Below are 110,889 nucleotides of genomic sequence, written 5' to 3' on the forward strand. Positions count from 1 at the left end.
TCAACACGAATCCGCCATAGGTATACATATATCCCCTCCCTTTTGAACCTCTCTCCCATCTCCCTCCCCATCCACCCCTCTAGGTTGATACAGAGCTCTTGTTTGAGTTTCCTGAGCCAGACAGCAAATTCCCGTTGGCTATCTCTTTTACATATGGTAATGTAAGTTTCCGTGTTACTCTTTCCATACATCTCACCCTCTCCTCCGCTCTCCCCATGTCCATAAGTCTATTCTCTATGTCTGTTTCTCCATTGCTGCCCTGTAAATAAATTCTTCAGTACTATTTTTCTAGATTCTGTACATATGCTTTAGAATATGATATTTACCTTTCTCTTTCTGACTTACTTCACTCTGTATAATAGGTTCTAGGTTCATCACCTCATTAGAACTGACTCAGATGCATTCCTTTTTATGTCTGAGTAATATTCCATTGTGTATGTGTACCACTACTGCTTTATCTATTCATCTGTCGATGGACATCTAGGCTGCTTCCATGTTTCAACTATTGTAAATAGCACTGCAATGAACAATGGGATACTTGTGTCTTTTTCAATTTTGGTTTCCTCAGTGTATATGCCTAGGAGTGAGATTGCTGGGTCATATGGTGTTTTTATTCCTAGTTTTTTAAGGAATCTCCATACCATCTTCCATAGTGGCTGTATCAATTTACATTCCCACCAACAGTGCAAGAACGTTCCTTTTTCACCACACCCTTTCCAGCATTTATTGTTTGTAGACTTTTTGATGATGGCCATTCTGACAGGTGTGAGGTGATAGCTCATTGTAGTTTTGATTTGCATTTCTCTAATAATGAGTGATGTTGAGAATCTTTTCATATATTTGTTAGCCATCTGTATGTCTTCTTTGGAGAAATGTCTTTTTAGGTCTTTTTCCCACTTTTTGATTGGGTTGCTTGCTTTTCTAATATTGAGTTGTATGAGCTGCTTGTATATTTTGGAAATTAATCCTTTGTCAGTTGTTTCATTTGCTATTATTTTCTCCCATTCTGAGAGTTGTCTTTTCACCTTGCTTATAGTTTCCTTTGCTGTGCAAAAGCTTTTAAGTTTAATCAGGTCCCACTTGTTTAATTTTGTTTTTATTTCCGTTACTCTACAAGGTGGGTTACAGAGGATCTTGCTTTGATTTATGTCCTCGAGTGTTCTGCCTATGTTTTTCTCATAGATGCAAAAATCCTCAACAAAATTTTAGCCAACAGAATTTAGCAACACATCAAAAAGCTCATAAACCATGAACAAGTTGGGTTTATTCCAGGGATGCAAGGATTCTTCAATATATGCAAATCAATCAATATGAAACTCCATATTAACAAACTGAAAGATAAAAACCACATGATAATCTCAAGAGATGCAGGAAAAGCCTTTGACAAAATCCAGCATCCATTTGTGATTAAAACTCTTTTTAAAAATGGGCATAATGGAAGCAACCTAGATGCCCATCAGCAGACGAATGGATAAGAAAGCTGTGGTACATATACACCATGGAATATTACTCAGCCATTAAAAAGAATTCATTCGAATCAGTTCTAATGAGATGGATGAAACTGGAGCCATTATACAGAGTGAAGTAAGCCAGAAAGATAAAGACCAATACACTATACTAACGCATATATATATGGAATTTAAAAAGATGGTAACGATAACCCTATATGCAAAACAGAAAAAGAGACACAGATGTACAGAACAGACTTTTAGACTCTGTGGGAGAAGGTGAGGGTGGGATGTTCAGAGAGAACAACATTGAAACAAGTGTATACTATCAAGGGTGAAACAGATCACCAGCCCAGGTTGGATGCATGAGACAAGTGCTCAGGGCTGGTGCACTGGGAAGACCCAGAGGGATGGGATGGAGACGGAGGCGGGAGTGGGGATCGAGATGGGGAACACATGTAAATCCATGGCTGATTCATGTCAATGTATGGCAAAAACCACTACAATATTGTAAAGTAATTAGCCTCCAACAAATAAAAATAAATGGGAAAAAAAAAGGAAGAAACTGGAAAGAATCTAAAAAAAAAAAAAAGGGCATAGAAGGAACCTACCTCGACATAGTAAAGGCCATATATGAGAAGCCTACAGCAAACATTATTCTCAGTGGTGAAAAACTGAAAGCATTCCTCCTAAGATCAGGCACAAGACAAGGGTGTCCACTTTCACCACTATTATTCAACATAGTCCTGGGAGTCCTAGCTACAACAATCAGAGAAGGAAAATAAAGGAATTCAGATTGGAAAATAAGAAGTAAAGCTCTCACTGTTTGCAGATGACATGATACTGTACATAGAAAACCCTAAAGATAGTACCAGAAAATTACTAGAGCTAATCAGTGAATTTAGCAAAGTTGCAGGATACAAAATCAATACACAGAAATCACTTGCATTTCTATACACAAACAATGAAAAATCAGAAAGAGAAATTAAGGAATCAATCCCATTTACCACTGCAACAAAAAGAATTAAATATCTAGGAATAAACTTAACCTAAGGAGACAAAAGAACTGTACACAGAAAATTATAAGACACTAATGAAAGAAACCAAAGATGACATAAACAGATGGAGAGATATTCCATGTTGCTGGGTTGGAGGAATCAATATTGTGAAAATGACTACTACCAAATGCAATCTACAGATTCAACGTGATCCCTATCAAATTACCAATGGCATTTTTCACAGAACTAAAAGAAAAATTTCACAATTCATATGGAAACACAGAAGACCCTGAATAGCCAAAGCAGTCTTGAGAAAGAAGAATGGAGCTGGAGGAATCAACCTTCCTGACTTCAGATTATACTACAAAGCTACAGTCATCAAGCAGAGAAGGCAATGGCACCCTACTGCAGTACTCTTGCCTGGAAAATCCCATGGACAGAGGAGCCTGGTAGGCTGTGGTCCATGGGGTCGCTAAGAGTCAGACACAACTGAGCGACTTCACTTTCACGCATTGGAGAAGGAAATGGCAACCCACTCCAGTGTTCTTGCCTGGAGAATCCCAGGGACGGGGGAGCCTGATGGGCTGCCGTCTATGGGGTCTCACAGAGTTGGACATGACTGAAGCGACTTAGCAGCAGCAGCAGCAGCAGCAGCAGTCATTAAGGCAGTATGGTACTGGCACAAAAACAGAAATATAGACCAATGGAATAAGATAGAAAGTCCAGAAATAAACCCATGCACCTGTGGGTACCTTATTTTTGACAAAGGAGGCAAGAATATACAATGGGGCAAAGACAGCCTCTTCAATAAATGGTGCTGGGAAAACTGGACAGCTACATGTAAAAGAATGAAATTAGAACACTTCCTAACACCATACACAAAGTTAAACTCAAAATGGATTAAAGACCTAAATGTAAGACACCACTTTCTTCTATCTAGCTTATTCAGCCTAGATTCATGTTCCAGTTTTGCCCATTATCTGTTGTTGCAACTACAAGCAAGTTTACTTAACTTCACTGGCCTCTGTTTTTTTATAAGATGAATAATAATATTTATTGCTTACAACCTGCCCTGCTGGGTTGTAAGAAATAAATGAGTCCATACAGATAAAAGTATGTGCAAACGTTGTGCCCTGTTTAGTTTGCACTATTATTCCTCAGTCAGTTGTACCACCTGGGGGCAAGGGCTGGGTCTGATCCATGGCATCCTCACAAAGCTGGTACATGGCTGGAATTCAAAAGGTGCTGTACCTGCCACATGCATGGAAACAGTCGGTCTTTGACTTTGGTCATAGGGAGCAGTGGGGATGGGGAAGGCCCTCATCAGTCCTGGCTGTAGCACTTATTCACTGTATATCCTTAGATGTGCCACACCCCTCCCTGGGCCTGTTTCCCTATGAGTGAGTTATCGGCCCATTCTGATCAGGGGCCCCAAGACTCCTGATCACAGATGAGGATGCAATTTTCCCTTCCTGAACTCCCCTACCCTCAAGCCTTTTTCTTTTTTTTTTTTTTAAGCCTTTTTCTTAGATTGGCATGACTTGTAGTTTCAGGATAAGGCTTGCCTGCTCAGGGAAATAGATATGAGTTGTATTCCAGAGAAGGAGTAAGGGTTGAGAAAGGGAGGAGCAGCTCTGAGATGAGGGGCTGTGCTTCCCCAAGAAGGATGGATCACAGGGAGATACCAGGGAGCTGACCCCTCCAACCTGAATCTAGATGGAGGGGCAAAAAGGGAATGGGGCTACCCTGGCACCCCAGGGAAGAGCAGAGGAGAGGGGAAGGGAACAGGAACACAAAATCAACTTTAAAGCTTTTGCATCCTGTGTCTGCCCAACAACTATGTGGCTTTTCTCCTGACATCTAGGGGACTGAATACAAAGTCAAGTAAATGGAGTGATTCTTCACATAGCAGTGGGAGGTCCTGCTCTCTTGGAAAAATGTCAGAATATTACAGGTGGGAAGCCCTCAAAGGTTAAAAGCATATTCGATAAACCTGGAATTTTAATTAAATAAACATCCAAAGACAAAACTTAACCAGTTTTCTTGGAGATGCATAAAAGCTAGAGAGAGAAAGCGTATGGTTAGAACCTTGGTTGAAATCCTGAAAAGGGATACTCTAAATCTAAAGAGTTCTGGTCATGTTCCTGAAGATTGTTGACAGCAGGAAGGCCATGCGTGCAGGCCAGTAAATCACATAGGGTCCAAACTCCCAACTCTCTTTGAGGAATCAGTTAACCCCTAATAAAATGACCCTTTACAATTATACTTGTGTTTTGTCTTTAAAATTCTGCTTCTAAGAATCTCCTCTAAAGAAATAATGGTAGATGTGCACTGAAATTTCTCTTTAAGGAGATTTGCATTAATGTTCTTAGCAACAGTCAACAACTGTAAGTAATCAAACAAGTTAGCCATGGGAGATAGAAATGAATCCATAAAATGGTACATTGGACAGCTATTAAAATGGAGATGGGAGAGAAATGCATGGGAGTTTGCAATATGGTTGGGCACAGTGACTTTTTTTTTTTTTTTTTGCTTATTTGTACTTTTCTGCCTTCCCACATTTTGTGAAATAAGGTTGTACATTTTTTGTAATCAAACAAATAATTATTAAAAGCAATTTATTTGTGGTTGAGGTCAACCATCTGAATGCTCATCAGTAAATTGCACATAGTCCATATGTGGCTATTATCTAGTGAACTTTCAGTGCCAGCTTGTTTTCCACCCACCCTCTCCTTTCAACATCACAATACTCCTGGGGAGTTGGTATTATCCCATTTTACTGATGAGAACTTAGACTCAGTGGGTGAGTGATTTGACCAAGGTGATAAGACAAATTTAAGGGAAGGAGGTATTGAATACCTTGACCTGAAATTTGGAGCTGCAGAAATGTTTGTTAGAAGAGCTTAAAATGCATCTTTTTATTCCAGGAGCCAAAAAAAAAAAACCTCAAAGCCATGTAGGAGAGTTATGGAGCTGGGACCCTGGAGAGTTTTACTGTGGCATCAGGTGGGGCACTGATAGTTTCCCATCAGGGTCTGTTATTCTTGCATATTTGAACACTATGAAGCTTTTTTCTAGCTCAAAAGCAACAGAATCTGTCACTCCTGTCCTCTTTTCTGTCTCCCCTTTCTCCTATCACAGGCTACATTTATAAATCCAAAGAGGGCTCAGCTTGATATCAAATATAAATGTTGAAAATTTCTGGTCATGTGTGGGAAAACTGAAGATGGAGGAGGTGGGCAAGGTAAAAGAAGGGAGAGAAATGACCTCACAACTAAAAACCAGCTTGAGTGACCACCCCTGGGGAACCATCTCAAGCCCCATTCCCTAGAAGTCTGCAGCTTTCAGTAAAATTAAGTGTATGAGAGAGGATGTCAGGAATATTGGTTTAAATGAGAGAAAGAGGAGAAAGACCTACAAAAAGAATAATGAAAAAAAAAAAATAAAAGAATAATAATGCAACTTCCTTCCAGAAAACTTCCAGTCACTGCAGAAGGTAGATAACAGGGAATTCTGAGTTTCTCTTGGAAACCAAAGGTCATAGAAATAAAGTAGCTTTTCTGATCTCTTCATTTAAATTTTAAAATATATTTCAATGTTACCAAAACAATATAAGCATATTGTCCAAAAGTCGGAAAATAGAGAAGAGAAAAATAAGATTTCTAACCAATATCTAATGTAATGACTCTGTTTATATGTCATGAATTATCACCCAAATATACCCATCAGTTTCCCTGTAGTTATACCTGGTTTGAATCTAGACTTTGCCACCTGTGGGCTGAGTGACCTTGGATAATTTACTTCATGTCTCAGTTCTGGCAACTTAAACTGTCTATGGGGAATGCCTGGGGGAGGCAGTGAAGGTATGGGGGCTGGAGGGGACCTGCACTTGGATGTGACACTAATAGAAAAACCACAGCTTTGACTATATGGTGAAAGCTTTACTGCTAAGTCACTTCAGTCATATCCGACTCTGTGCGACCCCATGGACAGCAGCCCACCAGGCTCCCCCGTCCCTGGGATTCTCCAGGCAAGAACACTGGAGTGGGTTGCCATTTCCTTCTCTAATGCGTGAAAGTGAAAAGTGAAAGTGAAGTCGCTCAGTCATGTACAACTCTTAGTGACCCATGGACCACAGCCTACCAGGCTCCTCCATCCATGGGATTTTCCAGGCAAGAGTACTGGAGTGGGGTGCCATTGCCTTCTCTGATACGGTGAAAGCTTTAACCATAGCTTTAAAAACCATAGCTTTGACTCTAGGTTTGTCATAGGTTTTTTCCCCAAGGAGCGAGCGTTTCTTTAATTTCATGGCTGCAGTCACCGTCTGCAGTGATTTTGGAACCCAAGAAGATAAAGTCTGTCACTGTTTCCATTGTTTCCCCATCTATTTGCCATGAAGTGATGGGACCGGATGCCACAATCTTAGCTTTTTTAATGTACTTTGCTGACAAAGTTCCATATAGTCAAAGCTACAGTTTTTCTAGTACTCATGTATGAATGTGAGAGTTGGATCATAAAGAAGGCTGAGCCCTGAGGAACTGATGCCTATTATTGACATTTGGAGCTGAATAATTCTCTTTCGTGGAAGCTATCCTGCAAACTGTAGGATGTTTAACAATATCTACCCACCAGATACCCAAAGCACTTCCCTCCCCCAATTCTAACAACCAGAACCATCTCCAGTCACAGCCGGGTGTCCCATGGTTGAGAATCATTGGTTCAGTGGCAAGATTCTGAGATCTCTTTTCAAGTGGCCATCTCTGTCTCAAGTGGAAACAGCACTGTGATTGTGATCATTTTTGAGACAAGCAGCCTAAGGCACAGTTCTAGCCAGGGCATTAGTGACGGACAGGAGCTCAGATGGCGGAGTCCCTCCTTTCTTCCATCTCCCTGGGGACCTTACCAGTCTTTGCCAAGAGGGCTTTTCTGGTGGTCCCCTGATAACAAATCTGGGCAGGAAGAATTTAAGGACATGTTCCTCCCTGTGGACTGGGAGCAAGCCGGTGACCTAATGCAAAAGTCATGGGCCTTTGAAGAGGACTCTGGAAGTCTGGGTGACACTGCCCTGTTCCCCAGATGACCCTTCTCTTCCCTGAGGCCCTGTCCTCATGCTGAATGGGAAGAAAGGAGCAAGCCTGCTAGTCATTCAACACCCTACTCTGGGTGGGAGGTGGGGGATATTTCCCTATGCCATTTTACTGCCAGGTCTGTGGGTTGAAGCATAAGTCCCCTGATACTTTCACCTACAGATAGGCACACAGACCTCTTACCTGATGTCAACTTAGCCAGCCCTGGGGTTTTTTTCAAATGAGTCTTTCTCAAGATGAGGAACAGGGAGGGACCATTCTCTGAGTTCCTGCTATAGGCAGACCCTCGGTTGGGCATGTAACCCACATACTCACTGATCCCTACAGCTGCTCTGGCAAGCTTGGTACACCCTTTGGCTCCAACTCTACCTCCATGGGGTGGCAGGAACTTGGCCTCCTCTGCTGGTTTTTGCTGAGTGCCTGAACCCAGGCTCTATGGCATCACCAGACAACCTACAGCAGAGTCCATCTTCCCAGTGATGTCTCCACCTCAAACCAACACCAAAGGTCGAAGTAGTACCTGTGTCAGGAACCAGAAGAATGGTGAGACTGTCAAGGGACCCTGGAGCCCACAGGACCTCACTGCCCTTTTCAGTGGTTTGTTGGAGGAAAGAAAGTTTGTTGAAAGGAAAGAAAAACCACAGGGGATATTTCAAATTCATGAAATGCAACCACTTCCCAAACCCCCAAGGGGCAGCAGTTGAGTGGAAATGCTGAGAGGGTGGTTGGGATCAGACACAGCTGAAACTGGAGGTGTGGGCTACAGATTGGCTGGTGTCCTCAGGGATCTTTGCTGTCAGCTCTGGCTCCTCCGCAGTGTGAAGGGAGAGAGTGAGAAGCGGTCAGGGGCTGAAAAACAGTGGGGACAGAGATGGGGGTGGTGGTGCTGGGCAACAACAACCAAGCAGAGGCGTTTCCTCTGCGGGTGGGAGACTTGGAGGGTAGGGTTGAGTGTCCAGCCAGGAAGGTGTGGGGTCACCAGGGGCATCTCTGGAAATGTATTAGTCCTGGTATTAATGGGAAGGAGAAGCCAATTCTGGTCTTGACAGGAAAAGGAATTTTGTTCATCGGAACAGTTTCTAGAGATAATCTTATAAAGATGTGGAGAAGATTTAGAAAACTGAATGAGGGATGGCAAAGCACCAACTGGCATATCAACATCCCAGTGACTAGGGGGCTTAAACAATAGAAATTAATTTTCTCATGGATCTGGAGGCTAGAAGTCCAAGGTCTAAGTGTCAGCAGGGTTGTTTGTTCTGAGCTTTCTCCTTGGCCTATAGATGACTGTATTCTCCCTGTGTCTTTGGGCAGTCTTCCCTCCATGTGTGTCTATGTCCTAATCCTTATTAAGGACATCAGTCTTGTTGGATTCAGTTCAGTTCAGTTCAGTCTCTCAGTCATGTCTGAGTCTTTGCAACCCCATGGATGGCATATGGTAGGCCTCCCTGTCCATCACCAACTCCCAGAGCTTACTCAAACTCATGTCCATTAAGTCAGTGATGCCATCCAACCATCTCATCCTCTGTCGTCCCCTTCTCCTCCCACCTTCAATCTTTCCCAGCATCAGGGTCTTTTCTAGTGAGTTACCTCTTTGCATCAGGTGGCCAAAGCATTGGAGTTTCAGCTTCAACATCAGTCCTTCCAATGAACACCCAGGAATGATCTCCTTTAGGACTGACTGGTTGGATTTCCTTGCAGTCCAAGGGACTCTCAAGAGTCTTCTCCAACACCACATTCAAAAGCATCAATTCTTCGGTCCTCAGCTTTCTTTATAGTCCAACTCTCACATCCATACATGACTACTGGAAAAACCATAGCCCTGACTAGATGGACCTTTGTTGACAAAGAAATGTCTCTGCTTTTTAATATACCATCTAGGTTGGTCATAACTTTTCTTCCAAGAAGTAAGCATCTTTTAATTTCATGGCTGCAGTCACCATCTACAGTGATTTAGGAGCCCCCAAAATAAAGTCTGCCACTGTTTTCCGCTGTTTCCCCATCTATTTGCCATAAAGTGATGGGACTGGATGCCATGATCTTAGTTTTCTGAATGTTGAGCTTTAAGCCAACTTTTTCACTCTCCTCTTTCACTTTCATCAAGAGGCTATTTAGTTCTTCACTTTCTGCCATAAGGGTGGTGTCATCTGCATATCTGAGGTTATTGATATTTCTCCCAGCAATCTTGAATCCAGCTTATGCTTCCTCCAGCCCAGGGTTTCTCATAATGTACTCTGCATATAATTTAAATACGCAGGATGACTATATACAGCCTTGACATACTCCTTTTCCTATTTGGAACCAGTCTGTTGTTCCTTGTCCAGTTCTAACTATTGCTTCCTGACCTGCATATAGGTTTTCTCAAGAGGCAGGTCAGGTGGTCTGGTATTCCCATCTCTTTCAGAATTTTCCACAGTTTATTGTGATCCACACAGTCAAAGGCTTTGGCATAGTCAATAAGGCAGAAATAGATGTTTTTTTGGAACTCAGTTGCTTTTTCGATGATCCAGTGGCTGTTGGCAATTTGATCTCTGGTTCCTCTGCCTTTTCTAGAACCAGCTTGAACATCTGGAAGTTTATGGTTCACGTATTGCTGAAGCCTGGCTTGGAGAACTCTGAGCATTACTTTACTAGCATGTGAGATGAGTGCAATTGTGTGGTAGTTTGAGCATTCTTTGGCATTGCCTTTCTTAGGGATTGGAATGAAAACTGACCTTTTCCAGTCCTGTGGCCACTGCTGAGTTTTCCAAATTTGTTGACATATTGAGTGCAGCACTTTCACAGCATCACAGCCCCTGGCATTAAGATGTTTAATTGTGGCCAAGAAAATGTGGGTCGATGTGACATGTGCCTTTTCCAGGGCTGGCCCTCAAACTTCTAATGTAACTCTCCACATTCCTGCATTGCACATCAGTGTCCAGATTCAGAATTCAAGAGCTCTGGGGACTCTGGAGTCACTGGATACAGACAGCCTGACCCCCTAAATGCTTTTGAGAAAGCCACCCAAGCAGACACCTCTGGGTTGGACTTGGTATGAACCAGAAAGAGACCTTTTCTGGGTTGAGACTGAGTTTTGGAGGTTGTTTTTTCATAATGGCTAGCATATCCAGATGTCTTCAAGAAAATTAGAGATCCAAAGGAAACATTTCATGCAAAGATGGTCACAATAAAGGACAGAAACAGAATGGACTTAAGAGAAGCAGAAGATATTAAGAAGAGGTGGCAAGAATACACAGAAGAATTATACAGAAAAGATCTTCATGACCCAGATAACCACAATGGTGTGATTACTCACCTAGAGCCAGACATTCTGGAATGCAAAGTCAAATGGGCCTTAAGAAGCATCACTACGAACAAAGCTATTGGAAGTGATGGAATTCCAGCTGAGCTATTTCAAATCCTAAATGATGATGCTGTGAAAGTGCTGCACTCAATATGCCAGCAAATTTGGAAAACTCAGCAGTGGCCACAGGACTGGAAAAGGTCAGTTTTCATTCCAATCCCAAAGAAAAGCAATGAAAAAGAATGTTCAAACTACTGCACAATTGAACTCATCTCACACACTAGCAAGGTAATGCTCAAAATTTTCCAAGCCAGACTTCAACAGTATGTGAACCATGAACTTCCAGATGTTCAAGCTGGATTTGGAAAAGGCAGAGGAACCAGAGATCAAATTGCCAACATCTGATGGATCATTGAAAAAGCAAGAGAGTTCCAATAAAACATCTACTTCTGCTTTATTGACTATGTCAAAGCCTTTGACTGTGTGGATCAAAACAAACTGTGGAAAATTCTTAAAGAGATGGGAATATCAGATAACTTGACCTGCCTCCTGAGAAATCTGTATGCAGGTCAAGAAGCAACAGTTAGAACCAGACATGGAACAACAGACTGGTTCCAAATAGGAAAAGGATTATGTCAAGGCTGTATATTGTCACCTTGCTTATTTAACTTATATGCAGAGTACATCATGAGAAACACTGGGCTAGATGAAGCACAAGCTGGAGTCAAGATTGCCAGGAGAAATATCAGTATCCTTAGTTATACACACAAATGATACCACCCTTAGGCAGAAAGTGAAGAAGAACTAAAGAGCCTTTTGATGAAAGTGAAAGAGGAGAGTTTAAAAGCTGGCTTAAAACTCAACATTCAAAAGCTAAGATAATGGCATCTGGTCCACCTCATGGTAAATAGATGGGGAAACAGTGGAAAACAGTGGCAGACTTTATTTTGGGGGCTCCTAAATCACTGCAGATGGTGACTGCAGCCATGAAATTAAAAGATGCTTACTTCTTGGAAGAAAAGTTATGACCAACCTAGATGGTATATTAAAAAGCAGAGACATTACTTTGTCAACAAAGGTCCATCTAATCAGGGCTATGGTTTTTCCAGTAGTCATGTATGGATGTGAGAGTTGGACTATAAAGAAAGCTGAGGACCGAAGAATTGATGCTTTTGAATGTGGTGTTGGAGAAGACTCTTGAGAGTCCCTTGGACTGCAAGGAAATCCAACCAGTCAGTCCTAAAGGAGATCATTCCTGGGTGTTCATTGGAAGGACTGATGTTGAAGCTGAAACTCCAATACTTTGGTCACCTGATGTCAAGAATGACTTATTTGAAAAGACCCTGATGCTGGGAAAGATTGAAGGTGGGAGGAGAAGGGGACGACAGAGGATGAGATGGTTGGATGGCATCACCGACTCAATGGACATGAATTTGAGTAAGCTCCAGGAACTGGTGAGACAGAAGCCTGGCATGGTGCAGTCCATGGGGTCACAAAGAGTCGGACACAACTGAACAACTGAACTGAACTAACCATATCCAGACTATCACAGCCACCAAAGCTACACACATTCAGGGGGAAGCAATTTTCCAAAAGAAAACCTGGAAGCTATATATATTTTTTTAAAAAGAGAAATGAAGTATTGGTCATGTCTTTTACCTTATAGCAGATAAAACAGTATTTCTTTTATGCCTTCTGGATTCATTAACATGCTTAGCTACCAATTATAAAAATATTTTTCTATATGTTTTCCAGGAGTTCATGTGGTAAGCAGCCTCCAAGACGATCTCTGTGATCCCTGCTCCTGGGACTCACACCATGGCATCATCACCTCCTTCACTGTGCAGGAGTTGGTACAAATGTGACCAAAAGAATATGAAAAGTGATGGTTTGTCACTTCTGATAGTAGGTTATACATGACTGTAGCTTCCATTTTTCTCTCTTAGGTCACTCACTGTGGGGCAAGTCAGCTGCCATATTTTTAGGGCATTCAGATAAAACATGGAGATGTCCCTGGCAAGGAACAAGGTCTCTGGCCAATAACCACTAAGAGATTGAGGCCTGCCAACAACTACCTGTGTGATCTTGGAAGTGGATCCCTCTCTAGTTGAACATTTAGATGACATCTTGACTACAAACTCATGACAGACCCTGAGCCAGAACCATCCAGCTAAGTTACTCTCAGATTCCTGACCCACAGAAGCTGAGATAGCAAATGTTTGTGTAAAGCTGCTAAATTTGGGACTAATTTGTTATGTAAATCTAGAGAACAAATCCATTTTGTTGTTTGTTTTGTAAAATGAGTAAATCTTGGATCCATTTGAAACCTATTTTCATTCATAGTATGAGGTGGAGCTCAAACTGTTTTTTTTCTTCCAATAGATAATCAATGGTCTTGACATCATTTATTGAATATTCCGTCCTTTCTACTCTGACTTGAAATGCTGCATTTTAATTTATTAACTTACCATATTGTAGTGAGGATCTTGGTGTCTAGAGTCCTTTCACCAGGCTGGTACCCCACCTTCTTGCTGCTGGGGTCCTTGACTGCTAACAGCTCACCCTTGCATTGTTCTTTGGAGGGCTGACCTCGACTGATAGGAGCTGCCTTGCCTAGAGATGCTTGGGAGGTCACACCCCACCCCATGCATTGCCACTGACTAACGGATGCAGGGGTTACTAGGCTGCTGATGCCTGGGACAACCTCTGTGGTGCCAGTCATGTTCCAGAGTCCCTGAGGGATCAGGCTGAGTCTCGGCTTCTCCTGAGCCCACAGCTCTGCCTCTTCTCCTCGCCCATCTGGTCCTGCTTTTTCCTCCCTCCCCAAGAGTTCTCCTAAGAGCTCTCCCTCAGCAAATCGCTACACGAGGATCCCAGAGTCAGGTTCTGCTACTAGGGAACCCTCCCTCAGTCGCATGTACCCAGGGCTCTATTTCTGGACTGTTTTCTCTGATGCATTGATACTATTTACCACCTGGTCGCAGTGTCACACTGTTTTGATTTGTTTTTGCTTTGGGGTGGTCTGATCCAATAATTATTTCGCCACTCAATATTTTTAATGAACTTTAAAAAACAATTGTGGTAGGGACTTCCCTGGTGGTTCAGTGGTTAAGATTTTCTGCTTTCACTGCAGAGGGTACAGGTTCAATCCCTGGCTGGGGAATGAAGATCCCACAGGCTATGCAGTGCAGCCAAAAATTAATAAAAATTCTTTTAAAAATCATGGTAAAATGTACATAATATTCATCCTTTAACCATTTGTAAGTACAACTCAGTGATAGTGAAAACATTCACAATACTGTGTTTCCATGACCATTATCTATATCCAAAATGTTTTCATCCTTCCCAAGATAAATACTATCCGTTAAATAATAATATCCACTTCCAGTTATCCTCCAGCCCCTGGTACCCTCTACTCTGCTTTCTGCCTCTCTGAATGTGTCAATTCAGGTACCTCATATAAATGAAATCATACAATATTTGACTTTCTATGTGTGGCTTATTTCACTAAGCATAATGCTTTCAAAGTCTGCCATGTTGTAGTATATATCAAAATTCCATTCCTTTTTAAGGCTGAATAATCTTCCTTTACATTTATATATCACATTTAATTTATCAGTTTACCTGTCGACGGATACTTGGGTTGTTTCTGCTGAACAGTGCTGCTATGAACACTGGTACACAGATACACCAATACTCTGTTGGTGTCCCGGGAGGATGTCACATGTAAAAGGAAAGAGAATCGTGTGATTATTGCCCAAGTACTCATCCACCAATTATTAGCTGTAGCTAATCTTGTTTCCTCTTTATTTTCCCCTTGAACACACACACACACACACATACACATGCGCGCATATGCGCACTTCCTCTGTCTCCTCCCCAGCCTCTGCTGCTGGGTTATTTTAAAGTAAATTCTAGACATTATATATCTTTAAGAAAAGGATTCCTTTAACATAAACACCATACCATTACTTCATCTTTAAAACAAATAATCATTTCTTTGAAACATCTAATATCTAATCAGGGTCAAATTTCCCTGATTGTCTCCAAATGTTGGTTTGAGTCACACATCTCATTCTGATGACATGACTTATATTTCCTTGAACCTATCAGAGTACCTCCTCCTTTTTTTTTAAACCTAAGAAATTTTTTTAGATCCTTTGTTCATAACTTAACCTACAGTGACCGTGTCACAAGTCCCAGGGTCATTGCTTTTCCCACCCTTCAGTAGAGAGTGCTTTGGGTGTTCCCCTGGTGTTACACCAGTCTCACACCTCCACAGAGTGGTCAAGTGGGTCCCCATTTCCACCTTTAGTAAGTGTACCATTTGAAAACTTATTTCCTTGAGACCTTTTTGATGGTAAGTGGGGAGTTGGAATTCTCAAGGCTTTTTTGGTTTTCTGTTATTAAGAAATGACCTTTTCCAAGAAACCTGTTGGATGACTCAACAGGAGGCCCTAGGACTAATAAAAGATACCGAGTTGTTTCACAAAATGCATAATGGAACAAAGAAACATACATCACTTTAAACTATGGTTTAAAATATGAGTGAATTATTGAACTAGATGAACACAGATATAACTATTCCCTCTATATCTCAAAAGTTATATATATATATATTCATGATGAGCAGAAGTTGGAAAAATAGAGATATTTTGATGACAAGTTATCATGCATTGAGTTGTATAAGGTAATTTTCCAGTTGTAGAAGGATAGACTCATTTCCTAAGAAGTCTCTGCCTCCCCTTGTCTTTTTTTTTTTTTGTGAAGTTGCTCCTTCCACTGCCCTTGATCAGGTGTCTCATTTCCTCCACAGAAGGGACTCTCTGAATATGCTCTGGATTTTGTCTCTGGTTAATGGCCATCTTTGGGTACCACCAGCTATGCCCCTAGTCTCTGCTGGGTTCTCACAGATTCATTTCCCCGAGCTGCAGGCACTCTTCATGCTAGCTGGTAGCAATCACTCAGGCACAGGAGACAAAACGAATGCAACAACAGCAGTCTCAAACCATAGGAAGCAAGGAGCTAACTTCTTTTTTGTTTCTTCTTAGGCCAGAAGGGATGCTTCAGTAGCTTCTACTTGGCTTTTCCTATTACAATAGACTTACTCTTTAAGTCAGGGAGCAGTTCCATGGCAGTCAGGTCATCTGCTCCATCTACACAATCAGAAATTGGGGAAATCACTGATGATTGCTGCTTCATAGCGCCTGCTGCTGACAGTGGCCGAAGTTTCAGTAATCACCTGATGCTCTTAAAGTCCTGACTGGAGGACCAAGCTGGTGGTCAACATATCAAGGAATTGGTTTTATTAACTCCAGGGTTTGTTTGTTTGTTTTAGGTTTTATTGAGCCAGGGTCAATTGTAACTGAAAGTTTGGGAGGCTCTTCTTTACCTGGCACAGATACCAGGCAAAATCACCACTAAGTTCTTCGGTGGAAAACTAGGAAAATGGTGCATAGTATATACTTGTGCTGTTAGCAGTGTCTTAAGTCTGGAAATGGGATTATGAGGGGCTGAAACTCTAGTAAAACTAGGCCTCTATTCCCTAGATCCAGAGAGCATTCAATTATATAGTTCATATGCAGTTGAATTATGTTGTTCACCAAATATTTCCTGCTCTTGGCCTTCAGGGCTCCTCGTTGTTTCACAGCCCCCTTGTGGTTGGGTGGGGTACTACATGACTAGTTCCAGCCACTCTGTTATGAGCGAAATGTATGTCACTTCAGGGTCAGAACATCTATCTAATTGCTGATTTGTTACCCTCTAGATCAACTCTTTCACTTTTGAATTTGGCAGTGTTCAAGATCATGACTACTTCATTAGCCTATATCCTGGAGTGAGAAGGTGTAAAGTGAAGAGGACCCAGCAACTTGCAATACGACATAAACAAGAAGTAAACCTTTGTTACTTCATGTCATTCAGATTTCGTCATAATCTAGCATACTTTGATTGGTACAAAAATTGCTGCTGGGAGATGGAGGTTATTTTAACAAAATCTGACTTTTGTGGCATTGACTTATGGGGCAAGGAAGATGATTGTGGAAGCTGTTATACATGAGTGTATATGATAAAACTGTCACCTACAATAAACTGGAAGGAAGACAATGAACCTAGTAAGCTCGTAGCTCCAGGAGAGGGAGACTAGAAAACAAAATGTTAATAGCAGTGTTGGTCAGTGTTGGCTGCAGCCTGATATCCCCACATCCTTGAGGCACAGTGAGTGTTTGGATCTTCATAGGAGGGAGTTGCTGACCTGGGCACAGCCTTGTGGAACAGGCCAGGTCTGCCTAGTGACCCCTGCCCAACCACCTGACCCCGTGGCATACCTGTGCCTGCTCAGTCACTCAGTCGTGTCCAACTCTTGCGACCCTATGGACTGTAGCCCGCCAGACTCCTCTGTCCATGGAATTCTCCAGGCAAGAACCCTGGAGTAGGTTGCCATTGCATCTTCCAGGGGATCTTCCTGACCCAGGGATTGAAGCTGTGTCTCTTGCCTCTCCTGTATTGGCAGGCAGTTTCTTTATCACTGAGCCACCTGGGAAGCCCTGTGGCACCCCCACCCCCACCCCCAATTCATGCTGCGTGTCTCTTCCTCCTGTTCTGAAGCTTGTTCCCATGGAGACGCAAGAAGCTGCAGGCCCGCCTGGCATCTCTGCTTGCTTGTTGGCCAGCCCGGGCAGCCTGCAGAGTTGTGGGCCGCAGAAGAGCAGGTGGGGAGTGCCACTGGCTTCTGCCTATTGCCTGGCTTACCCTACAAGCTGTGGCCGTAGACTGCCATGGCTGTTATCCACCATGGACTTGAGATGCAGCTCTTCCAGTGCTTGCTGAGGCCACGGGGGCAGCACGCATAGTGCAGGGCTAGAAAGTACCTAAAATGGCCTCCCAGAAAACACAGCAACTAGGAGGTGGGATCCTGTGGATCTATTCTTCTCCCTCCCTCCCCTGAGGCAGACTTCTTGGCATCATGGTGGTTCCTACGGCCTCTTGAAGATGTCTTATGCAGCTGAGCAATCGCTGTGCTTATCACAGTGCTAATGGCCAGCTCGCTCCTGCCTTCCCTCCCTCTTTGCCTGTCTCACTTCAGCTACCCTGGGATTCACTCCTCCCAAAAAGTGTTAACATCTAAACTTTTGCCTCAGACTTTTCCAGGGAAATCGAGGCTGAGGCAAAGCTCATTCTTCACACCTTGTTTTACAAAAATCGCTCTGTGACATCAGTTTTGCTCAGCACATAGTCACTTAGCACCTCCTCCTGTTTTCTGGGCACCAGGAGAAACTTTGGGGATGCAGTGCTGAGCACAACAGGTACAGTCCTTCCCCCAGAGCCTTTGGGGTACAGGCACCAAGGGAGATACGGGGAACAAATATCCCATTATCTAGAGAGCCAGAAAAGCAAATTCTAGAAGCTTTTATGTCTATTGCAGGTCAATTCTAAAACCTGTGAACAAGGAGAAAGGGAACAGTGGCTAGATTTATGAAAATTCTGCATGCCAGATAATCTCTTTCCTGAAAGTTGACTAGAGTAGATGGACAGGGGTGCTGGCGAGACGAGTGCTTGGCTCATAGTAGTCATCTGAGAAAATATTGACCTAAGACTCTTCTAGCAGCTTATGGGTCAGTCAACTCTGCAGGCTGGAGGACAGGATACTCTGGTGGACTCAAGAGAAGATGACAAATTTGGAAGGTTAAGCCTTCGAGAGGAAGGGATTCTCCCTCAGAGTGGGTGGAGCAGAAGCTGGGAGTCCACTTGTAACGACCTCTGAACTTCCTTCTCACTCAGGGATCCTGTGCCCCGACTGAGCACCTGTTGTCTTTTGGAGAATTTTATCCCAATTATTTGCTCAGTGTAGCAGGAGTTTTTTGGTACTCTGCCCAGGTCCTGTGGCCTCCATTCACCAGTCCTGTGCACTCACCCTCTTCTAAGGGCTGGCATCTGGGTTTCCTTGTTCCTTGGGCTCTGGAGTGAACTGCAAATGCCTAAGTGTTTCTGTCCCTCCAGAGCAGCCTGTAGCCAAGAACTGCTAGTGGAGGAAAGCTAAATTTCCCTTCCTTGAGGTTGGGTCAACTCTCAGTGGTAATTTACACACCACACTTCCCCCCAGAATCAGGTGGAGGCTAAGACTTTGCCTAAGATGGTCCCTTTGACTGCCTTTCCCCTTTCCCACTCTGCTCACCCCACTCCCAGGACTAGCTAAGTCCTTTCCACCCAGTGTTCTTGGATCTGAAGTACCAGAAGTTTCTAATCAAAAGTGGCAAGGAGAAAAAAAAAAAAAAGTGGCAAAGGGGTTGTCTGGGTGGGCCCTCAAGAACTGGATGGTCTGGTTAGGAGCCATCTCTGAGCACAGGAGAGCTGAGACCAGGCCCAAGAGCAGGGTGGAGGGGGAGGCAGAAGGGTGGGGCAAGGAGCTTTCTTCAGTGGGATAACCTCCTGCTGATACGGCTCTCAGTGAGGCACAGACGTGCTCAGACGAGCATCTGCACCCTTCTCAGGGGCACAGGAGGTCTGATGCACCCGGGAGGCTTTGTTATTGGGAGGCCGGCTTCCTCCTCAAGGCTTGGCTCCTCCCCCACTCCCTGCAAACACCTGTCTTTGTGTCCTCAGCAGGTGCTGGGCCCAGGATGGAGATTTGCCTCTGTCAGGGGCCTCAGGGGTACCCGAAACCTCACACCTCCTGGACTGCACCCCCTCCGGGGACACTAACCAGAGGCAGGCACCGCAGAAGCCATGATGGAGAGAGATGCAGCTCAGTTTTCTTCAGTGAGTTTGAAAACAATGCTTAGGGATCCCCAAGCCTGGATTCTTTCTCATGGGGAAACATTTTTGTGCAAGAAGTCTAAAGGTCAGAAACTTGAACCCGAGGAAGCTAATTCAGGGCTTGGCTACTTGGGGGAGGGGTCTGAAGTTCTGATTGTGCTTTTTAATTAGACCTGGGATTAGAGGAGGCCCTGGGGAGGGGTGGGGAGAGTGTGGACGTGCTTAAACAACTTTCAGGATTTTATGCTCGGGGTTCTGTAAAATCAAGCAATGTTTTTATTTCAAGTCCCCAAATTAAGGTCATTTGCTCTAATTTAGGCTTTTCCAATTCAGAGTAGGATTCTGAGACACTTTTAGATGATCAGGGAAAGGCTAGGCAGCCTCTGGGAGTGAGAAGAGCAGAGGGGCAGCCTGGCTAGAGGGTCTGAGCTATGGGAGAGTGAGTCTGGGCCTCCTTTGTGTCAAAGGGCAGGGGAGCAGGAACCCCCTTTCCCCACCCCTCCATGCTGGAAGTCAGTCCTGCACTCTTAGCCTGTCTCCACCTTCAGCCTCTGTCTAGCCTCCCCCGGAAGGCCCAGCAGCTCCAGTATCTCCAGGCAGGCATGGTCCCAAGCACAGCTCACCTGCTCAGAGTCCCCTGCTTGGGACTGCACCTCCCACGCTCAGACTCTGTCTTGGGGCAACTGCCACACCCTGGTGTCCTCTCATCTCTGGGTGCCCCAGGCCTCCCCCAGACTCTGCCCTCCCTGTGTCGGTCAGCTCTGCTGGCTGCCAAGATTGCAGTTTATCCAAGGAAAGGGCAAGGTAAGACCTGCAGCCAGGTGTCGGGGCTCAGGGGTTGGGATGGAGAGTGGGGCCTTGAGGTCAGGAAATTCCTTCCAGACTCTGGCAGCCTCAGGGGACCCAGGCAAAGCTGAACAACCGGGCCTGGCACAGACCAAGTCTTCCAGCAGAATGGGTAGCTCTCAAGACTTCCCGATGGCCCTTGTGGGGGACCCAAGGGAGGCTACCCCTAGTCCCTGGAATCATGGCTCCCATCTCCTGGTCTCTGAACACCCCCGCCTCATCTTCTACTCCATGTTTCTTAACCTCTATTGTGCCAGGGACCCCTTGAGGGTGCTGTGCAACCTAAAATGAAGCCCTTTTCCAGAATGCTTTCAACGCATGAAATAAAATACACAGAATTACAAAGGGAACCGATTACAGTGAATCGGTTAATATTAATTAATATTAAATAATAAACTTGCAATGGAGTAATATGTGTGCTTCTTAATAAGTCAGAAATAAGACCTAGTGGAGGCTTTAAGCAGGCCCATGGGCTTCCCCAGTGGCTCAGTGGTAAAGAATCTGCCTGCAATGCAGGAGACATGGGTTTGATTACAGGGTCAGAAAGATCCCCTGGAGGAGAGCAAGGCGACCCACTCCAGTATGCCTGCCTGGGAGAATCCTATGGACAGAGGAGCCTGGTGGGCTACAGTCCATAGGGTTGCACAGAGCCAGACATGACTGAAGTGACATAGCGTGCACATACAATTCTGAAGCAGTGATGAGCAAAACCATTGTCTGCAACAACTCTTCTGTCATAGGAAAGGGGCAGTGATTTCCACCCATGACAGAGTCACAGGTAATAGTACATGGGGTTTTGTCCATGTTCATAATGAATGTAACGCTAAATTTCAGCTAGAGGTTAGTGCAAACAACAGTATCCTTTTTTTTTCTCACCCAAGTTCATGGATGCCTTAAACTCTACCTGCAAACTCCAGGCTAAGAACCTGCCTTTTGCCTGGCCCCCTACCTCATAGTATCTGCTTTTCACACTCCTTGCCACCAGGCTCCCCTCTGTGCCCCTCTGCCCCTCAGTATCAGGTATTGGACCTCCTTTCCCACCCCTTTACCCCACTTTTCAGGGGCTCGAACAGGCTGGTTGAGGTCTGAACCCAGACAGTGCCCTGAGCAAGTTGAGTGTTGGACCACACCCCTCAGGCATGTACTTGCCCAGGAGTCAGCAATAGAGACATCAATGGTTTAATGGAGGGGAGGGGGATCTTACCTGTCTGAAGCAAAGTCATGGAGTGACAACATAGTGTGTGGCAGACGGTGGGTAAAACATGGCAGCAGTCTTTGCTCCTGGGGGGCTGGTGGAAGGAGAGATTACCAGTTGCAGAAGAATTGACTTCAGGTGGGCTCATTAGTTACCAGGGAAACTAATAGGAGGGCAAGCGCCTCACTGCCCTCTTGATGAGAACTATCACCAGCTGGGGCCTGGAGCAAGTACATAGGAAGGTCAATCATATGCCTAAGATCTACGTGAAGTAGGCACTGGTTGGGCAGGGAATGTACATAGAGCAAGAGATCCACCATCATGAGTGGCTTGACCATACAGAGGGCTTGCAAAGCAGTAGCAATGAACACAGGAGATGGAGCAGAGAGCAGGGGGGAGGGCGGGAGTGTGTCCAGACGTGTGCATGGATGGCACTGACATAAAGACGGGGGTCGGTGCTTACCACTTTGTGTTCAGCAGCATTTTTAAAAATCCCAATGCCTAGGCCACACCCTCGGCCAACTAAACCTGTCTCTGGGGTTGGGCTCCAGATGTCGTAATTTATTAAACTCCCAAGCGACTCCGGTGTGCCATGGGGACTGGATGTGAAGGTAGAAGACAGAGAACTGGGTGGGAAGAGAGAGAAGAGGGGCCCTAGAAGTCTAACGGAGATACATCTGTGTGCTCAGCCCGAACTGGACCAAGTAGGGAAGAAAAGACAGGACAGAGGACTGGGGTACCCTGCAATTTTCTGCTGAGTTTGAGAACCCTAATGTGGAGGGCGCCAGCCAACACCAGCCCCTAAGTTTGGCTGCCTGAAACTGCTAGCATCTCCTGGGATTAGCTGGTTTTGTGAAAGGAGCGAATGAGCACCTTCCCCACCAGTGCACTCCTTGCCCTGCAAAGAACCAACCCCTGTGGCTCCTGAAGGCAGGGGAGCTGGGGCCCCTGAAGGCTGTGGGGCTGGCCGTGCTTGGCTGCAAGCTCCCATGCCAGCTCACTTCCCCACTCTGGGAAAAGGGCTGTGGCCCACATACCTGCCTTTCCTCCTGTTGCTCCTCTGCCCCTTCCCGGAGGGTCTGGATAGGGGATTCACTCTGCCACAAAACAGCCTGTGACAAGACCTGCCTGGGCCCCAGAGAGAGAAGAGAAGGCCTGCTAACCACCCCTAGCCTCAGCAACCAGGTGCAAGACACGGGGGCTGGCACTGCCAAAGCCTACTGAGCTCCGGGCACTGTGCCAGGTGATTCAAGTCTCTTGTCAATTTAATCATTGCAGCCAGTGAGGCTGGCACTGCTGTCCCCATTTTATAGGTAAGAAAGGAGGCTCAGAGGATAAGAGCTGCCCAAAGTCACAGAGTTCCACACGGTGGTGCCGGCCTAGATGATCCCATTGTTCTCTGGTGATGATGTAAATGTTTGTGCTGTCCAAACTTTGCAGCTCCAGGCAAGACAGCCCCCGTTAGCCTGGGGCCCTTACTCTGGGGGTAGCATGCTAGTGTCCTCTACACACTTCTTTATGAATAAAGCAGTTTTAGTACCTCATACTAGGGGTGAGGAAACTGAGTCTCAGAGGTGTTGCTTGTTACTTCCCAGACCCTTACAGATAGGAGCAGCGCTGGGCAGATGTGAGGGGAAATTCACAGTGTTTACAGTTTTGGGATTCTGCTCCCAAAGCTGACACGTCTACAGTCACATCAAAAGACAAAGCCAATTTCAAGGCAGGATTTTCATTCAAAAATCTTCCAGTGCTACTCATGCCATGCTTAGATAAAGGAGGGCTTGTGGGGTGGTCACTGGGAACAGACCCAGACACACATTATATCCAGAATCACTCTTCACTAAGAACATCTCTAGCTTCTTGTAGATTTCCATCCTGTCATCTACACCTGTGTGCTCTGAGCAGTCAGAAGTTCCTCCGGACTGTCATAAGTCAAAGTGTGTACCTTCCTCCCTTCCTCTCGCCCTCAGAAAAATGCTCCACTCCATGGGGAACAGCTAACGAATATGGTTAAGATCAGCTAAAAAAAAATTTGTAATAGTCTTTTCTTTCCTTTTATTTCCTTTTTTATCCCCATTTCCCACTCTCATGACCTCCTTCCCCACAGGAGGCTATTCTAATATATTTAATGTGTATTGCTTTCTATGTATGCATTTTTGTAAACATGCACTATTTGGTAGAGTTTGCTTAAACAGATACAGAACAATTTTTTAAAAATATTTATTCGGCTGCATTAAGTCTTAGTTGTGACATGCGGGACACTCTTCATTGCGGTGTGCATACTTCTTTAGTTGTGGCACACAGGCTTAGTTGCCCTGCGGCACGTGGGATCTTGATACCCCAACCAGGGATCGAAGCCATGTCCCCTGCATTGGAAGGCAGATTCCTAACCACTGGACCACCAGGGAAGTCCCCAGCTAAAAATTTTGAAGAAGAAAATGTTTTTTCCTGCTGTTCCAGCATATCACCAAAAGGTCAGAAAAAGTATATAATAATTCCTAGGGTAGATCGAGCCTTTCTGTGTGCCCCAATTAGAGTGCTCAACTAGAAAATGTCAAAGGTGCTAAGGAAGAAATTTCATGTTTTTTTTTAAATTGAGACACAATTGACATAACATTATATTGTTTTCATGACATAACATTATATTATACAACATAATAATTCAATATTTGTATGTATTGCAAAATGATCACCATGATCAGTCTAGTTACCATCCATTACCACACATAGTTACAAATCTTTTTCTTGTGATGAGAACTTTTAAGATCTAGTTTCTTAGCAACTTTCAAATATACAATACAGTATTATTAACCATCTGAACCCTACATCACAGGTCTTAGCTATTTTATAACTGAAAGTTTGTATTTTTTGACTACTTTCACCCAGTTCACTCACTCTAAATTTCATTAGGTCCAGTAGCAAATTCTTGCTTTTGATGGGCTTCTGTGTGTGCCCAAGGTATGTGAAATACAGGACCACCCACTCGAAGGGTTTTATTTTTAACACCCACCTGCCCTTCTAGGGTTTGTAATCACTTCTCTAGTTAAAGGTTTGTTCTTTTGGCCTTACTTATGTTTTCTGACTCATTGGAAAAGACCCCGATGCTGGGAGGGATTGGGGGCAGGAGGAGAAGGGGACGAAAGAGGATGAGATGGCTGGATGGCATCACCGACTCGATGGGCATGAGTTTGAGTAAACTCCAGGAGTTGGTGATGGACAGGGAGGCCTGGCGTGCTATGATTCATGGGGTTGCAAAGAGCTGGACACGACTGAGCATCTGAACTGAACTGATGTTTTCCGTGGCTTTTTGTTTCATGAGTCCTCTCTCACACCTATTAACTGGCCCTGACTCCCTCAACAGAAACTTCCAGCTAAAGCGGGGGAAGGGACCACTTGCTGAGGGATGACTGTATTACCCAGTAACCTTGTCTGGGTTACTTGTAACCTTGCCAGTGGTTACGGCCGCTGTGACTGGTGCCAGCTCAGGGCGCGGCGCATGGCTGTAGCTGTTTGATGAAGGCATGGCACTAGGATGGGTATGAAGCTGAAGACTCCTCGGCCGGACTCACTGAAATGATACACGTGGATCAGCAGGAATGGAACGTGGACTCAGAGGGGACAACCCTGAGTGCCCGGGCCAGCAGGACCAAGAGGTGTCAAACCCAGGAACCAGCCACAGAAAACAGTCCCACAGTGCTGTATAGACTTTGCCCCGTAACTCTCCCCCACCTGCCCTGCCCCGCCCCATTTGGCTAGCACAGGCTGCGTAGAAAGGAACTCAGTGGGAGCACCCAGAAGGGAAGTAAGGGTGGAAAGAGCACCAGAGAGAGAGGTTGGCCACAGAGACATTAATAGGACCACCAGGTCAACTGACTATCTCCCAGTGGGCAGGTATATGCCAGGTTGGGGGAGGAATGAATGGCACTCTTAAGCCCAGGGCAGTTAGAAGAGCAGAACTACAACTTCTGCTGTATGTTGCAAGGCAACATAAAAGCAAGGATTTTCTGAGCTTCTGCATTTATGGTCTCTCCCTCAGGCAAGGGAAGGAAGGGGGGCCCTATCCCATCAGGGTTTGCCTGGAATCCAGCAGGTTCCTGGTGAGGGAGGGTCCAGGTGAGTGGTTGGCCAGGTGCCTGCAGGAACGTGTTCATTGAGACATTTAATATTCCCCTGGAAACAGCTGCAGGGAGTTTCCCAAGAGTCTCTGGGTAACCAGATAGCCCTGGCCAGCCCCAGGATGAGGAAACTGATCCCCAGGAGTGGACAGGATGGGAATGGCCAGGCTGGAGGGCAGGAAGGCCCGCCTCCCTCCCTGGATGCTGGCTGCTATGGCCAAAACCACAGAAGTGAAAGACCGCGAGGCTTTTCTGACAAGGACTTTTACAACTTCTCTGCAGAGGACAGGAATTCTGGAACTCAGGAGACCTGTATACAAAGTCGTCATCAGGGCCCTGTGGACAGTGTCATGATGCTGGTTGATCACCATCCCTCAACAAGTGCAGTTACATGTCTGCTGAGGGCCCACTGTTGAGACATTTCTTACTCCTGCGTGATCTAACATCAAACATCATACCCTTGCCTCCCTGGCTCCTGGCTGCGCAGATGCTCAGGCCTTCTTTGTCATCCCAGAGGAGCTCTCAGGCCTCCCCCTTCCTATGTCCCTAGTACTTCCCCATGGGTGAGGGGCCTGGAAAGCTTTTCCCACCTCCAGCCACACCAGCAAAGTGTGAAGAGCAGAGAGCAAATCAGTGTAGAGCTGTGGGCAAGGGCTCCGGGTACCCCAAGGCACATGACACATTCGGATCTCCCTGGCATGGCAAGTGGGATGGTGGGGGGGATGGGTATGATCGTTCATAAACTCCTAGGCCAGGTTAAATAGAAGGATGGCTTGGGCTGGTCCAGGGGGACATGGAGGCTGAATAGGCAGCTGGTACCACAGCCCACCCAGGGCATGGGCCATTTCTCCATGAGCAGCCCCTGGGATGGGGTGAGAAGTTAAAGAACAACATCTACAGGTGAAGTGGGAGGGCTGATCTCCTGGCAGGTACTGGGACTTAAAGGGACACACACTGTCAACTGGCTATTGTGGAAGTTGGGGGTGGCGTGGAGGGATGACACATGTGGGCTCCTTAACCCTTCCCTGCTCTGCTTTGTTGGAGAGAACCTCATCTCTCAGGCCACCCTACTTCTGGCTTCCAGGTAGGTTTGGCCACTGCGAGACACCTGAGAAAGACAGGAGATCAGAGTGGGGAGTGGTGGGCATTCGGACCCTGTGTTCTGCTCACCATGGCATCTCTGCTGGCAGCCATGTCCCCACTGAGGCTCTGGCTCCCCTGCCCTGGGGCACCCTGGGGGGCAGCTCCAGCCCCTGGAATCCCTGCTGTCCTCCAAGCCTCAGATGCGGTACCCCACTGTTGCTAATCCCTGGATGCCTCAGATAGGCTTCCACTACCTGTCACCAGTCCCTATGTCGTTTGGAAAATCTAGATCAGCATCTTTCCCATTTAATGTATAGGTGGATCACCTGATTGAGTAGGTCTGGAGCATTTCTAACAAGCTCCAGGTGACCCTGATATGCTTGGTCCTTTGACCACACTTTGAGAATCGAGGACCAGGGAGGCTTTTACATTACTGAAACAATGTGCACTCTGCTGGGCATTAGGTCACAACAGTGAAACAAATAGACCTGTTTGCAGTCTAGAGAGGGAGACAGACACAATCAGACGAAATAAACAACACCACTGGTAAGTGCCTCAAGAGATGGACAGGAGGCTGTGACCAATTGGATTCCCAGGACACCTTCCTTGACACCTTGAAGAGGTGGTGTTTGAGCTGAGACCCAGAAAAGGGGCAGAGGAAAGTTCCAGAGCAGCATGTGAGCATGTGACTGCAGGACTGTGTGTAGTCTGTGGTCTGAGAGGCCAACCCAGTCAGAGTGCAGGGACAGTGGTGGGCCCAGAGGCTCAGGTCACCAGGAACCAAGCTGGCTCCCCCTCACCTGGAGGAGAATCTGCACCTGAACTTGACCACCTCCCACGATCAGAACTCCCCTTCCCCCAAGATCTGAATCTAACTTCCAGTAAGGTCTCCAGGTGCTGGCAGCTGGCAATCTCAGACACTTCCCTGCTCGGCTGGCAGCCACACCCAGACTGCCTGGCGCCTGAGCTTGGCTGCTCTTTCTTGAAGCAAGGTTGTTGTGGAGATTGCGTTCAAAAGGGACAGTAGCAGGGGAGGCGGGTCTTTGCCTGGGCACACAGTCCCCTGTGAGGACGGCCTGACCTGTGCACACAAATACTGCGTGGGGGACGGCACACCTCTTCTTGCTGACTCTTGGTGGTTTAGTTTCCCCAATAAAACCCACTTCTTATCCCTATATACTGGGTGACATTTGTAGTATTTTCCTCACCACCTTGCCATATTCAGTTTTTATCTATGACTTTAGAGCAACGGAAGTCATCAAAGGGTTAAACATAGGATTATCTGATGGAATCTGTGTTTCCAAACACATTTAGGGTTGCAGCAGGAAGAATGGGTTGTAAGAAGATGGGCAGGAGAAAGGGGGAGACCTTGGAGAGAGGAACTGTGTATGTGCACCTGTTCTGTTGTCAACTCAGGGGACCCCGGGGCCATAGAAGCACCAAGAGCCAGTGGGTGTTACTGACCCCTGAGTTCAGCTTCAGCTCTGGGAGAGGAAGAATGTTAGGTCAGTCTCTGAGGGCATGTGCACTAACCAGGGTGGCAACTGGTGGGACTGGTCCTCAAAGACCCCCACCCTGTTTGACCCTGCACTGAGCTTCTTCCTCCAGCCTCCCCCATCACCATGGTGAACCTGTAATGAGGGGCCTCGGGAGGACACGCATCTAAACCATGAGCTGGCACCTGTTGGTAGGCATCGCCCGCCCTGGCCACCCGAATCTGGGGCTCTCAGAGAACTGATTGTAAAGACCTGGGGGTGAGGAAGAGGACATGGCATCTCCCTCCACTCCAGGGCTCCTCAAATCTTGGCACTGTGCCTCAGGACGCAGTGACCGCAGAGGACGTTCCTGGAAGCTGTGCAGATGCCCTGGAAGCAGAGCGCGCAGCCCCCACCCGCTCCACTTCCAGGGCTCTCATTGTTCCCACTGTGAGTGTGGCCCTCTGCCTCTGACCCTCACTCACTTCAGGCTGGGCCTGCAGGCCTGGGACAGCTCCCAGGTTTCTACCAGCTTGGTGGGGGTTTTGTTTCTTTTCCCCTATTTACACTTCAATAAAACAGTTTGGGATCAAAAAGCAACCAACAAAAATCGCCTTATGATCTGATCTCCACCCCCCGCCCCCAGTTGTGTTATATTCTGGCACATCCTCTTAGCTTCTGTGTCTGTGACCTCAGGTGACCAGCCTTGGGCCTGTACAGGATGGCTGTGAAGGGGTGATGGGTAATGTGGGTGGACACGAGAGTAGGGTGCCCTGTGCAAAGGCTGACTATAGGCTCCACAGACAACCCTGGGTTGGGGGTCTTACGGGTGGCAGAAGTTATATTTGATGAGCTTGGGGAAAGAGAAATTTGGCCAGAAGGAAGGACGGAGCCCGAGAGTCAAAGCCTAGCGATCTCTTCTGTAATATACACATACACACACATTCACATAGAACATACTCTCAAACTCCCTGCACACACACACACACACACACACTTGCACACATTCACACATGCATACTGCCATCTTCAGGGACCTGTGCCTGAGGGAGCCGAGGCGCTGAGTGACGGCATGTGCACGCCCAGCTCCGCTACTTAAAGGTGGGGACTGACCCTGTGATTGTGAGTCGCCATAACTGTGACACGCTCTCCTTTGTGCTTCATTGGACACAGAGCAGCCACCAGCCCCAAGAACAGCTCCAGGCTGGGTCCGCGCTGGACACGGGAGCAGACAGCCGGCAGACCAGGAAAGGGTGCTGAGGATGGGGGAAAGTTGGAAGGCTGGGCACAGCTAACGTCCCGAGCTCCTGCTGCCCTTGACGTCTCTGTGCGCTTGAGAAAGGACCAGTGCACCTCAGGATGAACCCTCCTTCAGGGCCAAGAGCCCCACTCGGCCCGGCGCAGGAATTCGGCTGCCTGGCCACCCCAGCCTCCTCCAGCAGGTGGGACAGCTCCCGGAGCAGCGCCTCCAGCCTGAGCCACCCTCCGTCCATCAGCCCCACGGTAAGCCTGGGGCGAGTTGTGCATGCAAAGCCTCCCTCCCCTACCCTGGCGCTCTTCCTAGGGACAACAGGGGCTTTGCCAGGGAGATAGAAAGGCCCTGAGCTCTGCTCTGGGATGGTGGGCATGTTATTGAACCTCTCCGAACCTGTCCTATGCAAAAAGACCAATAGAGGACACTGTGGCAAGTTTTCCTTCACCATGGAGAGCATCTGAGGAACAGAAAGGCCAGCCTTCTGGGACAAAGGGCTGGAATGGCCCATCCATTTCTTTCTGGAGGTGGTAGGATGCCCCCAGAGCCTTCCAGAGAGGAAGGCATACTCTGGGCCTCAGGATTTGTCCCAGTCCAGAGTGAGGTGTTTGGTGCCTTCTCCTGCCTCCATCCTCCTAGTCAGGCCCAGGGCCATCTCCCAACACCCCCACCGTTACCTGGGGAGTGATGTGCCTGCCCTCAGGGCTGTGGGATGCTGGCCTAGGTTCTGGACAGGAAGGGGAGGCTCCAGTAGCTATAGGAGCCAGGGCAGGACAGAAATGAAGCTACTCCCATCCCTGGAAAGCATCTGTGATGGGAGGTCTTTAAGGCCCTTTGTTCTGGCCTCATAGGCTGATGACCTCCTTGCAGTGACTTGGGAGGGCTGAAGTTTCCTTTTATTTTTTAAATTTATTTTTAACCACACAGCATGCAAGATCCTAGTTCCCTGACCAAGAATTGAACCTGTGCCCCCTGCAGTGGAAATATGAAGTCCTTAACCATTGGACAGCCAGAGAATTCCCCATAAATTTTCTGTTTTAAAAAACATTATTTTTTAATTCAATCATTAATTTGACTGTGCCTCCACATAGTGCAAGGGGACTGGAATACATTTGCTAAATGTCTCAGACGTTTGAGATGGGGCCCATACAGAGGGGAGGAACCCACCTAGGAGAGGGCTCTACCTTTTCTAGGAAACATGGAGTCACTCCAGCCATGTCCGTGCTTGCCAAACATGTGCCTGTCTGTCCTACCAGCCTCCAACAGATAATCTGAGCATACTTCTAGAAGACTTTTGCCTCTGGACCATAGGAGCTTGGGCTCAACTTTAGGGAGACCCACGTTTCCATTCCAGCTCAGCTACCTGCAAGCTGTGTGAGCAAATGGTTTTGCCACTCTGAGCCTGCCCCACTGGGGCAGTTTTTATCTGCCCCACTGGGGACCCTAACTCTTCTTCTCAGGACTATTTGGAGGTGATGCGGTCATGGGATGCCCTTATTTCTCTGTCTCTTCACAGGCAGTCAGGGCTCAGGCTGCTGCCTGGGTCCCCTTCCCCACGGTTGATGTTCCAGACCACGCCCACTACACCCTGGGCACGGTGATCCTCCTGGTGGGACTCACGGGGATGCTGGGAAATCTGACAGTCATCTATACCTTCTGCAGGTGCCCGGTTGGCAGGGTGGGATCCTGGGCACTGAGGGCAGCCAGCCAGGAAGAGATGGGGCAGAACACAGGACTGAAATTCTGGTGCCAACTCTGCCAGGGCACTGTTGAGCCTAGCCTTCAAAGACAGAAAAGGAGCCCAAAAGCAGTCCAGGGCAACTTGAGTGGCATATCCGATTGGGCCCCAGGTGCACCCCCTAGCCCCTGTGGAGGACACACACATCTCTGCCTATTTGCTCTGCTCTCGGTTCACCTCCACCATCACCTGCCCCAGTGGGCATCTTCCCTTGCCTCAAAGAACAACCCTGGTCTAGGGATCCTGAGTCCTCCAGCCCTTCAGCAGCCAGACCTGCCCACCACCCTTGGCTTCCTTCTCTATCTGCCCCACTCACCAGCTGAATGGCTGAGATGGGCAGGTGGAGGCGTGACTAACCCTTAGCTGAAATGACTTTAAGCAGATTACTTATCTCCTTTGAGTCAACTTTTCTTATCTGCAAAATGGAGTTGTCACTTACTTCATGGAGTTTTTAGTTTTTATATGTGTGGTGCCCAGCAAATGAGTGAATCCTTACTGTGCCACTTACTGAGTCTTGGGACCACAAGCTGCGTCACGGGTGGGAGCTTCAGTGTGCTTACTGGGAAAGGAAGGAGGGGGGACAGACACAAAGATGGATGATTATAAGAGACAAGTTTTGTGGAAGTACCTGACCCGTGGACACCATCGTCAGCTCCTCTCCCCTTCACCAGCTCCGAGGGTGAGGACTGCAAAGAAGCAGGGAGAGGAGGACAAGAGAGGCCTGAGTTGCTGCCTTGAGGGGGTCTCACTTCTCTGCCCATAATGCCAGGCTCCAGAGCTGTTTGGCTGGCACTTGCTGGCCAGCAGGATGGTCTGTGGCCCGGCAGCTCATGCCTGAGTGCAAGCACACATGTACGCATGGGTATGCATGCATGTGCACACGTGTTTGAGGGAAGCTCCCCAGCAGAAGCTCCTCCTGACAGCATCTGACCCCTCCCAGGAGCAGAGGCCTCAGGACTCCTGCCAACATGTTCATTATCAACCTTGCAGTCAGCGACTTCCTCATGTCCTTCACTCAGGCCCCCGTCTTCTTCGCCAGCAGCCTCTATAAGCAGTGGCTCTTTGGAGAAGCAGGTAGACACTTGGAATTCCCTTCTGCTTGGGGGAGGAGGAGGGTTGGGGCAGGGGATGATCACAGTGGAGGGTGGCCCAGATGAGACGGTGATATGCTCTTCCTGGGCCACGGGTGGGTAGCCCCCGCTCAGACTCACAAGTTGGCAAGAGGCTTCCACAAGCCTCTGTCAGATGCAAGCAGGCAGGGTGAGAGGAACATAGGCCTGTTTTCCTTGAGAGGCCAGTGCTAGAGCTAAGTACACACCGTCCACATGCCCTCCTTGCCCTCGGGTATCTGATCGGCTCCCCGCCAAGGACTGAGGTCAGGGAGCTATGCCCACAGGCTGTGAATTCTATGCCTTCTGTGGGGCTCTCTTTGGCATCACCTCCATGATTACCCTGACGGCCATCGCCCTGGACCGCTACCTGGTGATCACACGCCCACTGGCCACCGTCGGGATGGTGTCCAAGAGGCGGGCGGCGCTTGTCCTGCTGGGCGTCTGGCTCTATGCCCTGGCTTGGAGTCTGCCGCCCTTTTTTGGCTGGAGTAAGTGGGCTCAGGGAATCAGGGGATGGGAAGATAATTTGGGAGGGGCATGTTCGAGGGACAGGTAGGTGGACTTGGGTCCCCAAGCTGGCAGGAGGGGCCAGGGGACTGCTGAAGCCTCAAGTAAATGGACATTCAGGGGGCATGACTAGCAGCAGGGGGAACTGAGGCTGCACCATCAGTGATCAGAGGCTAACCTGGGCTCCCATCCCCAAATACAGAAGGGAAGACCACATGGTTCCTGACTGGCAGGAAGTGACAGGTACATCTGATGCTGAGTTTGCAATACATCAGACAGGCAAGGGTTGGGATGTGAGGCCTCAGCTGGTAGAAGGGTTAGCAGCAGGCACCTACCCTTCCAAGGCAGGACCAGGAAGCTGGCTTAAGTCTGAGAGAATAAGACCCTGGGGTTGTGGTGAGGTCTATCTTCCAAACTGGTAAGATTGGGCAGCAGTGGGCTTTACCAGCTGTCTTCTAATAGCACCAGCTTGGAAAACCCCTCTATGTGCCCCAGTTTCTTTGCTCTGCAGTGCAGGGCTGGGGCTGGGGCCGAGGCCGGGGCCAGTGTTTGAGAAGCTCAGACCCCACATCCAAAGCCCCTGCTGGATGAGGAACCTGGGTCAGCACTGCCCTGAAGGCTGAGCACCCTGCCCCTGGTTCCCAGGTGCCTACGTACCCGAAGGTCTGCTGACCTCTTGCTCCTGGGACTACGTGAGCTTCACGCCATCGGTCCGCGCCTACACCATGCTGCTCTTCTGTTTTGTGTTCTTCCTCCCCTTGCTTGTCATCATTTACTGCTACATCTTCATCTTCAAGGCCATCCGAGAGACGGGCCAGTAAGAGCTGGGCACAAAGGAGGGGTTTGATGGGAGGAGGACTGTGCCCCTTCACCAGAGCTTCCCGTGGCTCAATCTGTATCCAGCCCCCCAGGGCACTCCCAGACTCAGATGGGCAAAGACCAGCTCAGCACAAGTGCTTATGGGGTGGGTTCCCTGCAGACTGGTGCAAACTCAGTGCTTCGAAAAGTCTCAGGAGGTAGGGTCTTCTGAAGAGAGGGCTTCAGACTTGGCCAAGGGGTCTGGGGGAAAGAGAAAACGCCACAGGTAGAAGCACAGGGAGGCAGCTTAGCCTGGATATAATGGGGGACTTTCCGGGTGTCAGGGGTGCCTGGATGGAAAGGATGGCCAGGTCCAAGAAGGCTCCCTGGTAGTAGCCATGGCCCTGGCACTCACTGCAAGCTGAGTGGGATCAAACCCAGACTCTGCACACTTCCTAGAGCTCTCCAGACTTTCGGGGCCTGCGAGGGTGGCAGTGAGTGTCCCCGGCAGCGGCAGCGGCTACAGAATGAGTGGAAAATGGCCAAGATCGAGTTGCTGGTCATCCTTCTCTTTGTGCTCTCCTGGGCCCCCTACTCCACGGTCGCCCTGATGGGTTTTGCTGGGTGAGCAGTGGCTGAGGGACTGGGGAGGGGACTGGGAGGGTGGGAGAAGAGTAAAGGGACCCTGGGGCAGCCTCCCCTTCCCCAGTCCAAGCCCAAGCCCGCCATCCTCACACTTTAGGTCCAGCCTCGTAGCCTTATTCTCCCTGCTGCTGTGAGATGCCCCCACTGGAGCTGGGCCTGCCTCATTCCTGGAGGCACTAGGGGACATGGGGGAGTTCTGGGCCACAGTGGGTTTGGCCTGAGGGCCTACAAGGGCTGTCAGGTCCTTCCAGACCCCTGGAGAACATGCAGCTCTCCCAGAGTTTCTGGTTTCTTGTGGCTAGTGTCTGGAGACTTTAACACCTGCAACAGCGTGGATACTGGCCAGACTTCATGAGCACTGTGAGACAGTGAGAACTATGAATCCTTTCAGCTATTTGGGTATGAGACCTTTTCTGTGCAGGAGCGCCCTGGCCCCCTGTTGGGCCCTCCTATGCAATAACTCCCAAAGAGCCAGGGGAGCAGCAGGCATCAGGGTTTGATGGGGTGTGGGGAGGGCTGGTCAGAGGGCCAGAGTCATTGAGGGTGGGAGGTTTACTGCCAGCAGCACATTCTCCAAGGAACTGTGGGACCTGATGAGACCCCCCCAACTCTGGCACATCGTCTCAGCACCCCTCCCTCAAACTGCTCCCTGGGTTCCCATTCACCTCAGATCAGAATTCTCCTTGGCATCAGTGCATCTCCTGGGAATGACTTAGTTATGCCGCTTTGGACCAGGCTGGGCTGTGCCCTGGCAAGGCTTGGTTGGCCTAAGAAGAAGAAGGTGCTTGAGAGGATGGGTGGGTGGTGGAGTCTCCAGGGAGGGTCAGCTGGCAGGGGAACCTCAGCTTCTCTGTCCTAGGTACGCACATATCCTGACGCCCTACATGAACTCGGTGCCAGCTGTCATTGCCAAGGCCTCTGCCATCTACAACCCCATCATTTACGCCATCACCCACCCCAAATACAGGTGGGACCCTCCACCAGGACCCAGGACCAGATCCCCTGGCCCACCCTCATGGGCATGGAGGGCCTGGACCTATAAATGGAGGCAGAGGCTAGCCATCTTTCCTGTCCTTTGTATCTGCATTGGGTGGGAACTCTAGCAGCTGAGAACAGCTCATGACCTTGAGTGGGATCTGGAGCTGGTGTGACCCCTTCCACTGCCCCAGTTTCCTAGGGGGCTCAGCTTGGGGGGACATCAGAGCTCCCTGGGCAGTGTCCAGTACTAACTTGGATTTTCAGAACTGAGGCCAAGAGGCAACCAGGATGGCTGATCAAGCAGGGCTGCCTGCTGCAAAGAGAGGCGCCCAGACAGTGTCAGCCTGGAGAGATCGCAGCAGCGAGAGCTCTGCTCTGCTTCAAGGGCCGTGGTAGAGGCCTGGGACTGGTTCTGACCCGGAGCACTCTCTGCTGATAGAATCCCCGCAGGGCTGGACTCTTCCACGAGGGGGCCTTCAGTGCTTCCTTTTGCCTGGTGGTGTCAGTAACTCAGCAGCCCTGTGGAGGCCAGCTGCAGGCCTTAGCCCATAAGCTCAGAGGCAGCTCAGGAGTGTTCTTGGTCCCCATTCACAGAGTTATGGCTTGGGCCAGCCACTTGAGGGCTAAAACCAAGCATCTGGTTGAACCTGACACCCTAAGGCTCTGCGTCCATGTCCATGGACCCAGCATCTGTCTGTCCATCTTCATAACCCCAATGTCTGAATGTCCCTGACTCCCCAGTGGCTCTTGGCCCACTTCCATTTGTCCAGTGTCAGTCTGTCCATCCACCCCATCTCCTCGAATCTGTCTGTCTATCCCCCTAACCTGATGTGCTGTCCTTCCAGAATGGCCATCGCCCAGCACCTGCCCTGCCTGGGAGTGCTGCTGGGAGTGTCGGGCCAGCGTACTGGCCTGTACACCAGCTACCGCTCCACCCACCGCTCTACGCTGAGCAGCCAGGCCTCGGACCTCAGCTGGATCTCCGGACGGAGGCGCCAGGCATCCCTGGGCTCTGAGAGCGAGGTGGTAAGGAGGCTGGGCCCTCATTGGCTGGCATCTCACCATCTTTCCTCAATTAGTCCAGCCTCAGGCCTCCAGGCAGGCCTGCTTCTCAGATTCAGGAACCCTCAGGAACCTGGGACACTGGCAGGAAGAGCCCCTCACCATCTCCACATGTGGCCTTCCCACATATAATCCTCCCTGCCAGGCAGGGCCACTAGAATCAGGGAGGCAACATGTTGGCCCAAGGTCACTCAGCACCAGGGCCAGGACTGAACATGGGTCTTCCCACTCCAGGCCAACTCTTTCCCCTACCAGCACTATCCCTGGGCCTTAGAGTCTCAGATTGAAAAGATGAGCATTTCTTCCCTAGATGGGCTTCTAGAGAGACAGGTAGGTGTGAGCTCAAGCCCATCATCCTCACTGTTAAGCCCACTCCTCCTTGAAGAGGGAGACTTGAGGAGCTCAGAGGGTACAGTGGAAGGAGCACTGGCCCTGGAGCCAGGGTACCTGTTTCAAGTCTTACTGTGTGAGCTTATGCAAGTCACTCACCCTCTCTGAGACTCTGTGTCCTCTCCAAAACAGAAAACCATCATCTCTACATACTAGATAGGGTACTCATGAATGACCCCACCATGTTGTGGTCAGCCATAGGAGCTACCAGTCTGCCAGCACCTACTCGGGGCCTGGAACTGTGATGCCCCCTGAGGTCCCCAAGAGAGTTCCCTGTGCCGTGGGCTCCTGTCCCAGCTCCTCCATCATTGTGCCTACAGGGCCCACTGTGAGCCTCACCAAGAGCTTCCGCTGACCTCCCACTGCCCCCATCCCTGCGGGTCTCAGTTGAAGGGGCTGAGGGAGGAGCTGTCAGAATCCCTGAACTACTGTAGTGCACATCAAGGAGTGAATCTTATCCATTAAGAGAGGCCTAGAACCTCATGAAGACATACTCGTCCCATGTGTTAAGAAATGAAAAAAGCATGTACACACACACACACACACACATCCTAGCACATGCACGCACAATTTGCATGGGTTTGGTGACCAGAAGCCCTGCAAACAGTGTCATGGTCTTCACCCCAATGAACTATTGTAGGGAGAATGGAGAAAGGCCTGGCCAGGAAGGGGGCAGAAGCAATGCTGCAAATGCACCCCTCACCTCACCGCTACTCTCCCCCTTCCCCAGGGCTGGACGGACACAGAAGCAACAGCTGCTTGGGGGGCTGGCCAGCAAGTGAGCGGTTGGTCCCCCTGCAGTCAGGGCCTGGAGGATGTGGAAGCCAAGGCCCTTCCCAGGCCCCAGGGAAGGGACCCAGAGGCTCCTGGGAAGGTAACTGGGTCTGACACCTGCCAATCTGTGAAAAGGTGGGACAGGAGCAAGTACCCCAGGGAGCTGTCAGGAAAGGGGGGCAGGCCCAATGACCTCTGGGAATCACCCCCTCCCTGCACCTCCCAGCTTTCCCTTGCCCACCTGGGGGTCTTGGGGGGAACCTCTGTGACACCAAGATGTTCTGAGCAAGCCTGAGTGTGACTGCACCTGACAGTGTGTGTGTTTGCGTGACCTTGTCTGTGCACGTACATAGCAGGTGGTAGTGGCTATACTGCGATAAATGTATATAGCATGTATGTGAATGTGTGTGACCATGTGCCCGGCACATGCTTTCTGTCCTTCTGACATCACAAGGCATGGGTTTGAGTGCTGCACTAATGTGTCTGCTCTAAGCTGAGAATGTGACCAAGTGTGAGTGGCATGTACCTCTCTGCGATTGGAAACTGGATGTACCTGAGGTGGGGTGCGGGGCTGCAAGCTGTGTATGTGCTCGCTATGAATGCCCTGAGATTAGGATGTTGCCCAGAATACTTGTGGCTATTAAAAGAAGGCCAGCTGTCAGCCCAAGTGCCTATGGAACGGAATGTCGATGGCGATTAGAGAAGGCCGAATTCTGGAACGCTGGAAATGCCGTGTGTGCAGGCCCCACGGCTGCTCTTCCCCCTCAGCTGACAGCTCCCACCCTGCCCCTCCACTCACACACACACAACACCCCCAGTTCCTCTAGGCTCTCTAGGGCAGCAAGACTAGGACAAGAGGCACTTTCCTGCCTTCTTTCCTCAAGGCTGCTCCCCTGCCTGTCCCAGAGAGGGGGAGCCCTGGGCTGCTCCCTACAGTTGGAGGGCTTCTATCTCTTCCAACCTTGCCATGCCAGGGAACACCACTCCCCAGCGGCTCCAGCCCCAAAGAGGACTCACTCCCCAGCCCTGAGGCCGGGTATTGTGCACGACCACAGAGGCTGGGGCAAAGGCTGGCAGCATCCCCCAGGCTGACCGGGCAAGGATGAAAGGCACTGTACCTCTCCTGGAGGGAAAACTGGCCTGGGGTGGGGCACGGGGCAGAGAGGGACAGCACATCAGCAGTCACCTAACACGCGTGATAAGCACTGCCATCGAGGTATCAGCACACAGGGTGCTGAAAACAGAGGCAAGTCCCTGAGGGATCCTGGGAAAGGTGAAGGTAAACCAGGATTGTCAGGCAGGATGGGGCCAAGGAGCAGGGATCGGGCGGTCCAGGCTGAGGAAACAGCCTGTACAAATGCAGTGGGGCACAGGGTGTCCTGAACTGACAGACGCAGAATGTCTCTCTGTGACCCTAGGAGCCGCCAAGGGACTCTAGGAGCTGGCGGTGAGGATGGAGAAGGGGCAGGAGGTGGTAGGAGCCATGGGGAGGCCCAACCAGGTGCTGGCATGCGGGGTCTCCAGTCAGGACCCTGGAGGACAGGAAGCCCTTGGAGGACTTATTGGGGCACTGAGGTGGGCTTGGTCAGCTTGGCAGAGTAGACTGGGCCTCTCCACAGTAGCTGCGGAAGGACAGGTTGCGTGGAATGAGCCAGCAGAGAGAAGATAGGAGGAAGTCGGTAGATAGGCGAGAAATGAGGCATCTAAGACGACAGGGAGAGAGGAGACACCCAAGCTTGGGAAAGTGGAGAATTGGATGGTGGGGGTGAGGAGAGCTCAGTCTGGACCCCAGGAGTCCAAGAGTCTAGGACAGGCCAGCCTGGGGGACCGCCTGGAGGCAACCTCGGCCATTACCAGCTCCATTTTCCAGCCACATGGCCTGGAGAAGGCCCAACCCCCAGCCAGGACAAAACCTGCCCCCCCCCCCCGCCCCCACGCAACCTCCCTTCATCATGAGGTGCCCCTAAACACAGAAGGTCCCCGAGCCACTACTCCCAGTGGGACACTCTTTGGGCTAAACTGATGTCTGCTGCTTGCTTTCAGGCCAAGGGGCTGCTCCCCAACCTGGACCCCAGGATGTAGGGTGACCATCACTCCTGCCTTCCTTCTGGGACACGTCCAACTCCTTCATGTCTCCCTCACACACACAGACCCAGCATTACCCGTGGGCTTGCAGGCTTTGGAAGCGGCCTTATCACCCATGCTGGTCTAGATTCACGGCCCCGTACCGCGAAACTCCTGCTCCGCAATGTGGTCTGCACCCACTTCTCAACCCAACAGCCTGCACCTCAGGCTCAGACGGAAGAGCGGGCGCCCAGGCCCTCCCACTGCCTGGAGTCGTCCGCCTCTCCTCAGATGCTGTGTGCTGTGATTGTCCAGGCGATGACAATAGCGATGGCTCTGTCAGACACCCCAGCTATTTATGAGCTGCCTCTGCACCTGGGCTGGGCATTTCACTGGCACAGAAAGGATAGCACTGTGTCTCCCGCGGCCGGCAGTCAAAGCTGAATACAGACCTTCACTCGCTGGAAACTGTTACTCACCTCTGGCTTTCCCCCCAGAGTGCTGTTTCCACCTTGGCCCACCCTCTTGTGCACATGTTCATTTTCCAGCACACACTCCTGTGTGGACATATATTTGCATGCACATCAAGCACACATGTACACACACCGCGCCTACAGTTTGTTTTAAATCAGTAGTCTAAGTTCATCCCAGGGCTGTGTGCGCCTAGAGGGATGTAGAAAAATAAAAAGCAGAGAAGGTCTCTGACAAGCACAGTCTCTACCTATTGGTGCCGCCATGGGAGAGAGAGACCCAAGGGCCTGGCCTCTGAAGCCCACAGCAGCCTCTCTCTTCCTACTCTCCTTTTGTCCTCCACCTTGTGATTTTCACGCCTAAAACCCCATCCCAAACTGCAGGGAGGTGAGTGGAGGAGGGGAAAGACCAGGCTTGCCCCCATCCCTACTCCCCAGTGAGCTGCTGTTATTGGAAAGCAGCTCACGCCCAGCTTGTGAGTACCAGCTGCTCTCTGGCTGGCTTCAGATCTCCCAGGGGAGGCAGATGGAGGGAGGCTGGCCTTCCCCTTTAAGAGCATCCTTTTCCTTACGCCTCCCTTTCCCCAGAGGTGGCATGGCGGGTGCCTGAATCCAGAGAAAGAGCCTGCAACTCCAGGTACAGCCTAGCTCGGGGCCCCCTCTCCTTGTGCGGGTTCGGCTCCTTCCTTCCCCCACACTGGTCATGCCCTGCTGCTGAATCCTCTCTGGCCTGACCAGACAGACGCACCTCCCCCGACTCAGGGAAGGAGATAAAGCTGGAATCAGGGATGGATGGGATGGGACCTGGGGGAGGGGCAGGGGATGGGACGGGGGAGGTTGGAGTGCTGGCCATGAGCTGCTGGACTCCTGGGCCAGGCCTGGGCAGGGAGGACAGCTGGGCAGCATGACACGGAGCAGAAGAGGTGGTGAAATGGGGGAAAGAACACAGGTCCCTCACTGGCTTCTTCCACTTGATATTTCTGTGACCTTGGGCAAGTTACCAAATGTCCCTGTGAAGTGGGGACTCCTTCTTGCCATTCATTTTGTATGTGCTAGGCCCAGAGTGTGAAGTTGGGTGCTGGCAGCTGGGAAATTACCCACACCCAGTCTTCCTCTGAGTCCTCAGGGCCCAGCTCAGGCTAGAGCTCTCCAGGAGGGCAGAGAACAGCCAGCCCAGTTGCCTTCTCTGAGCTTTGGTTTCCAGAGCAGGGAACTAGGTGGGGGGCCTTGATCTACCTCCAGACTATGTTGAGCCTGAGGTCTCTTCTGAGAAAGGGCTTCTACAGGTATCTTGGCTCAAAGACCACACTGGCAGGAGGCCTGAGGGGTCTAGGCCCCCATCTAGAACACACTGTCTCTGGGTTATGGGCTGACCACATCCCACACATTTTCCCTTTCCTGCCCCTTCTGGCCCCTTGCCCCAGCAGCTGAGCAAATGGCCTCTCCTCCCCTCCTCCCTGGCCCCTGCCATTCCGGCGCAAAGGGCACGGGGGCCTGGCGTGCGACACTGGCAGCTGGTGCTTTCCACGCTGCTGTCAAGTTTTCCAGAGCACAAATGAGACAGGAGAGCCAAGAATAACTGTTGGGCCCCCAGAGGGTCTGGAGGGTGTGGGGCCTGTCCCAGACCTGCTTCCAGACCCCGTGCTAAGGGGACCTTTCAGCAGGCAGGGCCTCCCCAGTTCCAGGCTTGAGCATCAAGAGGTACTGCCACTACTGGGCGGAACCTGTTATCTGGCACAAATCCCCATAGGGATGAGCTCAGGCTCCAGTCTGGCCTGGGTCTACCTGTGTGACCTTGGGGAGGTTAGCTAACCTCTCTCTGAGCCTTGGTTCCTGGAGGACAAGTGGCAGCCTCTCAGAATCTGAGAGGATAATAGTGTGGAGGGCCCAGAGCCGAGCTTGGCTGTGCCCAGAGCTGCTGCTATTACTATTACTGTCCTGATGGGGTTGGACAATTCTGGGCCCTGAAGTTGTCGTTTCTCTTGGGGATGAGAGGGTAAGCGGGCAACTTCAGGGTCTTCTCCAGGGATCACAGGGCTGCAAACACCCAAGTCACAAAGCCCTTGGCCAAGGGAGCTTAGCCATGGTCTTTTGGGCAAGAGAGTGAGTACAGCAGGCAGAGAGTGTAGCTGGGCAGACCAGGCTCTCCAGAGGGCAGAGGAGCAAGGAGAGGAGAGCAGGGAGGCAGAGCATTATCACTAACCGCCCAGGCCCCTCTCCTGCCCCCTGGGGGGTCCTGGGAGCTGGACAACCCTCCCCAGGGGCTATATTAGCCGCGTGAGTCACGGTGGACCCGCTGGGAGGCTGAGGGCGGGCAGGCACAGTATAGGGTTACAGTCCATTTATGGGCGCAGCGGAGGGCAGATATCAGTGTCGATGGCATTCGTTCCCAGCTATTCTTAGGAGCCTCTCAGGAGCTCCACACAGCCCGGCCGGGCAGCAAGGCACGGAGCAGGCAAGGCCGGGGGTCGGGGGCTGGGGCTGAGGTCTGGACTGGGGAGGCAGGGGGCACGAGCGTCCTCTCACTCCCCTCTTCTCTGTCCGCAGAGGCCGCCGGCGTCAGCGCCAGCATGTCTTACAGCGTGACCCTGACGGGGCCTGGGCCCTGGGGCTTCCGCCTGCAGGGGGGCAAGGACTTCAACATGCCGCTCACCATCTCCCGGGTGAGTGTGCGTGGCCCGCAGCCTACCACCCGTGGGGGCGGGGCATGCTAGAAGGAGGGTGTGTGCGTCCATCCGTCCATCTGTCTGTCCTCCCTGAGGCTCTTAGAAAGCAGAGCACACTTTCCTGGTCTGGGGCTGGGACTGGACCTAACCTGATCCTTCCTGCCCCAGGCCCCTGGTCTCTGCCACAGCTGTTGCCCACCTGGGTTTGCTAGCCTATTAAGAGTATGAAACACAGGCAAGCGGCTGGTGTTTTGAGTAGAGCAGGAAATGCTAAGTTTGCAAACAGGCAGGTAAACAGACAGTACAGCACCTTCCTAAGCCCTTCTCCAGGTGGGCTGGGGTACACCCAAGCCTGGAGCATCTGCCTGGAAGTAGGCTGCGGCTTTGGGGAGCGAGCGCTCCTATGATGGAGACAACAGGTGACAGACTGCTGACCTTGGCTGTCCTGCAGTCAGGGCTCGGAGCTGGGCTGGGCTGATAACTGGTCTCCCACACCCAATCCATCCCAGATCTGAGATAACAGCCCTCTTCTCCCCCTGCCTCCATGGGCCTGCTGGGGGAACTCCCACTGGTTGGCTTCAGGGAGCTGGGCCTTCCTCCCCTGCTGGAGCACCTAGCCATTCACTTACAGCTGCTCTGCCTGCTGGTCTCACGTCTGGTTCCCCATGCTCATCTGGGGAAATGGACTGTGTGTCCTGCAGTGTCTGTGACCAGGGGACAGCACTGCCTGATGGGGAAGTCAGAGATCTTTGGAGATTGTCTGAGAAACCTTATTGCCCAGCTGGAGACACTGAAGTCCAGAGAAGCAAGAAACTAGATTTGCTTGAGGCAAAGCCGTCTGTAAGATGGAACTTTGTTTTAACCACTGCTGTGTCCCTGGTACCTAGACCAGTACCTAGGTGCTCAGGCAACACTTGTCAAGTAAAGGGAAGTCCAACAGAGCGGGGCTGAAGCAGAGCTATGCTCACAGTGAACTGTGAAATGTTCCAGGGCAAAGATAACCCCTGCCTGGTGGGGTATGTCCAAGGCCGAGCCCCAGCAGTGCTGGTGTTGGCACAAGGGCACAGGCTGAGGCCCCAGGCTGTCACTGGAGGGTGATGGATGGGCAGGGGTGTCTGGGTCACTGCCCACCTGGAGACAGGGAGACTTCTCCAGGGCAGAGGAAACTTGCCTTGGGCCTAGGGTTGGGGTGAGGGAGATTAGGGGGGAGGCACTGAAGTGGGTAGCCAGGAGAGGCCTGAAAGGTGCTTGGCAGAGGGGCAGGGAGCCAATGTCCCCACTGGAGGCACAATCCTGGCTGTGGAACCTAATGTGGACACTTGGAGGGACCCTGCAATGGAAAACCCCACTCAGGGGTGGCTATGGGAGACTCACAAGAGCAAAAGAGGCTATACTTCTCTGGGGTGCTGGCCTGGCTCTAATGCAGGGAAAAGGCACTGTCTCCATCCTTCTGTTGGAGGTCTGGCTTACTCTCACCTGAGTCTCCAGGCCCCCTGCCCTGGAGATGGCATGGTCCCACGTACTAAAGAACACCTAGAGATGCACACACTCTGTCTGATGATATGGTGACACATGGGCATTTGAGCCCCAGTGGACACACCCCCCTTCTCCCCTAGAACCCTGCACAGCTCCCCACCCCCTGGTTGCAGGTCTCCCTCTTGTACAAGGCAGGACCATCGACTCTCATGAGTCTGCCAGCTTCCCACACCTGAGACAGCCCAGCTCTCCCTCAGTGCTACCATGCCCAAGGCCTCCTAGTGCTGGTCCCAACCCCATCCATGCGAATGGATATTAGCCCTCCCAGCTCAGAGGCACCCAGGATAGCCAATGACTTCACCTGGGGTCTATGCGCCACCTGGCCCCAGCCAGCCCAGGGCTTAAATTGCAGCACAGAGGCCTTAAGCTAGACAGCAGGAAGAATGTCCCCACTGTAGGCAGGGGATGTATTGGGATGTACTAGGGCCAGTGATTAGGGGGTACTTTTAAAAATAGAATGCGCAGCTCAGGTAGACCATTGGGGGATGGGCCTCTCAGCTCCCTTCAGGGGCATGCCCCAAATCACCAAGGCCATGAAACATGCAGGGCTGGGTGCTGGGGCCTTCCCAGGGCTTGGAGCCTTTTGATAAATCCTCTGGTCAGCCGCTGATACCCTGAGTTTGGGAGTCCTGGTCTCAGCGCAGGCCTTGGAATACAAAGCCCTACCTTCCCAACAGGACTGTGCTATTTCCTGCTGGGGCACTTAAGGTCCTTCTGCAGCAGAAACTTCTTCCCTAAAGGAACAAGGCCAGAGCTCTCTGGAAGAATCCTATTCCCACTGCAGCCCTGACCCACTTCCCATAGAGGGGCAATAGATGTCCTGACCTGAGTCTTTGCAAAAAACAAGGCAATAGTGGCGTATGGCGGTGGGGGGATAGGCAAACGCAGGGCCAGCTCATTCTCAGCAGGGGCACACACACTATAACCCTGAGGCCTGTGGTCCCTTGGACAGGGCCAGGATGGGCATCTCACTTCAGAGCCAGACTAACTGATGTTCAAGCTTGCTCACCCGCTCCTGTATCCTTGGTAACCCCTAACTCCCGTGGTTACAACCTCATCCTCTGGCTAGGGACTCGTAGAAAAGCCCCAAGTAGGGCCCGTCTCTGCTGCATCTCCTCCTGTGAGAAGGCTGGCCGCCTGCAGCCTGAGTAGTAGCTCCCGTACCCACCCCATTTTGCCCACCAGCCCCACAGAATCAACCTTGGAGCAATAAGAACCCCTCAAGTCCTCCCTTCCGTGAGAGTCTCAGCCTAAGGACCCACAGAGAAATGGGTTCAGGAGAGAGGCTCAGAGGGTGGAGGGGAAATGCCTTTATTTATCCTGGACAGGTGCGGCTGGGCCTGCAACATGAGCTGCCCTCTCACCCCCACCCTCCCCCAACCCCAACCAGTTCTCCAGGAAGTGGGGGAGGGGTGGGAGCAGAGAGGGAGAAATTCCAAAGACCCAGCCCCAATACCTGAGCAGCTAGGCCAAGGCTAGGGCCACGGTCTGGGACTTGCCTCTTGGTGCATGTTGCAGTCCTTGACTTTATGGCAGAGACGTTAAGATTTTGTTTGGCTCTGCTACTCACAGCTGGGTCACCTTAGAAAAGTCAGTTCACCTGCTCAGCCTCAGTTTTCTCATTTGTCAAATGGGGCTAATGCATCAGTGAAAGCACACATGTGAGAGTGCTTTCTAATATACACTTATGAAAATACACCTGTTTTTCCTCATGGGCTGCTTGTGAGGATGGGGGAGCTGAGCCTGGGCCCAGGGAGGTCCTGTCTCTCTGCTCCAAGGCTGCCACTTCTTAGAGCCTCACCCACCCATGCAGCAGGCTCACCTGGAGCACCAGCCCAGTGGCCTCCGCCCCTTTGCTGAGCTCCGTCCCAGTATTCGTCAGACTCTCTTGGCTACGGTGGGGTGGACGGAGGGTCCCCAGGGATGGGAAGGAGGACAGGCTGAAGCTATTCTGGGGCAGCCACGCCGACGATTCCTGGAATTTTAAGGTCGCAGTGCTGTTTCTCGGGCAGCACCTAGCAGTGCTGACAGCCGAGCTGTTTATAGCTGCGCTGAAGGTCAGGCAAGCCTCCGGAGGGCTGCCGCGGGGCTGGCAGGGTCTTCCCAAAGGAACGGATGGGAATGGGGATGATAAACTGACAGAGGCCACTGCGGGGAAATGCACACGTAGAGGTCGCCAGGCCAGATTCTCTCCCAGGATGCTCCCTCTCCCTGGTGCTCAGAGCTGTTCCTGAGCCCGGGAGGGCCCTGAAGAAAGTGGGTATGAGGCTGGCTAGGTCCTGGGGAGTGGGCCTTCTGAGGTTCTGGGCTAGGACGCAGGACAAGGGCAACTTCACTGGCAGCCCCCAGGGCTCCTTGGGCTGAAAGCGTGGGAGAGGAGCGAATGTGAGGAGAGTGGAGCTTCCTGGGTGAGGTCTGCTAGGTTTGCTGGGGCAGCCCTCCCGCCTGAGAGATGTCTCCCCAGTTCCCTGAACCTTCCTCTCATCCAGGGGCTAGCCATGATTGCAAAGGCCCCCACCCAGGGCCCGCCTGTTCCCAAATACAGCATCTCTGTGCCTTTGAAGCCCAGATCCACCTCTTCCCAAGAACCATCCTAAGTGGCATGAAGCAGACTTCGCCACGTCCCAGGGCTCTTGGGGACCCACTGCGTAACATTCTTGACATAGAACTGTGGGATAAGAGGAGAGACTCAGAAGGCCAGTAAAGTGTGTGGCCAGCTGGAAAAGGGACCAGTGACCCCTGGTTTTGGCACAGGGAGGTCACTGGTATGTGTGGAGTGGTGGGGGCCAAAGTCAGATGGCTGACGCGAGGGGGATGGGAGACTGCAGACGCAGGGCCTGCGGGTCACTCTTGGGAAAAGCCTGGCGGTGAGGACAGGGAAACATGGCAAGGACTGACTGGGGCGGCTAAGGCATGAACAGGGAGAGGTGGTTTCTTTTAAGTCTTAAGTTTTTTTAAAGCAGCTTTAAGTTCATAGCAGCATTAAGAGGAAGATATGGGGATTTCTCCTATCCCACGCCCTGCCCCCCACACATACATGCACAGCCTCTCTCATTACCAACATCCCCCAGCAGAGTGTACATATATTATAACCAATGAAGCTACACTGACATGTCATTATTACAGAGAACAAATAGTTTACATTAGAGTTCACACTTGGTGTGTACATTTTATGGTTTTGGAGCAATGTATTCTGACATGTATCTAGCATTATAGTATCATAGAGAGTATGTTCACTTCCCTAAGAATCCTCTGTGTAAGGAGAGGCTTTTTAAGCACAGATAAGACTCTGGTGCTCTCTCTCTTTTTTTTTTATCAGCCAAGGTGGAGTTGGAGAGCAGGACCATGGGAAGACAGAAGTGAGAGAGTGAGGGATGGAGGCCCCAGGGGAAGCCAGATGGAAAGGGAGCAGAGCGTGGCCTGACAGTAATTTAATCACACAATGTAAAATGCACTTAGGGCTCCATGGAAATCCCCGGGGGTGTCAGCCTTAGTGGGGGTGTCAGGAAGAGGTGCTGGAAGTTGCACAGTCCACAGCATCCACTGCCTGCCCTGTCCCCCTGTTCCTTGCCACACCTACACTGGTAGGTCTAGATGGAAAAGAAGGCACGGCCTATCTGGCTTTCAATACTGGGAGTGATGTCCAGGAACCTCTGTGGAGCCCAGGGGCTCCCTCTGATACCAGGAAGCTGGGGAAATAGGAGCCAGGCGCAGGGGTAGGTCAGAGCCTCAGCCGGCATCTTGCTTCCCTGGGGCCCTGGAGAGGACTTCTCTCTCCTCCAGCTGATGCTCAGGCCCTTCTAAGGATAGAAGGCTGGCTCAGAACTGATCAGGGCTGGGCCCTCACATACCACCTTCTGCCAGCTCCAGAACTTGTTTCCTGTGGAGCCGGAGGCTGCAGCCTCCCAGACTCCAACTCCTGCACACCCCAGGGCAAGGGGCCGGGGGCAGCACCCGCATCTCCTCCTTCAGGAGCTTCCCTGAAACTTTCTAAGCTCTGCACTGTCCTTGTATAATATCCCATTTCATGATGAAGTCCTCACCAGAATCCCAGGAGAACAGAATCGTTGCTGTCTTTACACAGAGGGCATGGAGGTGGGTGCTGCAACCTCAGGTCTGGCTCAGACCAAAGTCCATGCTCTTTGCTCTGCTGCTTCCCCCAGGCACCTGAAGGTCATGGGCACTACAGTTGCTCCCTGGCACCAGCTGTCCTTGTGCCCACTCTGGGGTGCCCTAAACTATGGCCCAGCAAGGAGGAAACACTCCTGTGGGCTAGGTGGCAATCTTGGCCTCTAAACACCTAGAGCCTATCCTAGATGCTTCTGAGACAGAACCCTGGTCCTGGAGCTCTGCCTATGGCTGGGTTCCCCCACTGAGAGCTGGCTGGCGACTGGAGAAGTTGAAAAGTGAAATGAGGATGAAATAATCATTACAAAGAGCTTTTCAAATTCTCCAAGGGGGCTAGGAAAACTTTAAAGAAAAAAATATATATATCCTTCAAGGATTTAGCAGCTTTGGGTCTTTTCTGGGACAAGGAAAGTAGAGGGAGGGGGCTAGGGAGTCAGACAAGAGATACATGGGTGCCTCATGCCTGGACTGACTGTACTCTCCACATTCCTTGGGCTCTGTGAGATGGTTCAAGGGTGGCCCTGCCCTTCTGCTGGGCAGACCTGAGGGACAACCTCCTTAGGGTCCCTGTCTCCACACTGCCTTCTTCTCTAAGGAGACCTGGGCAGAACTAGCAGAGCATTTTCCTACAAGAGGATTATAGCATCCTCCACCCACCAGCCTGAGGGGTCTTGAACCCTGCTCAGGGCAGCCAAAGGTCAGGCCAACTGAGCCCTGATGAACAGACACAGGTGCAGAGAGAGAGAGGCGCCAAGGGCAGGCTGGAGCCAGCTAGGCGGCTCTCCTCAGGGAGTTTGGCTCTTGACCAGGCCCAGGGGAGGCTGAGCTCTTCCCCAGGAATCACTTCAGTCCATTACCTGAGGATGATGGGGAGCCAGGTCATGCCAGGCAAGGGGAAGGTGGGAGCCCTTTGGGAAGGTATTGTGTTAGCGACCCTGGCTTGAGGGAGAAAGATGTCCTCAAGGCATCTTGGAAGGGAGACCATTCCAGATGGCCGTGGTTTGTTCCAGCTGATCTGGCCCAGCATCTCTTGGATGTCATTCTGGTGTCCTTGTTCACACTTGTCTGTGATCTCCTGGATACAGATCTGGTCCTGCCTGGCAGGCATCACTTCTGTAGGCATAAGGCCCCCTCCTCTGGGGTCTGTACCTACCCTTCCTGGGAGCTCCCTGTTGCAGGATGATGGCCCCCTTCTCTGTAGATTCATAGAAGCATCTGGGGGAGCCCTGCGTTGAGAAGTCCCAACACAGGAGTGTCCTGCTGTGGGGGAGTTCTGTGGGCAGTCCACTAAGACAGCAGAGGCATTGCATAGTTTACCCTGAATAGGAGCATGCTGGCATCTGCTACTTTCTCTGAAATGCTTCAAATATGATATAGATTGATGGATGGTGAGAGGGATGGACACATGACCAGCAGGTTGAGTGAAATGCTACAGTAGAACCACAGCGGCAGGCATTTGAGTTTTCACTGTAGAATTAGTTCCTCCTTTCTGTATTCAAAGTGAAGAAAGTAAAGTTGCTCAGTCATGTCCAACTCTGAGACACCATGGACAGTAGCCTACCAGGCTCCTCTATCCACCAGATTTTCCAGGCAAGAGTATTGGAGTGGGTTGCCATTTCCTTCCTCCAGGGGATCTTCCTGACCCAGGGATTGAACCCAGGTCTCCCGCATTACAGGCAGATGCTTTACTGTCTGAGCTACCAGGGATGCCCTTCTGTGTTCAAAGGTGTCTATAATAAAATGCCAGGAAGAGCAGAGGTCTGAATGCGAAGCTAGAAGGTATAGGGGAAGGTAACTTTCTTGCAGGACAGGCCTGGCTGGGCAACTCAGCTTGCCCTTAGGAGTCCCCTCTCAGTCTAGAAAGTGTTTTGCTTTTCTTTGATATCTTTTTTTTTACCCTTTGTTCAACCATTTAAATCAAAGGAAACAACAAACTCCTGTCACTAGTAGAGGCTCTGCATGGCCATTGATTTGGGACTAAAGGCGACATGTGTTTTGAGACAGTCCAGGTGGTTCAAGACACCCCTATGGGAGCCTGGAGAGCAGGTGGGACTTGGCAAACTGGATAATGTGGCTTCCTGACAATTAAGGCGTTTGTTTTTCTGTTGTCCTTGCCTCATCTCAGCAGATTCTGGGAGTGGTGAGGAGGTTGCTCTGGGCATAAGGTGGCCAGTGTTTAAGAAGGTACCACAGTTCTTGTGTCTGAAATGGCAAGACAATGGCAATTAGCAAGAGCTTGCCTAGACTTGCTATAATCCCTGAGTTAGCACACATGGTTTCTGGCCTACCCTAGAGCCCATCTAGGAATGGGTTGAGGGCTGGTGACTGCAGAGCCATTCATAGCGGCTTAGCAGTAGGTTTCCATCCATGTCTGAAGTCCAGAATCTGGCCAGAGTTCCATGAGGCCTGGTATCCAGGGACAGTCCCCAGGTCCTCTTAGGGCTCCTTCTAGGATGGTCCCCAAGCCTGGCCAGATAATGGCTTCTGCCAATGTTAGAAGCCAGCCTTGTTCTTGGGGTATAGCCAGAGAGGTGACTAGGATGTGCCCAGAGAAGCCAAGAGGCCTGGCTGGTGGGCATGTCGGGGAAAAAGAGCCAAGGGACACCCTCCAGGCACAGCTCATTGTGGGGGTGACTCCCAGGGTCTCCTCTTTCCTATGATGTCACTGGAGGCAAGGCCTGCCTGGCATCCCATGTGATGTCACCGGGGGCTTCCTGATGATGTCATGGGGGTCAGGTTACAAAGTTATTCTATGTGATGTCAGCAGGGGGTGGAGTCAGAGTCTCCACAACATGAGACACTTTTAGAAGAGAAGCTTCATGACACTGTATATAATGTCACTAGGGACTGGTCACAAAGCTATTTTAGGTGATGTCACCAGGCCCTCCAGAATTTCACATTTCATGTGATGTTACTATAGGGGAGGCCATCGTGACATCCCGGGTGGTATTATTGGGGGGCTGGACATGCAGAATTTGGCATGGTGTGTGATGTCATTGGGAGTAGAGTCTCAGCCATCTCAGCATCACAAGTAATATCCTTGGGAGGGCAACCTTCCTGATATTACGTGTGATATTCATGGGATGGCGTATGCATGTTATCCTGCATGATCACACTGGGGTGGGGCCCCCAGACTCTAATATTCTGTAATGTCACTAGAGTGCAAGATTTGGGAGCTGGCCTCTGGAAATATGAAGCCAACCACAGAGCATGCTCCATGTCCCAGCTGACCTTGTTCCCCCAGGCAGGCTGACACTCTGCCAGCCTTCTCTGTACACCTGTCATGGTAGAGCACTAGGCACTTAGGATGCTATTGTGAGGATGCATTTGGCCTGCCTGCTGGCCTGGCAGCATCTGAGTTCTTCTGGAGCCTGGAAACATGCCATGGGTTTTCAGGGTACAGATGCTATAGTAGGCTAATTGGTGTAACAAACAACCCCCAGATCTCTTGCAAAAGTTTCTCATTCATTAAACATCCAATTCAGTGCTCCTTAGTCATCTTTCCTCCAAGCAGTGACTCCAGGATCCAGGTCCCTTCCAGTTAGTGGCTTGACTGGTCTCCTCTGGGTCCTTTATATCCAGTCAGCTGACAAGCAGAGAGAATTGAGGATGGCAAGATGATTGCTAGGGTCAGGCCCGGAAGTGATGTGCATTGCTTTAAACTACATTCCACTAGCCAGAGCTAGTCTTGTGACCACACTCAGATACAAAGCACCAAGAAATATGTCAGTTTTGTGGCAAGAAGAGGAAGCAGGCTTGGTGGCTACAGTGAATGAAAGACGAAATGGCAAGGATCTACTGAATGATTCTCTGGTGATTCTTCTCCGAGGACTGTCCCATCCTCAGGTCACCCTTCTATGCTTACCCTCCATTTGCTATCCTCTCAGATCACGCCGGGCAGCAAGGCCGCACAGTCCCAGCTCAGCCAGGGTGACCTTGTGGTGGCCATTGACGGCGTCAACACAGATACCATGACCCACCTGGAGGCCCAGAACAAGATCAAGTCTGCCAGCTACAACCTGAGTCTCACACTGCAGAAGTAGGTGGGAGCTCTCCAGAGCAGAGGGTGGAGCCTGGGTGTGGGCACCAGATATCCCAGGGAGAGGAGCTGTCCAGCATGGGCCAAGCCTTGTGCTACCAGACGGCACCGGGAAGTGAGGACAGCCCCTGGGCCAGAGTAAGGACAGGCCCAAGGCATCAAGCACCACCGTGTCTGTGCCTCACTTGACAGAGGAGCTCATAGAGGGTGGGGCACGGGGCTGCCAGAGTGTGGGCAGCTGGGCCTGGAGGCCAGGGTCTTCCCTGCTTTCTCTGCCACAGGCAGCCTCCCTGGGACTTGGCAGAGGCCCATGGCTGCTAAGTACCCAAGAGACGTGACTTCTCCATGCTGGTCAGGCTCAGGGGACACCCAGTCTCCCTGGGTTTCAGACGTTCTCCCCTCACCGACCCTGCCCAGGTGGGTGCTCTGGGCCCCAAGAACAACTGTCTTCATCTGTTCCTATTTCTGGCTTTTCCAGGTCGAAGCGCCCCATTCCCATCTCCACGGCAGCGCCCCCGATCCAGTCCCCTCTGCCAGTGATCCCCCACCAGAAGGTAGGTGTTGACTCTGGGTGGCAGGCTCCACTTTCAGCCGTGGTTCCTGGAGTGCAGCCCTGGCCTGCCTACCTGAACTTCTGCTGGCCCCACTCAGGCGGGGTGGTGGAATCAGTGGCAGAGCTGGGGCAGGCCCCCGGAGAGATGCGTTCGAGCTCTGATGCAATGCTGATTTCGTGATAATGTAGGGGTCTCCACCTGGGTGCTTAGCCAATATCTGTGCCTCACAGTTGGGCTGATGGGAAATCTACTTAGTCCATAGCATTTTCAGGGAAGGGACAAGTCAAGTAGGGACAAATCCCTACTTGTCCCTCCCAGTCAAGTAGGGACAAGTGTCCAGAAGGCTCTGACCCTCATGCTCCTGAGGGCACTAGCAGGGGGCTGACTCTGGCATGAAGCCAAGGCCCCAGTTTGAGTCAGTCACTCCAAGAAAAGCTCTCAGCCGTGGGGGATCTTCTGCCCCTCAGCGTTTCTCCTCTGTCACAGGCACTCTCCCTCCCGTTTTCCTTTTTCCTCCCAATTGCCTGCCCCTTGGCTTCCTTCACAGCTCAGTTGGTAAAGAATTCACCTGCAGTGCAGGAGACCCCAGTTTGATTCCTGGATTGGGAAGATCCCCAGGAGAAGGGATAGGTTACCCACTCCAGTATTCTTGGGCTTTCCTTGTGGCTTAGCCGGTAAAGAATCTGCCTGCCATGCGGGAGATCTGGGTTTGATCCCTGAGTTGGAAAGATCCCCTGGAGAAGGGAAAGGTTACCCACTCTAGTATTCTGGCTGGAGAATTCCATGGACTGTAAAGTCCATGGAGTCGCAAAGAGTCAGAGACAACTGAACCACTTTCACTGTGAGCTACTTTTGTACTGCACTCAGGGCTGCCTGGCAGGCTACAGTCCACAGGGTCGCAAAGAGTTGGACATGACTGAGCAACTAAGCATGTACTGCACTCAAGGGCTTCCCAGGCGGTGCTAGAGGTGAAGAACCTGCCTGCCTTGTCTCCTGCAGGAGACAAGAGATGTGGGTTTGATCCCTGGGTCGGAAAGATCCCCTGGAGAAGGAATTGGCAACCCACTCCAGTGTTCTTGCCTGGAGAATTCCACGGACAGAGGAGCCTGGGGGGATACATTCCACCGGGTCACAGAGTCGGACATGACGGAAGCTACTTAGCACACATGCATGTACTGCACTCAGAAGTGCTGGTGAGGCCCAGAGGCAGGCACACCTCACCCGCTTGCCCCAGGCCCCTTCCTGGCTCCCTCTAAGCAGCTCAATCCAGAGGGACCGAGAGCCCAGGAGGCCCACCCCACCACTCCTACAGGCCCACACACTCCCACCACTCTCCACCCACCCACCTGAATGACCTCATACTGACCCTGTCAGTCCACAAGGGCAGAGTGGGTGATGGGCGGGGTGGGGAGAAGAGGCAAGAAGAGGATAACGGGGGTCTGGGGTGGGCGACAGATTGAGGAAGTGGGCAGAGTGCTTCTGGGGAGGAGCTGCAGAGGCAGCCCGAGGGAACCAAATGTCAGCCCCGCTCCCCCCTCAGTTTCCCCTCGGCACATCTGCCCTGCCTATTCACCACCAGCCCAGGAGGTTCCGTCTCACTGGCCATGTGCCGCATTGCAGAGTGGGGTCACAGAGCAAGGGGCAGAACTGTGCTCACCAGGTGTCCTCATACAGGGGAAGGGGGAACAGATGTAGGCTAGAGGGGTCTCCCCCCAGCTCCCTGAGACCACACCACCCCTACCTCCAGTCCCACAGGCAGGCTGGCTTGGCCTAGCTTTCTGTGTGGGGCTTTGCATTTTGTCTAGTGTGATGATAGCATCAGGGCCAGGAGCCATATACCTCAACCCGCCTTTTTTTTTAGAAAACTCTTCTTTTCCAGGTGTCTGGGCTGTCTCCCCACCCCAAACTCAGTGCAGTGGGCTGCAGGCGGCAGGGTGGTGGGCTGCTGGGCGCTGGCACTAACCCCTCTATTTCAGGTCCACGTGGAAGTACTGGGCGGGCGTGGCCTCTAACAGCTCTTTTCTCTCTCCCCTGCATGGCGCTGCCCTGGGCCAGGACCCTGCTCTGGACACGATCAGCAGCCTGGCAGCACCCAGCCCCCACCCCGAGGCGAGGGCCGGCCCGGGCACCCCAGGCACCCCGGAGCTTGGGCAGACCTTTAGCTCTTCCTTCTCTCAGACCTCCGTCTTCTCCTCACACATGGAGGCCTCTGACCCCGGCCCTCCCCGGGGCAGCCCCGGGGCCAAGATCAGCCTGGAGGGGGCCCTGGACTCACTCAGCCCGAAAGCCCCACTGGGCTCGAGCCAGCCAAGGCAGTATAACAACCCCATTGGCCTGTACTCGGCAGAGACCCTGAGGGAGATGGCTCAGATGTATCAGATGAGCCGCCGAGGGAAGGCCTCAGGTGCTGGACTCCTAGGAGGGTAGGTAACGGGCGCACAGCTCTCCGCTGGTGGTCAGGGGCCACCTGGGTCCTCAGTGCTCATAGAGGCCTGATCAGGTTAGAGTGGGGAACTGGTCTCATTGCGGCCAGCTCCAAGCCCATGAGGCAGCACAGGCTAAAAGCCCTGAAAGTAATCAGCCTATTGACACTTGCCCTCATTACTTTACTCAAGCCAGCGTGGTATGTCAGATTTTGCAGAGAGGGAAACTGAGGCTCAGAGAAGGTTAGGGTCCAGTTGTCTAACTACTAAGTGGTTGAGTTGGGCCTGAATGCAAGAGACTCGGACTCCCAAAACTTTGACATCAGGTCACCCACCATGACAGGACAAAGCCTGTCCTAAAACCTCCAAGAACTCTGGGGCCAGGGGATACACTCATCCCACCCCTCTGGGAGCTCTGAGGGTTAAGAGGGCAAGTTCTCTAGGTCTGGTAGTGTTCTGGGAAGGCTGCCTGGAGGAGGGAGCACCTGAGCTGGGTACAGAGATTGGGCAATGGGGTGAGGGGAGTGTTTGGCAGGACCAACTCTGACTAGGGTGGGAAAGCAAGGGAGCAGGACTCTGAGGAGAAAGGAGCCATGCAGGAGAACAGCATGCCACGCCCTGGCCCCCGAGGTCTAGCTGATGGGACTCTTGGTGCATAGGAATTTAAAAAAACCTAGAGCTGCATGGGCACTGTGGAGAGGTTGAGGGAAGGGAGCTGCCAAGCAGAGCATGCATTAGCTGCCAAGCCTGGCACCTTTGTTATCTCATTATAATTTCTCCCATGGCCCCATGCAATTGGTGTCATCATCTCTGGGCTGGAGGCAGAGCAGGCTGAGTCAAGGCATATGGTCCAGTGGTTAGGGGTTCAGGGCTCCTCCATGAGACTGTTCATACACTTGGACTATGGGGAGGACTGAAGGAGACAACACGTGTAGTGCTGAGCTCCGTTCTGGCACACTCTCTACATGCTACCTGGCATCATTGCCTGGAGTCATGCAGCAGGTACATTGATGAGTCAGCCTGGCAATCTGGGTCAGTTTGATCCAAGCCCACACCCTTCCTGTGACCTTGATGCAGATGGTACCTGTACTCCACCCACTTGCTCCTTCCCTGGGGATCTCCAGCTTCCCCAGAGCCCCGAGCTCTTTCTGGGATTCCAAGTGAAGCTGGGCGATTCATAGTCTGAGCACTTGGATCCTGGCTTCCCTGGACCAAGGTGGCAAAGCTGTAGAACCCCAGGCCTTTTCTAGTAAAGGGCTTCTGCTAGGAGGCTGAGGGAAAGACAGAGTAGAAGTCGTGCCCTTCTCCTGCCTTGAGAAGGCTGGCAGGTCCTCCTGGTCCTCTTTGGGACTAGCCCCCCAGCAGACCAGGAGGTCTGACCTCCCTCCAGCCTGACCCAGGAGGTCAGGCTCTGGTGGATCCAAAACTCCATGGGGCCCACCTGAAGTGATGGTAAGGTCTCTGCTCACTGAACCATCCATGGAGGTTGGGGGCTGATTAACAGGCCATATGCTTTGTCTAACACAACTCTCAGCAACTTCAGAGGTAGGCATCCCTCATTTGATAACTGGGAAGTAGAAGCCCAGAGAGAGCAAGTCATTTGCCCAAGGTCACACAGCTATTGAGTGGCAGACAGGACTGGCAATCAGGTCGGTCTGACTTCTCCCCGCATGGAGACAGGGGCCTACCTGCCTGCTCCACTCCTGCTTCTCATGACTCCCGAGGTGCCCTCCCATTGGTGCAGTGGCTTCTCAGAACCTGACAACTATCAAATTATTACTTGGCACTCAGAGCAGCAGGGCACAAGAGTTTCTTTGAAGAAAAAATGGGCTAGAGAGGGAGTGCATGCCTCATTTAAGGCAAAAGCTGATGCTACGGCCCCAGCAGGAAGGTTGGGGCCTCTGACCAGGGGTAGCCGAGGGCCAAGGCCACCACTTTTTGCTGTGTCTAACTGCTCACGGGAGACAGGGTTGGCAAATGCTAAGCCCCATGTCTGTTCATTGCATACTTAACCCATGCTGAGGGTTTTGCATTCAGGCTTCTGTTCATTCTGCGGTGGGCACCACCCTCTCAATTTTATGAATAAGGAGACGGAGGCTAAGTCAGGTAAGTAACTTGTTCAGAGTCATAGCACTAGGAAGAGGAAAGGTCAAGATTTGAATTCTATCCTGTCTGGCTCCACAAGGAAGCTCCTTCTCATACTCTCTGGGCAACCTGCAAGGTGATTCCTTGGCAACTTGTATCCCCTTAGGAGGAATGGAGAGGAACAGAGTGGGTGCAAGGACAGCGGGGCCTGCAGCCCCTGCTCCTCATCCTCTCTGGGGCTGGTATTGAAGAGCAGTGTCCCTCAGGCCAATAGATGCAAGGGCCCCCCTCCCCAGGGTGGTCACAGCTTTGGCTCATTCTCCCCAAGACCTGGGTGCTCCTCTCTGAGCTATGTCTGCTGCAGGCATCCCAGCCTCTAGGTTCTCAGGTGAAAGTTAAGCCCCGGGGGCTAAACAAGGAACTGGCTACATGGGTGGGGAAGGGCAGAAGCCTCCCCTGAGGCCAACACTGCCCTCTACAGGGGACACTGGGCTGGTTAGGGCAAGAGCTGACCCTGCAGCTGTCAGCACTGGCCAAAAATGGAGAAGGAATGGGAGATCTGTGCTGGCCCTTTCCTAATATAGCTCCACTGACAGCTATTTTGAGCCTGGGAGATCAGAGGGAATTTTATCAGCTCTGAGACAGGGTTGAGCCTGGCACTGGGGGATCTCCCTGACTTTGGTCTGGATCCCCAGGATCCTGGCCAAGAGATGACCAGGCTAGGCCAGGCCAACAGAAGCCCAGGCTCTCCCAGCCAGAGTCCAGAGTGGTGGCAGAGTGTGGGGGTAGGGACATCACTGTCTGCATTCTTTTCCCCTCAGATTTCTGACCAGGGTCTGTCACTGCAAGGAATTTTCATCTAAAGAAACATAAGGCAGGCAATGCCTCTTTCAAGGAGATGATGCTCCAGGAGGCTGGCTCTCAGATAAGAGTGAGGGTGGGGTCCCTCTTGTAGTGTCCAAGCGGGGCTGTCTTGGTTTGAGGCCTTCCTGCAAAACACCATGGCCCACACTTCTCCCAGGCTTCCCCACTGCTCCATCCTGCATCATTGCCCATCCACAGGCTTTTATGGGTGGTTACTGGCAACCGCACAGATCCCTTACTACTGTGCCCCAGGAGGAGGGTCCAGAGCTGCCTACCCCTCCTCTGGGAAAGAGAACATGTTCCCAGGGCTTCCTCTCCAGGGTCTAGAGCCAAGTTGTATGTGGGAGATTCATGTACATGGTAAATGAACACCCATGAAGATGGACCAAAAAAACCCTTCTCTTAGGCAAAGCTTGAGGTACTGTGGACCTACGCTGCAGTTGGCATCTCTGCCCCAAACTGAAAGGCTATGACCCAGACTCCGAGCTTTGCCCACTCCTCTCTCTGCGCTCTCTTCACCGAGTGCCTGTCTGGGCTGACTCCGCCTGCACATTGGCCAGTTTGAGGACCATCCCTGCGTCCTTATGCTCAAACCCTCTGGCAGAAGCCTCACTCTGATTGTCCTGTCTTCTTTGCTTTCTCTTCTCCCCAGGTGGTAGCCAACTCTCCAGCCAAGTTAGTATCAAAGGAAAGCACGTGTGTGCGCTTGCCTGCCTATCCCAGCATGCGCCCGCGTGTCTGGGGGTCTGAACAACGTGTGCCTGTGTCAGCATGTGTACATGTATGTGCATGCGTGAGTGAGGGTGCATTCGTGTCCCTGTGTGAGGCTGCATGTGTGTGAAGCTGCGAGGATGAAGTGGAGGCGTTGGGGGGGGGTGCTGGGGCTCCGTCGGATGCCTGGGGCCATTGTGTTCCCAATTCGTTGCTGCAGCTGCTTTAAGAAGGCAGGTTGGCTCTGGTGGGCTGCTGGGTGGAGTGTGTGCTGACGCTGGTTCCCAGTGAGCCTGAAGACATTTCTAGCCTGGCCGGATCCCTCAGAAGGGCTGTGCTTGACCTTGTCCTTGTCTGCGGAGCGCACTTTACATTTTGAAGGGGAAAGTCTTGATGGGTAGAAGCTGGTGGGCCGCCCAGCAAGTTGGACTTGGGGGCCCTGAGCACCTAAGCCCTGCTCCGAGGAAGAAGCACATGCACCGAAGAGTCTGGAGGAGTAGAGCCCCCGGGGAGTCCAGGATGAGCCCCTTCGTGGAGAAGCCAAGCTCAGAACCCCCACGGGTGCCCAGTGGGGCTGTTTTTTGCCTTTGGGGCATTCTGGACTCTGCTTCGGCTGCTGCTGCCTTTGACTCATGACCCAGCTCTTGTCCCCTAATCCCAATCCCCACCCCCCAACCTTTGCAGTCTGTTTCCCTGGGGGAGTGGTGAGAGATCTTTCCATTCCCCCCAGCTCAGGCTTAGTGGGGGCCTCCAGTGATCTGGGAAGGTGCAGAAACACCTTCTGCAAAGGGCTCTGGGGAGGGTGACAGGATCTTCCTGACCAAACCCAGCCAGTCCAAGTGGATCTGGGTTACTTGGTTAGCCTTCCTAGGATCAGGCTTGGGGAGATCTCTCTCCACATCCTCCACCACCAGCCTTCACCTTCACCGGTGTAACACCACCTGTTGCCCTTCTCTCCTTGCACCTCCCTCCCTCACTCCGCTCCCCCTATACTCCCCTCCCCCATACTCCCCTCCCCCATACTCCCCTCCCCCAGCGCCGACTACCAGGAACGCTTCAACCCCAGCGCCCTGAAGGACTCGGCCCTGTCGACCCACAAGCCCATCGAGGTGAAGGGGCTGGGCGGCAAGGCCACCATCATCCACGCGCAGTACAACACGCCCATCAGCATGTACTCCCAGGACGCCATCATGGATGCCATCGCCGGGCAGGCCCAGGCCCAGGGCAGTGACTTCAGTGGGTAAGCGCCTCCCCGCCTCCACCGGGCGCTCGCCGACTCCACCGCTTCATCTCCGCGGAGGGCACCGGGCCGCTGAGCGCCACTGGAGACTTTTAGGCATCGGGACCAGTCTTCCTCCACCGTCTTGAGCTTCCCAGGGCACAGCCCTTGGAAGAGAACCAGCCTTGACCGGGCCTTTCAGACAGAACATGGTGTTCTCTCTTCAGAGTCGGTTTCATGGTCGACTTTAGGAGAAGGGTAGAGAAATACAGCATGTGGTGGTTCCTCCAAGTGCTTTACACAGGCTCTGCATTTTCCCAGGCTCCCTGAGGGGGGCTGGTTTAGAAAGAGACTTCCGGAATCTTGTTAACCGGGGTCACATTCTGGATACCCCAGGTTCTCACAGCTAAGCCATTCTTTGAGGGGAAGTTGTCGCTTTCTTCTCAAATACATGACTGGGTTTCTTGTTTGGGAAGGGGCCTGCAGACCAGTCACCCACCGTGCTGTTGGCAGTCAACCCTGCCACAGAGCCTGGGGAACACCCAGGACCTGCCTCCTCCTGTTTGCCCCCAGAGAAATCCAGGCTCAGGTTGGTGGGACTTAGGACATCCTTGGTTCCTGAATTTGCTTGTTAGCAGTGGTTGAGGAACTTGAGGGCTGAGTAGGGAAAGAGTTGGCTAAAAATCATTTGTGGATGAAACTGGTAATAGTGCAAATTTTAATGGGGACCTCACTCCCTCCTTCTGAATTTCTGTCTCTGTTTATCTTAGTCTCTCTCTTTTCTGCCTTTCTTTCCGTGTATGCCTCTCTCTCTCTTTCTGTCTCTATCTCACTCTTTTTCTGTCTCTGTTGTTTCTTTCTTCCTTACACATACACACACAGAACCCATCCTGTATTCTACTTGGGAACACCATTAGTGTTGACTTTCAAAACTGATTATCTCTTTGGGTAACATGTTATCCCTGAGTCAAGATCTACAACAGCTCAAGGCAAGAAATCTTAAAATGATTTTTTCCAAAGCTAGAAAAACCAGATGTTGTAAGAGGGATAGAGGCATTATAAAGTCCCGGATAACTCCTGTAGTGTTTGGCCTGAGCAGAGGCCAGTCCTCGTGGCCATGACGTGTGTAGGTTTAACGTGCAGCCTCCAGAAGCCAATGGATGGAAAATGGTGTGCTCTTCCTGTCTCTCCTGATGCAGGGGAGCCTGTCCCTCTCAGGCACGCAGTACTTCCTTTGGGCCACCAGGGGGCGGAGGTTGCTTTCCCTGGGGCAGTGAATCTCAAACCCCATGGACTCAGGGCTTTAGTTCTTTGTGGAACTCTCCGGGTAGTGCTGACTTATCTAATCCCATCTTTCAAAGCAGAAAATATGACCATGAAAGTTTAAAAAAATGCAACCATTAGCTCATGGGTGCCCAGGAAAACAAGACTGTCTGATTCAGCCAAAGATTGAACAGGGATTTCCTGTTAATATTTGCTTGCCATGTGTGTCCTCAGTGTGATCTTATGTAATATTCACCAAAGGGAAGCACAATGGAAGAAAGCAAAGAACTGCTGTTCACTGATTTATGTTTTCTGCACCTTGGGAAAAGACTGCAGTCATTTGGTTTTACCTCTAGGATGGCCATGATGTAATTTTTTTTTTTTAACATGATGCACCATTGATCTAATCTAGGCTTCTCCTTCCTACCACTTTCCCTCCCATCCTTTTCCTCTCCCTTGCGAGCCTGGGAAGCAACACGCTTCCTTTTCCTTCTAACTCAGCCCTGCTGGGTTGATGCTGCCGTGGTGCCCCTGTCTGCCATAAGGTGTTCCATTTCTGCTGTTAATTTCCATGATTCCTTCCTCACTGACAGTTTTCTTTTTGTTTCTCTCTCTTCCTCCTCTATCCACCCACTCCCATAACTCATTTCTGATCCTAACCCTGCTCCCTTGTGTATGCGCCGCCCCCCGCCCTCCCATGATGGACACGCACGCACTGCTGGGCTTTCCTCTGCTTGGCAGGGCATCACCACTGGCGTAAGTAGACCCCACAGTATTTGTTCCGTCGTCCGTCTGTCTGGTTGCGGGATGGTGTATGGGTTTGGTGGGATGTGCCTGAGGACAGTGGCTCTGTCCACATTCTTCCTCACACCCACCTCACAGGTAAATGACATGCCCTGCAGCCTCTACAGGCAAGTACTTGTCTTTGGGGGTTTTCCCCAGATAACATCACTACAGACTCAGAAATCAGAGCAATGACACCACCCTGGCTAGGGCTGTGTCTCATGTTCTCCTTGCTGTGCTTTTTGGGGGCTCCCCCCAGCCTTTCTGGTCTGCACTGGGACAGTGGAGACCTGAACGTCAGAATCTACATCAGGCCATTACTCAGGGAGAGGGTGATGAGGGGGCCTCTTGGAGGCCACTCCCCAGAATCCTCATGAAAGATGGATCTGAAGAAGCCAGCCCCCACCAGGACCACCCATAGGAGGTGAAACCTCAGTCAGACTTGGGGGCAGTGTACAGTGAAGTGAATGCCCACAGGTGACCTTGATGTTGTAGTGACTGTGGAGTGTTTTTGGTGGTAAGAAATTCATGCTGGGAGTGGCTCCAGAGAGTGGCCTCGGACCCAGGGTCCTAAAACTGCAGGGCCTATTCTATCCCCTCTCTGCATGTATCATGTCTGGGCCCCAGAATCTCAAAGGGCACAGCCGTTCCTTCATCTGGTTCCCAGTGTCTGTTGCGGCAGCACCACAAGTCCCTGGTCTTTGCATAGTGTTGTGGGAAGGGAAGCCGACAATGGGACTCCTAAGGGACTCACTTCTGGGGCTCTCTTTCTTGAGCCCTTGGAGCTCTGGAAGGAACAGGGAAATATGTTCCCTCAAGGGAACATTCCAGGGAAATAGCAGCAAAAGCCTTCCATCTGATTCAGGTCCCCTTGAGACTCCTCCCTGTGCTAGAGATGACCTCCCCAGTGAGATCCCAGCCTCTCCTCTCCTCCCAGTCTCCTCCCTGGCTGGGACCCCCTAGGGATCTGCTGGTTTCCCTATCTGATCCCAGCCACAGGCTTCCAGGACCTGTAGCTCTCTGGGCCAGGGCAAAGCCTTCAGGAAAGTAGGGTAGCTCCACCCCACCTTGGTCAGTTACCTTCTGCCATCTTTCTCCTCCTCTGCTCATGTAGCCCACTCTGAGCTGACACAGGGGACCAATCCTGGGAGACTAGGCCATTTCTTCTGTCCAGCTCCTTGCAGAGAGAGTAGACGACGGAAGCACTGGGGAAGTCGTCTTTGCAGCTAGCCAGTGCCCGGGGGTTGGGGGGAGAGGTCAAGGCAGCCATAGCAGCAGGCAGGGTGCGCCTAGACAGGGGGAGTGTTTGGGCTGGGCCATGTCTCCAGGTGGGGAGCACCTGGGGTGTGCAGATCTCCAGCAGGCAGAAGTGGCCTTCCTGAGCCTGTTGCTGCAGAGGGTCTGATGGAAAGGAGGCTGAGCTGGGGGCTGGGAAGCCTGGGTTCTAACTCCATGGGGGTCCCTACATGACATAACCTGGAACTAGTCAGCCGGCCTCTCTGGACTTCAGTTTCAGTGTCAGTAAGAGGAGAGAGCTGGGCCACCGGTCCACAGGCTAGGGAAACAGGCTGTTGTTATCCTGAGCTTCTCCTGAGCCCACCCTGACTCCCAAGAGAGTGGGCTGGGCAGCCTGGATCCCCCAGCCCTCTCTGGTTGAGTGAGTGGTCATCCACAAAACTTTTAATGTGTCTTGCCCTGCAGTCTGATCTGGATTGATAGACCTTGTACTCAAGGGGCTCTAGAGTTCCTTCTGGTTCTGATCAAGGATTTGTTCATTCAACTAAGTTTTGAGCACCTACCATATGCCAGACCTTAGGGGTCTCAGAGAAGGTCACCAGGCCCCCCTCAAAAGGCTGTGCTCCCCTGGGGCAGAGGACTGGTGACGCTCCCCACAACTCCACTCCCAGCTCCCTTGGACGAGAAACCCCACTATCCCTGGGTGATGCTGGGCCTCTGGGGCCCAGTTGTCATTTCTCCAACCACATCCTCACTGCGCTTGCTTATTTCTGCTGAGCAGGAGCCCACAGTCCTCTTCCAGAGAAGTCACGACAGTGGTGGCTCCCAGTTTGGACCCCAGACTTTGAGGAGGCCAAGGGACTGACCTTAAGGAAGCCTCCGAGTCCCCAAGTAGTCTGTCCTTACCCAGCCCCAAACTCAGGAACTGCTTAGGGAGGTCAAAATTACTTCCAGAAGACCTCTTCGGCCTCTTCTTTCCTTCAAGGAGATCCAGCTCCTGAGGGGGGAGGGTATCTTCAGACCTGTGTCTGGAGACAGACTGGGGGGTGGGGTGGGTGTTGACAAGAGGGTCTGAGCCTCCTGACCCTCCATGAGTAGAATTCGCTGACTCACTGTGACCTCCCTGAGCACTGAGGATCCAGGCCAAGCCCTTGTTGCAGGCTCTCAGATGGCAGTGGGGAGAGGCAACGGTGGGCTCAGACAAGTAGGGGGCTGCCAACAGGCTTGGGGGGGGTGTTGGGGGGGGGGCGCCAGGGGAATGTGACATGGGGAAGGTGCAGGGGCCAGGAGCAGGGTTCCAGCCCTGCCCTCGCCCACGGCCTCTCTCTGCATTGCAGGAGCCTCCCTATCAAAGACCTCACCGTAGACAGTGCCTCTCCCGTGTATCAGGCTGTGATTAAGAACCAGAACAAGCCGGAAGACGAGGCCGACGAGTGGGCGCGCCGCTCCTCCAACCTCCAGTCTCGCTCCTTCCGCATCCTGGCCCAGATGACGGGGACAGAATACAGTAAGGGAGGGCTGTCGAGGGTGGGGCAGGAAGGGGTGACTTTGAAGGGCCATGAGGTTCCTGGGCCCCACGCCATGGTCCCACAGAAGCCAGGGAGCCAAGCCCCCTATCCCGGAAGACGAGCTGGCCTTGATAGATGGTGGCCTCTTGTGCCCTTTCTGGGCCCCTGGGGCAGGCACATTGACATCAGCCTTCTGCTCGGCTCCCTGACTCCAGCAGCACCTGGATTGGTTTAAGAGGACCTGGCGGAACTTCCCTGGTGGTCCAGTGGCTAGGACTCCACTATTCCAATGCAGGGGGCCCAGGTTTGATCCCTGGTCAGGGCACTAGATCTCGCATGCTGTAACTAAGACCTGGTATGGCCAAATACGTAAATAAATAAATTAAAAAAAAAAAAAAAAAAGAGGACCTTACAGGCCACGCCTCTGGCCACTCCCTCCCAGCTGCACCACTTCTTCTAAGGCCCGTTTTCTCCTCCTTGCCCTCTGCCCAGCACACAGCCTTTTCCTCCCAGAGGTCACAGGTAGGAGGCAATAACTGTCCCATCATGTGTGGGGACTCTGCCCACCGAGCTCCAGTAGCTTTTGTTCCTGATGTTCCCTGTGATTCCTCCTGACCTGCAACTTTCTACCCACAGTGCAAGACCCTGATGAAGAAGCTTTGCGAAGGTCAAGGTAAGTGCCTGGACTCAGGTTCTGTGGCCTTGTCCCTCCTAACCCCATCCCTCCCAGGGCAGCCCCCAGGTCACACAACTCACAGAAGGAACATCTCAAGTTAATGCATCTGGAAACTCCCAGCCCCTGCGGGGCTCTGGCAGATGCTGGCTTGGGGTGTGTGTGTCCCAGGTCAGTGAGGTGGGTGCCTGGAGCTGAGTCTCTATCCCCCGGCCCAGGCTGCAGGAGCAACGACTCTGGGCTCTCCCGGCTCTCTCCCTGGGCAAGGGGCAGGGCTGCTTTGGCCTTTGCTGGGCTGTTGAGAATGAGGGCATCTCTTCCTGTGAGGCACCAGGCTGGCTGCCTGGCCTGCCCACTCATCTCAGGGCCTGTCCCCTGTGAGTCTGAAGGGTAGGCACTGGGAAGCTAGCTGGCACGCGGAGGGCTATGCTGGGCTGGGGCACCTGGCCTTTGGACTCACTTGTCCAGACCCACGTTGAGGTATCAGTTCCACAGACGGCTCACAGCACCACAGCTGCTGCAAGGAAGCAAAGCCCTGGGCATGAGGTGGGCACACTGCCCTGGAACCCACTGGAACCCGCTAGGGCCTTCCATGGGCAGGCATGGGGCCCAGTGTGACTGTGCTTACACTTCCAGAAGCAAATGTGTTGTCTGCATGTCCTTCCTGGGAGAGTCTGCCTTGGGGCACGTCCCGTGGTGGCCTCCGTGTGAGGGGCTGGGGCTCAGAGGTGCCTTTCCACCCTGGGCCAAGCTTTCTATCTTTGCTAACCAGCGTGTAGTGGCCACGGGACCACGTGGAGAGTGGGACTCGGGGGTCAGCTCGAGTTGATGTGGATTTTCTTTTTGAACCTGTTTCTGCCAATTGAAGTTGCTCCCACTCTTTGGCTGGGGCCTCTAAGCCTAAAGTGTGGTCCTCCCCGGCCTGCTAACAATGGCATGCGGTTCCAGTGATGGTTCTTAACCTGTCGGTGCCTGCAGTGTGTCTGTAAAGAGCCTGAAATGAGATGGTGTTTGATTTAGCACAAAAGGTAGTATCGAGCTATTTGAGGCGTAACTAAGCTGTCAGCTCTCTCCGCCCGGTGCTCCTCTGCTCCTGCGTCATTTCTGTGTTTATCCCACCTCCTCTTCTGAGTGCCGCTCAGAGATACTCCAGTGAGCAGTGTGGTCTTTCCTGAAGATTTGATGGAGGGGCTTTACAGCACACACCACAAATTGCTCAAAAATCTCCAGGTCCCTTCCGTCAAGAAGCCAGTAGGGGCCTGCCCTGCCTTTCCAGCCCCCCATCACCCCTTCTCAGTACTTCTGGACACTTTATGTTTCTGGGGCCAGCACTCTCAGTTGGCATCTCAGTAACCAGACTCCATTTAGAAGGTGGAGTTCTACACATTTAGTATGGGTCGAGAACCTTTGTCTCACGTGTTCTCCCTGGTATACTTGTAGGCTCTGCGAAGTCATTGAGTGAGAACACAAAAGGTGGTGTTCACGGTGGTCCCGTGTGGGCCCTCCCCTCCCCTCCCCTCCTTTCAGAAGCATCTCTTAGGGCCTGTTCGGCCTGGTTGTCTTTCCCCACCAGGCCCTTTCCCCACCCTGGGGTCTAACTGCCCACAAGCTCCATTCAGATCCCCTCCGAAGGCAGGGTGTCTTACGAACTCTGCAGCAGGTCTTGGAGTCTCTCCCTCAGCCCTGGAGAGTTTCCTTGTAGGGAAATCTGGAAGAGAGGGGCCCAAGAAGAAACTTCAGCCTGCTTCCTCCCTCGGTCAAGGACCTTGACCCACCCTAAGAAAGCAGCCCTCCCCCCGACCCCCCACAGCTCTGCACCCCTGTCAGCCCCTCCCTCTGAGTCTGCAGTGCAGGCTCCGAGGCCCCCAGGAAGCCTCTCTCTGGGACTGGAAGAGCCTAAGCCTCCTGCCTGTCTCCCTTTTCCTGACTTTAATTTCTGGAAGGTTGTCCTCACAGCTACCCCACCAAATGCCCCTTCTCCCTACGGCCAAAGGAGGAGAGTAGGCTTTTTTATTTTGCTGAATGGCAAGCAGCTTCTGGCCTGGGGATTGAGAGATGGGGGTACAACAGGTGCTGTGATTCAATTCTGTTTGTGATTAATGCCTGAAATAGTGACTTTGGCCACTGGTCCCAGCTGGGGCCCCAAGCTCTACCGAGAAGCCATCTGAGCAGTAGGGAGCACACTTACCCCTACCCTGAGTCCAAGCTGGTCAGAGATCTTGCTCCCTTTGGGGACTGAGTCCCACTCACATCCGTCCCTCCTCCCAAGTTGGAATCTGTACCCCCAGACCTTGCTGATGCATCGTGTTGGCTGAGGACAGACACGGCCTCTGTCCTTCCCCCTCCCAGTTGAGCCTGACTCACAGTGGGGGATCTGAGAGTCTCCCACAAAGGCTGCACTCCCCAGGAAGGCTTCACTGCACCTTGCTTCCAGGGAGCTCATTCCAGCATGGCCTGAGTTTGCTAAATCTGGGGCCCAGCAACCTGGGCACCGTGGCAGCCTATTTAGGCTTGTATGTCTGCTGGGATGCTTTTTCCTTTCTGTTGCTGTGTGCTGGGAAAGCTGGCAGGGATGCCAGTTGTTCTGCACCAGGCAGGGCACTGGGTGGCCTCCAGGACAGGTATAATCTGCATGTCAGAGGACCTGCACACTTGCCCCTCACCTATCCCTTCTCCACCTTTGGGACAGCCCCCACCAAGTCCCAGGGCAGCTCAGAGCCCTACCCCACCCTCCCCTCCTCTCCTCTTGGGCCCTGGCTCCTGGCACTGTGGCAGTATCTTTGGTATCTGGTAGCAAGTAGGGCTTCCCTGATGGCTCAGACAGTAAAGAATCTGCCTGTAATGTGGGAGACCTGGATTCAGTCTCTGAGTTGGGAATATCCCCTGGAGGAAGAAATGGAAACCCAATCCAGTATTCTTGCCAGAGGAGCCTGGTGGACTACAGTCTATGAGATTGCAAAGAGTCAGACACGACTAAGCGACTAACACTTTGAACTTGAACTTGAGCTTTCCTCCAAGGCTCCAGGGCCCCCTTGCTGGCCTAATCTCCAGGGACTCTGTCTTTACAGGGGAAGGAGGGTGAGCCACAGAGCAGTCTGAGTATCAGCTGAGGACGTGGTTCCTCTCCCAGGAAAGGCCACCACCTTAGCAAACTGTCAAGTGGGCTTAACCAGCAGCCTCCTGCCAGCTTCCACGTGGGTACAGGTGGTAGTATGGCTCCCAGCCTTCATCTGAAATAGCAGAGCCTATAATCCCAGAAAGGTCATCTCACCTTCCATCTGACCTCAGGAACGCATTCCAGGGCCTAGATGGCTTGGAAGGTTGATGGGGCTGGGAGTACAGGCAAGCGTAGTTTCATCCTAGGCAGGGCTTGACTCTGCCAGGCATCTGGATCCCACCGCATGGACACAACCATCCTGCAGCGCCGCAGTTAGAGCTCAGATCTCACCCCCTGACCCAGCCCCTATCTTGTGGTGTAGCTGTCTTATCAGTTCAGTCTCTGTGTTTACCTGATGCTCACCTCAGTAAAGAACTCTGCATCTCTTTGTGGTCTCCATGTGTTAAGGAAAAAGTTGATTTTAGTGCTCAGTTCCCCTGGGTGTCACCTGAGCAGCCCTCATGGGTTTTCCGGGACCTCTTTCCCTGTTGCTCTCACTCACTCTGCAGTCTCTTCCCCTTTCTTCTCTTCCTCCATCTTCTTGCTCCTCTCTTTGGCTGGCTGTGAATTTCCCAACAGCTCCAAGCAGAGCAGACTCACAAGCCTTACCAACTCTCTAGGACTGTCCCTGACCATGTCACTGAGCACTGATGATAAAGGCTTGGGCCTGGCTGGACAAACTGACTGCGACTGTGTCCTGGGTGGGCTGTGTGTGCTGGTCGATGGTTGCTGCCCATGGTGCTGTCAGCAGGCGGGGCTGTGTGGGCCCTATCACAGGGCCTGCGCTTGTACCATCTTCACCCCCTTTTCCCCACCCTCGGAGAGGCAATAGCAAGGGACGCCTAGCACTCAGATCATGGTTCTGCCTCTGAGTTTCCATGTGACTATAGGCTATTCATGTGAGGTATTTGCGCCTTGGCTTCTTTGTGGTCTTAGGAAAGTCTGGACCAGTGGTTTTCAAATATGTAAGCAGGAGACCCCTCTTGTCAAACAGAACCTTTACGCAAGGACCCACTTGCAGGCCTTAAGGTGTAGAGGGGGAGTCTGCCAGGTAATGCAGATGTGGGGAGGTGGCCAGGTGTACATGTGGGGACACAGGACTGTTATCATGCAGAAATGTAAGTCCAGCATCGCCCCATCCTTTGATTTTTAAAGACCTAAAGCCAACCATTCTGATTTTTATATGCTGACAATTCATTTGTTAAACTATTTATTTTGATACAATTGCAGATTGGCTTGTGGTTATAAGAAATAATACCGAGAGAGCCTATGTAGCCTTTACCCACAGTGGTAGCATCTTGCAAAACTAGTACCCCACCATGGTGTTGACACCTGTACCATCCAGTGCAGAATACTTCCATCCACAGATGCCCCCATCTTGTTTTTCCAGACCACTCTCAACCTCCCTATTGCGCACACTCTGTCCTTAACCTGTGGCAACCACTAATCTGTTCTCTGTTTCTATAATTTTGTCATTTCAAGGATGTTATGTAAATAGAATCATACAGCTTGAGGCCTTATGGGATGGGCTTTTTCAGTCCTCCTAGTTCTCTGGGAACTCATCCAAGTTGTGGAATATACCAGTGGTTCATTCCTATCTTTTTATTGCCGAGTAGTATTCTATGATCCAGATGTAGCAGTTAATTTTTTAAATGAATTTTCAACACTGTCCAGGTTGAACACACTGTGTTTGTGGCTAGATGAGGCCCCTGGGCCACCAACTTGCACCTCTATTCTGGAAGATGTTAGAGGTCCCTTGGTCTGGAGGTCTAGGATTTTGGCCTTTCCCAGGCACAATCTCCCCTCCATATCTATATTTCTGGCTCTTCCTCGCCTGCTTAGCCTATGTCCTTGGCTAAGAGGGCTGTGGGCTGAGCCCCACAGGCCTTGCTGGCAGGAAGTGGCGGGAAGTCCGGGCCCCCAGTATATGTGTGTGCCAGCAGCCTTGTGAGTATACATGTGCACATGTGTGCCTGGCTGTGCTCAGGCCTAGCTGGGTGGGGTAGTCAGTGGTGTTTGGAGGCTTCTCTCTGGGGACAGAGAACGGTTGGCAGAGACTGGGGCAGCACAGGGAGTTGGCAGGTCTGCTCACCCAGCCTCGTCATGGGGACAGGCGTTCCTTCTTCTTGATGCCCAGCTAGGGGACAGAGACCATGCAAGGCTCGCCTGCCTATGGTGTTCAGTCCCGAGAGCCCACAGCCAAAGCAGCCCTGCCCAGCCCTAACCACATGGGCCAGGGAGAACCTGGAGACCCCCCATCCACCCCTGTGCCCAGCCTGCCCTCAGGTCCTCTAGCCAGGCCCCTTCTCTATGGCTCACTCGAGTCAGGGACAGTAAGTAGTCCATCCATCCTGGTCCTTGTAACTCTGGTCTTGCCCCAAACCAGGCCTAACCACCTGGAAATTACCCCATGGGTGGCAAAGCCTCTCCAAGCTGAACCCTCCCTCCCGTGCCCTCTGCCCCAGCTGTCAGACAGGGTGATGGCGGACACATCCCCTAACCCCTTCTTTCTTCCTCTCTCTCTCTCTGTCTCTGTCTCTCTGTTTCTCTCTGTGCCACAGGGAAAGGTTTGAAACGGAACGTAACAGCCCACGTTTTGCCAAATTACGCAACTGGCACCATGGCCTTTCGGCCCAAATTCTTAATGTTAAAAGCTAAGAGGCTGTCTGGAATCCCCCCATTCCTTGCAGGCCTGACTCCTCCCGCCTTCCCCCCACACAGATCTGGCATGTGAGCCCCATGGTGATGCTTGAGAATGTATAGCTGTGCTGGGGGGCACCTTCGCTAGTCACCTGCAGCAGTTGTGCTCTCTGCCCGGCCCAGAGCTGACGGCCCAGGCCCAGCCCCACGCAGCACCCCTGCCCTTCAGTGCAACCCTCACCACCCCCCGAAATAGCCCAAACCTCTGCTCCCCTGCACGGGGCCTTCCTGTAGATCAGAGAGGACGTGATGGGGTTTGCTGATAGGACATCCCAGAACCAAGGGAAACAGACTGCCACTGCTCCATTCTCCCACCAACCTCAGCTCCTGGGAGAAGCAGCCCGGCCTAGTGCCATCCTGGAATGAGCAGCCCATAGATCAGGGTCCTAAGAAGAAGGCAACTCCCTGGCCCCACTTACTCCCTCGTGCCCTCTGGAGCCAGGCAGCCCAGGACAGGGCTCCCTGCAGAGGAAGAGGAGGCCCCAGGGTAGACGAGGGACAGGCCCCTCCTGGCCGTGGTGAGATCGGAGCGTGTGTTCGCCTCTCTGTGCTGTGTGTGCTGGCTCCCTAGTTCTCTCTCCTGTACATATAAGCATGCTCATTCTGAAATAAAGAGGCTTTGAAATGAACCAAACCTGCCCCAGTCCTGCTGTACCTGTGTGCGTATCACCCAAGGGGGCAGGTCTGAGATGGGGAGAGGACAGGTGCCTGCAGAAGAGGGGCAGGGGCAGTGCCCCCCAGGGCTGGGATTTGTTGTTCAGTGGCTCAGTGGTGTCCGACTCTTTGCAACCCCACAGATTGCAGCATACCAGGGTTCCCTGTCCTTCACCATCTCCCAGAGTTAGCTCGAACTCACGTCCATTGAGTCGATAATGCCATCCAACCATCTCATCCTCTGTCGTCCCCTTCTCCTCCTGCCTTCAATCTTTCCCAGCATCAGGGTCTTTTCTAATGAGTCAGCTCTTCACATCAGTATTGGCGTTTCAGCATCAGTCCTTCCAATGCAAACCACTGTTTCCCTGTCCCTATGGCCCTGCCCAGGGCTCCAGAGAGCAGGCAGAGAGGACAGTAGGTGAGAAGCTGTTCTGTGGGCTAGAGGGCAGCCTTAGACTCCTTCAGGTAGTGTGTGTGAATGCTCCCTGCCTCCCCTCCCACACCAGCCACAGCCAGCAGGCCGAGCCAACCCTCCTTCCCCATCGGAAAGCGCACCACAAACCCTGGTCCCAGGAAGGCACTGTGCATCCTCAGCCCTGGCCGGGAGGGAGAGAAGTGGCTGAGGTGGACACAGCTGGACTAAGGAGCAGCTCGCAGGGAAACCGCAGGGGTCCCTCACGAGCAGGCCACGGCTCAGGAGGGAGGAGCTGGAAGGCGTGCCTGGTGGAGGCTTGCTAGCGTGGCAAGGGGGCAAGGAAGGTTCTCATTCCTGGCTTCCACACACCTATGGCCTGTCCCAGTCCTGAGCATTTAGGAAGGGCCAGTCTGGCAGGCTCGTGTCCTCCCTAGTCACCTGCCTACTCATCAGCCTCCTCCCTGACTGAGGGAGCCCCAAGCTGAGAACATGAGATCATCAACACTTGACAAATAATGACAGGTGTTGAGGCCTATCCTTCAGGACTCCCCGCCACCCCTGGGACTGGACTGGGCCAGAGCCTTGCTCCCACTCCCACTTCCCAGGGCACAGGCTTCCTTTCTGCCTCCAGGGACCTTGGCAATCCCATCTAGAAGGGCTGGTCAGGGAGTGTGTTCTATCCTGCCTACCACCCTGAGATGCTCCCAAAAGTGCCCCCCACCCCCCCACACATACACCATCTTATTCCAACTTGACCTCCCATCTCATCCTGCCTCTAGCAGTCTGACCCCAGGGTCAAGTCAAGGACCAGGCAAGGCAGGCTGGCCAGGGGATCAACAGGGGAAGTGGGGAGAGGTGCACTTTTGCCCACATTTAGGCATCCTAGGGCATGCTCATATTTAGCTGACCTTTTATTAAGGACATCCAAGACCAGGGGTAGGTTGGAGGTTGAGGGCTTCCACGCAGAAAGAGGCCCCAGGTAGTGGGTGTCCTAAGACTAGCAGAGGAACTGAGCTAATCCATCAGAGCTGGTGGCCTCCCAGTCCGCTGTTCCTATCCTCCCGGCCTGTCAGATGGAACCCTCTTGGATCCGCCTAATTGAAGTCCTGGAAGGCTATTTGCTTTCCAGCCCACCTGGTACCTCCCCAGTGACCCCAGGCCGCTGCAGGCAGCACTGTGGGTGGCCCCAGGCCAGGGGTCTGTGAGAGGCACTCTGAGATAAACAGGAGAGTGTCCTTATTCAGCATTCCATGTCCACGGGCATCCGTCGAGGCACTGGGTTCCTGGCCACTGTGGGTGCCCAAGGAATCAGAAAAGGCTGATGTGGTTGTGACTCACCGTGATGAAAGGCTGATTGTGTGAGGTCCATAGACAGGGATTGTTTTCCATCTGGAGTATCCAGGAAGGCTTCCTGGAAGAAGGGGTCTGTGTGTTTGATCTTTGGGAACAGACAGGAGTGGGGCATGCACAGTCACAGAAGGCTGCATATGTTATTCTAAGCAGAGAAAGCAGAGGTGCTGATGAGAAGGAATGTCCCAGAACCTTGAGTTAATTATTTTGACTGGAATGGGAGACAGGCAGGGGATGTTATGGTTAGCAGTGGTCCGGAGCTGGAATGCCAGGCTCTGGATTTTGACTTTGTTCTGAAAGCAGTGTGGAACTAGTGAAGGTTGCGGGGCATCATTCACTCCACAGCCTGTGGGGTTTCTGTGCTCTGAGCAGTTCTGGAGGGGTGTCACTGCATAGACTACAGGGTCAACAGACCTCCTGGAGTCGTGCCGTGGGGCAACCCTGCTGCTAAGTGACATGATCAGGGCCGCCCTGAGCAACTGTCGTCAGGTTGCAAGGTGGAATGCTAACTAGGTGGGTGGCAGCATGAATAGTTTCAAGGCCAACCACTTGACTGGCATTCTATCATCATCGAATCAACAGAGATGTTCATATTCCATTCTTTTAGCTAATACAAATAGCATCATCACCCCAGTAAAGGCAAACACTGCCCAGCACCATCAGTCACGGCATGCCCACAGCATGCATTGCCAATAGTTCCAGCCTGAGCCCAGTGACCACAAACCCCCCCCAGGCCCAGCACCACCGCCGGTACCATCCCCTTCCTTTCCATACATAGTGTCGTCACCAATAGGAGCAACAACCAAAGGCCACTTCAACAGAGCAGGGCACAGGGTTGGCACACTGCAACCTGATGCCAACGGGGTGGAAGGGAGAGATGGACTGAAAGGGGAACTGTAGCCAGGCTGTGTTTCTCCTCTGGCAGCACCCTTCCCACGCAGCCCCTGGCCAGTTGATATAGTTGGGTTGGCTTGATTTTTGCTTAGATATTTAAGGTGAATTATGAACCAAGCCAGAGTCCTTGACCAGGCTGGGGTGATCTAACAGGCACTGTCTTTAGGACTGAAGCCAGGGTCTAGTAAGTGCTTTGCAGTGCTTGATTTCTGAGGCCCCCCTCCTCAGGGAATTTCAGGCATGAACTGACCTGGACAAGAACCCAAGATCCTTCTGGATTGTCTTCAGTGCTGCTTCTACCTTCCCTAGGCCCCAGCTGCTTGGTGTCTCTAGCCAGTAACCCAAGATAGGAGGCTACCCAGTCACAACCCTGAGCAGCAGCCTCATAGCGTGCCCTTTGTAGATGATGGGTTTTCCCAGGGCCGTATCCACTCCAACTTCACCCCCCAAGAAGCCAGGATTCATGTGGAGCTATGCCTGGGGAGAGCAACAGGTAAGCTGGTCTGACAGGGGATTGGACTACAGGAGACAGGTAAAGCCAGTTTCCTATTTGTCCTGCAGAAAATATGCTCCCAGCCTGGGTATTTTTATCACTGTTGTCTGCAGTTCCCAGAAGTCCCCGGGAAGCAGGTGGCAGGGTTAGGGAGAAACAGCTAAAGGAAATGGGGTGTCCTTTGTCAGACAGGCCTTCCCAAACATGTCCACGCCATGGGGGTCTGAGCAGCCAGCTCAGTGGTGGTGTCAGGGCCTGCAGCTGCTTCTCTGAGGCAGCCACTTCATAGGCATGGCTTCCAGAAGCCACGTTCTTTCATGAGGGGGTTGTTGAGTGGCCTCATGGTGGGCCAGGACTGGGCACCACCATGAGCCTGAGAGCTGGGGTGCCCATGGCTGCCTCTCTGAACCACTAAGCTGTGAAAGGGCTGGGCAGGGCATGGCCGCTGCCCTTGTCCACTCTAGATGCTTCCTGTGTGGTCACGGAGAAAAATGGTGCTCCCGCCCATGTGACAGTCAATTTGCAGCCTCGCCTCTTCTCCAGACCCTTCTTCCTTGACCCTCTCGTGCCGTTTCATACCTTTCTCTACCATATGCCTCCCCGGAGGGAGGAGAGCACGTTGTGATGCTTCGGTAAACAGCTCACGGCCCCCTGGCACTCCTGTCTGGGACAGACCTGTGTAGCACCTTGTTACTCACAGTGTGGTCCACAGACCAGCAGCATCAGCATCCCCTGGGAGCTTGTTAGCAATGTAGACTCTCAGCCCTGCTACCCACTTTCTGAGCCAGAAACTGCATTTTTAACAAGATTTCCAGGCTAATGTGCCCGCATATTCAAGTCTAAGAAATGATGTAGTGGTTAGGGATCACATCCGTCTCTGGCACTTGGTGACAGAGTGATGTTTCAGTGGAGATACAGTCTTTCTGGACCTCAAGTTCCCCATCTGTAAAATGAGGATCTTGATACCAGTTGCCCAGCCAGGTTGAAAGGATCAAATGGAGTGACGGGGTATGCTTATATATAGCTGTTTAGTGCAAGGCCTGGCATATGATAAGCACTTATAGAGGGAAAAGGATTATTCTAATTATTTCAAGTAAGAATAGTGCCTTTTGCTGGGGAAAGATTCTACTTGACTGCAGGAAGAAGGTTCTTTCTTCCTGTTTGAGGGGCTACTTGTACTGGGTAAGGCTTCAAATCTATCACCTAAGTCAGATCCTGCTGTCACTACCAAGTTCTAGGAGCTCCAGCAATTGAATTCTCTGCCTCCATTTCTTCACCTATTAAAAAGAATCTGTAATACCCACATCAGAGGGCTTTTGTGAGGATTTAAGGCAGGCCTGGCACCTAGTGGGAGGTCAATAATTGAATGTCATTGTGTGAGGAAAATCATTCCCACCCATAGGATTTGCAATATCCTGGGTGACAGAGGATGAGATGGTTGAATGGCATCCCTGATACCAGGGACATGAACTTGGGCAAACTCCAGGAGATGGTGAGGGACTAAAGAAGCCTGGCGTGCTGCAGTCCATGCGGTCATGAAGAATCGGACATGACTTGGCAACTGAACAACAAGTTGCCATCATAGAAAGTACAGATCTTAGTCCAGTAACCCAAGTGAGCAAAGAATGTACATTTCTTTCCTTTCCTATAATTTAATTTTTATTCTCAGCCTCATTTCACAGGGGGCAGAAATCTAATCCCATTGACTCAGGCTCTGATGCTCCTCTTTTGTCTGGGGTGGTTTTGGGGAAGAGGTGCTTGCAGAATGCCAAGGCAGGTGGGATGGGGAGTCTGGGCACCTGGTCCTTGATCACGATCTAGGCATCTGCTGGGACATCCCCCTCCCATCTGGTCACAGTGGTCCGTAGTGGCAGAGCAGTCACCTCTCATGGTCTCAATTACAGGGACTTTCACACGTGCAGGCACTCAGGGCCACGTCCATATCACTCTTGGGGTGTAGGAAACTGTCTGTAGCCCCCAGGCCACAAGATGGCCTGCAGATCTTTGGGCTGCCTCAGGCCTTCCTGCCCCTTCACCAGGGGCCTGAGCACAGGGGACCCTGTGGTGCTGCCACTTCCGCAGGGTTTGCCCAGAAAACAGGCACAGCTACCTTTATTCTTGAGTCCCTCACTCCACGTTGCCCTCTTTCTTGTTCAGATGACCTTGGTCTGCCTGGCATGGTAGCTTTTACCCATCTTCCAAATGTACCATCACTGCTCCGAGTCCTTCGCAGCCTAAAGCCCAAGTTCTCACAACTTCAGAACTTAAGCCCTTGACAACAAAATACCTTGCCTCTGTTTCCTTCCTTGTATAATCCCTTCGCAAAGGCAATGCTTATCTCTGACTGAACAGGGAACAGTGAAAGAAGGAGGAAAACAGGATGGGGGAGAAAACTTGGTTGATAATTTAGGCTACTTTTTGACCACACTGTTTTTATAATACATGTTGAGAAAGGGGAATCATGTAGGGGGATCTCAGTAGGCTTGAGAATATTTTTGAAGTTCCTGTGATCCACCCTGTGGTCTGATTCCTTCCTTCTGGGAGCCCTGGGTTGTGGGGGTGCTCATTCGCTCAGCCTTCTGGAAGATCCAGCTCTGTTCACAGTAAGGCTGGTGACTTCTGCCCAGCCTGCCTCTGCTGCGGCCACCGCCCCGACCCTGCAGAGTGGCGCCCTTGACCTGTTGTCTTTCTCGGTCGCCTCATCAGCACCCCTATTGAGCATGCTCCAGTGTGCACCAGCCAGGCCGCCACCCCACTGCTGCCCGCTTCTGCCCAGTCGCCTGCTGCTGCCTCTCCCAGCACAGCCTCGCCACCCCCGGCCACAGCCGCTGCCCACGCTGCCACCGCCTCTGCCACAGCCCCTGCCTCAAGCCCTGCGGACAGTCCAAGGTAACTGGCCCACAGGTGCCGGCTCTGCCCGTGGGGAAGGGAGGCAGGAAAGGCCTCCCCTGGGTCCCCCTGTCGGCAGCTGTGTTGGGCCCTCGGAAAGGCCCGTCCAAAGTGGTTAGGACCCTTGGATCCTGGGCTGAAGGGGATGCTGGAGGCACATTTCAGGGAGATGCACTGTGTGTGTGGCCAAGGACAGAGGCTGGACGTTTCACCCTGCCCCAGGGGCACATGCTCTAGGGAAAGAGGTAAAAGTCTCTCTCTCACTCACACACACACACACACACACACACACACACACACGTAAGGTTAAATAACAGAGAGAGACTGTGTGTGGAAAATCCATGTTCCTGGAATTGGGATTACAGAGAAAGAAAGGAAATCAAGGAAGCCTCCGTGGAGGAGGGAGCATTGACCTGAGCACTGAAGGTGGGTCAGACTATTTACAAATTACCTCGCCCTTGTCCCTTACCCTCTGTTCTCTTGATGGAGAAGCACCCTAGTTTCCAGAGACACCTGGTGCAGTGGGACTCACATCTCTGCTCTACCACTTACTGTCTGTAACTTTCTGAAAGTGACTCAACTCTGCAGAACCTTAGGTTCCTCATCTCCTAAGGCATTAATGCACAATGCATTAATGCATAATGTCCATAATTTTATAGGGTCAGGATAGAAAAAGTGTACGTAAAACACCCAGCACATAAAATGCTCTCAAGTATTGCAAGTTACTGCATTCCTGTCTGCCCTCATGGATACTCAGCAAAGGCAGGGGAAGGGAGGTGTTGAAAAGGATGAGGGGAGGTGTCAGGAGGCAGAGGGGGAAGGCTGGACAGGTCATTCTGGAGTGGCCAGGCAGTGTAACAGGCCGGGCAGGCCCAGCTCTTCCTGGGCTGTGTGGAGCTGCCAAGTTGGTGTTTGGGGTCAGAGCCAGCTTTCCCAGTCTCCACACTCCCCTCCCAGGGTTTTGCTGAAAAGGACACCTTTTCAGCAGGTCAAGGTACATGGTTCCCTGTTGCAGCCTGAAGCCAGGATGAAGGATGGGCAGAGTGGCCTGTGTGCCCAGCTTCTGCCACCTGGCTTCACAGTGACCCAGGTAATGCTGAGCCCAGCCTTTCCCCAACCCAACTCAAGTATCAAGGGTAAGCCTAGCCCAGGCTTCCAGGGTCCTCATATCCCAGCGTCCTGGGGGCACTTAGCAAGCTGCTTCCCTTCTGCACGCCGGAGTCTCTTTAAGTAAAGGCCTTGCTCCCTGCACAAAGAATAAACTTTGAGGGGGATAAGACAGGTCCCTACTATCTAGTGAGAAGATGCCACCCCAGTTTGAGGGGAAGACTTTAGATGCCTGAGTCCCATGGACAGTCTAGCCCCAGCCCTGCTCAAAGGCAGGCTCCAGCACCACGTTCCAGGCCTCCTTGTCTGGGGGGCCTCGGGACCCCCTCAACAGAGCAAACCCTCCCTCCACTTTGCCTTACAAAGAGATGTGAAGCCTGGGTGGAGAGTGGAGAAAGCCATGGAGGGCTGCCAGCTTCAGGCTAGAGCAGAGGGGGGCAGGGAACCTCATTCTGGCCCCAGCTATCTGCCCTCCTTGTTACATGGGCTGGAGTGGTGCTAGAGGGAGCCAGTGGGAGACAAATGGACACCCAACATAGCCTCAGAATTCTTGCTGGATATCTTAAGCCTCTGCTTGCTCCCCCAGCACCAATCTCAGACAGATTACCTGTGGCTCCTGGGGTGCTAGGAAAGCATCCTCCACTGGTGGGAGAGTCTGACTAAGACCAACTGACCCTTGGTCGTCTTCTACCACAGTGGAAGCTGGGCACCATTTGGACATGGCGTTTTCTTCTTCCACTGAGGCTGCTACTCCATGGGTCTTAACAGGGATATATCAGAGAAGGGCAGGCCCAGAGAGGGGAGACAGTGTTCTCACTCAACCAGAAATACAACTTGGCAGGACAAGCCCCCAGGTCCAGCACATTGGCTCTCTGAGACGCATTCTAACTAATTGTCTGGGGCAGCACCCGGACCCTTCTGGATCCATTCAGGAGCTTGGTGGTAAATTCTAAGCTCAGGGCAACCCCCTCACAGAGCCCCAGAGAGGATGGTACTCCCTTATCCTATGACCCCAGCAGAGATGGGCAGGCCCTGGGCCCATAAGGGGGAAGGAAGACAGGAAGCAGGAGGCAGTATATTTCCAGGGGCTCATTTCTCCACACCCCTGTCAATGTCCCATTTTCCCTGGGTGTGGGTCATGTCATCCCCATTAGTGCATGAAAGATGCAGAGATTTTCTGCATCTTTCAGACATGTTCTGTAAAGTGTTTGTTAAGTTTTGGTTTTTTTTTTTTTCCGCCCTGCCCCCTTTTTTTTCTTTTTCTTTTTCTTTTCTGTTAAGTTTTAAAATGAAGAAAAGATGAGGGATTTCACAGGCAAATGGAACTGGGAAACACTGAATCAGACAACATTGAACAGGCTGCTTAGCTGCAGGAGCTCTTGGAGTCTTTAGTTCTCTAAGAGGAGAGGCCAAGCACAGCATCTCCTGAGGAGATACGTTACTTTTTTCCATCTCTTTGGTCCCAGGGTCCCTGGGTCATAAGTGGGAAAGGCCTGCTTTGGGCCTCTTGGCAGCTAACGCAGTGGGAGGAGGGCAACAGGAATTCTATACAGAAGAGCCTCTGTGTATGTTGGGGGTTGGGGTGTTCTCCGGACCTCCCCTCCCTGGAGCATTCTTACCCAGAAACCTGAGATTTTGCTGCTCCCTCCACAACAATAGAAAGGGGGAGGGGAGGAAGCCAGGTGGTCTGAGGCTGTGAGGTGCCCCAAAAGGTTGGGAGGTAGCTTTGACTGTCTCCATCTTTCCTCTTTCCTGCCTCTTACCTCCTTCCCCGTCCCATCTTCCCACCCCCATCCCTCCGTCCCTCCACAAGGGGTGACGGGTTTCCCATCATCCTCTTGTCTGACTGGTACCTTTCCTCCCTCTGCTAAGGTGGTAGCACCAGCAACGGGCTGTAATTTTCACAGTGTCTCTGCTGCTCTCACCAGACTCACCAAGACTTAGCACCCAAAGAGCAGCTTTCTCCCTCTAAGACCTCCTGGTCTTTTCTTCACAGCCTCCGGCAGCTCCCCAGGCACATCTTTGTCAGGTTTCCTCCTTACAGAGCCTCTTTAAAGATCAGGGAGCCAGCCTGCCATGGCTGTAGGCTCCAGGGCCTGGGAGGGGTTGTCCTTCTGGTTGCTAACTCTTCCCCACTTGGTTCCAGGCCCCAGGCCTCTGCCTACAGTCCCGCTGTGGCCACCTCTCCAGCACCTGCTGCCCATACATACAGCGAGGCCCCAGCTGCCCCTGCACCCAAGCCCCGGGTTGTCACCACTGCCAGCATCCGGCCTTCTGTCTACCAGCCAGGTGAGAGGCAGATTGGGAAGGGAGGCTGTCTAGCCTGGGCATGGGCTCCAGGGGTCAGCTCTAAAGCCACATCCCCCAGAAGGATGGTGGTTAATGACATTCATCCTTCCTTCTTCCAATTATGGGCCAGAATCCTACGGAAATTGTCTCTGGCACTGCAGAGACAGATGGGCAATGTCAGGCAGTGATGGAGCCTCCTAGATCTCAAGACATTTCCTGCCTGGAGAGTTGCAGGCTCCAAGTGAGCAAGAGAGGGTTTAGGGGGGAGGATCTTGTTCCTCCAGGAGTCTGGGTCTGATTCAAGCCAGGGGATGCGGAGCTATAACAAAAATACCACGGGCTTTGGACAGACCTACTGCATAATGTGATGCTGGGCAAGCTGCTCACCTGTCTGGTCTTTGGTTTCTTCAGCTGGGACAGGCTAACTAGAGGCATGGAAAGCACATGTGACGGGCGGGAGAGGGGCCCACAAGGGGTCTGCCAATGACTGGCTTCGCTGGTTGTCTCTTCTATTGCTTTGGTCCCCATTCTCGTCACTGCAGAGCCAAGGGCTCAGCCTATGTCCTCCCTTTTCCTAGGCAAAGTTGGCCCGCTCCCCAGAGCTCCAGGGCAGTTCTCAGGCTGGCTTAGTTATCTCCACCGGCATGCCCCTCCGGCATGCTCAGTGAACTTAAGGGAAGATGAGACAGGGACTGAGAGGAGGAGCCTTGTTTGGGGCGTTAACCTGATGTGTAGGGCAGAGGAGCCATGAACAGCCATCTGTTTCATAAAACATACTCTGACAGCAGGGTCGAGTGTGGGTGGTAGAAGTAGCTTTAGCATCAGACTCCGTTGCCGGGTCCTGCTCGGCTATCCAAGGTAAAGTACTTCATCTCCCAGACCTGTATTTCCTCTTTTAAAAAACAGGCATGTTATGTACACCTGATGCTCTGGGGATGGGAATGAAGCCCCCAGGACAGTGCTTGGTACACAGGAGGTGCCCTGCGCTGTCTCTTGAGAAGGGAGAACACAAGAGTTCTGAGGTTAAAAGTCCACACTATTAGGGAGCAATTTGCAGCCGGCTGTGAGGGTAAAAAAATCTCGGATGGCGCTGGAGGAAGTAGTTGCTTTGCAGCGATGGGGAGCACAGGAGGGAGGGTGATAAGGAGTTTGGAGGAGCAGCTGCGAAAGGAGGTCAGGCTCTATTGGGGCGCAGGGTGGCTATTTCCGCCCTGGCCCGGGCTGCCCTCCCAGGTGGGTCCTTAAGGGCATCTTCCGGGGCGGGCCCTGGGCTTCGGCGCCCCCGCCCGGGCCGCCGGCTCTCTTCTGCAGGCCCGCCAGGGGGCGGCACGGCTCCAGTGGCGCGCGCCGCCTGGCTCGTCGGGTGCCCCCCTCCTCCTTCCGGGACTGGAGCCGGGGCGGGCGAGACGTGCCGGAGCCCCGGAGCTGCGGGCCTCTGCCGCGTTCCCAGGCCGAGCAGACGTTAACTCATTCCTGCCCGGGGGGGAAGGAAGCAGCCAGGCGGGCTCGCGCCGGAGCCGGCCTGCCTCCGCCCCTTCTGAGGGTGGAGTCCCCAGGAGGCTGGCAGGCGGCCCGGGGAGATACGGGGAAACATGGGCCCGGGGCCTCTCCCCATCTCGTCTCTGCCGACCCCGACCCCGGTCCCGGGGAGGGCGGAGAGCCTGTGGGCAGCCCAAGCCGCAGCTCCTCACGAAGGCTCCTCCGGGCCGACCGTGGCGTTCGCGACCCGGATCCTATCGCCGGCGCCGAGACCGGGCGGCCGCTCCCTGGAGCACCTGGGGCCCGGGAGGGGACCAAGGGCGGAGGGGCCCCTACACGGGCCGGGGGAAGCCACGTCGGCCCGCGGGCCGGGTGGGGGCCAGGCGCTCGGGGGAGCCGGGCCGACCTGGAGTGAGTCAGAAATCACCTTGTTTAATTACACATTCCCGAGCCGCCGAGTGCGATAGGAGCCTTTTGAACTTGCCAATTAGAGATGAAATATCACCTTCTAATTTGGACGGGCTTCATTCCATCAAGCAGAAATAGCAACAGCCTCGGGCTCGGAGATGGGATATCAAGTCTCTCTCCTGGCACGTTGGGGATGGCGGGGGCAGCCAGGCTGAAGGGCGCAGAGGGAAGAGAACTGTGAAGAAGCGGCTCCCTGCGCCCCGATCTTCACCGGGTTCCTGATGGCGGAGGGAAGCTGATGGCCTGCGCCGGGAAGGAGGGAAGGGCCTTAGCTCGTAGCGGGGTGGGGGGTGTCGGGGGACTCTTGGGCAAGGAATCAGCCCACTATGCCCAGATGCCAGCGTGCCTCTGACCTGCTGAGACCTTCGTGTTCTTGGGGTTTAGAAAAAGGGAGTGAATCATGGAACTGGAAGGCCTTCCAGATGAGGGAAGAGAAAGACCGCCTGGCAGAGGCAATAGGGTTAGTATTGCTAGAGAGAAGTTGGAAAAGTGGGCTAGGGCCAGATTTGGAAGGGGCGTGCTAAAGCCTGTTTTTCTGCCTGGGGAGTGGTTAAGCAGGGATCTGGGGTTGAGTCCTGCAGCCTGAGCGCCAGTTTCAGCGCGGTGTTGCATAAGCTCTCCAAGCCTCAATTCCTCTTCTGTAAAACGGACTAGAGACTATTATCTGCCTCATTGGATTGCAGCAAGTATTACATAAAATAATGCACATAAAGGCCCTGGCATGTGAAAATAGGCAGTACTTGGTAACTGTTGTCCAGATTAGGATGGCACTATCTGGTAACAATAAGTTTTCTAGTAGCTACATTTTTAAAAAAGTATATATTCAATTAAAAATAAATTTACAAGAAGTATATGGAAGCAGGTGAAATTAATTTAAATATATTTTATTTAACTCAGTATATTCAAAGTATCACTTTAATCAGTATAATCAATCAATATAAAATTATTAGTGAGATATTCTACCTTCTTGTACTAAGTCTTTAAAAATTGGTGTGTATTTTATATTTATAGTATAGTTTGGACTAGCTGCATATCAAGTGCTAATGGCCACATTAGGACTATGTACTAGATAACACAGTATTAGGATTAGGTCACATCTCCCATCCTCTAAATCCTACAGTCTGCCTGGGCTGGGGTCCTTCAGGTGACGTCACGATCAAGCTGTGAGCTGAGCTGCCAGTTCATCTGGACCATGAGACCAAGGAGTCACTCACCTCACCATCCTCACCAACATGTAGTGACATATACACAATGCCAGGTACTAGGCTAAGCCTTTATGGTTCTTATTTCCCTTAATCCTCCTAATAAGGTACTAAGAATTATTATTGCCATTTTTAGACGAGGAAATTCAGGCCTAGAGATGTTAAGGAGCTTGCCCAAGGACACACAGCCAGGATGTAGTAGAGTGAGGCCCTGAACCCAGGGCTCTTGATGACTGTGCTACATTGCCAGACCATGGGGTCTCCTCCAGGTTGATAGGTACTCCTAAGAACATGGTACAACCAAATCTTCTGGAAATCAGACTTGTGTTTTTTTACAGAGGCAGCTTGGGGTGATAGAAAGAATGGTTTTGGAGACTCACTGTACCGCTTACTAGCTCTGTCTGAGGCTCAGTCACCTCAACTATAAAGAGGACTACCCAGTTCACTTGTTAGGTGCCTAGCCTATCCTCTTAGTAAGTGGGAAGAAGATTCCTTATGGAGAAAGTTTTACCTTTGGAAGCTAGCCTCACTCCCAGGATGGCTCTAGGGCAGGGCTGTGGAGGGTTTTATCCCTTCTGCTTTCAATAACACAGGCCTGGTCCCTATCCATTCCCAGCAATAGGGTTTCCATGTCACCCAGCTCTGAAGGGCCAATCATCTGGGAGCAGAAGGTACAGGGTTGGAGCAGCAGATTAATCCAGGGGAACCAGGTGGGGAGAGACCAGAGGCCAGGCCAGGAACTTCAGCTCTGAGAATGACCTTCCTTTCCAGGCTGGAGCCTGCTGAGGGCTGCCTTTGCACCTTTCAGCATAAGCCATTCACCAGGCCTGATGCAGGGATGGGGAGGGAGACTGCCCTGACACACTTCCTGGGGTAGAAGGAATAAAGCCTCTTTCCAGAGGAGCAAACTGTGAGCTGAGGTGAGGCATCTGGAACCTCCCTGCCTAGGAGTGAAGGCTGGCTAAACCAGGTGTGCCAGGCGCAGCTGGGTCTGCCTCTGCTAGCTTCACAGTGAGAGGCAGAACTTAGAAACCTGGGTTTTGAGGCCCAGACCTTGGAGGTCTTTGGGTGAGCAGCTGCTTTGCTCCTTTGTGTTGCTACCCTAAAAGGGTTTTCAGCTCTCAGTGAGCTAGAGGAGGGGGTTCCAGAAGCAGGGCAGGGAATTTTCCTTCTGCACTGGAAGGTAACCTCTAACAGACACTCAGACACACTCTCAGTTTCCATCAAAGTGGGGCGGGGGAGCTTGGGTCCCCCAGAAGCAACCACAGGCTGAAGAAGCAGCTAGACCTGGGCCATGTAACTTCAGCATCTCTGTCTAGCCTTCCTCTGAATGATGTCTTCAAGACCCACCACCCCAATTCAAACCAAATGGACTTTCCCCAATTACACATTGAGCCACGCTTTTAAAAAAACAAACAAACAAAACACGATTGCAACTAAACCTGGAATCTAAACTTGAAAACCTAACTGTCCAGTCATCTGCTTTGTCTCAAAGACTGGACTAGGTCCAGGTTCAGCAAACATATACGATTGAGGCATTTCAGATGTCAAATCACTGGTCAGAGTACAAACAAAAGCATCTTCCAGTCAAGGCCAAAATGACCCACTCTCACCCTCTCCAGCCCAGGGGATCCAGATACAACCCTTGCCCGCACCCCCTGCCCCCACTCACTGTCTCCGGCAGGCTCCTGGCAGCCAAGGCCTGGCTGAGCCCCACCCCGCACAGCTGCAGATATTTATAGTTCTATCCCTTCCCAGCCCTGTCCAAGCTCCCCAGGGCTCTGCTCCATGGCTCTTTATCTCCCTTGGCTCCTTGCTGCAAATTCAAATCAAGGCCATGAAGAAGCTCGGGACGCATCTCTGTGTAAAAACTGGAATTGTGCCACTCTAATATTAAAGTTGTCTTTTGCAGTTCTCTGGCTGGGGTTGGGGGAAGCTGGGAGAAATGAATTCCTAACACATTTTTCTTTGGATATTTTTGGCTTGCAGTGCCTGCATCTACCTACAGCCCATCCCCGGGGGCCAATTACAGTCCAACCCCCTACACGCCCTCCCCTGCCCCTGCCTACACCCCATCCCCTACCCCTGCGTACACCCCTTCCCCCGCTCCCACCTATTCCCCCTCCCCAGCACCAGCCTATAACCCCTCGCCAGCCCCAAGCTATAATCCAACACCCTATAGTGGGGGCCCTGCGGAGTCTGCCAGCCGTCCCCCATGGGTGACAGACGACAGCTTCTCTCAGAAGTTTGCCCCTGGCAAGAGCACCACCACTATCAGCAAGCAGAGTCTGCCCCGAGGGGCCCCTGCCTACACCCCGCCACCACCGGCCCCCCAGGTGTCCCCCCTTGCCAGGGGTACGGTCCAGAGGGCCGAGCGCTTCCCAGCCAGCAGCCGGACTCCGCTCTGTGGCCACTGCAACAGCATCATCCGGTAAGGTCAGATCCCACTGTGCCCCTGTGCTGGGGTCCTGGCAGGGCAAGGGGGACGGGAGGGAGGGAGGCACAGAGAGAAGGCTACATGCAGGGCAGCCTCAGGTCCCTCTTGCTAGCCGTCTCTGGTCTAACCCTCTGTGAGCTTTAGCTTCTATACCTGTGTGACACCCACTTCCCCAGGGAGTTGGGAGGATTCCATGAGGTAAGTGGGTAAAGCTCCAGTGTGGTGCTTGTGCCAGCACCGCCCCCTTGGGCTAAGGCTGGGTTCTGAGAATTGCAAGTCTGGTTGGTAGGTTTATTAGGCCTGTTGCAAGCTGGCTGACAGTGCTGGTTTTGACCCAGCTTTCCTTTGGGGCTGTTTCTGACTCTGTTCACAGTCAGGCCTGTGCTGCTCAGGGTTTTGGTGGCCATCTGCCGCACTGAAAGGAAAACAAGTCATTTCATACTTAGAAGCCAAGGATCATGGGTGGTACTTTTTGAATATAATATGTTTATAGTATGTGCATGTGTGGGGGGGGGAGGGTGAACGTATGTATATGAAAAATATACTTTTATTTAAAAATAAAGTATCATTAGAAAGAATATGGGGCTTCCCAAGTGGCTCAGTGGTAAAGAACCCACCTGCCAATGCTTGAGATGTGGGTTCAATCCCTGGATCAGGAAGATCCCCTGGAGAAGGAAATGGCAGTTCACTCCAGAATTCTTGCTTGGGAAATCCCATGGACAGAGGAGCCTGGCAGGCTACATTCCATTGGGTCACGAAAGTGTTAAGACACAACTTGGTTGACCAAACAACAACAGAAAGAATATACTCATTAGAGAAGAATTAGAAAATTCAGAAAAGTAAAAATTAAAATATAAAGCATTTCTTTAGTCTCATTGTTCTGACTACTAATGTAGATCCAGGGCTGTGTCCTGGGTCTACCATAACAGCCCTATAGCCTTGAACAACTTACTTAACATCTGAACTCAGTTTTCATATCTAAAAAGGGTATCATGATAGTACCTGCTTCATAGAGTTGTTGTGAGAGTTAAACACACTAATAAATGCAAATTTCTTCTTGAATGGTGCCTGGCAGAGAGTAAGCACTTAATAAATGTTAGCCATTAGCACCATCATCATGGCTCTTCTTACTACAAGTATTCAACTGAATGGATATCCCATAATACACTCACTGGGTCCCCTAGAAGTGGATGTTTGAGTTGCCTCCCCATTACTCTTTTTTTGTAAGTGATGCAACCTCATCTTTTTTCATGGAGCTTTATCTGAATTTCCTGTTATTTCATTAGAACAGTCACAAAAGTTGGGTTATCAAGGTCAAAGTATGAATATTTTGGGGAGTTTTTTAAATACCTGGTCTTAAGCTTTTGGGGCTGCTTAGGAGATACTGTTCTCTGCTTTCCCAGGGGCCCCTTTCTGGTAGCCATGGGCCGTTCCTGGCATCCAGAAGAGTTCAACTGTGCCTACTGCAAGACCTCCCTGGCAGATGTATGCTTTGTGGAGGAGCAGAACAACGTGTACTGTGAGCGGTGTTATGAGCAGTTCTTTGCCCCAGTCTGTGCCAAGTGTAACACCAAAATCATGGGGGTAAGTGGGCAGCGTTCTTCTCCTCAGACCCTTGTCTGTTTTCCAACCAGTCTCTCCTCCTCCCCAATGTTGTGGGGTCCCATTTGGAAGCCAAGCAGTCGCTGTGCTAACAGAGCAAGAACAACTCCATTTCTATCCTAAAAGGGCGTTGGTTTGCCACCAATGAACTAGGGAACAAATGAACTTGAAATGAGAGATGATTGTATCCCTGGGCCACATAGCTAGAAGTGGCTTGGGGAGCTTTTGAAAAGCAAATCGCCTCACCATGTACCTCTGTGTGGCTTTGACACTTGATGCCCCTTTGGTAAAAGGGCAGTAATAAGCAGCCTCCCTCCCAAGTTTAGTGGGAGGAGAAGCATCACAGCTTTTGTGAGCACACACAGAACCTCGCACCCAGCATGTGAGTAGGAGCCCCTCGTCTGCCACCCCTAACCTTCCTCGATGTGTCTGAGGCCCGCTTCCTGGGCTGCCTGTCCTGCTCCCTGATGGGACATTCTTGCAGTGACCGAGGCCTGGTGTGGCCGTCAAGCCTGCCTCCTTCTCCCCGCTGGATCTTTCTGTCCTGAACTGAGGCTCTTTTCCCCAGGAAGTGATGCATGCCTTGAGGCAGACGTGGCATACCACCTGCTTCGTCTGTGCAGCCTGCAAGAAGCCCTTCGGGAACAGCCTCTTCCACATGGAAGATGGGGAGCCCTACTGTGAGAAAGGTAGGACCTCTGTGCTATGGGGAGGCCCCACAGTCTGGAAGAAAGGGGTTAGGAGTTCCCTTTCACAGACATTCAGTCTCTGCTACCTTCCCTGCACCAAATATGTGGACCCCAAGTTGGCATCTTGTGACCGTTTAGGAAACCTTTCAGATGATTTTGAACTGGAGACCACGAGGCCTAATCTGAAAAGGCTTTGGCTCTGGCGTTTGTTCCAGGTTCCACCTCAGGCTGGTTTTGTAAACCTGAATGAGTTACTAAAATTCTCTGAGCCTCACTTTCCCCATCTGCAAAAGGGGAAGACCAGCACCTGCCTCATAGAGCTGTGGTGAGGATTAAACTCAGAGAAAGTATGAAATTCGTCAAGTAGCAAGTATGTGCAAGTCCCCTCCCAGCTCCTATGATGTTTACCAGACTTGGATGTTCCTTCAGGGTCCTGCCATCTGCTGTCTGAATTCAGAGTTTCTCTAATCCCCCAAAATACTATATGTTATCTTAAAACTTGGAGTCAGTTATGGTAAATTCTGAAAACAAAGCATTTTGTTAGAGTTGGGCATCCTGGTTAACTAGCTATTTACTCACTCACTGACACTTACACACTCATTTATTCATAGCCTGTCTCAGGTAAGGATTTGAGGCAGGTTCCAACAAAGGTAACATAAACATGAAAGTTAAGACAATAGAACTTTAGCAGATCAGCACCAAGTAGAAGAGGGAAAAGGAAACATGCTGATTATGACGAATAACAGAGCTGCAGTGACTGGGTAGCAAATTTGAGGGCAAAAAAAAAACACGGTAAGTTAGTTTACTTTAAAACCAGAAAGGGGAAAACATTTCAGTTCCTCAAGGGGAAAAGTAAAACAAAATAAAGCATTTTTCCTCCCCTTGACAATAAATTATAAAAGAAACTTATTGGTTTCTGAGGTACTGGTGAATTCTCTTTCCAGCTCTAAGGTTCATTGGATGACTTTAAATGTCACTCAGTCATTCTGGCCTCAGTTTCCGTATCAGTGAAAGGAAGAATGTCGCACCTGTCTTTTCCCTTCTTAAAAGGAAATGATGATGGTTGATAATTAGTAAAAGTGCTGTGATACCAGGACTTCCCTGGTGGTCCAGTGATTAAGATTCTGTGCTTCCACTGCAGGGAACACGGGTTCAATCCCTGGTCTGGGAACTAAAGTCCCACATGCCGTGGGGTTGTCCAAAAAAAATGCTATGGTACCAATACAAATTGCTATTATTAGTCAGCCAAAAGCATTATAACTTTCATAATGTATGATAAGCCACAATTTATATCTGAGGCTTGTGAAAGAATAACAGATCTATACTCTTCCCACTGCTCTTCTAGCAATCCCCCCAAAAAGATTTTCAAAAATAATATTTTGAGTAAAAAGGGTCTTAAGGTGTTAAGAAAATACTGCAAGGAAGCAGATTTAGTTTCAACCCCAGGCACCCCCAGAGACCCTGACTGAAGTCCCTCAGGGGCCACTTCCAGGCAGTGTGATGATGGACAAGACGCTTACCCTTTCTGAATCTGTCTTTCCCCACCTAACTCGCAGAGGCTGTTGAGGATTAACTGAGATAGTCGGTACAGAGGTCTTGACAGAACGCCTGCCCATAGGCAGGCATCCTCCCTCTAATGGCTTCGGGAGACCCACACCTCTCCAAGGAGCACAGTTTGAAACCAGGCCCTTAAGAAGTGGGAGTCACTGAGATGTTTTAAAGTAAAGAAGTAACACAATCTGATTTTTATTCTAGCAAGAGCTTTAGAAATTTAGTATGCTTGTTGAATGTGATAGTGACACTCTTAATGAAAAAAGTAATAAAAGGAGAGCTAGATGACCCAATAGTGCAGTAAAATCAAGCCTGGTTGGTTAACCTACCCTTGAGATAAAATATCAGAGTCAGCCTTGAGGAAGGTCCCCAATATAATACCACAGGATATTGTGTTTGGTTCTGACCTTGTCATTTTTTATTATTATAGGGAAATATGAGGGAACTTCCCTGGCGTCCAGTGGTTAAGACTCTGTGCTGCTCATGCAGAGGGCACAGGTTCCATCCCTAGTTGGGGAACTAAGATCCTACATGCCACATTGGCTGTGAGGCCAATAAATAAATAATTAATTAACAATGTATTAGAGTCAGACCTGTGATATCAAATTCCAAAACAAAGTGGCAGTTCTCCAGATAGTGCCAAGACAAATTTAAAACAAAACAAAGCAAAATTAATCGGTAGACAGGACTAGATATTCCAGAAATAAATTCAAGCCCTTGCAAGAGCTTGTGCTGTTACTGTGCTTAGTCGCTCAGTCGTGTCCAACTCTTTGCAACCCCATGGACTGTAGCCCACCAGGCTCCTCTGTCCGTGGGGATTCTCCAGGCAAGAATACTGGAGTGGGTTGCCATTTCTTTCTCCAGGGGATTTTCCAACCCAGGTTGGAAATCAGATCCGACCAGGGATCAAACCTGGATCTCCCGCATTGCAGGCAGATTCTTTACCGTCTGAGCCACCAGGGAAGCAAGAGCTTAATCTGTGGGGAAAAAAAACCAGGCTGCACAACAGAAGAAGGAATCAAATTTAACAAGGTTGCTTGAAACATATCTTTGTCTGTTCATCATTTAACCATCAAATGTGTGCCAGTCGCTATAAAGGGCCCTAAGCATAGAGAAGAGGGTCGCTGCCCTGAAAAACCTCAAGCAGACCCATCAACGTCCGATATGCTGGCACATAGATGGACAGTTAAGGGATAATGAATAGACAGGTGGATGACGAATGAATGGGGAGGGAGAGAAGTCCGGGAGAAGCCCTCAGGAAGGCTGTCTCATCTCCCTTGGGTGGGAGGGGAATGAGGTCTTCCTAGAAGGAAGGCTGCCCGAAGGATTGCAGAGATTCAGGTAGACAAAGTGGGGAGGGATTTCTGAGCGCAGGACCCAGTTCATAAAGGGGCACGAAGATGAAGGAAAGAATCCAGGGCATCTGGAGACCAACTGGGCAGAATGAAAGAGAACTCACAAGTGGGGTGCAGGGCTTGCTCTCAAGTGGAGGTAGGTTGGCCTGTAGTCCTGCTTCTCATCACACACTAGTAAGTTCCTACAGAGCACAGAGTGAACCATAAACTTGCCATAACTCTCTTAAGGAAGCAGAATGATGTGTTCCTCCCTTGGTGAGGCAATCAAGTTTTGCCTACTAAAGAAATTAAGTATTCTATCAGAAACAAGGTTGATGGCTTGTGATGTATGTAAGAGTATTTGCATGACAAAGTATAATTAAACCCCAAAGAGGAAACCATACATTGGAAAAAATATGCAAGAGATATAACTTATCAAAGCTTCATGGCACATAGATAACTGGAAACAGTGTGAAGTCAGGGAGAAGGGATGACCTTTGGAGTCCAGCAGGCTGCTGACCACTTGCGTGATGGAACTGCTACAGCCAGGTTCATTGTCTTTAAAATGAAAATAATAGTTCATTGCAGAGCTACTGTGAAGATTAAACAGGAAACATAAAAAAGCACTTGTACTAGCACGTAGTAGGTACTCAAATCATGTTCTCTTCCCTCCTTTCATCATCTTAAACGCATTCAAAATAAGAGCCAACATTTTTTGTGCCTAGTACTTCACATACTTTATCATATTTAATCTGTAGTTACTCACATTATATAGATGAAAAAGTTGAGACACTAAGAAGTTAGGTGACTTGCCCCAGATTTGAACAAATCCTGTATAGAGGTGGGATTTGAGCCCAGGTCTGTCTTTCTTCAGAATCCAAGTTCATAGCCCCCACTACATGCTGACTCTCGGTAGTGTCCTAAGACAGTGATCAGGTACACTTTCCACAAGGAGATCAGAGCAGAAAATCGTTATGAGAAAAAGCCAACTGTGGCAGAGCTGGAAAGACAAGTCTACTTCTAGGGGGACTTTGTAAAAGGCATCAAGATTTTCTAGAAGAATCTGGAAGAGTTCTACTGTGAGTGCAGTGGGAGTGCTGCTCATGACTCAGCCAGGACAACCTGTGGCTGAGAAGCTTGGGACCTGGCTTGCTGTCTCATCCATGTGGCTCTGACTACAGCCTTTACTTCCTTGAGCCTCAGTTTCCTCACCCAAAAAAACAAAACAAAAGTAATCTTGCAAAGATTAAGTTCATTCATTGATTTATCTTTTTTTTCCCAAGTCATTGATTTATTGATTCATTCATTCATTTGACATACATGTGTTGGGTACCAACTTGTGTGCCAGGCATTGTGCTGGGAGTACAAAGAAAACTAATACATAGACCTTGACATTGAGATACTAGCAAATAAGACCATTTATGTGAGGATTCCTGGTAAACTGTAAAGCATTACATAAATAATATTTGGTATTATTATCCTCTTGGCTGGGGGAGGGGAATTACTTCTGACAAAGTAACTCAAATACTGTTTCTTGTAGTGAAAATTTATTATCAACACAGATACCTCATGACAGAAGAATAACCAAGCAAAGAACATTCCCTAACTCTAAAAAAATGTTAAAGGCTCTCATTTCTCCAAAATAAGCATAGTTGCTGGGAAATAGGATTGCTTTTTCTTTTTGGGGATTGGTCTCTTCGGGCCATAAGAGGTGACAGAGGCAGAGGAGAAAATCACCCTGCAGAAAGTTAATGGCAGTTCCAGAAAGTGTTTGCAAATCAAACCAGCACAGGGTGGTGACTAGCCTGAATCTGCAAAACCCCGGTGCAAATTATTGGAAAAGGAAAAAACCAGTCATATAACTGAGAATTTTGTGTGTAAGATGACAAGTAACCAATTAGGTTTCATTACTGCCTCAAGCTCAGTGATCTGGGGTTGTTCTGGTACTGGGTCGGTACTGGTCCTTACTCTGCCTTTCATTTCAGACTACATCAATCTGTTCAGCACCAAGTGTCACGGCTGCGATTTCCCTGTGGAGGCTGGTGACAAGTTTATCGAAGCCCTGGGGCATACCTGGCATGACACCTGCTTCATTTGCGCAGTATGTTTTTAGCTTGGTGTTATGACTTTCTGAGAAGGGATTGGAGGGATCAACTGGGGCCAGATGACAAACCCTCCACATAGCTTTCAACTGTTATTCTAATATTCTATCTTCTTTAAAAGCTGGCAAATACCATGATGCCTTGATAGGTCACAGTTGAGCCAAGCTTTATTACTAATAATGATTTATAAACCAACATGGCTTTGTTACTCTCCACTTCATTAAGGACGGAGGAGTGTCTCAGGATGTGGCAAATCAGTAGCTTGCCTCACCAGCAGTGCTGTCAATAAGTGTGAGGATCGAATGATGTTTGGATTTAATAGAGGCAGATGACTTCTCATTGTTATAAGTTGTTTAAGATATGATGACGTGATTCAAGGGTTTTCCCCCAAATGTTCACCATGAACATTAGATCAGAGCTTATTGATTAATCCTATGAAAAGCTGAGATGAGATTTCTTTTGACTGAACCTTTAGAAAGCAGGACTAAATATAATTTCATTTTCCTACATGGTCCTGTTCTTGATATGCAGTTGCCAGGAGATAAGTCCTAGATTAAGTATTAACCACATGCAGTTTATTTCTGCTGAATAGCCAGGTCATTTTTACCATGAGACTGACATTTTCTTTACAAGGGCTTTAGTTTAGGGAAGGGATATGACAATGAGCATGCCAACACTTAGACTCCACATTAGAGTTAGAAAATAGTTATCCCTGATAAAACTCCATAATATGAGTTTGTAATTGACTCAACTTTATTTGGGAAAGTTAATGTGCTACTAGGGCTTTTTTTTTTTTTTTTTTTTAACCAGAGCTGTTCAAGATAAATTTTAGGAATATGTGAAAGATCTATATAGTTTAAACTTGAATACTTTTTATAGACTTATGACATAGAGCAACCCTAGTCATAAAGTTCACTGTAATTCACTTTAACTTCTACACTTCATGTCTATATCCCCTCCCATTTGTGGGGTGCATTGTATTCACTCTGTATATTAGTTTGCTAAGGCTACCATGACAAAGTACCACAATATGAACAGCTTAAACAACAGAAATTCTTACTCTCTCCCAGTTCTAAGGGCTGGAAGCCCAAATCCAAGGTGTCAGCAGGGTCCTACTTTCTTAAGCTCCTAGTGGTTACCAGCAGTGCGTGGAGTTTCTTGAGTTGTAGTTGTGTCGCTCCAATCTCAACCTCCATTGCCACACGGTTGCCTTCCCTCTGTGTGTCTGTGTCTTCACATGACATTCCCCTCTGTACAGGTGTCTGTCTCTGTGTCCTCATCTCCTCTTCTTATAAGGAACTGGTCATATCCGATGAAGGGCCCAACTTACTCCATATGACATCATCTTAACCTCCACCTTAATTAAATCTGCAAAGACCCTATTTCCATATAAAGTCACTGCTTTCCCTGTTCTGAGTAGGCTGGAGGTACTCAGGGTTGGGACTTGAATGTGTGAATTTAGTGGTGGGGGGACAATTCAGTCCATAGCACTGATTTTCCAACCCTTTGAACACCTCTAATCAGCTTTTTGGGTCCTATAATTACATCAGGCCCTCCCCTCCAAAAAGGGACAACAGTATAAATATACTGGCTTTGGGGTTGTCCCCTGCAGAGCCACAGCTCAGCAAGCAGAGTACAGCGCTCTCTTACCTTACCTTCAAGCCATAGCTTGTCTAATCCTAAGATGCTGCCTGTAAATCTGGTTACCCAACTTCCAGAAAGATCTGAGAGACTTGGAAGAGGTTCAGGGAAGACAGTGGTGCAGAAGGCTTGTTCTCTAAGGGCAGGCTGATGAGCAGTCTGTCATGTGCAGAGGAAATCACACAAAGGTGAGCGTGGGTCTGCTCCCTCGAGCCTTCTGTGTTTGTCTGAGAATCATGATATGGTGTAAGTCCCAGAGAGAGACCAGAAGACGCAGTAAAGCTTGGGGTTGCTCAGTCTGAGATTACAAATAAGTTCCAGTCTGGTATGAAAGACCCACAGCACTGCCCACAGGATCTACTCAAAGAAACCAGGCCACTCCCATCCTCTGGAGAATTATCGCAGAGAACCATTATGCCTTCCCCCAAACTAGCCCAGTGTAGCACTCAATGCCCCATGAACCTGTCTATATTTAAATGGAACATGGTTTTAATTTTTGGAAAGCAATATTTTGATTGGAAAACTTTCAGGGATTTTTTGGTCCTCTTTCCATCACTTTGTATTTCCAAATCACTTTTTTTTCCCCCAAATCACTTTTAATGAGCATATATTTTCCGATGACTTGAAAAAGAATTAGTAAGAAAGGAAGATCAGGACTTGCTCTCCTACCTGACATGGGCTTAGTGAGCTACCCTGATACAAGTCTGTAAACCCAGAACAATTTCAAGTAAACATAATCCCTCTCTGCTGTGAGGTATGGGGAAAATGAGCTTAGAATTGGAGTCTTGCAGACCTGAATATGGATTCCTAGGTTCTACAACTTAACTAGGTCTGTGACTTGAGCAAGATACTTGGCCTTTCTGAGCCTTAACTTTCAATTGTGAAATAGAGAAGTCATACCTATCCCATAAAGTTTTGTGATAATTAAATGAGATCATGTATACAGAGTGTCTGGTATCTTATTTGACCACATTGACAAATATTACTGATCTCCTTCCTTTCTGCTTTGTTTCCATCTTTAAGCTCCACTCATATGTTGTCATCAAGGGGGTATATAATTTTGTCTTTTTTTTTCATGTACTATTTTCCTGCATATACTTTGCCATATTTGATTTACATTTCATGGTGGCATTTCATTGGAAAAATGCACCATAAAAATTAACTTAATCATCATCCCTTTGAGAGAAATGTTAGTGACTACCTGGTTTGTAGTTGAGCATATATTGCTTTCTTGTTCTGTGCAATAGTTGCTGCAAGATGAAATTACCCGGAGTGGTGTTACTGGGGTACAGGGCAGGCACCTCTTTGTGGCTTCTTTTCAGTGATGCCACATCCCTTGCCAAAGGCTGGGCTGATTCACATGTCCCTAAACAGTGACAAGTAGGCCTGATCTCTTTTGATATTGTTGGCTTTTGACTGATCACTTTTTTTTTACTTTCTGGCTTTAGTCACATGAGGCTAAAGGTGACGAGCTTTTTGAGGTTTTTTGTTTTGTTTATTTTGCTAGGTTAACAGGTATCTCATAGAGGTTTTAATTTATTTTTCCTTTAATTCCAAGTGAGGATCATTTTTCTGGCATTTTATATTTCTTTAAATATTAATCACCTCTGTGGATAATATCAGTTGATCATCTTAATTGTTGTTGTTCAGTCACTAAGTTGTGTCCAACTCTTTGCAGGCCCATGGACTGCAGCACGCCAGGCTTCCCTGTCCTTCACTGTCTCCCAGAGTTTACTCAGACTCATGTCCATTGAGTTGGTGATGCCATCCAACCATCTCATCCTCTGTTGCCCCCTTCTTCTCCTGCCCTGAATCTTTCCCAGCATCAGGGTCTTTTCCAGTGAGTCAGCACTTTGCATCAGATGATCAAAGTGTTGGAGCCTCAGCTTCAACATCAGTCCTTCCAATGGATATTCAGGGTTGATTTCCTTTAGGATTGACTGGTTTGATCTCCTTTGGTTGCCTCAGATGGTAAAGAATCTCCCTGCAATGCAGGAGACCTGGGTTCAATCCCCGGGTTGGAAAGATCACCTGGAGAAGGGAGTGGCTACCCACTCTAGTATTCTTGCCTAGAGAATCCCATGGACAGAGTCATCTGGTGGGCTACAGTCCATGGAGCTGCAAAGAGTGGGACACAACTGAGCGACTAAGCAAACACACACATTGATCACCTTTATTGTGAATATATTCTGTATGCCATTAATTGAATTTAATTTAACTTGAGTTTATTCCATGTTCCTCTTTGGAAGTCTTTACTTTAATAATAGTTCAACCCATCTATACCTCTTTGGGCTTCCCTGATATCTCAGTTGGTAAAGAATCTGCCTGCATTGCAGGAAACCCCGGTTCAATTCCTAGGTTGGGAAGAGCTGCTGGAGAAGGGATAGGCTACCCACCCCAGTATTCTTGGGCTTCCTTTATGTCTCAGCTGGTAAACAATCCGCCTGCAATGAGGGAGACCTGGGTTCCATGCCTGGGTTGGGAAGATCCCCTGGAGAAGGGGAAGGCTATCCACTCCAGTATTCTGGCCTGGGGAATTCCATGGACTGTATAGTCAATGGGGTTACAAAGAGTCAGACATAACTGGGTGTAAATGCTGTGCATATACTGCTTTAGTTGTGAGGAGAAGCTGGCTGTTGCCTTCTCTCCCATCTGTCTGTGACAGTGCTTTGTCTTAAAAGGATGGCTGAAATCTTTTGCTCATGTCCCCCTCTCTCCTGGACTGTTTCATGCCTATCTGTTTTCTGTCTCAGGTCTGCCACGTGAATCTTGAGGGGCAGCCATTCTACTCCAAGAAGGACAAACCCCTGTGCAAGAAGCATGCACACGCTATCAACGTGTAGGGAACCCAGGGCATCTGATACGGACGGGCAGGGAGCTGCTCCTGCTGCTGCAACAAACCATTGAAGGAGGCTGATGTTTCTTTTTTGGGGGGAAAGGGAGAAGACAGGAAGCGACTGAGCCCTTTTGAAGTATAATTTTAGTCCTTTCTTCTGCACACAGATCGTGTATTTGCATAGTTCAGACTAGAAGCCAAATGAAGATTCCTGAACCAAGCTAGTAATTAATCCAAGACTGGAATTGTACTTCAAACGTTGAAGACAGAATTCCAGGAACTCAAAAGTGAAAAAGAAAAAGTCACTTTTCCAAAGCGATACACTTCCCTGAGGTCACCAGAGCAGGGACAGAGCTCAGAGCAGTTATGGAGAATCTGAAGCTTTCTGTGGAGTTCTTTAGAGCTCCTCTGACAAACAAAATGAAGTGCCAAACAGTTCTCACTGCAGGGTATTTTTAGAGCCATAGCTGAGAGCTTGTTAGCTAAGACCGATTGGGCCTTCCTCACCAAAAAAGGAAGTGTTATTCCATTCCTCGCGTCATGGAGCTACCTCGGCGCATCAGACTTCAGACCTTGCACGGGCTTGAACATTTTCACGGGAGCCCAGACATTGGAGGGATGTCTTCTGGAAGCCTCTGGGCAATCGACAGGGCTTCGGGAAAGGATCGGGCTCACGCTGCAGACAGCTGAGGGAAAGAAAGGCTCTTCTGCCACCCTCTTTTAGCCTGAAACAGCCAATGTCCCCAGAAAGCTTAGCTTCTTTTTGACTTGTGGTGGGCAAGTGGAATTGGGTTTTTCTCCAGTTTTGCTTTGCTGTGTGTGAGAGATTGCACAATAACTCTGGGCTGTGTTTGGCCCCTATTTGGCTTCATGAGGTTCATTAGCATGAATGTCTAGTCTTGTGCATGTATTTCACTCCCAATCCTATGAGTGCTCACTGCTGAAGTCCTCTTCAACATCCCTTCCCTCAACAGGCTTAATGACCTGCAGAAAAGAAGAGAGACAGTGTTTGAAACAGGATGGCAGAACAGGCTGAGGACATGCCCTAACTCCGGGTGGGAAAGAGAAACCTTCCTTTCTGCCAGCCTCAGTTAAGAACACTCGAGCTGGCAGGACCTTCCACTTCAGAGCTGCTCCATCATTCTTGTGTCTTCCTTTAAATGCAGCACATTGATTGTATACAATTGTGTTGCCTGCTGGAAGGGAAAGATGGCCTGATATAGACACGTCTGCCATTTTGGCTAGTATTTTGAAAAAAGTATGAGCTGAGTTGACCTAGCAATTGTTTAAGCATTTATTGAAATAGACTTGGATCTTCAAACTTCTTTAAAGTATTAGTGATAGTTTGAGTTAAGTAAGCATTTTAAAGCTGTTTGGTGATAAAGAGAGAAGCTTAGTTTTTGAGGTTGGAAATGGTTATCGTCTCTCCCTTTTAGGAAGCGCTGTTATGCTCACTGAACGCAGCATCAAAGGAGGCGGTTTGAGTGGATGTTTCTCACTTGAGCACAATATTTAGGCCATCTTCCAATCACCGCTACCCTCTCCTCACTCCTGTTTTGGATTTTCTCTTTGCACGTTTGAAATGTTTATGAGAATGCATTAGACTACTTTTTCTTCTGAGAACTGAGGCTTCCAGGGGACTGCCTTTCTACCTGAGGGAGAAAGAAGCAGCTAGATATGTCTCTAACAGAAGGCCCGTGTTTTTTTTTTTTTCCAAGAGTGAAGCCACTAACGTCCCCCAGGGAACACCAGGAGGGAGGTAAATGTGCTCCTGCCATAGGGCCCTTCTTTAGCTTTGGTGCAGGGAGAAAGTGAATATAAAGCACCAGGCAGAGTAACATCTGCAGGGAGTGCCTGGAGATTTTTCAGGAGTTGCAAGCAAGCATTCTGTTATTTTTGGAAAGTTCAAATACACAGGGACAAGGAGGTTGCTGACTGTACAGAAAGGCTCTAGGCAGATTTTCTTAAAAAACAACAACAACAAAAAACTATTAAATTATCAGGGACTGGTGTCAAGGAAAGGGAATAAAGTTCCCTAGAGTTTTTTCCCGAAAAATATCATTTAAAAGATTTTACACATACACACACACAAGTGTGGCCATTAAAAAGCATATGATCATTAAAAAGAAAAGTGAAATCTCAAAGGTGAGCTTCATCATAGTCATTTATTGAAGCAGTTTTTCTACATTTCACAGCTAGTGTATATTCTGAGGGACTCTTATTTACCAAAACCCAAAATCAACAACAAAAACATTTTAAAGGTAGCAGGAAAAGGAGGTGATTTTTAATATGGTTCCCTCAGTGTTTTTAAGTTTGGCATAGTGTTGGGTTAAGGTTGTAGCTACTTCAGATTAACATCATGGATGTCCTACAACACCAAACACAAGTTTTAATAGTTCACGGTGAGGAGTACACTTTGGATCTACAGTTCTTGTCTCCTCATTGTTGACATTTATTTAACATTTATAAACATTAACTTTTTGCAACTGAGTGACTTATGTCTACAGTGTTTGTGTTAGGAATCTAGCTTTTATAATGTTAACTTTTCAACCCAAGTACTCTTGCTTTGGGATTTTTAATTTTAACATTTCAGAAGTGGAATATAGTGTGGTAAAAGTGTGCACAAAAATGTTTTGCATGGTTTTTTGTTTTTGGCCTGTGTGAATTCTTTTTAGCAAAATAAAACCCCAAACAGATGTGCAAATACAGATTTTTCTGTGTAAAGTTTTTTCATGTGATAACCAAAAGTAGGTTACTTCTCTATGACTGCAAATATAAGTTTGAGAGAAAACAAAATGCCCTAAGGAGAAAAAACAAATAACTCACTTGCTCTTTTGACTGTGTGGTCCAACAGCAGTTTGAACAAGAAGGACACATGAATAATACAGATGTTTTGCATACAAAGTGAATTTACCAGTAAATAATAACCTAAAGACCAGGTTTGGCCTTTTCCTTTTGGAAAGATTTATTTATTTAGCTATTTCGTATTTAGTTCTTTTTATTCTGTTCTAAATAACTTCATTTCTAGAAAAGTATATTTTCTTCCATGCCTTTTGTCTTAAAATAAGCTCAGAGTAACATCCCCTCATGGCATTTTTTTTAAGAATCATGAAGGCCCCTCTGAGGGGCCTTTAGCGCGACCAATTCATTCTTTTCTGAGATGTTCTGTTTCTAGGCATTACTTTAAAAGAAAAAGATATTTTTTATAACTTATTTGACTTTTAATACCTGAATCAAATTTTCAAATAGCTGTACAGTTACAAGTAGAAATAAAATCTTATTTTAGTACTTTTTAAAGCTTTAGCAATTTTTCAAATAGATGATGGAGAAAAAAAGATTCATAGGCACAGAATTTAAAGTTGGAAAGAATCCAAGAGATCACCTGGGTATTTTCTAGATGTAAGAACTGAGTCTTGGAAAGGGGAAGTGGCTTCCCAGCATGTACACAACCAGCTAGGGAGGCAGCCAGGTGCCATGAAATAAACATGGACTTTGATATTGTAAGACCAGTGTTTAGATCAAGGCTGATCTAATACCACAAGTGTGGTATCCGAAGACTCTCTCTAAGCCTGCCTATCTACCTGAAAATGAAGCTATTAATATAACACCTGCATTTTATTTCGAGAGCCAAATACAGTAACTTTGGGAAGAAAATTTCAATGCAAATGTTAGTTATTATTATCAGCAATAGAGTGGGGTCAGAACTCCTCGCTTCTACATCATTTTTTATTTTTTATTTTTATTTTTTGCATCATTTTTTAAACTCCAGTTTGTTCATCCAGAAAAAATATACTGGGAAAGCCAGCAGCAAGAATAAATATTACACAAATATCCCAGAAGTATGAACCATGTGAATCAGAATTTGGTAGTATTACCTGATACCAGAATTTCTTCCCTCTTCACTGAGGAATTGTGGACCAAATAAAAATTGCTTGTTCTACACCTCACAAAATCAGCATTACCCTGATACCAAAACTAGACAAAGACACCACAGAAGAGCAAAATTGTAGGTCAATATTTTTGATGAACACAGATGCAAAAATCCTTAAAAAAAAATCAGCAAACCAAATCCAACAACATAAAAGGATCATACGCTGCAATCAAGAATTTATTCAAGGGATACAGAGATGATTCAACATCCACAAATCAATCAGCATGATACATCCTTGATAAAATGAAGGCTAGAAATCATTCCATCATCTGAACAGATGCAGAGAAAGCATTTTCCAAAATTCAGTACCCATTTGTAAGAAAAATTCTCAACAAAGCAGGTATACAGGAACATTCCTCAGCATAATAAAGGCCATATCTGGTAAATTGTATGTCTCATAAGGGATTAATATCCAGAATGCATGCAGAACTGATACAACTCAACAACAAGAAGCCAGACAACCTGATTAAAGAATGGGCAGAGGATCTGAATAACTATTTTTCCAAAGAAGACATTTAGATGGCCAACAGACACATGAAAAGATATGCATCACTAATTATTAGGAAAATACAATTCAAAGCTACAGTGAGATATCATCTCATACCTGGGAGAATGGCTTTTATGGAAAAGACAAGAAATAATAAATGCTGGTGAGGATGTGGAGAAAATGAAACACTTATACACTGCTGGTGGTACTATAAATTGGTATAGCCACCGTGGAGAACAGTATTCCTCCAAAAATTAAAAATAGAACTACAGTATGAGCCAGCTATTTTACTTCTGAGTATGTATCCAAAGAACACAGAAAACCTAATTTGAAAGATACATGCACTCCTACGTTCGTAGCAGCATTATTTTTGTTTTCATTACTGCAGCTTTTTAAAAAAACTTGTATTGATGTATAGGTGATTTAAAATGTTGTGTTAGTTTCTGATGTACAGCAATGTGACTCAGTGATCCCTTACACACTTAAAGCTATTGACAACTTGGGCAGTATATCTTTTTTAGTAGTCTTTATTTTTAGAGCAGTTTTAAGTGAAAGTGAAAGTTGCTCAGTCGTGTCCGACTCTTTGCAACCCCATGGACTGTATAGTCCATTGAATTCTCTAGGCTGGAATACCGGAGTGGGGAGCCTTTCCCTTCTCCAGGGGGATCTTCCCAGCCCAGGTCTCCCGCATTGCTGGCGGATTCTTTACTAGCTAAGCCACAAGGGAAACCCAAGAATACTGGAGTGGGTAGCCTATTCCTTCTCCAGCGGATCTTCCCAACCCAGGAATCGAACCAGAGTCTCCTGCATTGCAGGCGGATTCTTTACCAGCTGAGCTATCAGGGAAGCCCCTGAGCAGTTTTGGGTTCATAGCAAAATTGAGCAGAAGGTATACAGATTTCCCATATGGTCCCTGCCCCCACTCAGGCATAGCCTCCCCCATTTTCAGCATCCTCCACCAGAATCTACATTTGTCATAATCAGTGAACCTACATGGACACATCCATATCACCCAGAGTCAGTAGTTTATATTAAGGTTCACTCTTGGTATTGCACATTATATGGGTTTGAACAAATGTATTATGACATGTATCCACCATTATAATATCCTATATAGTTGCCTAAGAATTCACTGTGCTCCACTTACTCATCCCTCCCCCTCTTAACCCTTGACAACCACCCATCTTTTTATTGTCTCTATAGTTTTTCCTTTTCCAAAATGTCATATGGTAGGAATCATATAGTCTGTAGCCTTTTCAGACTGACTTCTTTGACTTAGCAATATACATTTCATTTTCCTCCATATTTTTCCATGGCTTGATATCTCATGTCTTTTTAACATTGAATAATATTTCAGAATTATTACTTTTTACTCCACGAACACTCACTGAATTGCTAATCTCTGTTGTAGGGATGGAAGATGACAGTACAGACAAGGTTCCTGCTTTCATAAAGCTTACCCACTAAAGGGAAGAGACCAACAGTAAACACATAGCATATAATCAGTACAAATTGAAATAGTGAGTGCTACAGGAAAAGAAAGCAATATATTGGGGGCTGGCATAAGCTACTTTTGGTCAAGTAGTCAGTGAAGACCTGGCTGCGAAGTGATACTTGGGCTGAGGTCTGAATGATGAAAAGGAGCCAACCACACCAAAATTGGAGGTTGAGGGGGAAAGAAACATGGAGGCTTCCAGGGTACAGCTTTGGCACAATGAAGGAACAGGGCTTGAGACAGAGGTAAGGAACGAGCAGCAGGAGAGGTGGCAAAGAGCACAGAGGGCCTTGTAAGCTATGGTTAAATCAGGGTAGACAATGTTTTCATATACCTGCTGGTTGCAAAGAGTTAATATTTGACTCTATTAGTGAAGGAGGTCCCCTTTTGTTGGAATCCATTTTATTTTCCTTATAAAGCTTTTGAAAAAAGTATCAAAGCTATTCATCAAGTAGCTCTGGATGAGTCTGGCAGAAGGTTGTATGCAAGCACTTCTCTGGTGGTCCAGTGTTAGGACTGTACTTCTGTTGCAGGGGGCCTGGGTTTGATCCCTGGTCAGGGAAGTAGGATCCCGCAAGCCCCATAGTGCGGCAAGATTCAAAAAGAAAGGTTGTATGCAGTTGTCTAAAGTCTGGGAAACATTAGTTCTGTGTGGATACAGCACAGTATTGTTTTCTGAAATCTGGGAAACACAGACCTGTCTTTGTATATATACTCACACAAACTATACACACCCACATTGTGTTTTACTTAATTGGAATCATACTATGCATACTGTTCTGAAATTTGCTTTCTTTTTAAAACAATGTATTTTTTAAAACTATGAACTTCACTAATGCAATCCTACTTAATCTCTATAAAATACATTTTGAAGATTATCTGACTAATAATGAGAAACCTGTATGCAGGTCAGGAAGCAACAGTTATAACTGAATATGGAACAACAGACTGGTTCCAAATAGGAAAAGGAGTGAAGAAGAACTAAAGAGCCTCTTGATGAAAGTGAAAGAGGAGAGTGCAAAAGTTGGCTTAAAGCTCAACATTCAGAAAAGTAAGATCATGGCATCTGGTCCCATCACTTCATGGCAAATAGATGGGGAAACAGTGGAAACAGTGGCTGACTTTATTTTGGGGGGCTCCAAAATCACTGCAGATGGTGATTGTAGCCATGAAATTAAAAGATGCTTACTCCTTGGAAGGAAAGTTATGACCAACCTAGACAGCATATTAAAAAGCAGAGACATTACTTTGCCAACAAAGGTCCGTCTAGTCAAGGCTATGGTTTTTCCAGTGGCCATGTATGGATGTGAGAGTTGGACCATAAAGAAAGCTGAGCGCTGAAGAATTGATGCTTTTGAATTGTGGTACTGGAGAAGATTCTTGAGAGTCCAACCAGTCCATCCTAAAGGAGATCAGTCCTGGGTGTTCATTGGAAGGACTGATGTTGAAGCTGAAACTCCAATACTTTGGCCACCTGGTGCGAAGAGCTGACTCATTTGAAAAGACCCTGATGCTTGGAAAGATTGAGGGCAGGAGGAGAAGGGGATGACAGAGGATGAGCTGGTTGGATGGCATCACCGACTCAATGGACATGAGTTTGGGTGAACTCCGGGAGTTGGTGATGGACAGGGAGGCCTGGCGTGCTGTGGTTCATGGGGTCGCAAAGAGTTGGACATGACTGAGCGACTGAACTGAACTGACTAATAATGATCATGAGAACTCTATCTACAGTTAGGCATTAGATTGGAGACATTAGGAACAGAAATGCAAAAGGATGCCATCATTGTTATTTACTTGGGATCCATGTTCCTTTTCTCACGAACTAATTCTATTTTTTAAAAAACCCAAAATATCTTAATAAAATTCTTAAAGGATATGCCTTATAGTACAGGGAAATATATTCAATCTCTTGTAATAACCTATAATGGAAAAGAATCTGAAAAAGAATATGTACACATAAACCTGGATCACTTTGCTGTATACCTGAAACACTGAAATTCAACTATACTTCAGTTAAACATTTTTAATGTTAAAAAAAAAAGAAAATTCTTAACAGACTACCTTTCCATGTCAGTTATCCCCTGACCCCTCTCTAGTACCAAGTCTATCAATGCATAAAAATAGGTATAAAAAGACCATTTCAAAATAGTTTTTAGATTCAGGGGAGAAGTCAGCTAATAGAGGTTTTATATTTTTATTTCTAGTGAAGCACTTGGGAATGCTAGAGGGTCCCAGCATTTGTGGAAGGAAATTGGTACAAGGTGTTCAATAGGTTCCTGAAAGAGAAGATAGACTGCAGTTATTGAGGGTGAGTCTACCTCTCATGGAGTCTTTGTGACAGAGGCCCCTGCACACTCTTCTCCTGTACTTATGACTTTCTGGTGAGCTGTAGGGTAGGGAGACATTAGAGAAAGGTAGCTTCAGGTTTTTTGGAGTCATCCTTAAAAAGAATATAAAATTTCAAACACAAAATAAATTACAAAACTGAGTATTCGTTTAGAATGAGAAGAAAGAATCAAATTCCTGGAATCACGGCTCTCTAGGTCTCTTTCTTCTGAAATGTCTTAGGCAACTTATCAGAAAAGCTTACATAAGAATGCTCCCTGATTACACCCTGACTTCCCTTCTCAACCTAGAACATTTTAAGCAACTCTCAGCATAAACAGGGGCCTTTGATTGTGAGGGCCCCTGAAGCTTAAGCGTCATTAGTTTTCTGGGTAAAGTTACTCTGGACCCAGACCAATAGAATGAAGGACACAGCCATTTGGGGATCCCGACTCCCTCCCTGGCTCATTCTCTAAGTTAGGAATTGGCAACTTTGCCCAGGACCCAGTTTTGTCTGCAGAACCAGGATTAAGACATGCCTCAGAGTTGGAAAACAAATCAGATTACTTAGTGAGGCAAGGCTTGAAATGGGCCCTGACTCTGCAGCTCAAGCTCCTAATAGGTGGTTACCTTTCTCCACCTTCTAGTTGAATTATCTCTATCTTTTAAGTCCAGGTTTAATGTGACAGTCACTGGTCACTGAGACAGTAAGGAAACTGCTGGATGATATGGTAAATTAGGTTGGAAGTTCAGGAAGGAGGACCAGGGTGCTGTAGAAGAAGCCCCAGGCAGTGGCTCAGGTCCCTTTTGAGTTGCTTGGAATGACTGAAATAACCAAAATCATCTCTTTGTTTGTAGATTAATGATCAGAATTAATTAGTTATTAATTAGTCACTTTAGAGAAAACTAAAGAAGCTTTTTTGCATGTACCTTTTATGTGCCAAGTTCAGTTTACTTTGTGAATCTTTTCTCATTAAGCCTTAACCACCTACCAGGTTGGGAAGCCAAAAGTCTGATAGGTTAAATACTTTTCCCAGAAGTACAGCTAGAATTGTGTTCTCTCTAATAGGCACTCAATGTGAAGTCCTGTCAGTTAAACAATTTCAAAGTTGCTCACTTTGATGGAAAAACTATAGTTTCCCCAAAGTACTGGGAGAAGACAGAGAGTTGGTTGCAGCTCCACAAACATTTCTGGAGCCTCCACCTTGAGACAGGCCTCATGCTATGTAGCTAAGTTTTGTGATTCAGGGGCAAATGAGGTACAGTGCCTGCCCTAACAGAGCTCATAGTCTGCTGGAAGAAACAGATTAGTTACAGTGTAATTTCACTGTCATGTGGCAATAAGTGCTTCTGCAACTTCTCTGCAAAGAAAATCTAAAAGCAAAGGACGATAAGCACATGTCTTCTAGGAACCCTCTGCCATTGTGAAATTTCTTATATAATCTAATATCTTATCTTAAAAATATATACGTGCCCTTTGTTTTACTCATTATTAGATAAAATTGATGCTCTGGAGAAGATGCCTTATAACATCCTATACTCCATGCTCAATGCTAGGTACCCTGTTTTGAGAAGCAGAATGCAACGTAAACGATGAGGATAGAAACAAGCTTGGAGTGCCACGGGACTGCTTGGGAAGGCCACTTACTCAGCTTGGGAGTGGGTAGCAAAGGTTTTCTAGAGGAGGAAATTCCTGAGCTAAGGCTGGAGCAAAGAACTGGAACCCAGCCCAAGCTGAAGCAGAACTCATATACTAATTACTGAACTGCACTGGGCAGTATTTGAAGTAAGGCTCATTAAGAGTTTTACAGTTTGTTTTCCTTCCTCTTCAATAGAAACACCAGTGGACCAATCCCCTTCTAGAAGGAAAAGGAAAGGTAAGTAAAAATAATTGAGTGTTGATTTTATGCCAACAGTTTTCCAAATACTCTTGGTTAATTCTCATATCTGCCTCATTAAATCAATATAATTTATCCTCATTTTATAGGCGAAGAAACTGGGATTCAGGGTTGACAAACTCTGCCTAGGGTCAAAAATTAGGAAGTTCAGCCAGAATTCTGACTCCAAAGTTGGTGTTCTTATCCTGTTGCTTAGCTTGTTTCTGAAATGTCTCTCTACTGGGCGGATGCAGTGGTAGTCAAGAAAACAGTGAATTGGCTTCAGGTTTCAAGGACAAAAGGAAAGAAAAGCAGAGGCTTTTCATGTACTCTTGACCCTCTCCTTTGGTCATGGAAAGCTATGGAAAGGGACTTTTAGAATACTCCTCTGGCTGGCATCACAGCACCCTACCTCACCAAGCCAGATCTGCTGAATCTGGACTTGGAGAAGTAAGGGTTCATGGGACATCTTTTGGGAGTGTCCACTGAGGTCTGCTTATGCAGTTTATAATTTGCTGTAAACAGCTGGCTGTTCCTAATTAAACCTGTATGATCATGCCTGAACTTTTAGGAAACAAGGAATTCTTTTTTTATGGTTCTCTTTTCAATGGTAAAACTAGAGCCCTCTTCAGCTCCATAGGCCTCCTTAACCTGTTGAGCCTTGATTCTGAGACTCTGAAGTATAGTCTAGAAATATGTATATCCTGGCAAAATGCCCGACAAATACCTGGATGAGAAGATTGCTAGTGATCATGAGCCATCTCTTCCTGAGGGATGTTCTGTAATTCTATTTATCAGGGCTCTAGGGCATCCTAAACGCAAGTTCTCTGATGCTTTTCATGCTAGAAGAGAATGAAAAACTAACTAAAAACTGCTGGCTGAGTTTAATTTTTAAAGAAACAGTTGTTCAAAATGACTACTTCCTCTCTTAAGGCAGAGGTTGGATAAAACCACCTTAATTTGAAACTGGTGATAAATGAATGGGTTTAAGGATCTTAAATGTGATTTTTACTAATTAAGAAAGGAATAAAACCCCCAAAACACATATAAATATGAAGAAGAAAAAGGTAATCATAGTTCCTCTACCTGGAGATACCACAGACACTATTTGCATTTTTGTCAATTTTCTGCCATTAAGAAATATATATATATATATTTTTGTATGTGTGTGTGTGGTAAGAACACTTATTGAGTGTGTGTGTTAGTTAGTTGCTCAGTCGTATCCGACTCTGTGACCCCACAGACTGTAGGCTGTCAGGCTCCTTTGCCCATGGAATTCTCCAGGCAAGAATACTGGAGTGGGGAGCTACTTGCTCCTCCAGCGGATCTTCCCAGACCTTATGTAATTATACCAGGTGAGCAGCGGCCCCCCATTTCTGGTGCTCCACATGCTCGGAGAAACTCCTCGAGTAACAAACTACAGAAATGATCCTGAAAGTAGACTTTCTACCATTTGTTTTCCATGGTGACCACAGAAACATCAATTCAGGGTTCAGATACTATTCACAAGGCCTGAGGGGACCAGATCACAGTTTATAGCAACACTGTCCAATAGAACTTTCTGTGAAAATGGCCGTGTTCTATATCTTCCCTCTTCCAATATGGTAACCACTAACCTCATGTGGCTATTGAGCACTTAGTGAGCCAAGATTGAGAAACTGAACTTTAAATGTTGGTTTCCTTTTAACTAATTTAAAATGTACATAGTCACACTTAGCAAATGGCT

The 110,889-nt window shown here is 49.8% G+C and overlaps 2 protein-coding genes and 1 pseudogene across 10 annotated transcripts; 2 read left to right on the forward strand and 1 right to left on the reverse strand.

The window, feature by feature from the left end:
* The first annotated feature begins 29,640 nt into the window (after window positions 1-29,640).
* OPN4 (opsin 4) lies at window positions 29,641-39,619 on the forward strand. Of its 2 annotated transcripts, none has more exons than XM_061163044.1 (10): window positions 29,641-29,784; window positions 31,050-31,211; window positions 32,195-32,345; window positions 32,668-32,871; window positions 33,536-33,707; window positions 34,148-34,312; window positions 35,193-35,300; window positions 36,157-36,337; window positions 37,494-37,637; window positions 39,581-39,619. In XM_061163044.1, exons 1-10 carry the CDS (start codon window positions 29,641-29,643, stop codon window positions 39,617-39,619), a joined length of 1,470 nt encoding a protein of 489 aa, XP_061019027.1. The 2 variants fall into 2 exon arrangements, with proteins under 2 accessions (XP_061019027.1, XP_061019028.1); XM_061163045.1 differs by having other exon boundaries at window positions 31,050-31,195; window positions 32,212-32,345.
* A 3,022-nt stretch (window positions 39,620-42,641) lies between these two features.
* On the forward strand, window positions 42,642-99,879 carry LDB3 (LIM domain binding 3). 8 transcript variants are annotated; one of them, XM_061163049.1, is made up of 14 exons: window positions 42,642-42,734; window positions 52,289-52,440; window positions 52,919-52,994; window positions 59,019-59,041; window positions 60,114-60,317; window positions 64,916-65,085; window positions 65,723-65,759; window positions 78,129-78,311; window positions 81,565-81,707; window positions 86,846-87,287; window positions 88,697-88,877; window positions 89,464-89,584; window positions 94,455-94,570; window positions 98,966-99,879. In XM_061163049.1, exons 1-14 carry the CDS (start codon window positions 42,642-42,644, stop codon window positions 99,053-99,055), a joined length of 2,031 nt encoding a protein of 676 aa, XP_061019032.1. In that variant the 3' UTR covers window positions 99,056-99,879. The 8 variants fall into 8 exon arrangements, with proteins under 8 accessions (XP_061019032.1, XP_061019030.1, XP_061019031.1 ...); XM_061163047.1 differs by lacking the exons at window positions 59,019-59,041; window positions 78,129-78,311 and adding an exon at window positions 55,050-55,417; XM_061163048.1 differs by lacking the exons at window positions 59,019-59,041; window positions 60,114-60,317 and adding an exon at window positions 55,050-55,417.
* Window positions 99,880-110,535: 10,656 nt separating this feature from the next.
* LOC133070818 (small nucleolar RNA U3) lies at window positions 110,536-110,610 on the reverse strand (annotated as a pseudogene).
* Window positions 110,611-110,889: the final 279 nt, after the last annotated feature.

This window comes from Dama dama, chromosome 15, assembly GCF_033118175.1.
Source record: "Dama dama isolate Ldn47 chromosome 15, ASM3311817v1, whole genome shotgun sequence".
In the NCBI taxonomy this organism is placed as follows: Eukaryota; Metazoa; Chordata; class Mammalia; order Artiodactyla; family Cervidae; genus Dama; species Dama dama.

Excerpts from the sequence above, each read along its gene's own strand:
- LDB3 (XM_061163047.1), top strand. The coding sequence starts at position 42,642 with ATGTCTTACAGCGTGACCCTGACGGGGCCTGGGCCCTGGGGCTTCCGC. Across the intron at positions 42,735-52,288 it reads TGCCGCTCACCATCTCCCGG|ATCACGCCGGGCAGCAAGGC; the intron begins GTGAGTGTGCGT and ends CTATCCTCTCAG. Across the intron at positions 89,585-94,454 it reads GGAGCCCTACTGTGAGAAAG|ACTACATCAATCTGTTCAGC; the intron begins GTAGGACCTCTG and ends CTTTCATTTCAG.
- OPN4 (XM_061163044.1), top strand. The coding sequence starts at position 29,641 with ATGAACCCTCCTTCAGGGCCAAGAGCCCCACTCGGCCCGGCGCAGGAA. Across the intron at positions 29,785-31,049 it reads CTCCGTCCATCAGCCCCACG|GCAGTCAGGGCTCAGGCTGC; the intron begins GTAAGCCTGGGG and ends GTCTCTTCACAG. Across the intron at positions 36,338-37,493 it reads TGGGCTCTGAGAGCGAGGTG|GGCTGGACGGACACAGAAGC; the intron begins GTAAGGAGGCTG and ends CCCCTTCCCCAG.